Source organism: Canis lupus, chromosome 17, assembly GCF_011100685.1.
Source record: "Canis lupus familiaris isolate Mischka breed German Shepherd chromosome 17, alternate assembly UU_Cfam_GSD_1.0, whole genome shotgun sequence".
NCBI lineage: Eukaryota > Metazoa > Chordata > Mammalia > Carnivora > Canidae > Canis > Canis lupus.
The window spans coordinates 21309710-21437832 of record NC_049238.1 but is presented as its reverse complement, the minus strand read 5'-3'; the positions used below and the strand labels follow the sequence as shown (position 1 = coordinate 21437832).

General features: G+C 45.7%; 9 protein-coding genes and 1 long non-coding RNA gene across 27 annotated transcripts; 7 read left to right on the top strand and 3 right to left on the bottom strand.

Annotated features, from left to right (window-relative positions):
• Positions 1 to 15837: 15837 nt before the first annotated feature.
• PPM1G (protein phosphatase, Mg2+/Mn2+ dependent 1G) lies at positions 15838 to 35823 on the top strand. Of its 2 annotated transcripts, XM_038561097.1 has the most exons (11): positions 16027 to 16152; positions 29505 to 29603; positions 29878 to 29947; positions 30428 to 30513; positions 30856 to 30988; positions 32050 to 32465; positions 33274 to 33408; positions 33752 to 33986; positions 34371 to 34500; positions 34783 to 34885; positions 35206 to 35823. In XM_038561097.1, the coding sequence occupies exons 3-11, from the start codon at positions 29920 to 29922 to the stop codon at positions 35410 to 35412; spliced, it is 1473 nt and encodes a 490-aa protein (XP_038417025.1). In that variant the 5' UTR covers positions 16027 to 16152; positions 29505 to 29603; positions 29878 to 29919; the 3' UTR covers positions 35413 to 35823. The 2 variants fall into 2 exon arrangements, with proteins under 2 accessions (XP_038417024.1, XP_038417025.1); XM_038561096.1 differs by lacking the exon at positions 29505 to 29603 and having other exon boundaries at positions 15838 to 16152.
• Positions 35824 to 36184: 361 nt separating this feature from the next.
• Positions 36185 to 39863, top strand: ZNF513 (zinc finger protein 513). 3 transcript variants are annotated; one of them, XM_038561099.1, is made up of 5 exons: positions 36457 to 36618; positions 36869 to 37030; positions 38016 to 38603; positions 38695 to 39371; positions 39585 to 39863. In XM_038561099.1, the coding sequence occupies exons 1-5, from the start codon at positions 36564 to 36566 to the stop codon at positions 39645 to 39647; spliced, it is 1545 nt and encodes a 514-aa protein (XP_038417027.1). In that variant the 5' UTR covers positions 36457 to 36563; the 3' UTR covers positions 39648 to 39863. The 3 variants fall into 3 exon arrangements, with proteins under 3 accessions (XP_038417028.1, XP_038417027.1, XP_038417026.1); XM_038561100.1 differs by lacking the exon at positions 36457 to 36618 and adding an exon at positions 36185 to 36328 and having other exon boundaries at positions 38695 to 39863; XM_038561098.1 differs by having other exon boundaries at positions 38695 to 39863.
• Positions 39864 to 39971: 108 nt separating this feature from the next.
• Positions 39972 to 45666, bottom strand: SNX17 (sorting nexin 17). Its single transcript, XM_038561101.1, has 15 exons — positions 45458 to 45666; positions 44914 to 44988; positions 43825 to 43942; positions 43246 to 43310; positions 42856 to 42966; positions 42655 to 42745; positions 42411 to 42498; positions 42085 to 42154; positions 41708 to 41800; positions 41394 to 41597; positions 41172 to 41297; positions 40932 to 41009; positions 40717 to 40791; positions 40582 to 40623; positions 39972 to 40482 (listed from the first exon to the last, which is right to left on the bottom strand). Exons 1-15 carry the CDS (start codon positions 45518 to 45520, stop codon positions 40369 to 40371), a joined length of 1413 nt encoding a protein of 470 aa, XP_038417029.1. The 5' UTR covers positions 45521 to 45666; the 3' UTR covers positions 39972 to 40368.
• Positions 45667 to 45807: 141 nt separating this feature from the next.
• On the top strand, positions 45808 to 50827 carry EIF2B4 (eukaryotic translation initiation factor 2B subunit delta). Of its 5 annotated transcripts, none has more exons than XM_038561094.1 (13): positions 45808 to 45940; positions 46321 to 46364; positions 46694 to 46832; positions 47026 to 47229; positions 47906 to 47988; positions 48155 to 48246; positions 48482 to 48596; positions 48798 to 48874; positions 49069 to 49171; positions 49434 to 49561; positions 49702 to 49879; positions 50279 to 50459; positions 50580 to 50827. In XM_038561094.1, exons 1-13 carry the CDS (start codon positions 45910 to 45912, stop codon positions 50777 to 50779), a joined length of 1575 nt encoding a protein of 524 aa, XP_038417022.1. In that variant the 5' UTR covers positions 45808 to 45909; the 3' UTR covers positions 50780 to 50827. The 5 variants fall into 5 exon arrangements, with proteins under 5 accessions (XP_038417022.1, XP_038417021.1, XP_038417020.1 ...); XM_038561093.1 differs by having other exon boundaries at positions 45809 to 45940; positions 47023 to 47229; XM_038561092.1 differs by lacking the exon at positions 45808 to 45940 and having other exon boundaries at positions 46212 to 46364.
• A 3673-nt stretch (positions 50828 to 54500) lies between these two features.
• Positions 54501 to 79260, top strand: GTF3C2 (general transcription factor IIIC subunit 2). Of its 2 annotated transcripts, none has more exons than XM_038561070.1 (19): positions 54501 to 54525; positions 64825 to 65095; positions 65264 to 65585; positions 66150 to 66435; positions 68752 to 68846; positions 69265 to 69342; positions 69456 to 69554; positions 71034 to 71261; positions 71421 to 71532; positions 71730 to 71838; positions 72926 to 72951; positions 73126 to 73255; positions 75785 to 75929; positions 76035 to 76196; positions 76394 to 76481; positions 76890 to 77018; positions 77452 to 77601; positions 77752 to 77859; positions 78144 to 79260. In XM_038561070.1, exons 2-19 carry the CDS (start codon positions 64849 to 64851, stop codon positions 78360 to 78362), a joined length of 2733 nt encoding a protein of 910 aa, XP_038416998.1. In that variant the 5' UTR covers positions 54501 to 54525; positions 64825 to 64848; the 3' UTR covers positions 78363 to 79260. The 2 variants fall into 2 exon arrangements, with proteins under 2 accessions (XP_038416998.1, XP_038416997.1); XM_038561069.1 differs by lacking the exon at positions 54501 to 54525 and adding an exon at positions 54739 to 55015.
• Positions 79261 to 81217: 1957 nt separating this feature from the next.
• On the top strand, positions 81218 to 91611 carry MPV17 (mitochondrial inner membrane protein MPV17). 4 transcript variants are annotated; one of them, XM_038561073.1, is made up of 8 exons: positions 81218 to 81296; positions 81793 to 81867; positions 88552 to 88667; positions 88879 to 88971; positions 89065 to 89160; positions 89416 to 89448; positions 89703 to 89755; positions 90700 to 91611. In XM_038561073.1, exons 2-8 carry the CDS (start codon positions 81798 to 81800, stop codon positions 90767 to 90769), a joined length of 531 nt encoding a protein of 176 aa, XP_038417001.1. In that variant the 5' UTR covers positions 81218 to 81296; positions 81793 to 81797; the 3' UTR covers positions 90770 to 91611. The 4 variants fall into 4 exon arrangements, with proteins under 4 accessions (XP_038417001.1, XP_038417005.1, XP_038417003.1 ...); XM_038561074.1 differs by lacking the exon at positions 81218 to 81296 and adding an exon at positions 81303 to 81513; XM_038561077.1 differs by lacking the exon at positions 89416 to 89448.
• Positions 91612 to 92043: 432 nt separating this feature from the next.
• UCN (urocortin) lies at positions 92044 to 93362 on the top strand. Its single transcript, XM_038561083.1, has 2 exons — positions 92044 to 92542; positions 92809 to 93362. The coding sequence occupies exon 2, from the start codon at positions 92822 to 92824 to the stop codon at positions 93200 to 93202; it is 381 nt and encodes a 126-aa protein (XP_038417011.1). The 5' UTR covers positions 92044 to 92542; positions 92809 to 92821; the 3' UTR covers positions 93203 to 93362.
• A 355-nt stretch (positions 93363 to 93717) lies between these two features.
• TRIM54 (tripartite motif containing 54) lies at positions 93718 to 114474 on the bottom strand. Of its 2 annotated transcripts, none has more exons than XM_038561071.1 (9): positions 113943 to 114474; positions 98138 to 98310; positions 97449 to 97620; positions 95814 to 95909; positions 94948 to 95181; positions 94668 to 94690; positions 94433 to 94557; positions 94179 to 94271; positions 93718 to 93876 (listed from the first exon to the last, which is right to left on the bottom strand). In XM_038561071.1, the coding sequence occupies exons 1-9, from the start codon at positions 114108 to 114110 to the stop codon at positions 93860 to 93862; spliced, it is 1101 nt and encodes a 366-aa protein (XP_038416999.1). In that variant the 5' UTR covers positions 114111 to 114474; the 3' UTR covers positions 93718 to 93859. The 2 variants fall into 2 exon arrangements, with proteins under 2 accessions (XP_038416999.1, XP_038417000.1); XM_038561072.1 differs by having other exon boundaries at positions 94668 to 94687.
• Positions 114475 to 115383: 909 nt separating this feature from the next.
• Positions 115384 to 119076, bottom strand: DNAJC5G (DnaJ heat shock protein family (Hsp40) member C5 gamma). Of its 5 annotated transcripts, none has more exons than XM_038561082.1 (5): positions 118927 to 119076; positions 118024 to 118139; positions 117505 to 117718; positions 117145 to 117286; positions 115384 to 116386 (listed from the first exon to the last, which is right to left on the bottom strand). In XM_038561082.1, exons 2-5 carry the CDS (start codon positions 118134 to 118136, stop codon positions 116340 to 116342), a joined length of 516 nt encoding a protein of 171 aa, XP_038417010.1. In that variant the 5' UTR covers positions 118137 to 118139; positions 118927 to 119076; the 3' UTR covers positions 115384 to 116339. The 5 variants fall into 5 exon arrangements, with proteins under 5 accessions (XP_038417010.1, XP_038417006.1, XP_038417008.1 ...); XM_038561078.1 differs by lacking the exon at positions 115384 to 116386 and adding an exon at positions 116588 to 116658; XM_038561080.1 differs by lacking the exon at positions 115384 to 116386 and adding an exon at positions 116588 to 116658 and having other exon boundaries at positions 118933 to 119072.
• On the top strand, positions 118048 to 120856 carry LOC119877157. Of its 2 annotated transcripts, none has more exons than XR_005372255.1 (3): positions 118048 to 118239; positions 118880 to 119293; positions 120807 to 120856. It is a non-coding gene; the product is annotated as an uncharacterized LOC119877157 (long non-coding RNA). The 2 variants fall into 2 exon arrangements; XR_005372254.1 differs by lacking the exon at positions 120807 to 120856 and adding an exon at positions 119701 to 119762.
• The last annotated feature ends 7267 nt before the right edge of the window (positions 120857 to 128123 follow it).

The following is a 128123-nucleotide window of genomic DNA, read 5'->3' as shown; positions in this document are numbered from 1 at the left end:
ACATAGGCAGAGGGAGCCTAATGCAAGACTCAATCCCAGGACCCCAGGATCACAACCTGAGCCAAAGGCACACGCTCAACCACTGAGCTGCCCTGGTGCCCCCAGGGTAGCTCTATTTTGAACTTTTGGAGAAGCCTTCATACCCTTGTCCAGAGTGGCTGTACCAGCTTGCAGTCCTACCAATAGTATAAGAGGGTTCCTCTGGCCAAGGAGTGCGATTTTTGGATTGTTAAGATTATGTTTAGTTTTGGGGCACCTGGCTGGCTCAGTTGGTAGATCATGCAACTCTTGATCTTGGGGTCATGAGTTGGAGCCCCACCTTGGGTATAGAGATTATTTAAAATCTTTTAAAGAAAGATGTTTAGCTTTATAAGAAACTATTAGGCTGGGGTGCCTACATGGATCATTCAGTTGAGTCTCTGCCTTGGGCTTAGGTCATGATCTTACGGTCTTGGGATGGAGCTGGATTTCAGGCTCCCTGCTCAATGGGGAATCTGTTTCTCCCTCTCCTCTGCCCCTCCCCGCAAATCATGTGTGAGCTCTCTCTTTCAAATAGATAAATAAAATCTTTGAAATTGGTTGTACAATTTGCATTCCTACCAGCAATGTATGAGAGTTTGTGTTGTTCCACACGCTCACCAGTATTTGGTGTTAGTGTTCTGGATTTTGGCCATTCTAATAGATGTCTTATGGGATCTCATTTTTTAGGTTTTCATTTCTATGATGACAAATGATGTGGAGCACCTTTTCATATGCTTTTTTACCACCTGTATATGTTCTTGGTGAAGTATCTGTGAGGGTTTTTGACCAATATTTTAATAAGGTTGTTTTTTTCTTGCTGAGTTTTATGTGTTCTTAGTATACTTTGGATAAATCTTTTATCATGAGTCTTTTGCAAATATTTTCTCCCAGTTTATGGCTTGTCTTCTAATTCTCTTGACATTGTCTTCAATAGAGCAGAAGTTTTTAATTTTATTGAAGTCCAGCTTATCAATTATTTCCTACATGGATCATATATTTGGTGTTCTATCTAAAAAGGCTTCAGCATACCCAAGGTAATCTAGATTTTCTCCTATATTCTCTTCTAGGAGTTGTAGAGGTTTGCATTTTATATTTAGGCCTATAATCGATATTGGGTTAATTTTTTTTTAGATTTTATTTATTTATTCATGAAAGACACAGAGACAGAGGCAGACACATAGGCAGAAGGAGAAGGAGCCCAATGCAGGACTTAATCCCAGGACCTTGGGATCATGACCTGAGCCAAAGGCAGACTGCTCAACCACTGAGCCACCCAGGCACCCCCATATTGGGTTACTTTTTGTGAAGTGTATAAGGTCTGTGTCTAGATTCTTTTTTTTGCATGTAGATGTCCAGTTGTTGCAGCACCATTGTTTTCCTATGTTTATTGCCCAGTTGCATTTTCTCCTCATTTTTTTCCCTGCTCCTGTTCCTTTTTGAATTTTTTTACTGGGGTTGGTCATCTTTTTCTCACTGGCTTACAAGAGCTCTTTGTATATGAGAAAAATCCCATTGTCTTCCTAATCTCTTACAATATGAATCTCATCCTTATCTCTTTCTCTGCTGAAGCTTTTCTCTCAGTATATTATAAACTTCCACTCCTAAAGCCATTTTTCATTCTTCATTTTGCATGACCTCTTTAGCATTTGGGACTACTGAACAGCTCATTCTTAAAACTCCTCCCTTCTCATTAATACTGATTCATTTCTCTTTCAGCTTCTTATCCTAATTTTTCTTCTTTTTCTATCCTTCCCTCCTAGCTATTAAAGTGCTTACTAATATGCTCAAAGTCATATTCTTTGTTCTCTCTATACCATGCTTTAGAAAATATATTCCATTCAGCGTATCACCTGAATAATATTTTTATTTATCTCTAGTACTCTTTCTTCCCAAGCTCCAAGACAGTATTCGGTACTCCAGTGTCACTTCAAACCTAATTTACCTAAATATTCCCATCGGATGTCAGTAATCCACCTCAAGAATCAATTTAGAGACACCTGGGTGGCTCAGCGGTTTAGCACCTGCCTTCAGCCCAGGGCGTTATCCTGGAGTCTCAGGAGTTGCTTATCGCATGGTGTTCCCTGCATGGAGCCTGCTTCTCCCTCTGCCTGTGTCTCTGCCTCTCTCTCTTTCTCTGTGTCTTTCATGAATGAATAAATAAATAAAAATCTTTAAAAAAAATCAATTTATTGGGAATAGAAACCAGATGACTGGGTGACAGGGTTGGAGGGAAACTTCTTAAATATCCATTCATGCCTTTTGAACTTTGTGCCTTACATAGGTAGCACATTATTTTTCTTCAAAAAAGAAACAATATTGGGCAGCCCGGCTGGCTCAGCGGTTTAGCGCCGCCTTCAGCCGGAGGCAGGATCCTGGGGACTTGGGATCAAGTCCCGTGTAGGGCTCCCTGCATGGAGCCTGCTTCTCTCTCTGCCTGTGTCTCTGCCTCTCTCTCTTTCTGTCTCTCATGAATAAATAAATAACATCTTTAAAAAAAAAAAAAGGCAACAATATTTAACAAAGAAACAATGCATTAGATAATCATAGAATAAAGAAAGGCAGGGGCCCCTGGGTGAGCATCTGACTCTTAATTTCAGCTGAGTCATGATCTCAGGGTGGTGGGATTTAGTCTTGAGATGGGACTTGGTGCTGGGCGTGGCACCTGCTTGGGATTCTCCCTTTCCCTCTCCCTCAGCCTTTCCCCACCTTTAATGTGTGATCTCTCTCTAAAAATAAAAGTAAAAACAAAAAATAGGGGATCCCTGGGTGGCTCAGCGGTTTGGCGCCTGCCTTTGGCCCAGGGTGCGATCCTGGAGTCCTGGGATCTAGTCCCGCATCGGGCTCCTGGCATGGAGCTTGCTTGTGTCTGCCTCTCTCTGTCTCTGGAGCTTGCTTGTGTCTGCCTCTCTCTGTCTCTGTCTCTGTCTCTCTCTCTCTCTGTGTCTATCATGAATAAATAAATCTTTTTAAAAAATGTAAAAACAAAAAACAAACGAATTAAAAAAAGGCAATGCTTTGAGACTACCCATATCTATTTGTCTAATTTTAAACATGCCAAGTGACCTGCTGACCTCATCTTCCAAGTGGACTACAGGTTGCATTTTGACATGCTGGTTGCACAACTCTATAAATGTACTAAAAATCTTTGAATTCACAGTGGGTGAATCTTAGGGTGGGAAAAAGCATACCTCAATAAAACTATGTAGACTCTTTCAAGATCTTGGTTTCCATAGATCAGGGCAGTTGGAAAATCTCTTGGCTTTCTGCTCCAAGCTTCTCTTCTTCAGTGTAAGACTCACTCATGCCTTCAATCTGATCATTCCTCTAGGCCCATGACATAGACCCTTTTATTCAAAAGAGCCTCTTTCAAATTGAAGACATAATCAAAAGAACAAAAATGCTTCTTTGCTGGGACCCCTGGGTGGTTCAATGGTTGAGCGTCTGCCCTGTGATCCCAAGATCTCCAGCTCCTTGCAGGGAGCCTGTTTCTCCCTCTGCCTATGTCTCTGCCTCTCTGTGTGTCTCTCATGTATCAATTAATTAATCAATCAATCAATCTGTAAAAAACAAACCAACAAAAAAAAAAAACAGAAAAGCTCCTTTGCCCCAAGCTTGGCATTTACATTTCTTTTGGACCTCAAATTAAGAGAAACCTAAATTTCTTGATAATTGTGTTATCTGACGCACTTTAAAACATACACATTTCCAGGATTTTCCTGGAATCAACTGGATCTAAATCTGGGGGAGGGGGAGGACTCAGGTATCTGTATGTCTAATAATCTTCCCAGGTGATTCTGCTGCAAGTTGCCTGGCCTGATAGTTTTTAAACTGTCATTAGGCTGAAGGGTAAAGACTATCACCCAAGTATACCTTATCCCTGTCTAGCTATGATTCCTTGGATCATTGCCTCACTACTTAGGCCTCTGAGCTTCCCTGTTTAATTAAATAGGAACATTATTTAACTCTATACCTCTATGTCATGTCATAAGAAGTTGAGTCAACTTCTAAGATAAACAATGTATAAATAAATAGGGGCGCTGGGGGATAAAAAAGCAGACATCCCATGTAAATTAATAATTCACCTGAGATTATTTGATTTCCACAATTATATTCAATTATGCTTAAGTCAAATTCATCTATAATTTTTTAAAGATTTATTTTTATTTATTTATGATAGACATAGAGAGAGAGAGAGAGGCAGAGACACAGGCAGAGGGAGAAGCTGGCCCCATGCCAGGAGCCCGACGCGGAACTCGATCCCGGGACTCCAGGATCGCGCCCTGGGCCAAAGGCAGGCGCGAAACCACTGAGCCACCCAGAGATCCCCAAATTCATCTATAATTTATTTTGCTCTATGTTTTGCTGGCATAAAGGTAATATCTGTCTTATCTCCCTGGAATGTAGAAGTTTAAAAGAATTATCAGGTCATTCCAGGTTTTTCTGGGCCAAAACCCTAATGTGAACCTTTTCTGTTTTTACTTTTTTTTTTTTTTTAATTTTTTTTTTAATTTTTATTTATTTATGATAGGCACACAGTGAGAGAGAGAGAGGCAGAGACACAGGCAGAGGGAGAAGCAGGCTCCATGCACCGGGAGCCTGACGTGGGATTTGATCCCGGGTCTCCAGGATCACGCCCTGGGCCAAAGGCAGGCGCTAAACCACTGCGCCACCCAGGGATCCCTGTTTTTACTTTTGTTGTAATAAAGACAACCTTCCTAAATCTAAAATTATATCCTGATAAAACATAGATTCAGACTATAAGGAAAGCCCTTTGGTGATCCCTTTAACACTGGTAGTCTAAGACTCCGTTATTTTACAGCTTACAGTTGTACTTCCAGGCTTTAATCAGAGAGCAAAATTCAATTTAATTAAACAAATATTTGTTTAGTGCTGACTATGTGCCAGGCACCACACTAGGCAGTAGGGTAACAAATGAATAAGACAAAGTTCGTGTCTTCAAAGAGCTCCTATTTATTTGAGATGATAGCTGTATGACACTTGGGGAGCCTGGGTGACTTGGTTGGTTAGGGGTCTGAATCTATTTCAGCTTGGGTCATGGTCTTGGGGTCCTGGGATCAAGACACTCAGCAGGGAGTATGCTTGAGGATTCTCTCATTTTCTCTCCCTTTGCCCCTTCCCCCACTTGTATTTGTGCATACACGCATGCACTCTCTAATAAATCTTTAAAAACTTAAAGAGTAAATTTGTTACAACACTTAACAAGAGCAAAAACAGAAATATGTATAAATTCCATAGGCTGAATAGGGAAGGACATGATTGACTTCGTGGAAGAAAAATAACTGGGAAGATGTAATAGGCTGAATAATGGCCCCCAAAGGTATCCACATTCTAATCCTTGGACCTTGCGAATATTATCTCAAATAGAAAAGGGATTTTGAAGATAATATTATGGATTTTGAGATGGTCAGATTATCCTGGATTATCAGGATAGACACTAAACGTAATCACAAAGTGCTCATAAAAGAGGGAGGCAGAGGGAGATTTGACTACAGAACTGAAAGAAATGTAACCACGGAAGCAAGAGGTTGGAGTGATACCAAGGAATGCAGGCAGCCTCCCAAAGCCAGAAAAGACAAAGAAATGAATTCTTCCCTAGAGTCCTTAGAAGGAACCAGAATTGGTGATACCTTAACTTTAAACCAGTGGGGAGATCCCTGGGTGGCTCAGCGGTTTAGCGCCTGCCTTTAGCCCAGGGTGTGATCCTGGAGGCCCAGGATCGAGTCAGGCTCCCTGCATGGAGCTTGCTTCTCCCTCTGCCTGTGTCTCTGCCTCTCTCTCTCTCTGTGTCTCTCATGAATAAATAAATATAATCTTTAAAAAAAAAAAAAAAATATATATATATATATATATATATATATACTTTAAAGAAAAAAAAACTTTAAACCAGTGAAATTGATTTCTGATATTTGGTCTCCAGAACTGTAAGAAAATTAATTAGAAAATTAATTTGTGGTGTTTTAAGTCACCAAATTTGTGGTGATTTATTACAACAGATTTAGGAAACTAATACAGAAGGTTTCCCAGGGAACATGTCTGGCCTGGGTTTTATTTATTTATTTATTTATTTATTATTTTATTTTATTTTATTTTTTCCCTCCCCCTCCACCTTCCCCTGGCCTGGCTTTTAAAGAATGAATGGGGGGATCCCTGGGTGGCTCAGCGGTTTAGTGCCTGCCTTTGGCCCAGGGTGCGATCCTGGAGTCCCGGGACCGAGTCCCTCGTCGGGCTCCTGGCATGGAGCCTCCTTCTCCCTCCTCCTGTGTCTCTGCCTCTCTCTCTATCATAAGTAAATAAATAAATCTTTTTTAAAAAAATAAAGAATAGGAGTTCAGCTAGCAGTTAAAGGAGGGAAGAAGAGTCCAGAAAAGACTAAACACTACTTTTTTCTGACCCTCCAGACTCAGAAGATAAATTAGACCATAAAACTTACGATTTTTCCACTCCAACTTTTGTGACAGATGCCTCACTTTTTAGCAGTAAGAGTTTAAGATTTCCAATGTAGGTGTTATTTTTTACCCTTTACCTCAACTCTGGCTTCTCACTTTGAAATTTAACCTTTGTTTTTACAAAGTTTCTTATATCTGGGAAAGAAGAAAAAACTCTCCAGGGAGTACATTCTTAAGAAAGTAAATGAGAAAACTAGAGAGAGAATCTGATAAAGACACTTGTTATTGTTGGAGCAAGCTTGGAACAGAGGGTGACAAAGCCCTCTCCAAAAGCAAGTAAAGGAACTCCTTGTTTTCTGGGACTAAGAGAAATAAAATAGTGAAAATAAAAAGTAAGAGCTCTAAACCAGGTATAATTGAAGAGAGAAAAGTTAATTCATTCAGAATGCCATACAGAGACACATATACAGTTGAGAGAGGGATGCTGTATTAAAAGCCCAACATGTATAATGATAGTTCTAGAAAACTATAAAGAGAATGATGGCGAGGGTTCCTGGGTGGCTCAGTTGCTTAAGCGTCTGATTTGGCTCAGGCCATGATCCTGCGGTCCTGGGGTGGAATCCCACATCAGACTCCCTGCTCAGCGGGGAGTCTGCTTCTCCCTCTCCCTCTACCCCTCCTCTCTGCTTGTGATCTATCTCTCCTTCAAATAAATATTTTTTATTTTTTATTTTTTTACGATTTATTTATTTATTAAAGATTTTATTTATTTATTTATTCATGAGAGAGAGAGAGAGAGAGAGGCAGAGACAGAGACATAGGCAGAGAGAGAAGCAGGCTCCATGCAAGTAGCCCGACGTGGGACTCGATCTCAGGTCTCCAGGATCACGCCTTGGACTGAAGGCGGCACTAAATCACTGAGTCACCCTGGCTGCCCAAGATTTATTTATTTACTCATGAAAGACAGACAGAGAGAGAGAGAGAGAGATAGGCAGAGGGAGAAACGGAGAAGCAGGCTCCCCTGAGGGAGCCTGATGTGGGACTTGATCCCTGAGCGGGACCACGACCTTAGCGGAAGCAGGCGCCCAACCGCTGAGCTACCCAGGCTTCCCTATTTTTTTTTTTTTTTTAAGAGAATGATGGTGAAACAGTGTCTGAAAACACAAAACTTTTTAAGTGTTGCTAAAGACATTAGACCCCAAATTTTTAAAATAAGATCTTAGTGCTAATAAAATAAACACCTGCTGAGGCATATCATAGGGATATTTACAAAATATCAAGGATATGGGATCCCTGGGTGGCTTAGCGGTTTAGCGCCGCCTTCAGCCCACGGTGTGATCCTGGAGACCCAGGATGGAGTCCCACGTCAGGCTCCCTGCATGGAGCCTGCTTCTCCCTGTGTCTGTGTCTCTCATGAATAAATAAATAAAACCTTTTTTAAAAGGGGGGGTGGGCAGCCCGGGGGGCTCAGCGGTTTAGTGCCACCTTCCTCCCGGGGCGTGATCCTGGAGATCCGAGTCCCACGTTAGGCTCCTTGCATGGAGCCTGCTTCTCTCTTTCTCTCTCTCTCTCTCTCTCTCTCTCTCTCTCTCTCTCTCTCTCTCATAAACAAACAAACAAACAAACAAATAAAATCTTTAAAAAAAAAGCTACCAGAGACATGAGAAAAAATGGATTATCTATGGAATGCCAGTAAGACTGATAAAACCCTTCCTTGTAAACCTAGAATTTTATCTCCAGCCAAATTGTATTTAAAGAGTGAAGGCAAAAATATATTTTGATATGCCAGAAATGATGAAGGGCTTTAAAAAAAAAACCCACCTACTCAATGTCACTAAAAGATCTATTTTAAACAAGAATTGATAAAACCAGTTCAGAAAGGGGCACCTGGGTGGCTCAGTTGGTTAAGCATCTGCCTTTGGCTCCGGTCATGATCCCAGGGTTCTGGGATGGAGCCCTACCTCAGGCTCTCTCCTCCCTTGTGTGTTCTCTCTCTCTTTCTCTTTCTCACTCTCTCTCTCTCTCTCTCTCTCTCAAATAAATAGAATTAAAAAACAAAAAATGCTTGGGACAACTTTCCACTTCTGGCCATGATGGTATAACAGGACCCAAATATACCCTCCTGCCTTTGCCCTACAGAACACTGGTTAAAAAACATAAAGCAACAGTTTTCAGATATTAGATAACAGCATGCACAGGATAGTTATCCCTGAGGGAAGGAAAACAAATGAAGTAAAATTCTATGAGTACCCCAGCTTGCTGCCTAGAAAGAGTTTTCAGGCCACTTTGTGGAGAGAGGAAACCCAAAGAGAGCCTGACAGTATCACTGCATTGAGAAGACAGAGTTAAGAGTTCAGAGAGACCAAAGTGGCCAACATTTCTAGGGCAGAGAGCCAGAAAGAATGGAGTTACAAACAGAAATAACTAGGAGCTTTGTAGAAGGATCCTCTCAAGATTTTGTCTGTGAACTGAGCTAAACATACACATGAGGAAACTACCAAGGTTGAAGAAAGAACCATTTGGAAGGAATAAACGGAACAGTGGAAAGAAAGCCATTTTGGTGGACAGCGGGATTCCAGCTGGCAGGTTGCCTATTACTGCTGTTTGTCCCCAACAAACTGTAGAGCCAACGGATTACATGTGTGAGGTCATTCATTACTTTGAATGTGAACCTCAGTTAAGAACGTTTGTCCTCATGATGACTACAAGAAGCAGCAGGGTTTTTCTAAGTAACCCAGTGGTTTTCATGGGCCGATCTGTCAGACTCAACTAGTGTGTCTTCAATTCTCAACAGCCTATATAGCAAAGGAGTTTTCTTACTAAAGGATTTTAGGAATCCCTAAGAAATGGGTAAGTATGCCCTGGAAATTACTATTGCTTTTGCCAGCTGACTGTGCTCCCAAACACCACTGCCCTTGAACTTTGCCATCACCTCCTTTGGGCTCTCCACATGGTCCCACCCACGAGACCTAGATCTCTTTATGCCCCAATGCTTAGCTCAGTCCAAACTATCTAACAAGGCACAGGGGCACAGACATTAAAAATAAAGGGGAGCCCATAGCTGCTACTAGAAGTGGCTGTTCTTCAGGTTCCTGATAAGGCAGAGCCAGCTCAGCTGGCCCACTCCTCCTGCAGGATCTCCAGGCTATGACACTTCTTGGAATCCTAATGCCAGGAATAGGCATGGATCTGGAAAGAATCTTTATTTTCCAGTTCAAGGCCTGCTTATTCCCATTCTAGAATATCTGACTGAGGAACTATCCTTTTCTTTAGGGGAAAAACTCACCCCGACATTGGCCTGCTTATTAATGCGGCCTGCTTATTAACACAATCCCAGGAGTCACTGACACTTTCTGGTCTCCAGTTTCCAGACATAGTGACTTTGGATAATTTGGGTATACATAACACCATTTTGTGATATGCCAGTTGTTCATGACAGTCTGTTCTTATATGCAGAAGTAAGATTCATATACTCCTCGGGGTGGCTCCAGCTTTGTGATCACCGGTGAGCAAACACTTGAATAAAAACATGCACAGGTCTCCTGAGAACAGGTAAGGATTTTTTTAAAGAGATTCTAGTCTAAGGCACCTGGGTGGCTCAGTGGTTGAGCATCTGCCTTTGGGTCAGGTTGTGATCCCGGAGTCCTGGGATTGAGTCCTGCATCCCGCACCTCGCAGGGAGCCTGCTTTGCCCTTTGAGTATGTCTCTGCCTCTCTCTGTGTCTCTCCTGAATAAATAAATAAAATTAAAAAAATAGAGACATTCTAATCTATATTCTTATTTAGGGGGAGAGTAATCTCTTTTTTTCTGCAAGGGCACAGTCCTGCAAAACATTTTATATTACTAACAAAAAATGAACTCCAGCAAAACTTTTTTTTCAGCAAAACATTTTTTAAAGATTTTATTTATTTGACAGACAGAGTGCATGAGTGGGGAGAGGGGCAGAGAAAAGCAGACTTCCCATTGGGCAGGGAGCCTGATGTGGAGCTCCATTCCAGGACCCCAGGACCAGGACCTGAGCCCAAGACAGATATTTAACAGGCTAAGCCACCCAGGAAACATTTTATATTACTAATAAATAAATTAATTCCAGCATCTCAGTCTGAAACATCTGAATTTTGGTTAATGTCATTTTAAGATTTTCTTTAGGATAAAGGTGAGTATTTCTTTTATATATGTGTAGAGGGCTCATTCTGGTGATTTCCAGGAGTAACAGTGGACAGCTGCAAGATGAATTTATGTCTAGGCTTCTAGAAATAAAAGACTGCAACTTGGGCAGCCCTGGTGGCTCAGCGGTCTAGCGCTGCCTTTGGCCCAGGGCGTGATCCTGGAGACCCCAGATCAAGTCCCACGTCAGGCTCCCTGCATGGAGCCTGCTTCTCCCTCTGCCTAGGTCTCTGCCTCTCTCTCTCTCTCTCTCTCTCTCTCTCTCTCTCTCTCTTTGTGTCTCTCATGAATAAATAAAATCTTTATAAAAAAAAAAGACTGCAACTTTATTTTTGTCATAAGATATATACGTCTTTTTTTGGTATATTTTTTTATTGGAAGACTGCAACTTTAATTTTTTCCCCAAAGATTTATTTGAAAGAAAGAGTAGGGAGAGGGGCATTGGGAGAGAATCCTCAAGCCAACCCCCTGCTGAGTATGGAGACTGACCCTCGGGTGGGATTGGGTTTCTCTGTCCCACCACCCTGAGATCATCACCTGATCTGAAACCAAGAGCCAGACACTCACCCAACTGAAACACTCAGGTGCCCTAGAAGACTGCAACTTTAAAATATAACACTTCTTTGACATAAAAAAAAAGTTGCATTTATTGAGCACCTTTTAAAACTAAGAGTACGGGGATCCCTGGATGGCTCAGTGGTTTAGCACCTGCCTTTGGCCCAGGGCGTAATCCTGGAGTCCCAGGATCGAGTCCCACATCAGGCTCCCTACATGGAGCCTACTTCTCCCTCTGCCTGTGTCTCTGCCTCTCTCTCCCTCTCTGTGTGTATCTCATGAATAAATAAATAAAATCTTAAAAATAAATAAATAAATAAATAAAAATAAAACTAAGAGTACAAAGAGGTGTATGGGTTGGTCCAGAACCTCTGAAATGGACTCTTTCCCCTCTTTTTCCTGGTAACTTCAAAATATCTGCATTCCTTCTTTCCTGGCTCCAAATCTTGCCCCACACTTGTTTTTTTTTTTTTTTTTTCCTTTCTTGGATCAACCTTTCACCTTTAATCACACACAGGAAAGAACATAGTAGTATCAAAACTACTGAGCTGCTCTGGTGCCTGGTTGGTTCAGTTGGTACCCTGTGCAACTCCTGATCTCCAGTTTGCGAGCCTCATGTTGGGTGTAGAGATTGCTTAAAAATAAAATCTTAAAAACACACACACACACGCACACACACACTGCTGAGCTTCTAAAGACAATATCTTATGAATAGTGTAATTTCATCAGAAACAGGACATGAAGTAAGTACATAGCGAGTCAAAAGCCCGAGGAGGGCAGGGAAGCCTGGGAGGACCAACTTCCCAACTTCTCACCTTCCTCTCATTCTCTCTTCACTTAATATCTTGCATATGCAGATTGAATTTCTTAATCTGTGGTCGGCCACCCTCTGGGGTTCTTGTATTTCCAAGGCACTATGAATTTTCTATGAGCATTTTAAAACTTTCTGCTTTAAGTCTTACAATATGTATGTTAGCCTATTTTGGATCATCTGGATTAACACTTTATATTTTGAGTGATCTTGAGTTTATGTTTAACAATTAAACTAGTGTCACATTATACTCTGGAGTTAACTTTTTAATTTTAAGGCAATGTTGCCTGGCCTGGGGAGTGGGGGTGTGGTGGCCCAGGAATCCCTTGGGACCTGTAGAAGTATGTCTCAATGGTTCACGATTTCTCATATATGAAAAACACTGACTTGAACTACCTTCTCCTGGGACACCTGGGTGGCTCAGCAGTTGAGCATCTGCCTTTGTCTCAGGGCTTGATCCTGGAGTCCTGGGATCGAGTCCCTCTTCAGGCTCCCTATATGGAGCCTGCTTCTCCCTCTACCTGTGTCTCTGACTCTCTCTGTGTGTCTTTCATGAATAAATAAAATATTTTTAAAAACCCTACCTTCTCCTGTTTTCTTCTTTCTCCCATGAGAAGTAACTGGAAAGAGACTCATGAGAGGCTAAAAGAAACAAAACTGTTTTAAAAATGACTAGTATTTGTTAGTTTATCTTCAGTGCTTGATCAATTTGGGAGCTAAGAAAATGTAAGCAGTCTAGTGGTATTTTAAATAAAGCAAAGGTGATATTGGGATACATAACTGTGAATATGTGTAGGAATTGCCAAATGCTTATTTTCTATGTACAACAAACCAATACCATGCCTTTATCTCTTGTTGCTGGATAACTCTGGCATGTATTTTAAAGGCTTTATTTACTTAGAGAGTGTAGGTGTACCTGTGTGAGCAGGGGAGGGGGCAGAGGGAGAAGCAGAGAAAATCTCAAGCAAACTCCCTTCTGAGCAAGGAGCCCCACTCCAGGCTTGATCTCACAATCCTGAGATCATCACCAGAGCCAAAATCAAGAGTCAGATGCTTAAATGGCTGAGCCACGCAGGTACCCTAGCTTGCCATTTATTTTAGATAACTTTTTAATCATTGGGCCAGCCCCTAAAGTAAATGTTCAAGATCTTCGTCTGTGATGATGTTTGATTAGTTACATTTTTGAAGCTAATAACTTAAATACTCAGGAAAGTCAATCTACTAAGATAATATTTTGGAATTTAGTTTAAAAAATTTTTTTTGCTCGCTATCAAAGTATGACATCTTTGTGTCCTTGGAAGTATATCTTAGTGATTTTGGGGGACATGGGAATGGAGTAGGGAGAGGATAATCTTCATACTCTTTGTCTCTTTTCCCATGTCTATGAGCCCCCTTACCATCTCCTTTACCCCTGAGACACCACCACCTTCCCAGTACCTTGTTGTTTCCTTGAGTCATATTTTTTCCACTTTTTTTGGTCTATTACTCATTTTGTTTCAGATCATCTACTTTTTAAATAATTTCAAATAATTTAATGTCATTTCCATCCCATATTTATATTTTTTAAGGACTTCTTTGACAGAGAAAGAGAGAACAAGCAGTGGGGAGGGGCAGAAGGAGGGAGAGAGAGAGAGAGAGAAGCAGACTCCCCACTGAGCAGGAAGCCTGACTCAGGGCTCAATCCCAGGACCCGAAGATCATGACCTGAGCTGAAGGCAGATTCTTAACCAACTGAGCCACCCAGGCACCCCTCCATCCCATATTTAGCGTGCATGTAGATATTTAATAAACGGTAGTCTGTGGTTGAATAATACAGCATTTATGAAAACTCAGTACTTTGTATTCAGCAACTTTTAACCTTAAAACAATTGGAAAAAGTAGATATTGTATGTTTGTTTTCCAAGAGGAATTGAGCCAGAGAGAGAATTAACAACTTGTGAAAGACCACATACGTTAATACATGTCAAAAATCATGTTTTTTTCACAATGCCACATTCCATCATTGGGGGGGGGGAGACTAATTTCATGTTCCTGTTACTCTGCTGTGTACAGAGATCTCATCTGGGTTTATTACGATCTACAGACCTAATTAGCACCTTCTACCCTCATGGCCTTCAATGTTTTCAATGTTTAGATATCTAGTCACCTTAAACTAAACCCATCATTTTCTTCCAAAACTAGTACATACACACCCACCCATGCCACACCATTTCCTTTTAATGGCTCCACCAATTTTTGTCATTCAGGGTCAAAACCTTGGTATTATTTATTCATCCAACAAAGACATTGAGCACATACAAGGATTTTGCTGGAGATGCTGGGGTATACAATAATAGTTAAATCTGATAGGTTTTTTTTTTGCCTTCATAAAGGCTTTAGGAAAGATAAACACATGGAGAACCCAAATTAGTATATGGTTATGAGAGAAAACTTCTTGGAGGATGACAAAGGGTGGATGTGGTGGTGTGTTTCACAGGTAAAGGCATAGGAGAAAGCATTACTTTGGAGGAATCCAAAGATGTACTGCTGAAGCATTGAGTTGTAGTGGAAATGGAGAGAAGGTGGGATGTTAGAATTAGTTCAGGCATGAAGAGTCCGGTAAACTATGTTAAGGAATTTGGACTATCTGAAGAGCCAGAGGAAGTATAATTAGTTTTTAATTTTAAAGGAATCGAGTTGGGCAGCCCAGGTGGCTCAGCGGTTGAGCATCTACCTTCTGCCCAGGGTGTGATCCTGGAGTCCCAGGATCGAGTCCCACATTGGGCTCCCTGCATGGAGCCTGCTTCTCCCTCTGCCTGTGTCTCTGCCTCTCTTTCTGTGTCTTTCACGAATAAATAAAATCTTAAAAAAAAAAAAAAAAAAGGAATCGACTTGCTCATAGTTTGGAGGGTTTCTCCTTTTTCTTCCATTCCTTGACTCCACAATCTGTTACTAAATCCTGATGATTTCTTGTCTCATTTGTTCATCTCTGTTCCCACCTTCCACCTTAGTCCCAGTCCTCATCTCACGCTTCGATTAAGAGCCCTTTAAACCAGTTAGTGTTCAGACTTTCTTCCTTCAGTCTACACTGGACACAAAGACTGGACTAAGAGTCCTAAAATGCTACGTCAGGATAACTGTGAAGTCCAAGTCACCCATCTTGGCGCTTAAGACCATCTCTACCTTATCTAATAATACTACTCAAAATCAGTTCCCAACGATGTCAGCCAGCTTCCTCAAAAATCGTCCCAAATGGGAGTTTACATGCTTCTCTCACCCCTGCAACCTGGTAACATTATTCTCTTCTCCCAGGCATAATGCGTTCTGGGGCATCCTGAGGACGTCAAGCAATAATAGCTCGTCCTCTGCTCCTTTGATTTCTTCTCACCCAGCCGAGACTGTTCTGCATTGTGTTAACCCCAATGATGTTACAGATTGAGGATTTCATTTTCTTTTGTCAGAATAGACTCTCTAAAGCCAGGTACTTCGTGCACTCAGAACAAATACTAGTTAACTTTAATCGAGGCGAATGGGGCAGGTTTGCGGAGCCCATTAGGCGCGCGGTGGGGAGAGGGGGCTGAGACACTGGAGGATGGATCGGAAGCGCCGGGCCCCACACGAAAGAGCTTCGACAAACACGCGAGGGGCCGGGGTAGGGGAGCAGAGGCAGGGCGGGGTCGCGGGGGACAGCAGGCACCGGCCACTGGTTGCGGGTCGCTGGCGGGGCCGCCCGAGGCAAGCCGCGGCGGTTGGTAGGCGTGGCCGCACCAGTCTCGCGGGAGCGGCGGTTGGGCGGGCCGTTGTCCCCGCGGGCGGGGCGCGTTGCTAAGGAAATGACTGCCCGCAGCGCCGTGCCGTGCCGCGCCGCGCCGCGCCGGCCGGGCGGGGTCTGGAGTGGCGCCGTTTCCGCTTCCGCTCCCTCTCTGCTCCCGTCCCGTTACCGCCTCCTGGCCGGCCTCGCGCCTTTCACCGGCACCTTGCGTCGGCCGTGCAGCCGGGCCCGCTCCTGCCACGCGCGCCCCCGGGGCTCCGGCTCCGGCACGGGTCGCGCCCCGCTCGCCTGCCCCTGAGGCCGCCGGCCAGCCGCCGCCATGGGTGCCTACCTCTCCCAGCCCAACACGGTGAAGTGCTCCGGGGACGGGGTCGGCGCCTCTCGCCTGCCGCTGCCCTACGGCTTCTCCGCCATGCAAGGCTGGCGCGTCTCCATGGAGGTGAGGCGGGAGAGGCCCAGAGGCGGGCCGCTGCAGGGCGGGAACCTGACGGAGAAAGGGAGCGGGGGGATGGGGTCATCCCCGGGGAAGGGTCGGTATCGGGAGCCTGCAGCTGCGGCTGCGGCAGCAGTTTGACGGGCGGCAGCGACTGGGCCCGGGGCCGAGAGGGAACTGCCGGTGCTTGAGGACCGTGTGCTGGTGGCCAGTTTAGCGGCGAGAGCTCGGCCATGTGGGGAGAGGCACCTTCCGCCCACTGACCGCCCTCTCCCTGTGCCTTCGCGCCATCGTCTCCTGCCAACCCAGCCCTCCAGGCTCGTAAACGGTGTGAGGTGTAGTGTGGGAGTGAAGATGAAAAGAGGCGCTATTTATTCACTTACTTTTGCGAGGACGAGGAGAATAGATGGGCATGACTACTTTTTCGTTTTGTTTTCTTAAATATGTGCTGTGAGAGGCCTCTTTGGACGAGCAGTATGACAGTGAAAGGAAGCCTGGGCAAGTAGTCTGTTTCAAATTCATTCTTCAACACCCAGTTGCTTGGCTCTTGGCACTGATTGTTAATTTCAGAGGCTCGATCTGACCTCCAGGAATTGTCAGTCGTTTGTATTCTCTTCAGGGCCTTTTACGACCTTTGGCAAACTTGAGTTGTGCCAATCGGTATCATTCCTTTTTTTTTTTTTATTATGCTTGATATTTTTTTCCTCGGGATTTTTCTAAAACTTACTCCCTAATTGTCATTTGTCTGTGCTTGTTATAGTTTATAGTTTCCTTGGTGTACAGTCATTCCATCATAGCCTATAAAGAACTAATCTATAAAGAAGGGATTTTTCTTTTCTAGATTTCTTCTGGATAAAAGAGGTGGAAAATTTCTGGATAAAGAGTAGTAGTATTGGGCAAAATGGATGTAAAACTACAAGGAAGAACAGGGAAGACCGTGCATGAAGGAAAGGGAGAAAGACGTATGTAAGACATGTCTTTGTGAAGAGTGTTGTGAGATCTAAGCAGAAGGGCCAGAGAAATGCTCTAATTATTTCTGGGATTAAGGGTTTATCTACTTACTAGGTGGGCTTCAGGTAACAACCTAATACTGTCTCCCTTGGGAATTTCTTCAAATCCCTCGCTCCTCCCTGTGGTTAGCTCTGGAATGACAGTATAAACTTAAATGGTTGGTTCTCAGACTCCCAATTTTATATCCACAGCCGACTTTAAACAGTTCTGTCATTAGGTATAACATTTCAGGAATGAGGGGAATCTTATAGTTCATCTCCTGTAGTTTGGCTCCCAAGTTTTATAGCTGGGAAGATGAGGCCCAGAAAGATTAGGACACTTGTGCCTTGGTGGAAAGAATCTGTGGGATGAAATTGTTTGAGGCACTTACTGGACACTATTATCATCTGTGTCAACATGAAGTATAGCATTTCATATTTTAGTGGGGTGCTCCTGGGTGTTTAGTAAATATGATTGTATGAATATTAGAAGTATCTGGATTTTGCTTCAAAAGAAAAACCTTAATGTAAGGCTGGGTCTGGGTTAGTTGCTAGTTCATAGATTCCATTTCTATGGCATTTTCTGTTAATATTGTAAGATTGGAGGTGACGCTTTCATCTTAGAGTAAGGCTTTTCCTTCAGGTTTCTTATTCCTTATTTTCTACTTCTGCACCTTGGTTTTTCTGTTTTTTTTTTTTTTTTTTTTTTCTCTTTTTCCTAGTTTTCTTTATTAACTGAGTTGCTTGGATATTTAGTTTTCCAAGTTATTTGCCCAGTGAGTCTGTTCTGTTTGCTTCTCTGCAGGGTATTTCCCTTTATTTTGGTTTCTCCTTTGGTAATTAGAAAATGACTTTTTTTTCATCAGCAGCTGTTTGGTTTGTAGAGAACTTGTTAGACTATTCCTTATATCCTAATCTTTCTCCTGAGAGGTAACCTGTTTGGGTTTTAAAATCTTCCTATTATGCTGTTTCTGAATTTACCTTTGTTTGAATGGTTACCTTTAATCATATCCTCTTGAAGTCCTATTTGGGATCCTTTGCTGCTGCATGAATACTTTTCCTTTTGGCTTTGTTTCCTTTCTCTTCAAAGCATAACATAGTTTCTTACTATGACAAGAAAATAACTATGATTTGTAGCCTCTTAAGTGAATCTGCTCTTTTCAGAAAGTGTACACACCTGTTCCTCTTAACCTTTAGGGCTCAATTCCACCTATTTATTAAGTCTATTGACCTTATTTTCTTGGTCCTAATGTTTCCTTTGAGGTAAGTTTATGTCAATACACATTACAGAGGTTGCTAAAATCCTAATTGATGCACCTAGATTCAGTCTTAGAGAGTACTGTATTACCCCTTCTCTTGAGGCAAGGATGGCAACTGTCAATAGCTGGCATTTTATACTTTCTGCCTCTCTCCAGCCCCTCTTGCTGTGGAACCAGGGTGTTTTGAGGAGGGGTAAACAAAATACCACAGTTGATGTTCCCTTCCCTTCTTCCTTCTTCATGGTTTGGAGGGACCCTCAAGCTGGTTGAGGTATGTATTTTGTGGGTTAACAGGTAGGTTGTGGAAGGGTGCCTGAGAAATACATACGGAAAGGCTTTGAGTTTTTGATGGCTAATAAATCCAATCTGAAAATGCTTTTAGTTGATACAGTCTTAAAGGGACGTGGGTACTTTAAGTTTTGGGTTGTGAGATTCTCTTGGAAGTGACAAAACTACTTTTTTGGGGGGAGTTAGGATTTTTTTTTATATGGCTTTTTAAAAAATTTTTATTTATTCACTGAAAGACACAGAGAGAGAGGCAGAGACACAGGCAGAGGGAGAAGCAGGCTCCATGCAGGGAGCCTGACGTGGGACTCGATCCCGGGACTCCAGGATCACACCCTGGGCGGAAGGCAGGAGCTAAACTGCTGAGCCACCCAGGGATTCCCAGGGGAATTAGGATTTAAAAAAAAATTCTATGAATTATATTTGCCTTCTTTTAAACAGTAGTATCAATATTAAGAGTATACTTTTGAGAAGGTGGCTGTTTCCTACCCTATAGAAGCTGGTTTATTAGTGGTCATATAGGGTCATCTAGAATTGAAGGTAGAATAATGCTAAGCAGAAAATTCTTAAGATACCTACATGACAGTTTCAATTATTATATAACGGAGCAAAAATATAAAATGGGATACCATAAGCATTCTGTGGGGTTCTACTTAAGAGATGGTATCTGATGCTGAAGAGCATTAACTGATCCTCAGATTAATGCCTCATCTCTATATCTTAAAGCACTTTTTATTTACTGAACCAGATCAGAATTCTTTTGTCTGGGATGCAGTTAAGCAACTTCTATAAGAGGACATTCTTTTCATTTGATTAGCATGTGGTACCTTTTCTTCAAAATTCAGAGACCATATCAAATGATATCAAATGTATGTCCATGAATATGGAGAAATTGTTTTCTATTATACTATTCCTTTATAAGTTCTTAAGCAACTGGAAGTTACAATCAGAATTTATTCCTTAAGATTTCAAGAATATTTTACATAAATTATTTCAGTTGCCCAATCCTGTAGCAGATGTTACTACTGCTTCTCCACCCCAACCCTCTATTGGGTTATCATCTTGGAATTGTACTTTGAGAGGTCAGGTAAGGAACTGTACTTTTTTTTTTTTTTTGTAAATTTTTATTTATTTATGATAGTAGAGAGAGAGAGAGAGAGAGAGGCAGAGACACAGACACAGGCAGAGGGAGAAGCAGGCTCCATGCACCGGGAGCCTGATGTGGGACTCGATCCCGGGTCTCCAGGATCGCGCCCTGGGCCAAAGGCAGGCGCTAAACCACTGCGCCACCCAGGGATCCCCAGGGAACTGTACTTTGAATTTGAGTGTAGAAGTTTAACAGATCTGATCAGTAGTTCTTGCCATTGTAAGCTGATTTTAAAATTATGCTGTCTGGAAGCATAAATCTTTAGAACTCAACTTAAGGCATTGCTGATGTATAGTGGCATCCTTTAAGCTGAATACTGATTTATTATTACTTTTTTTAAATATATGACCTTTATTATGTTGAGGTATGTTCCCTCTAGGAGGGGACTTTTTTTTTTTTTTAATTTATGATAGTCACACAGAGAGAGAGAGAGAGAGAGAGAGAGAGGCAGAGACATAGGCAGAGGGAGAAGCAGGCTCCATGCACCGGGAGCCTGACGTGGGATTCGATCCCGGGTCTCCAGGATCGTGCCCTGGGCCAAAGGCAGGCGCTAATCTGCTGCGCCACCCAGGGATCCCTGAATACTGATTTAAAGTGGAGTTGTTTTCTATTTCCCTTTAGAGCCTGTTCAAAGATGGAGTCTATTAACTTTAAGTCATATACAGTATTTTAAAAATTATATACAGATTTCGTTTTAAACAATTTTATTGAGAGATAATTCATATACTGTATCCATTTAAAGCATACATTTCAGTGGTTAATATATTCACAGAGTTGTTCATCCATCACCACTATCCATTTTAGAACAGTTTTATCACTCAAGAAGAAAACTTGTAGCCATTACCAGTCAGTCTCTGTCCCCCCCCCCCCCCCCCCTTAACCCCTGGCAACCACCAATTTATATTATATCTCTATGGATTTACCTATTTTTAACATTTCATAAAAATGGAATTATAAATGTTATCTTTTATGCCTGCCTTCTTTTACTAAACAATGTTTTTTTTTTTTTTTTTTAAAGATTTTATTTATTTATTCATAGACACAGAGAGAGAGAGGCAGAGACACAGGCAGAGGGAGAAGCAGGCTCCATGCAGGGAGCCCGATGTGGGACTCGATCCCGAGTCTCCAGGATCACACCCCAGGCTGCAGGCGGTGCCAAACTGCTGCGCCACCAGGGCTGCCCTAAACAATGTTTCTTATTTTTAAAAAAGATTTTATTTGAGAGAGAGGGTAAGCAGGATGGAGGGTGGGGGTGCCAGAGGGAGAAGCAGATTCCCCAGTGAGCAGAGAGCTGGACCCTGGGCTGGATCCCAGGACCCCAAATCATGATCTGAGCTAAAGGCAGGTGCTTGACTGAACCACTTAGGCACCCCTCTAAATAGGTTTTTTGTTTTTTTTTTTAAGATTTTTTTTTCTTTTTTTTTTATTCATGAGAGACACAGAGAGGGAGAGGCAGAGACATAAGCAGAGGAAGAAGCAGGCCCCATACAGGGAGCCTGATGTGTGGGACTCGATCCCGGGACTCCAGGATTGCGCCCTGAGACAAAGGCAGGTGCTTAACTTCTGAGCCACCCAGGTGTCCCAAGATTTTATTTATTTATTCATGAGAGGCAGAGAGAGAGGCAGAGACGGAGGCAGAGGGAGCAGCAGGCTCCATGCAGGGAGCCTGATGTGTGACTCGATCCCACAACTCTGGAATCACTCCCTGAGCCAAAGGCAGATAGATGCTCAATGGCTGAGCCACCCAGGGGTCCCTAAGTTGTAGTTCTAAGAGTCATTCATGTTGTATCATTTATCAGTACTTCCTCCTTTATTATGGCTGAATAATATTCCATTGTATGGATATTTTGTTTATCCATTCATAAGTTAATGGATATTTGGGTTTCCACATTTTGGCTATGATGAATAATGATGCTGGGAACATACATTTACAAATTTTTTAAAAAGATTTTATTTATTCATGAGAGATACACAGAGAAAGAGAAAGAGGCAGAGACCTAGGCATAGAGAGAAGCAGGCTCCATGCAGGGAGCCTGATATGGGACTCTATCCTGGGACTCCCGGATCACGCCCTGGGCTGAAGGCAGGTGCTCAACTGCTGAGCCACCCAGACATCCCCACATTTACAAATTTTTCTGTGGAAATAAATTTTTATTTCTCTTGAATATATTATAGGAGAGGAATTGCTGGGTCATATAGTAACTCCATGTTTAACATTTTGAGGAGCTGCCTAACTATTTTCCAAAGTGGTCGCATTGTTTTGCATTCTTACCAGCAATATATGAGAGTGTTAGCTTCTCTAGAGCCTTCCTACACTTACCTTTTTTATTATAGCCATTATAGTGGGGTGTGAAATCATATCTCATTGTGATTTTGATTATATTTCCCTGGTAGCTTACGATGTTTGAGCATCTTTTCTTGTGTTAAACGCCACTTATAGATCATTGGACAAATGTTTGTTTAGGTCCTTTGTCTCTTTTTATTGGGTCATCATTTTTTGTCTTTTTATTGTGATGTAAGAATCTTTTATATATTTTGGATACAAGTTCTTTATCAGATATGATTTTCAAATATTTTCTCCTATTCTGTGGGCTACCCTTTTGCTTTTTTTGGTTTGTGTCCTTTGAAGTACAAAAATGTTTAATTTTGATGAAGTCTGTTTCTCTATTAAGAATTTTATAGTATTAGCTCTTACATCCATTTTGGGTTAATTTTTGTGGATGGTTTAAGGAAGAGATCCAATTTCATGCTTGTGCATGTGGATATCCATTCCCAGCTTTTTGGTAAAAAGCCTGTTCTTTCCCTCACTGAATTATCTTGGAATCATTGTTAAGATCATTTGACTATAAATAATGAGGGGTTATTTCTGGACTCTTAATTCCATTCCATTGATCTATGTACTTATTGTTATGTCAGTACCACACTGTCTTGGTTATATAGCTTTGTGGTAAGTTTTGAAATTAGGAAGTGTGAATTTTCCAACTTTGTTCTTTTTCTCATTTCTTCTTTTCTGGGTCCCTTGCATTTCCATACGAATTTAGGATCAACTTGTCAATATCTATGCAAAAGGCATTTGGAATTTTGAAAGGGATTGTGCTGAATCTATAGATGCAGTTGAGGAGTATTGCTACCTTTAACAATATTGTGTAGTTTTCTTGTGATGTCTGTGGTTTTGGTATCAGGATAATATTGGCCTTAGAATGAGTTGGGAAGTGTTGCTTCCTCTTCTATACATTGGCAAAGTTTGTGAAGAATTGGCATTATTAATTTCTAAAAAATATTTGGTAAAATTTACCAATAAAGCTGTCTGAGACTGGGCTTTTCTTCGTGGGAGGTTTGTGTGTGTGTGTGTGTGTGTGTGTGTGTGTGTTGTGTGCGTGCGCGCATGTGCATGTTTTAATTATTTATGTTAAGTTGTGGTAAAGTATACATAACATAAAATCTACCATCTTCACCATTTTAAAATGTACAGTTACTATTAATAAGTACATTCACACAGTTGGGCAGCCAATCACCAGAACTATTTTCATCTTGTAAAACTGAAACTCTATACCAGTTAAATAGCTCTCCATTCCCCCTGCCCTCGGCAACCATTCTACTTCCTATTTCTATGAATTTGAATACCCTAGGTACCTCATAGAAAGACACATTTGTCATTTTGTGACTGGCTTCTTTCACTTAGCATAATATCCTCCAGGTTCATCCACGTTATAGCATGTGTCAGAATTTCTTTTTTTTTTTTTTTTTGTCAGGAATTTCTTTTTAAGGCTGAACAGTATCCATTGTGTGAATATACCACATTTTGTTTATCCATTCATAGTTGTTTCTACATTTTGGGTATTGCGGATAAAGTTGCTGTGAACATGGGTGTACAGATATATCTTCAAGACCCTATTAAGTCCAAGACTGAGGTGTTTGCTGAGGGCCTACTTTCTGGTTCATAGATGTCTGTCTTCTAAGCTGTATCTTCAAGGCAAGGGAATTCTTTGGGGTCTCTTTTATAAGGACACTAATCTCATTCATGAGGGCTCCTCCTTCATGACCTAATTACCTCTGAAACACCCACCTCCAAGTAGCATCATGTTGGGGATTACATTTTAACATATGAATTTTAAGGAGACACAAAATACTCATTCTTTGGCATTGAAGTGATATATGGCATATAATTTTATTTTATTTTATTTTATTTTATTTTATTTTATTTTTTTTAAGATTTTATTATTTATTAAGATTTTATTTATTTATTCATGATAGTCACAGAGAGAGAGAGAGGCAGAGACACAGGCAGAGGGAGAAGCAGGCTCCATGCACCGGGAGCCCGATGTGGGATTCGATCCTGGGTCTCCAGGATCGCGCCCTGGGCCAAAGGCAGGCGCCAAACCGCTGCGCCACCCAGGGATCCCTATGGCATATAATTTTAAAAGTCATATAATTTTAAAAACTAAAATGTAGTTTGCTTCCCAGCCACCTTCAAACTTTTTATGTTGGCTTGTAAAGATTGAGGTAAATTTATGTATCATAAATATAAATGGTTGATCATCTAGTTACATAGGAACATTTGTGGATGTGTTTATGACCTTAGGAGATTAACATGAGGCAGGATAACCAGGATTTTATTAATACAGATCCATTGGTTGTTTAGAAGGTCAGAATGTTCTGTATGACATGTGATTTTAAGTAAGGCAAGGCCCAAGGGCCTGACTCAGGTGACCTGTGTATACTGAGTCATCTCCTTCAGACTATCAGCAGTCATTGTGTTATGATACATCTCTAGGTTTAGGATAGAAAATGAAGGAGGAGGCATCCATAAGGTATTTGTCCTGAAGCAGCCAGGAACTCAGCATCATAAACAACATGGAAGTCCTACTATGTTGCAGAACATAGTTTTAGGCCCCAAAGCTGTAAAGAAATTGAGTCTTTGTTTTCAAAACTTACAATATAGTTTCGGGTCTAAGACTCTTCTTTTCTTCCATAGAATACGAAATAACAATGCAAGATGGTATATGCTGAATAACCATATTATTGGTAGAGACAGTAAATATTAAATGAGCTTAGAGAGAGGAATGATCATAAGAGTATTGGTGTGATTAAGAAAGATTTCTTGGAGTTGGTGAGACTAACTGGACCTTAAGGAGAGCGTGTAAGTGGGAACAAAAGGAGAGGAAAGTAGGAGAAGAACGAGAAGGATTATTAGAAGGAGGGGTAGGAGGAAAGATTCTGAGGCATGCTTAAGTACTTTGTTGGGGTGGAGTGGTCAGTGTCAAGAGTGGAGTAGTTTCTTCTTTTGGGGAGTTGTATGAAAATTAAGAGATTAGGTTATAGAGATGGGTAGGAATGATGATTGAGTACCTTAAATTGCCTGTAAGTTGTGTAGAATCAGTCTTAACATCCAGTAAAATCCATTGAAGCTTTTAGCAATAAAGTGTTACATTGGAAAGGATAATCTGTCATCTGGATATGTGTAATATGTAGGCTGGATTACAGGGGCAGAGAGTAGAAGCAGGAAGGAGATAAAATGCTAATAAAAGTGAAGTAATCCAGGAACAAAGTAATGAAGGAAAACTTAGTAGGACTTGGTGATTGGATGGTGGAAGAGAGCCAGGAAGTCAAGGTGGACTGGTATTAAGTGTTGCCTAGGAAAGTTAAGATTCCATGAATAGAAATAAAACCTACAGGGGAAGTTCTGATTTTTTGAAGACTGCTGAGTTTCTGTTTATATGTTAAGTTTGAAGTGAAGGGACATCTTGTAGAAACAGGCAACTTCACAGAACCCAAGAGAATTTTAAAGAAAGCCGACATGGTTTTCACTGTTTTAATTACATACACTATTTGGAAAAAAATAAAGCCTGCAAAATGACTGTTTGGATTGCTGTTATGGTTACTGCCTGCTTTGTGAAGTAAAGATCTTGAAAGAAAAGGTTTTGAGATTAGAGGTTTAAGAGGAAGTATAAATCTAAAAAGAGGAGATAATTTTAAGCAGTTTCCAATAAATGGTTTAATACAGGCTTTGTTGAATTAAAAAAGGGGGAGAAACAATGCTTTGGGAGGCAGAAGTGAAAGAGAGGTTAGGTAAAGCTGTAGAGAGATTTTGAGGTAGAATAGAGATGATGAGGTAGTTCTTGAAATACGACCTTGATCAAAGTAAAGCAAGAGGTTAGCTCATCTGTTAAGAGTGAAAGAAGAGCATTGAGAACTTGAACAGTGTGGGGAAGGTTTGTGACTGACTCTGGTTAATATATTTAAGCGTCAATACAGAACACGTGAAAAAAAATAGTGCATGGAACTAGGGTGCACAATCAACATGATTTCCTGACATTTTATGACTAGCAATACTTACTGGCTCTGATTCAGGGGTAAAGAAAGCAGTTGGTCGGGTTATACAAGGTTGGATGAGTTTTTCTCGATTGCTAAGAGACAGTGTTGAAATACTTGGCTCTGTCTCAGAAAGGTCAGAACGAAAGAAAAGCAAGGGTAAAGGTAGGGAGGCTCTGAATAGAGATGCAAAGGGGGAAACTAAAGTGCTTTAGAGAAGGTAGAACAGTTCCAAGTGATAAAATAGATCCAGAGCCTTACCAGGAAGTAGAAGAGAAGGTAATGTGGAATAGTCCTAGGAAATGAGACCTCAAGATATAAGATGAATCATTATGGTGGGCATTCCTCTTTGAGACTAAGAATAAAGAAGAAATATTTGAGCTAGGTGCTGAATTTTAGAGCAGAATATATATATTTTTATGTTAAATTCCAGCTTAAGAGGAGTTCTACATATCTTGTAACTACACCACAATAAGGCAATAAGGGTAAGGTAACTATTCTTATTCCATATTATAGGAGAAAAAATGGAGGCACATGTAGAGAGATACCTGGCCAGAAATTATGCAGTATATCATAGTGTGGTCACTTGAGGACAGTTCATAGGTTCATTTTGTCTTCATTATCATTCAAACTGGAACAGTATGGCATATTGTAAAAAATTTTAAATGTTAAAATACAGAAAATAGTTATTACCCAACTCTTACTCTCCATTACAGTTTGATCTGTGTTGTGGTCTTCCAGACCTAGCATATACATACAAATGCTTTTTATTTTTTTCTCCTTTTACCACTTTCAAATGAACACATATTCATTTCTAATAGCTACATTCTGTTGGAGGGATGTACCACTTATAATCTAATCTCTCCATGGAAATTTGGATGTTTCATAATTGTTTTTTATTATAAATAATGCTATAGTGAACATTCTTATACATACCCTTGTACCCTCCTTATTACTTCCATAAAATAAACTTTTAGAAGTCCAATGACTAGATCAAAGGGCATGAATAGTTGAAATTTTCGTATGTATTATGAAATTGTGCTCCAGGAAGGCTATACTAATTTATATTCCTGTTGATCAGGATATGAGAATGTGTTTTTACTTCCCTCCTGTCACCACTGGTTATCTTTTTCATTATTCTAATTTGCACACGAGGGTATTTCCTTGTCTTTAATATTCATTTCTTTGCTGTTTTTATCATATATTCATATATCAAATGCATCACATGGTTTTGTGAGGAGCAGATGAAGTAAAAAAAAAATGATTTGAATAGAGGTGTGGGTTCAGATGGATTTGCATCTCATGGTACAGCTGTGATTTAGAGTGGCATTGCAGGACAGAGTCGGACTGTCCTGTTCCACTGGGAAGGAGTGGACAAGAAGATTGCTCTTCCCTCCCCTCTCAAAAAGTGGAATTAGTTGGAGCAGTTTCTCACATTTTAGTGATACATTGAGTCTTTTTAAAACATTTAACTTACTTTTGAAAAAGCTAAACATTCCGGTGGCTCATCTCACTCCCATCCGTCTACACAACCCCCCCCCCCCACCACCAGTTAACTGCTTTTCTCTAGTTTTCTGTGTATCCATGTAGTATTACAGTATGAAAAGACAAGTGTCTATTTCTATGGTCTTCTTACACAAAAGCCGCTTGCTAAATATATCATTCTGTACTTTGCTTTCCTTCTGCACTTTACTTTCCTTATTTAACAAAATATCTTGGAGCTCTTCCATGGATCTTTTTTTTTTAAAGGAAAGCATTACTTGTGGAACTCCAGAGTTCACTAAAACAATTTTAATTTAATGTTACTTAAATGAGTACAAACAGAACTGGGCATAAATTCCATGCCAACAAACCACACCACACAATCAACAGAATTAAAGTCAACATTAATATGACACAGCTGTTTTGCTGATAGTAATTAGATCTGGCATGACTTAGGTAGTGACTGCTGAAGTACAGTTTCTTATGGCTTCAGCAAGCCTGTACCACACTGTGTCCCATGCCAATTCACTTCTTCCACCACTTTTCACTAATCCAACTCAGTCCTCTATTCTACCTTTTCTTTATTCCATAGCACTATCATCTTTCCATAGGAGTTATAATATCATGCTATATATATGATTTAACTATTTTTTTATTTAACTATTTATTGTATTTATTGTGTTATTTCCTTATGAGATTTTAAGTTTTTGTTGTTTTTTATGAAGTGCAGGTTTCATTTTATTCACTGATACACCCCAAACACCCAGAACTGATCATGGCACTTAATGGATACTCAGATATTTGATGAAGGAATAACAAATTCTTAGAGAACCACAAGATGTCCTTTGGTCTATGGTGCTCTCCAGGTCTTGGGGATGAAACTTAGAAGTGGTTGTTGATAATTTAGATAGGCTTTTGAGGGCCCTCCATAGCAGCCCCTTAGATTCTGGGACACTTTCTCCTGGAATCCATCAGAGGGATATACAAAGTAGTTCTTTTTCCATTCTCTCATTTGCTACCTTAAAATAGTTTTTATTTTTTAGATTTGTATAATGAAGGCATAGTCTTATTTCAGGGACAACAGAAGAATCACCGTACTGATTTCCTAACTATTGATACTAGAAAATTTTAAATGCCCGAAAGAGGAAGGAGAACCATTACCTTACACAAGAATAATCAATCAAAGTAAATAGTTGATTATATTCATTTTGTTTGTAGAAAGTACCTGAAAGGGAGGTGAGGTTGTATTCCAAGATGGGGCAGAGTAAGCTGCAGCACACTCTCACCTAGGTTCACCAGTCTTGGCTTGAACTGTGGCATGGTCTGGAATATTTGTTTGGGATGTTAGAATGTTATTAGAAGAATTTGATCAAGCCCAGCCTTCCAACCGCAGTGTTGCTACAGCAGGACCATTGCAGACTTCTCTTTAGGTGTGCTGTGCCATCAGTGTTGAATGATTTCTTATTTCCATCTCTGGGTAGGAGGTGGGAAGGCTGATTATTTGGGGCATTGTAAATTCCAGTTAACAAATACTAAACACAGTGTAGCTTAATAGCATTATTTGTTGGGAAGATTCTTTTGTAAATGTATCCTCAGCATAGCCTGAGAGTAACTACTGAGTGAGTTAAACTTTGAGAGAAGAGGGGAATAATTTGTTTAGATAGGGCTTTGGGGAGTGGTGGTATAAGTGTATATATAATTTTACAAATTTTAGTGCTTTCACTTAGGTTGTTTTAGGATTCTCCTAGAAACTTTTTAGGTTGGTAATGCCCTCAGGTCTCTTTATGCTGTCTTCCCTAACATTTTCTTCCTTGAAATTCACTGATCCAAGTGAATGGGTCTGGAAGTGACTTTAAAGATCCTTTATTCTGGTTCTTCCCATAGTTGCCACAAATCCAAAAGGGTCAGGTCTAGAGTTCCAACAACCAAACATTCTGCCATCTGGACTGAGATCTCCTAGGCTGAGGCTGCTAGACTGCAGAGGTAGTGACCTGATTCATCTCTCTCCCTTCCTCCCTCCCCCCTTCCTTTCCTCCCCTACTTCCCTCCCTTGCCCCCCCCCACCCCCTTCCTTTCTCCCTCCGCTGATTTATTTTATTTTATCATCCCATTTTCCTTTCTTATTTCTAGGCCATGTAGGTCAGCCAGGGAAGGGTTAGTGAGATTAAGGCATGAAGGCGATCCTCACGACCTGAGGTGCCCAAGGAAGGACATCTTTTGACCTTGAGAAATGCTAATTATGCTCTCTTTTTTCTAGGATGCTCACAACTGTATTCCTGAGCTGGACAGTGAGACAGCCATGTTTTCTGTCTATGATGGACATGGAGGTAACTTTCGTAGATCATATGGGTGACATTTTGAACCCCATTTCCAGACTTTAGGGGGCAAGAATAGGTCTTTTGTTCTTTTCTAAGGTTCTGGTCCTAAGATACCATTTCCTTCCCAGTGCTGTTTTTCTCCGTTCTGCCAGTCTATCTTCCTAAAGGATGTTATATTGGTTTATAATCTCAGCAGGCCTTATTTTAATCCAAAAAGCCTCTTTCTACATTAGAATTTACTTTTTTTTACTGAGAACTAAGTATACAGGTGAGAAAAGACAAAAGGTATATTAATATAGCCCTGAGAGGGTTGATGGTAAAATCCATTTTCTGGATCAGAATTTACTAAGCAGTTGTCTTTCAGATAGGTTTCAGTTATATAAGATGTCATTTCCTTGACCCTTGGGGTCCTCTCCAGTATGGCATGTAAATACTATATCACTTCATATGTGAGAAGCAGTGCTCTGGGTGACCTTACCTTTCTTCTAGGGGAGGAAGTTGCCTTGTACTGTGCCAAATATCTTCCTGATATCATCAAAGATCAGAAGGCCTACAAAGAAGGCAAGCTACAAAAGGTCTGTTTTTTTGTAGTGCTCCTTCTCCGCTTTATATAGGCTTTCCCTTGTTTTACAGTCCTTGGCTTTTCCTTTCTTGTTGCCAGTAAGCTGCTGCTTATTGTATTTCTTAAAGAATTCTATACCCCAAACAAACTTATTCCCACTTGGACCTTTTTAGAGCTGCTTCATTACTCCCAGGTCTCTGAGCTGAGCTGTTATTTATATGTGAGTGACTCCTCTTTGGTGGTCCACACTGGAATTTGCATGCCATCTTTGTACCCAGATTGTATATAGGCGATTCATTTTGTACCTATTGTACTTTTTCCTACTTTTGCCTCATACTTTTTGGCTTATGTCCAGGCATTAGAAGATGCCTTCTTGGCTATTGATGCCAAACTGACCACTGAGGAAGTCATTAAGGAGCTGGCACAGATTGCAGGGCGACCCACTGAGGATGAGGATGAAAAAGAAAAAGTAGCTGATGAAGATGATGGTGAGTGTGGCATCCCTTGAGAGGAAATTAGCATTTTAAAGAACTCTTCTTTATTTTATGTATATATATATTTTTAAGGTTTTATTTATTTATTCATGAGAGACACAGAGAGAGAGGCAGAGACATAGGCAGAGGGAGAAGCAGGCTCCCTATAGGGAGCCCCATGTGGGACTTGATCCCAGGACCCTGAGATCATGGTGTGAGCCTAAGGCAGATGCTCAACCACTGAGCCACCCAGGTGTCCCAAGAACTCTTCTTTAATATGTATTTTTTATGTGTCAATTCTAAGAAAGGATGACTTCTTATGGACTTGGGGAGTCCTCACTTTAAAGAACTCTTATGTTCTCCTATATTACATGAGGTTATGAAAGGAGAAAAAAACCTTTGTACCTTGTGTCCATAGTTAGAAGCATTTTTCCATACATTATTTTTTGTCATTGTGATGAGGTCTCTCTGGTTCCTGTTTACATTTATGTGACTTTTTTTTTTTTTTTTTAAGATTTTGTTTATTAACACAGAGTGTGCGTGCGAGCGCATACCACAGAGCACAAGCAGGGGAAACAGCAGAGGGAGAGGGCAGGCTGAGCAGGGAGCCCAGTGTAGAGCTCGATCTCAGGAGTCTGGGATCATGACCTGAGTTGAAGCAGACATTTAACAGACTGAGGTACCCAGGTGTTCCTTTATGTGACCTTTTTTCAGCAGCCAGTCAGTAAGCCTGGGCTGTAGGCCTCACACTAGCATTGTGGGCTTCCTGGGTCCTCAGCCATAAGGATGTTTCCAACTTAATCAAGAATGTGAGGTGATAAAAGAACTACATTAACTAGTGTTCCTTTGACAAAGAAGAGGGTGAAAGACAAAGACCAAAGGAAGTCTCTGCAGGCAGATATTACTTGAGGAGGAAGCAAAAGGGTGTTCTGAGACTTGATAGGTGAGGAGAGCCTTAGGAGTGAGTGGTGGTGGGGGAGTTGGAACTCACGCTGGAAGGGCTATGGAGCTGGGAAGGGGGGCTCATTCCATGAAGAGTATGGCATGGGGATGCTGATTCAGCCTCTTCCCCGCAGTGGACAATGAGGAGGCTGCACTGCTTCACGAAGAGGCCACCATGACTATTGAAGAGCTGCTGACACGCTACGGGCAGAACTGTCACAAGGGTGCTCCCCACAGCAAATCTGGAACTGGGACAGGGGAGGAACCAGGGTCCCAGGGCCTCAACGGGGAGGCAGGACCTGAGGACCCATCTAGGGAAACTTCTTCAGAGGAAAATGGCCCCACAATCAAGGCTCACGCAGGCCTTTCCTCCAACTCTGAACGTGGGACTGAGGCAGGCCAAGGTGGTGAGCCTGGCACTCCCACTGGTGAGGCTGGGCCTTCCTGCTCTTCAGCGTCTGATAAGCTGCCTCGAGTTGCTAAGTCCAAGTTCTTTGAGGACAGTGAGGATGAGTCAGATGAGGCAGAAGAGGAAGAGGAAGACAGTGAGGTAAGGGCCTGTGGGAGCAGACAGCTGCTGAATCTGCAGAGAGGGCCTTTTTGGTCACCATGCATAGCTGTTGGTTCTTTTTTCTTTTCTTCTCTTTCTTTTCTCCTTCCTCCCTCCCTCCCCTCCCTCTCTTCCTTCCCTTTCTTTTCTTCTGTCTTTTCTTTCTTTCTTTTTCTTTCTTTCCTTTCTTTCTTTCCTTTCTTTAGTAATCTGTACACCCAAACATGGGGCTTGAACTCATGACCCCAAGATCAAGAGTCACATGCTCTCCTGACTAAGCCAGCCAGATACCCCAACTTCAATTTTTAGATCAGGCCCCAAGACCTACTATATACCAAGCTTTTCTTGAATTCGTTATTTCCACCAACATAGGAACCCTTAGCCTTTGAAACTTCTTTTGTTGGAACTAAAACAAATAGATCTAGTTCTAGCCTTTCAGAATCTGTCTCCTAGTGAGAGAACAAGGAGGTTGTTACTTTGGATATTTGGGTATTTCCTTCTCTGGGCCACTTATTTTCTGGCCATGATGCTGGAAGGTGCTTTTGGCTGAGATTCCTGGCCTTCGTAGGATTTCCTCCCCGTGAGTGCTGAACCCAGTGAGTGCTGAACTCAGCTCAGGAGGATATCAGTTATACCCATCTAGCCGTCTTCCCTCCTCGAGACTTTTCTATCACAATCATACAGTTGGATCTTTCAGTGCTCTCAGAATCAGTGTTCAGTCAGGGCCTCTTGGTTCTGAGTATGAGTTGGGGGGAGGGGGGCAGGGGTTCATCCCAGTCTCAGCAGCCTGGGATTATCCCTCTGGCAGGAATGCAGTGAGGAAGAGGATGGCTACAGCAGTGAAGAGGCAGAGAATGAGGAAGATGAGGATGACACTGAGGAGGCTGAAGAGGACGAAGAAGAAGAAGAGATGATGGTGCCGGGCATGGAAGGCAAGGAGGAGGTGTGTAGGGAAGGGGAGCAGCAAGTTTAGAAAAACCAAGAGGCAGATATGATTCCCTTGATTGTGATTTGGGGACAGGGAATCCCCTTGCTGGCTTACTACTGAAGTCCTGGTTATGGGGGGATTTTTGCTACCAGAGGAACTAGGTCTTTAGGGTACGGTTAGCTCAGAATAGAGAGCATGTTCTAGTCTTTGGAAAGATTAAATCTATGCCCCTCCTCTTTGTTAAAGTTCTCTTTGTGGTCCCAGTGAGAGGAGAAAGCATAAAGTGAATGGTCAGGGGAGTACCAATGAGAAGTTTGGGTCCAGAAGCTCCCATGATGCTCTCTTTCTTCCTCTCAAGCCTGGCTCTGACAGCGGTACAACAGCGGTGGTGGCTCTGATACGAGGGAAGCAATTGATTGTAGCCAATGCAGGAGACTCTCGTTGTGTGGTATCTGAGGCTGGCAAAGCTTTAGACATGTCCTATGACCACAAACCAGAGGATGAAGTGGAGCTAGCACGCATCAAGAATGCTGGTGGCAAGGTCACCATGGATGGGCGAGTCAACGGGGGCCTCAACCTCTCCAGAGCCATTGGTAAGGGACACAAAAGTGTGGGAAAGATTTTTGGGGTCTTATTCTCTCTTCAGACTACCTAGTGGCAAACTTTAATCTTAATAGGCCCTTGTACCTTTCCACGTCCTTTCATTATCTGTGACTTTTGTCTGTAAAATATTTCCATGAGATAGGTAAGATAGCTGTCATTTTTGGATGATTAAAAAGACAGGTTAGTGACCTACCTAAGGTTTAGCAACCTGAAGATAGGGCTGAAACTAGAAAAACTAGAACTCAGTTTTCCATTCACTTAGATTATGGAACTTTGTAAAGAAGGGAAGTGAATGGCAAGGGTTGACCAGCTTCGAGCACAAGTCTTTGGGGATTGCTTAAACTATTCATCAACCAACCGTTCTTTTATTTCAGGAGACCACTTCTACAAGAGAAATAAGAACTTGCCACCTGAGGAACAGATGATTTCAGCCCTGCCTGACATCAAGGTGCTGACTCTCACTGACGACCACGAATTCATGGTCATTGCCTGTGATGGCATATGGTGAGCACCAGTGGAATGCCCTAAAATTCCCTTTTTTATGCAGCATTACTTCTCTTGAAGGGCTCTGAGCTGGTTGGCTTTATCATCCTCTAACGCCTTGCGTTCACCACTTTTCTCAAGCTGCTTTAGGTTTAGAGCCTAGGCAGACATCTTGATGTAAAAACCCCAGGCCTAAGGCACTCTGTAGGGGTTTTTATTGGCCCTGGGGGCCATCACTTCTCTCTACATTCCTCTATTCTGCTTTGGTGAGACTAAAGAAGAGTGTATTGTTTTTGACCCCAGGAATGTGATGAGCAGCCAGGAAGTTATAGACTTTATTCAATCAAAGATCAGTCAGCGTGATGAAAATGGGGAGCTTCGGTTATTGTCATCCATTGTGGAAGAGGTGAGTGCCTGGGTGGAGGAGTGAGGGCGCCTGGTTTGCATAGCCAAGGTTTTATCTTTTGAGCCAAGACCAGAGCTGGGAAGTATCACTAATTACTGACAGATGCCAAACCTGACTAGAACATTCGACCTTCCTTCATTTCCCTGACTTATCCTTGTGCATTATGCACTAGCAAGTGGCCTGTTTTGTGACATCTGTTGCCTCTTCCCCTCCTTCTGCCACCCTGTCTTCAGCAGGGTCAGTCCTCTTGTGGGAGTTTAGGTTCCTAGGAAGGTTATTCAAATCCTGAAGCTGAGCCACCTACCTTGTCCCTTTTGTAGCTGCTGGATCAGTGCCTGGCACCAGACACTTCTGGGGATGGTACAGGGTGTGACAACATGACCTGCATCATCATTTGCTTCAAGCCCCGAAACACAGCAGAGCTTCAGCCAGAGAGTGGCAAGCGGAAACTGGAGGAGGTGCTTTCTTCTGAGGGGGCTGAAGAAAATGGCAACAGTGACATTAAGAAGAAGGCCAAGCGGGACTAACGGGTGTCTGAATCCCTGCCCACCTAGACTGTTTTCTGAGCCCTCTGGACCTGAGACTGAGTTTTGTCTTTTTCCTTTAGCCTTAGCAGTGGTTATGAGGTGTGCAGGGGGAGCTGGGTGGCTTTATTCAGCCCATTCCAAAGAGGGCTCTCCCTCCACACAGCAGCCTGGGAGCCTCTGCTGTCTTCCCCAGCCTCCTCCTTGCTCCTAGGGGCTCATCACCGGTTCTGTGCCTGTGCTCTGTTGTGTTGGAGGGAAGACTGGCGGTTCTTCTGGTTTTTACTCTGTGAACTTTATTTAAGGACATTCTTTTTTATTGGCGGCTCCATGGCCCCCAGCCGCTCGCACCCGCTCTCTGTTGTACACTTTCAATCAACACTTTTTCAGACTAAAGGCCAAAACCTAATTGTGCCCATGGTGTCCTTTATTCAATACTGCTGCCCTGTCCAGCCTACCTAGAATTCCTCAGCCCCAGACAACCTCCTTGGTAGCGTGTGTGTGTGTGTGTGTGTGTGTGTGTGTGTGTGCGCGCGCGCGCGCGAGGGGGTGGGGGATGGGGGTGAGGGTGGGGGGTGGGCAGAGAGGGCCCAAGTTATTGCAGCTCCCCACGCTGCTGGCAGACTGGCCTAGCGTCGCGGCTCATCCTCACTCCCTTTCGGAGTCAGGAATAGTTTCCTAGTTCCTCCAGAAAGGGGTTAGGACCAGCCGGGCAACTCTTAAGACTGAAAGCAAGGCCAAGGGCTTCTCTGGCCCTTCTCACCCGCCTGGTTTCTATCTCATTTCTGATTGGCTCGCCTGCTTCTTTTCGTCACAATCACTTCCTGGTCACGCAGTGGACGTCTTCGCCGCTTCTGCTTTCCACGGACTACATGTCCCGTGTGGCTTTGCGGAAGCGGAAGCGGAAGCGAGGACGGAGGTACCAGCTGGTCTCCGTAGGGGGGGTAGGGGGCTCCATGAATGGACGCGGCGGCGGCGGCGGGAGCGGCCTGAGCTGGGCGCCGGGGCCAGGGCAGGGGGCTGCCCGGGGCCCGCGCCGCTGCATGGGGGCGGCCCGCGGGCCCTGAGAAGAAGGGCGGGCGGGCAGGCCGGATTGGGAGGGGCGGGGCCGGGCGGCCACAGGCCGGAGGCGCGTCGGGCTGGAGCCGGTCACGATGCCCCGAAGGAAGCAGAGCCACCCGCAGCCCGTGAAATGCGAGGGGGTCAAAGGTCAGGGGTCAGGGGCCGCGAGGGGGGAGGAGCGGGGGTGGGGTCAGTGGAGTGGGTTCAGGTCGGGGTGGAGGGGGACTCCTGAGGTATGGGGTGGGCGATCTGGACTCCTAGCTTCCTACCGAGCTACTAAGGGAACCCGAGAGGGTCTGCGAGTTCGGGAAGTACGGGCTGCGAGGGCTGGCTCCCGGGGTGTGGATGATGGGCACGGTTCCTGAGGGAGAATCTTCAAGCCCCCTCCCCTCTTCAGTGGATACCGAAGACTCCCTCGATGAAGGACCCGGGGCCCTGGTATTGGAGAGTGATTTGCTACTAGGCCAGGATCTGGAGTTTGAGGAGGAAGAGGAAGAGGAAGAGGAGGAAGGTGACGGCAACAGCGACCAGCTCATGGGCTTCGAGAGAGACTCTGAAGGTGGGTTTGAGGGACTTGATCAAGGATTAGCGACCACCAGAACCTCAGTCCTTCAAGAGGTCGATTAGGATTTAGTGCCAGTGAGCAAAACACGGAACAGTGCCAAACTAGGGGTGATTTGGTTTAGATTTGAGCTAGACTTTTTCACTTGCCTAAGGGTCCAGTGAGCTCCATCACTTTGTTGAGGGGAAGTTCTGGGGCCTGGTCCAAAGGTGGTATGAATAGGACAGGGGATGAATCACATGGAGCAACTGGTTAAAAGTTAATGCCCTTTTAATAACCTTGTTTTCCTGCCTAGCACATTCCTTATGTGAAGTTTACTTTAAGAGTTTCAGGGAAATAATATCTTATTCAAATTAAGTTATGGCTAATCTAATTCCCCTTCACCTGCAGTATTATAAGCTTTGTTATTGAGGTTTTGGTCCCTACCCTCAAGTATTCTTGCACATTCCTTTTCCCAGTGATCCTAACATCACCCCATCCTAATTTGCTGCACCACCTACCCACTTATGCCACCTATATGAAGGATGTTTTTGAAAGTCATTGAGGGAATCCATGTAAAAGAAAATCCATCTTTTAGGTACATTACTTTGTTACCACGGCATTCCAGATTTTGCCTCACCCTTGACATCGTTTTTATTTTATAATCAGTTCTGTTACTGAAAAGGATCTTACTAAGATAGAGCTTAAAATAAGGTCTCAGGCCTCTGCCTTGTGTATTTTTACTTTCTTATTCCAAGAATCAGCTAATTACATTATTGATTCATTTCAGTCTGTGGTCCACTGTGAGCCTTTGACCTTTTTCTGTGCAGTGGAGTTAGGTACAGCTGTCATCACTAGGTTAGTACGAACTCAGAAGCAGATAATTCAGTTTTCAGGATCACTGAAGTAAAGGGTGGGACCACGCAAGGGGGAGACCACTGAGAACGCAAGTTTGGAGTCTGGTCCTACCCCTGTGTTGATGTCTCTTCTTATGTCTTACCAGGAGACTCTCTGGGGGCCAGGCCTGGGCTTCCCTACGGGCTGAGTGATGACGAGTCTGGGGGCGGCCGGCCGCTAAGTGCCGAGAGTGAAGTTGAGGAACCAGCCAGGGGTCCAGGGGAGGCCAGGGGTGAGAGGCCAGGCCCAGCCTGCCAGCTGTGTGGGGGGCCGACAGGTGAGGGGCCGTGTTGTGGGGCAGGAGGGCCGGGTGGGGGGCCCCCGCTGCCCCCACGGCTACTATACTCATGCCGCCTCTGCGCCTTCGTGTCCCACTACTCGAGCCACCTGAAGCGGCACATGCAGACACACAGCGGGGAGAAGCCGTTCCGCTGTGGCCGCTGCCCCTACGCCTCAGCCCAGCTCGTCAACCTGACGCGACATACCCGCACCCACACTGGCGAGAAGCCCTACCGCTGTCCCCACTGCCCCTTTGCCTGCAGCAGCCTGGGCAACCTGAGGCGGCATCAGCGCACCCACGCGGGGCCCCCCACTCCTCCCTGCCCGACCTGTGGCTTCCGCTGCTGTGCTCCACGTCCCACCCGGCCTCCCAGTCCCACAGAGCAGGAGGGGGCAGTGCCCCGGCGACCTGAAGGTAAAGAGCTGGGAACCAAAAGAACCTGGGACATGGGTGGGTGGCCCTAGGGATATTCGGATTCATGGCTCAGGCCTCATTGTCTCCACAGATGCTCTGCTGCTTCCAGATTTGAGCCTCCATGTGCCACCAGGTGGTGCCAGTTTCCTGCCGGACTGTGGGCAGCTGCGGGGTGAAGGGGAGGGCCTCTGTGGGACTGGATCAGAACCACTGCCAGAGCTGCTGTTCCCTTGGACCTGCCGGAACTGTGGACAAGAGCTGGAGGAGGGGGAGGGTAGTCGGCTGGGAGCTGCCATGTGTGGGCGCTGCATGCGAGGAGAGGCCGGAGGGGGTGCCAGCGGGGGACCCCAGGGCCCCAGTGACAAAGGCTTCGCCTGTAGCCTCTGCCCCTTTGCCACCCACTATCCCAACCACCTGGCTCGGCATATGAAGACGCACAGTGGCGAGAAGCCTTTCCGCTGTGCTCGCTGTCCCTATGCCTCTGCTCATCTGGATAACCTGAAACGGCACCAGCGTGTCCACACAGGAGAGAAGCCCTACAAGTGCCCCCTCTGCCCCTATGCCTGTGGCAACCTGGCCAACCTCAAGCGTCATGGTCGTATCCACTCTGGGGACAAACCTTTTCGGTGTAGCCTTTGCAACTACAGCTGCAATCAGAGCATGAACCTCAAACGCCACATGCTGCGGCACACAGGCGAGAAGCCCTTCCGCTGTGCCACCTGCGCCTACACCACAGGCCACTGGGACAACTACAAACGCCACCAGAAGGTGCATGGCCATGGTGGGGCAGGAGGGCCTGGCCTCTCTGCCTCTGAGGGTTGGGCCCCGCCTCATAGCCCCTCCTCTGTGTTGAGCTCTCGGGGTCCCACACCCCTGAGCACTGCAGGTAGCCGGGCTCTCCATACAGACTCACCCTGAACTAGGTTGTTCTCCCTCAGGGCCCTGTGGATTAGCCCTGACTCTCCTGTACGTTTTATACAGATGGACCAGAAGCCACCTTCTACTTCCTCCCCCGCTGGCCAGGGGCTCCACAGACTACCCTAGGCACTATATGGACCAGCCCAAACCCCATGGGCAAGGGGCCCATATGGACCAGGGGCCTTACTTGACTGATGCACTTAATGAGCTCAGTGAGAAGGGCCCTGTATTCACCTCCACTGCTCCCAGGGGCAGCAGAGGAACTGGCTGGGGGACTGCCCAGCCTCCCACCTGTTTATTTAACTTATTTCAGTGCTTTATAATAAAGGAAACACTAACAAAGCCATGTCTATGCTGAATTGGCAGTGGCAAGCACAGCTCCACCTCACCTTAGCACAGCAGTCTGTGCCATGATGGGGAAGGGGGAGGGCAGTGAAAGGGAACCAGAGGTAGGCAGCAATCAGGCTGAGTTTAATGATGGGGAGTTGGGCCAGACCATACATAGACCTCTGCCCATCCCCTTGGCCCATGGCCCCAAGAAGCCAGAAGCAGCCCCAGGGGAAGCTGTGGTTCCTCCCCAAGGCAGGTAGCCATGGTCCCTTGGAGTTTGTGCAAAATACTAAATGCTAATTTGGCATTGAGGGCTAGCTCTGGAAAGAGAAGAATCCTTTGTGCAGCCAGCCCAGAGGGTGGAAGGGAAGGTGGGTTAGGAAGCCCCTGGCCAAGAGAAGAAAGGGGAAGGAAGGAAAGAAAAGACCCCTCCCGCCCCTGGCTTGGGGGATACAGGCACAGGGCAAGTTTCTGAACATTCCTCCAGGGTACAGGGCAGACATCTGAGCACTGGAGATCACAGATCCTCATCTCCAATGCCCTCGAAGGCAAAATTGCCGTGGACATCACTGGCACTGGCATCTGTGCTGGGACTGCCAATCCCCCGCAAGCTCACGGCACTCAGCTTGCTCTGTAACAAAGGTAGGGTTGGGGTCAGAGGACTCAAGCCTCGTGAAATCCCCCTACCAACACCAACCACCAACCTCACCAACCCTCATGGGAAACTCACTGAGAGTTTAACCATGGACTCTCGGCTGGCATCAGGTGACTCCTGGGGAAGGAAAAGGCAGAGGTGTCAGAGACCTCAGTGGGGAAAATAAGGCCAGGCTGGGAGATGGGGTACTGATCTGAAAGTGACACTTACAAGCAGGGGCGGGGACTTCACTGCTTGCTGGCTGTCTGAGCGTCTCAGGGTGCCCCCCACTCGCCGGCGCAGCATCTAGGGATGGAGACATGAAGTGCTGATAAGGACAGAATCCCTTTGGAATCCCTATCACTTCTTCCTCTTGGGAGAAGCCCTAAGACAAGAGGTGGGGAGAGCACAACCACTCAGCTGCCTGGTCCACACCTGTTGCTTACCTTCCTGATGCTGCCACCAGATTTCTTCACCATCAGTTCATCTACCATGGACTGCAAGCAGATACTCATCATGATAGCCTGAGGGCAAGAAGAGAGCTCAGCCTGACTAGAGTTGTCATTCTGAGCCCAGCACCCCTAAGACAAGGGCTCCCACTCACATGGAGTCCTGGAAGCCCTAGACTTGGGTATCTAAGAGACGGTGCAATGGGCTCCAGAGGAGGCCTGAGGGTGAGCTCACACCTGGGGGCTGGTGATGGTGACCCACTGTAGCCGGTCCTTGCTCATGAGGTATTCAAAAGCCAGTTCCAGGCGCACCTCACCCCGGCCCCGGCCTGGGCTACTTGTGCTTCCACTGGGCAGTGGCACCTGGGAGACAAAGGAGAGTTAGGCTGAGATCATCCTGACCAATCCCAAAGCTCAAGGCTTGCCAGGCCACCATCCCAAAGGCCTACCCCAACTCACAGAGGAGGTGACCCGCCAGCACCGCATGCGGGTGACCCGGAAGGAGCCTTCACGGAGTTGCTGGCCAGGCAAGCGGAGCTGGAGGCTGAGCTCACTGTTGCCTGCGCTCACCACCACGGGACAGTCCTTCTCTGGGAAGTCAGCCACACAGGCATCAAAGCGCAAGTAGCCATAGTGCCGCAGGGTCTGAGCCAGTCGTAGGAACTGAAACCCAGTCACCACGCGGGGTGGGTCAGCGGCGGGGGAGTGGGGTATGTGTGTCAGAAAACAGCCCTTGGAAGGAGGGCTGGAAGGAGATAGGAAAACGGGCCCACCTCCTTCTTGGAGACCTTCTCTTGCAGAGATTTGAGCTGCCGGTGTTGCTCCTTGGTGACCAGAATCCACCCACGCTCAATGTCTGATACTGTCTACAACAGAGAGAAAGGATGAGGGGGTTGGGGACTTCCAGTCAGAGGTCCAGTTACCTCTGTCCAGCCTGATCCTTAGCCCCATGCTTGAGTGACCTCCTTGCAGTAAGACCTTGACTATGGCAGCTTACAAAGTAGGGGGAGCAGGTTGTTGCCAGGTGCCCTGACAGTATTCTAGGAACTCTCCCCAGAACTGGAAGTAAAGACATGAAAAGTTTTCTTTGCAGAGTGGGGGCACCAGTATCTATTTCAGGGGAAGGGTTCTGAGGCAGCTCCAAGCTCACCTGAGCATATAGCAGGTTCAGGCCAACCCGGTTCTCCATGACATCGTCATCATAGGCAGAGTCCCAATAACTGTGAGGCCAAGGGGGTGGAAAGGGGTAACGGGGCTAAGCTGGGGTAAGGCAAGAGACGTGGATAGAAGACAGGAACAAAAAAAAAAAAGAAGACAGGAACAATCTAAAACTATTGGGCAAATGGTAGTATAGTGGGAAGAAGCCTGGAAGGCCTAGTAGAAACACCCAGCACTATCCCCTTGTCCAGGTTCTTCTTAGTACATGGCCCAGTAATCCAATCCAGTACCTCCCCCTCCTCCAAGCCCAGCCCTGACCTCTTCCTTAGCACAATCTTATACTCTTGACTCCGAAGGCTGGTAACAGACACATAAGGCAGCTCAAACTCTTGCAACTTCCGTACGACTATGAGTTAAAAAGAAAAAAAGGAAAATGTCATGAGATTCAAGGAGAGAAAAGTCAAGAGAGGAGCCCTGAGGAAATGTCATATTTTGGGAGGAATTGGCAGGGCAAATTTACCCCTAGAAGCACAAGGAAGCAGTCAAGTCCACAGAAACTCACAAGAAAAGGTTCCATCCTCTTTCTCTCGAACTAGAAAGAGACTAAAGTATCCAATCAAGTCATCTGGAAGATCCAGTTTTGCAGCCACAGCCTAGGAATCAGGAAGCAAGTAGAGCTCATCATACTAGCTGTTACAATTACCCCTAAACCTGGAACCCTGGGGTGCAGGGGAGGTGGGGCACTGCAATACAAGTACCTCACCTCTAGGACATCTTCAGTCTGATCTGAAGTTAGCACATTGACCAGAACTTTCTGCCCGTTGCTGAGCAGCACTTCCAAGGAAACCTCCTCTGTGGGGACCTGCTGTGTCTCCTGGTGTGAACATACATAAGAACAGAGACACCACCTTGTTAACACCTGCCCCATGTCTAGCTCTGACCCATCCCCAACTCATGTCTAGGTCCTTCCTAGTGTCTTTATTCTCAGCTGCTTAATTACAGGCTGGGTTTTCTTGATCTCATTGGTACAGCAAAAGTCCCATCCCATAAAAAAATAGGTGCCAAGATGATTTCTCTGTAGCCACTGCCTTAAAACGACATGGCCCTATAGGAAAATGCTTCCCTTAAATCTCGGTCCCACCCAGAACCTTACCTGTTGTGCCCGACGCAGGAAGCTATTAAAGGTCTCACTGCTCCCAAGCAGTGGGTCCTGCCGAACTGAGGGGACAAGAGAACAATGTTCCAGTAATTTAGAACTCCCTCTTGACTCCCCCCAGCTCTTTTCTTGGTAGTTTCCTCCCCTACCCCATTTCCTGGGCTGATGATGGCCTGTCACATCCCCCAGCTGGCCTCACCTCACTCACTGTTTGCATAAATTCTTCACCTGCCCCACCCTTGGCTGCCATCTAGTTGAGTCCAGTCTATAGAACTAGGGAAATAACAATGATGTTAATCTAAAGCATGTCAGATACAAATTCAGTTCTCCCCACCAATCTAAACTGCTTTAAGGCTACATAGTGTTACAGTGGTATTTCCAAACTATATTAGTATATTGACCAAATAGCTTTACAAATACCTAGAGCATTCCTACATGCTATTTACTTTTCCTAATTAACAAATCAAGAGAATCCCCAGATGTAGAAATTAATTTAGGCCAAGTCTACAGAACCAGCTGTTTTGAGTCTCTTTCCATAGCTCTCAACACAGCCTAAAGTTCCCTCCAGCCACTCACCAGCTTGCATGTACTTTTCTAACTGCTCTCTCCGCTGTTCCACCTCAGCAGGTGTCAGAGAGAAAAGCTTCTTTGGGGGAAATGCAGGAAGGACATTGGCCCCATACTCCTTCCGAAGCTATTTGGAGAAAGAGATACAACCCTTCACATAAACATAGCGAAAGAGAAGACGCAATCCACAGTCAGTCACAATGTTCTTTTAGGCTCCCTTTCCCTCCCCTCCCTCCCCCATGTACCCTAGTCATCCAGGAAATTATTCCTTTCTCGGAGTGTCCTAAACATAAGTTCTTTCTTATCTTACTATGTACACGTCAGCCCCTTCACGGTGTGGGTAGGGTTTGTGTAGGGCCAGGGCCTAGGGAAAACCTTTGATTATCTAGCAAGACTGTGTTCATTGAACCCTCACTGGAACCAAAGAGCTTTTTAAGGAAAATTTATGTTCCCAGTTAAATATAGCAAAATAGGTTCACAAAAGGTTTTAAGACTTAAAGGGACTTTGCAGATCGACAAATACATTTTTAGGTCTTAGAAACTAGGCCCAAAGAAATTGCTCAAGGCTGCACAGCTAGTCATCAGTAGAACCAGGACTCTGCACTGAGTTGAAGAGAGCTCGAAATCTGGTGAGGAGAACATAGAAACATTGCGTCAGAGATACATAAGGATAACTGAACAGCTAGGCCACTGAAATGAGCTAAAGAACACAGAAGGATCCTGTGAATGATCTGTATGAGAAGGGAAAAGAATTTCAAGTTGCAGCTCAGATGACAGAAGGAATGTGCTTTGGCAGCAAAGAAGGGAGGGGGGAGGTCAGTTTTTCCATGCACAGGCAAAGGCTGAAGTAAGACTGCCGACAGGGAAGCAGAAAGGCGGATGTGAATATAAGGAAGAGCAGTTACAGCAGCAGACACTAAGCTTCTTAGGGAGTTCCCCGGAAATGTCAATCCTAAGATAAAGCACCAGATCCTCCCCAGCGGCAGTGATTAAAGGGGAACATCTACAAGGAAGCCAAGTGGGGAGAAATGGAGACACCGATGCCCAGGTGTAGGAAAGGGCTTGAAAGCTGCCTCAAGGCAGGGGTGCTGGTCCCACCTGCTCGTGCAGCCCCAGGAGCTGGCTGTAGCGCACCCGGCAATGCAGGACTCCATTCACGTGAATGTTGTAGGCCTGAAGACACAAAAGCAGGCAAGCGTTTTAGGGTCTCGGTCTGGGCGACCCCCTTGAAAACGCTGGCCAGAAGTCGTCTGGCACAAGCTACGCCTGAGTAACGCACCGAGATTGTCCGAGGGTTTATTAGTCTGTTTCCCCAGGGTCAAGTTCTAAAGCAGAAGGACCAGCCCGGGGGCAACTCGGGCCCTAGTGTCGCGCAGTCTCCCTCCCCAAGAGGCCAATGACGCCCACCAGAGCGGCCGCAGCCCATCCAGGGGGAGACGACGCGGGCGAACAAAGGACCTGGAGGAGATGGGGCGACCTCTGGGCGCATCTGAGACGGGATATAAGCTCCTAGCGAAGCCGTCGGCAGTCGGCGGCTTGGGACCAGGCCCCAAGGGTGGCGGCCAGGCCTCGGAGGCCGCTGGGAGAGGGCTCCGGCCCGTTATCCCCGCCCCTGCCCGGCCCGGCTCCGGCCGCTCCTCACCACATAGGCGGAGCCGCCGCTGTCCCCGCTGCGGGACTCGGTTTCAGGAATGGAAAAGTGCATGTTCCCTGCGGCAGGGCCCAGCCGGGCTCCGGACTGACAGGGCCGCAGCGGCTTTACACGCTCGCCTCCGCCGCTCAGCGCGTCCCCGCTGCCTCACTCGCCATTTTGGGGGGGGGTTGCTGAGATCGGAGGTGGGAAGGGTGGTGGGACGTCTGCTCCGGGGCGCAGCGCCCCGGGCATGCTGGGAACTGTAGTCTAAAGAGCAAGAGCCGACTGCCACGCCCGGGAGCCCAAAGCTGAGAGGGCCCTAATCGGCGCCCGTAGCCCGGGGCGGGGCCCCAGTGCACGTCGGAGATTGTAGTCCGCGGAGGGCTGTGCGCCGCGGGGGTCGGCCCAGGTGGCGCTGTAGGCCCTGGGACCGCGGCGGGCGGAGCCTAGGACCGAGGGTGATGGCTGCCGTGGCTGTGGCTGTTCGTGAGGGTGAGTGAAGGGCGGGGGCACACGAACTGGTACGCGAGCCGCCGCGCAGCGGGCGGCTGCGGCCGAGCCCTGAGTCCCTCTGGGTCCTGTCGCTCCGTTCCGGTGCCTCTCCGGACTCTGGGGTGTACTGCCTGGGGCGCAGCCCCGCGCCGCGTCCCGCCTGGCTCTGGAGAGAAGGGCGGGGGCCCAGGCCGGCTGCCTCCCCCGCCTTCCTTTGATCTTGCCGCACCTTGCGTCTCCACGCGGATCCCTGGCTTGCCTCCCGCCTGGTGGCGGAGCCGTGGTCATGCAGACCCAGCAGCCAGCCGCGGCGAGTACGAGCTCCTACAAACCCTCCCGGAGCCTCTCAGGCTCACTTTGTGATCTGTTTTCTGATGCAGATTCGGGGTCTGGGATGAAGGCGGAGCTTTCTACTCGGCCTGGGGTAAGTGAGAGTGCCCTCGGAAAACGCCTGTCAGGCTCTACGCAGGAGGCTGTGTGGCAGCTTCATTGGGCCCCAGCCTCCATCCTCGTTTCACTTTATTTCTCCGGAACGCCAGATTTTTACAGTTTTTTTTTCATCCCTAACAGTATGTGACTCTGAACCTGGAGGAGAAGCTTCCATCTCTATGGGATGTAATCTTGTTAACAGCTGGTTGGAGTCAGGATTGGGGGCTTTACCTTATGGGAATCTTGGAAGGCACCAGTAGTATTTTGTTTTTGTTTTTTATCTTTGGACTTGGGGAAGAGCTGTATTCTATGTTTGTGTCTCAGGCAGTGGGGAGGGAGATGACCCAAGAAGAGAAGTTGCAGCTTCGGAAGGAAAAAAAACAGCAGAAGAAGAAGCGGAAGGAGGAAAAGGGAGCAGAACCAGAAAAAACTGCCCCTGTTGTACCTGCAGCCCAGCAGCAAGGTGCGAAGGCTTTTTTAAATGACTGGGGTGTGGAACTCGTAGAGGGATGTGTGGGAGAGAAGAGGAGGAGACGGGACAAAGTTGGTTTGAACAAGTAGGCAGTAAGGAAATTTAGATGAGCAGAGAAGCTTTGGCTGGGGCATAGATATTACCTGCCTGGGGCTTGGGCATGTCTTCTTTCTGTCTTTAGTAGGCCCAGCCAAAGAACTGCCAGGACCAGGCAGTCAGTTGGCCACTGCTGGGGAGAAAGTTCCAACTGGTCGAAGTAAAGCTGAACTTCGTGCTGAACGGCGGGCTAAGCAGGAGGCTGAGCGGGCCCTGAAACAGGCAAGGAAAGGAGAACAAGGAGGGCCACCACCTCGGGCCTGCCCCAGCACTGCTGGAGAAACCCCTTCAGGTACCTTCCCTTTGTTTCAAGACCTCTGTTTTGATTTTATTATTTTTTTTAAGATTTTATTTATTTATTTATGAGAGACGCAGAGAAAGAGGTGGAGACATTGACAGAGAGAGAAGCATGTTCCTTGCAGGGAGCCCGATACGTGACTCAATCTCCCGACCCTGGGATCATGCCCTGAACTGAAAGCAGATGCTCAACTGCTGAGCCACCCAGGCATCCCTCTGTTTTGATTTTATTATTCTTTTTAAAGATTAGTTACTTATTAATGAGAGACAGAGAGAGAGAGAGAGAGAGAGGCAGAGACACAGACAGAAGGAGAAGCAGGCTCCGTGCAGGGAGCCCAATGTGGGACTTGATCCCGAGACTCCAGGATCACACCCTGGGCTGAAGGCAGGTGCTAAACCGCTGAGCCACCCAGGTGTCCCTCTGTTTTTATTTTAATTCTTGTGTTAGCTCAGGCTTTCCCACAGTAAAACAGTTCTCCCTTCCCATTCTTAGCCTTGGGACCAAGAGTTCAGAATTCTCCACTCAACCTCATCCTATCTCTATTTCTTCTACTCTTTTTTTCCCCGTTTTTCATCTCCCCCATCCATCTTTCTTGATGTCCCTTATTCCTTAAAAGCAGATTTCTCATTATCACCTACAGTGTCTTGAAAACATGGTCATTATCTTTTAGGAGTGAAGCGTCTCCCTGAGCACACTCAGGTTGATGACCTTACACTTCTGAGAAGGCTTGCTAAAAAACCAGAGCAGCAACAGGTAGGAAGTGGTTTCAATGCCTGGCCAGAAATTGCCTAAGGGAGATGGGTTAGAGGAAGGGGGGAAAGGTGCTCGAGACAAATGATACCCTGAAGAAGACAGGGTATTTGGGGCCAAGTAGCCTCACTGTTTATTTTCCATTGGTCCTGTCTCTTATTTTGTCAAGGTTCCTACACGAAACGATTATGGATCCAAAGTCAGTCTTTTCTCCCACCTACCCCAGTACAGCAGACAAAACTCTCTGACTCAATATATGAGGTAGGATTCTATGAAATTGTTGTAACTTTTAAGTTCTAGGAGTTGTGGTAACTTAGTATTGAAAGTGACTGGAAATTTGAGATGGGGTCTATGGGAAGAAGCCTGCACACAAGGCAAAGCTCTAGAGGAAATGGGGGTGTCTGTGCTAGTGAAGGAAGTTCCTTTTCATCAGGGGCAGGTGGGCAGTAGGTACTCAAGCTCCCTTGCAAAGTGTGTGACACCGCCATCCCATCAGCATCCCATCCTCTGTGATCCACCCAGCCATGGTGCGACTCGGGCTGCAGTACTCCCAGGGCCTGGTCAGTGGCTCCAATGCCCGGTGTATTGCCCTGCTTCGTGCCTTGCAGCAGGTAAGCCCTGTCTTGTTCCCTCTGTGACCCAGTCCCACCTTCCCCAGCACTACCCCAGATTCCTCTTACCCAAAGTAATCTCTGAGGGACAGAGGGAATGACTCCACCTTCAGAACGCTTTGTTCAGTGAAACTTGCCTTAGCCCCCTTTCAGAGCCCTTTATTAGGAGATGTTTTGCTGATAACTTTGTGTACCTTATAGGTAATTCAAGATTACACAACACCTCCCAATGAAGAACTCTCAAGGGATCTAGTGAATAAACTAAAGCCCTACTTCAGGTAAGGACAACCACCGCAAGTCTGCTGCCCCCTCACCTAGTCCTCTTTTTGTACCCTCTCTCTTGCTCTTTTACCTCTTATTTTATTTTTCTGTTCTTTGTCTTCTTTATTAAAGAAAACATATTTAAGCACGAATGTAAGTTGTAGAGTCGCACATTATAGAGTCACACAAACACGAGGTATTGTCTTTGTAGCTTCCTGACTCAGTGCCGTCCCCTGTCAGCAAGCATGTACAACGCCATCAAGTTCCTTAACAAGGAGATCACGGGTGTGAGCAGCTCCAAGCGGGAAGAGGAGGTGATGAATATGAGGAATGAGCAAAGCATACCCCTGAGGGTACAGCTGAGAAACACAATCAGGACTCCCAGAAGTGACAGTGAGGCCATTCTGCCCTGGTCAAGGGTTAAGGAAGTGGTTGGGCTGGCTGACTTATGCCACCTTTGGGCCCCCTTTTGGCCCACTTTCAACCATCATTGTACACATACTCAAGCATCTGGCATGATCATCAAAGGAAGAAATGTGTCCATTTCTTGTTCCCTAAGCATCTTAATCCATTTAGGCCAAGTCAGAACTTCGAGCAGCCATTGATCGGTATGTGCAAGAGAAGATTGTGCTTGCAGCTCAGGCAATTTCCCGCTTTGCTTATAAGAAGATCAATAATGGAGATGTGATCCTGGTATATGGATGGTATGGTCCGGACCCTATGACAGAAAATTGGGGGGTATAACAATCTGAAGAAAAGATTGCCCCTTTGCCCTTTAGCAGTGAGCTGGCTGCCTGTCCGTTAGTGACATCTATAACTGAATCCTCCTCTCCATTCACTCCAGCTCGTCTCTGGTATCACGAATCCTTCAGGAGGCTTGGGCTAAGGGCCGGCGGTTTCGGGTGGTAGTGGTGGACAGCCGGCCACGGCTGGAGGGAAGGCACACACTACGTTCTCTGGTCCGTGCTGGGGTCCCTGCCTCCTACCTGCTGATTCCTGCAGCCTCCTATGTGCTCCCAGAGGTGAGGGCAGAGGAAAGGGACTCCAAAGTTGGAGGTAAAAGGGTGTAGTGGTATAGATAAAATCCTGTCTTCCCAAGGTTACAATTATTTAAAAATACTAAACTTTTATAGCCCTGTTTGTATTTAATAGGAAAAACATCTACAACATGTTATAGCACAGTGTCATATGAACAGTAAATTAGCAGCCATGAAGAGGAGACAGGACAAAAGTAACTTCAGAGTTTTATTTTCTTGTGGGAGGTGCAGTGGGGTCAATGGTCAGGTGTTTTCTAAGAAGAACTATCATTAAGTTCTGTTATTGCCCTTAATATTGCTATCCTGGGCAGGAAGTGGGGAACCTGATTGTGCATTAATCACATATCACATTTTCTCTCCCTCTCCACTGTTCAAAATAAATAGGTTTCTAAGGTGCTATTGGGAGCTCACGCACTCCTGGCCAACGGGTCCGTGATGTCACGGGTAGGGACAGCACAGCTGGCCCTGGTGGCACGAGCCCATAATGTGCCAGTGCTGGTCTGCTGTGAAACATACAAGTTCTGTGAGCGTGTGCAGACTGATGCTTTTGTCTCTAATGAGCTAGGTAAGGAGCCCAGGAGGCAGAGAGAAGGTTTCAAAGATCTGAATTTTGGAAGGGAGGAGGGAAGGTCGAACTACATCTTGTTTTCCACAAGGACATAAATGGGTACGTCTCCCATTGCAGATGACCCCGATGATCTGCTTTGTGAGCGAGGAGAACATGTGGCCCTGGCTAACTGGCAGAACCACCTGTCCCTGCGGTTGTTAAATCTAGTCTATGACGTGACCCCCCCGGAACTGGTGGATCTGGTGATCACGGAGCTGGGGATGATTCCTTGCAGTTCTGTACCGGTTGTTCTACGAGTCAAGAGTAGCGACCAGTGAGTGGGGGAACACAGGGTCAATAAATGACATACTCCCTGCATTCAGAAACTCGGGTGCCTTTGTATGTCTTTTAGTATCGCCATCACTTAGGTTACAGACACTGAGCTAGGTATGAGGAGGAATATAGGGAAAAATCAGAGAGATATTTTTATTTTATTTTATTTTCTATTTTTTTATTTTATTTTTATTTTTTTCTTTTCAGAGAGATATTTTTAGTATTTTAGAATCATTAATAGAATATATTGACATATTAAGTCATTACATATTATTTAGTATTTTTAACATTGAGTACCTACGTGTTGGAAAGTGCTTTAACCCCTTTCTGATCTGTTTGGGAAGGTTAAGGTAGCTCCATGAAAAGAAATTTTACAGATAAGAAAACAGACATGGAGGTTGCTACTTGGCAAGGCAACACAGCTAAGGCATGGAGAGGCTCTTGTCCAGGATAAGAGTAACAAGCAGCTTGTAATCTCAGGCAATTATAAATTAAGACTGTGCCCTAATTTCTATGCTATCTGCCATTGACAAATATTCATTCATCATGGTGGAAGTGGATAGTATCTGCAGTATGAGAGAAGTTCCACTATTCATATGAACAGTGTTCCTAGGAGGCAACCATAGATGATACCAGGAAATCTATTAAGGTTGGAGAGGACTTCACAGGGAGCATGTGACCTACGAGGGTAGGGAGTTTCCCAGTTGGAAAAGAATGGGAAGGCACATCAGCAGCTGGAATAGCTTGAATTCAGAAACCGAGTGGCCAATCCAAAGTGTCCAGTACAGTATAGTGAAGCTAGACCCGAGGCTTATGTGGAGAGTGAAAGATAAAGCTGCAAAGGTAGGTTGGGTTGGGGCCAGACTGTGAGTCTTTACCATTGTGATTAGTCTAAAAAAATGGGAGAGTCCTCCATTTTGTGTGTACATGTGTGTAGAGTGAACTGTGCTAAGAATCCCTGTCCCAGAAACAATAATTATCAAGATTGGCCACGTGTGCTCGCTTTTTATTTCCTTTTTTTTTTTTCCCTTGCTGAAGTTACTTTAGAGGAAATCCAAGATATTGTATCATTTCACTCCTACAAACCTCAGTTTGTGTCTGTAAGAAATACAGACATTTACTGTGTTGTTATACCTATTAAATTCTTAGTATTGCTCAATCCATAATCAAATTTTCTTGATTGTCTCAAAAACTGGCTTTTTTACAGTTGGTTTGTTTGAATTAGGATCCAAACAAATCTGTACATTACATTTGGTTAGCAGGTGTTCAATTTATTGTAATCAGAAGTAGTCTCCTCAACCTCCCTTCTGTTCTCAGACAAGATTTGTTCCGGAAATAAGGTTGTCTTATAAAATGTTCTCCACTGGATTTGACTTTTGGTTTCCATGTAGTGTCAATTAACTCATTCCTCTAACTCCATTCAACTTTTTGGGCAAGAATACTTCGTAAGTGGTGTTGCATTTCATATAGCGTCACATCAGGAGGCAAATAATAGCTGTTTAGTTTTGAGTGGATCCAGTTTTAAAGTTTGACATTTTAAATTTTCTCAAGTTTTCATTTAGTGGTTTCATTCACTGGTGGTTACTGCTTCGATTATTTCATTAGGGGATGCAAAATTATTTTTTCCCCTAATTCTAGGATTCTTTCCATATTTGCTAGCTGATAATCTTCTAAAAAGAATTCCTTCTACTTATTCTGAATTATAGTTCATACTGCAAAGATGAGATAAGTGTTTCTTTCCTTTTATTTGCTAGTTTACAGGAATTGATCACTACTTCCAGTGTCATACAATGTGTAGTTATAGAATAGTTGGCTTTCTCTTAAAAAAAAAAAAAAAAGATTTATCAGCTCATGGGTTAAGTTATTGAGCATATTAATCATTAAAATTAAGCAGAGGATCCACAGGGTCAGCTCTATACTTTAGAAAGATAACTGGTAGAGATTAGAGGCAGAGAAACAGATCAATAGAAAGATTGCTTGTCAATCAAAATTATAAATGCATCAAAACTTTGGTCCAGCAACTCTGCCTCCAGAAATTTATAATGCTTCCTACCCATAGATTACACATTTGAAGTAACAGGTTATTTGTAGCAGAATTGTTTACAATTGCAAAAGATTAGAAACCACCTAAATACCCATTAATAAGAACAAGGGACTAACTCAAATTATAGTTGACCCTTAAACAACATGGGTTTGAACTGTGTGGGTCCACCGATTTTTTTGTTGTTGTTATGCTACGGTACTGTAAATGTATTTTCTCCTTATGATTTTAACATTTTCCTTTCTCTAGCTTACTGTATTTTTTTAGCTTACTGTAAGAAATACTGTATATAATACATATTGACATACAAAATATGTATTGACAGTTTATAGGCTTCCAGCCAACAGCAGGCTATTCAGTAAAGTTTTTGGGGAGAGATTTTCCACTGCACAGGGGTTAGCACCCCTGACCCCTGTGTTCAAGGGTCAACTATTTCCTACATTTATATCATTACTAAGCAGCCATAATAAAGAATGAGGAAGGTTTTTTTTTTTTTTTTAAGATTTTACTTATTTATTCATGAGAGACACAGAAAGAGAGGCAGAGACACAGGCAGAGGGCGAAGCAGGCTCCATGCATGGAGCCGGGCGTGGGACTCGATCCCGGGTCTCCAGGATCAGGCCCTGGGCGGAAGATGGTGCTAAACCACTGAGCCACCAGGACTACCCTGAGGAAGGTTTTAATACCAAAAAAAAGGACAATCTCCAAGGTACACTCAGTTAAAAGAAGGCAGATGCAGGACAGTGTGTGTATTCATTGTTTGAATTAAAAGGGTAAAGATATATATGCATTTCATATGTGTATAAATAAAATATCTTGGATCTGTAACTAGGAACTGATTGTGTGCATGTGGAGACAGGTAGAAGGGAGTCTCCACTTTATACTCTATGTATCCTTTGAATTTTGAGCCACGTGAATATCTTATTCCAAAAGTGAATACAAGTAATATAAAAGATTTTGCAGTTAAGTCAAAGATGGCCTGATCTGAGGCAACAGGAGTGGAGAGACATTTCCTAGAGCTGTCCCATCAGACAAGTATTTAAGATAGTACGGATTAGGGGAACTGCTGCCTGAGCCGCACCCAATTTTGTGTTCTCACAAAGCTGGTCCTAAGCCCCGGCACAACCTAAGTTAGGCACAGCCTAAGTTAGGCACAGCCTAAATTCGCTAAGGCAGTTGGGGTGAGTCCCTTAACTCAGGCTTTTTTTTTTTTTTTTTAAAGTCTTAGCTAGCTCCTCCCACGTTTTTCTCAAATGTTTTGTGTAACTAAAGGAATTTAATAGGGGGGGGAATTCTTGGGGAAGACAAAGACTGGTTTACTCCAGTCTTTCCTGTCCCTATTTATACATCTTGAACTCTTCTAGTTAGTATGCTGAGACCTGTAAAACTTATATGACTTTAAATGTCTCCGGAAAGGGCAGAGATTTGTTACGTTCTTTCTTTGTTCACTGGCATCCCATCTCTCAGGGAGGGAGCGGGGAAGGCCTGTGCCGAAACAAGGCCACGGGCCAAGCCTGGCTTGTACTCAGAAGAGTGCAGCGAGCGTGCCCACGCCAGGCTTTCCTAGTGGTTTCCCTCTGTCCTTTCCCCAGGCCCCTTTTGGTCTTTGGAGCACCCATCCAGGACTTCATGAATGGCTGCCCTCGGTGGAGGCCCAAGCTATCCTCCCTCCGCCTCTCGGTCTGAGTTCTCCACTCTGACCGTGCCGAGGTAGTTACTCAGTCCAGCCCGGCCCTGCCTGCTACACGGCTGGTAATCTTGACCATTAGGTAGGCTTCAGCGCTCGGGAGCGGCGGCAAGGCCTGGGCGCGCCGCAAACTCGAGGCTCGCGTACAGGCCCCGTGGGAACCCGCGGGGCGCAGCGACCGTCACCGCGCAGGCGTCAATCTTGCTTTCTTGACACTGCAATTCCCAGAAGGCCACGCAGCGTCCCCGGCGCGGCTAAAGGCCGGGAGCCTCGCTCGCTCGAAAGGGCGCGGGACTCTCGCCGCACTGCATTATGGAATACATAGTCTGAGAAAACGTCTTCGGGCACAAAGTCTCCACCACGCTCACGTGTTTACCTTGTGCACTGGAGGCACGGGTAGAGGAGTGGGGGGGAGGGGTCAATAAAGAGTAGCTACCAGATTTCGTCATAAAACCGCGACTAGATAGACGGCGCCATCTTCGAACTTGGACTTCCGGAAGGACTTTGGTGAGGGTGAGTGTACCGCAGCGGGGTGTGCGGGGGCCCCACGATTACTCCTCCTCCTCCTTTTCCCATAGCACTAAGATATTGGGAACTAGCTCTTGGCTCCGCTGTTCCCTCTCTGCACAGCATCGCGACCTCCAGTCCCCGCACTGCTACAGAAACCATCACACTCCCCGCCTCCTTCCCTGTAGTGCAACCGGACATCCCTCATCCCTCCTAACCACGGCTCTTGCCTTCTTCCTCGATGCTGTGCGGGTAGCACGGCATCCTGTGTCCGGGCCGCGGCGCTGCTTACATTGCATCTCTCGGACTCCGCGAACCTCCGTAGTCCTGAGCCTCAGAAAACTCAGGGCTCGCTCCCAGCTCAGCACAGACTAGTGGTGGAAGCTGCCCCCACGCCCATTACGGAGGAAGGGCCGGCGGTCCCTGCTGGAGGGGTAGCGGGTTAGTCTCCTCATCCTGCTGTGTCCCAGCCACTTCCTCCGTGAGGCTCCTCTAACCCCGGGGTTGTGCCCCGCGCGCTGCAACCCCATTGGCGCAGCCAAGGGCCAGTTATGTTTCCCTTCTAGTACTTTTATCCCGCGGCAAGTTGGCTGTCTACTGGGGCAGGCAGAGGTGGCGACTTCAGCCCCACCCGTACTAACTCACTTTGTTAGAGAAGTGTAGTGTACGGCGAAGCCTCTTCGCCCTAGCGGCGTATTGTTAAACTTCGGCCTTTCCTGTTGTTTGAATACTTTTTGCCATCCCTTCTTATCTAATGTGCTATTATTTTCTTAGTAGTTTTCTTTAAACTGGTTTGTTTTCAAGTTTAAGTGCCTTAATCTCAATCTAAGCAAGATAGATGGAACCATGGGTTTCACGGGCTAGAGTTTTTTTGGCTTTTGTTTTGTTTTGAGAGAGCGCGCGCGCGGAGGGGGTGGGGGATGGGCCGGGGAGGAGGGAATCTTAAACTGGCTCCAAGCCCAGCGGGGAGCCGGATTCCTGAGCTCGGTCTCACGACCCTGAGATCCCAACCTGAGAAGAAATCGAGACTCAGGCTGAGCCACCCAGGCGCCCCAAGGGCTAGAGTTAAAATAAAAGTTAAAGTTAAAATATAAAAGGTCTAATAAAATCGTTCATTTTTGTATCACTAAAATCGTCGTACGTACCACCAGCTGTACCATAGGAACACTTTGGGAAACAGTGTATTAGACCAAACAGTGTGTTTAAAGTAATTCCATACTTGAGGAACTGTGTTAACTATTTTCCTTAACTAGGGAGATCCTGGCAGCCTTGAAGCAGTATTCCAAACAAGTTGAGGTGCAAACGTAAACTTTTATAAATTCTAGCACAGATTTATTAAAACATCCTTTCTTTACTTGAGTCTAGAGTTTGCATTGTGAAATCATAAAAGGAAATTAACCACCATACTCCGCTACTGCCTTCTGGAGAAGTGAATCCTTCAACGGATTTTTTGCAGCTTGAGAAGTTAGTCATTAAATCAACAAAGTTTAATTATTGCACTTAATATGTACCAGATTCTGGATTCAGTAGTGAATCAGGCAAGTCATATGAAATTTTCAAGTGAGGTAAAGATGAAGTAAGTAAATACTCATATCTCTTAGAATTCCACATGGACTGGGCAGCCCTGGTGGCTCAGCGGTTTAGTGACCCCTTCAGCCCAGGGCGTGATCTTGGGAGACCCAGGTCGAGTCCCACGTCTCCCTGCATGGAACCTGCTTCTCCCTCTGCCTGTGTCTCTGCCTCTCCCTCTCTGTTTTTCTCATGAATAAATAAATAAAATCTTAAAAAAAAAAAAAAAGAATTCCACATGGACTAAAGAGCTACATTTAAGATTCAAAACTAGAAAAAGTATTAGAAGAAAATAAAATAGGGTATGTATATATCAGCAGGGTAGGAAATGTCTTTTTAAGACCCCCCCCCCCCAAAAAAAAAGAACCAAAACAATTTATAAGGGAAAAGATTGAGGAATTTAACTTGGAAAGTAAAATTTCAGTTTAGCAAGAAATGTCATAAACAAAGTTTTTAAAAAAGAAACAGGGAGGGATCCCACGTCCGCCTCCCAGTGCATGGAGCCTGCTTCTCCCTCTGCCTGTGTCTCTGCCCCCCTCTCTCTCTCTCTCTGTGACTATCATAAATAACTAAAAAAAAAAAAGAAAAAAAAAAAGAAACAGGGGCACTTGGGAGGCTCAGTGGTTAAGCTTCTGCCTTTGGCTCAGGTTGTGATCCCTGGGGATCCTGGGATGGAGCTCCACATCGGGCTCCACACAAGGAGCCTGTTTCTCCCTCTGCCTGTGTCTCTGCCTCTCTCTGTCTCTCATGAATAAATAAATAAAAAGTCTTCAAAAAAAAAAAAAAGGTAGAAACAAAGTCATCTGGGTGGCTCAGTCGGTTAAATGTTGAACTCTTTTTTCTTTTTTTTTTTAAGATTTTATTTATTCATGAGAGACAGAGGGAGAAGCAGGTTTCATGCAGGGAGCCCCATGCGGAACTTGACACTCGATCCCGGGACTCCAGGATCACTCCCTGAGTGAAAGGCAGATGCTCAACCACTGAGCCCCCCAGGCATCCCCCCTGGTTTTTTTTTTTTTTTTTTTTTTTTTAGGATTTTATTTATTCATGAGAGAGAGAGAGAGAAGCAGGCTCCATGCAGGGAACCCAATGTGGGACTCGATCCCGGGTCTCCAGGACCACACCCCAGGCTGAAGGTGGCGCTAAACCGCTGAGCCACCAGGGCTGCCCTCTTTTAAAAAAAAAAAAAAAAAAGGTAGAAACAAAGTTTTTGCGACATAAATAACAACTCCACAGATCAATAGAGAAAACATTGATTTGTCCTATAGATGTGAGGGCAAATCATTTGTATGGGCAATTATAAAAAGATACAGATGTCCAGGGCACCTGAGTGGCACAGTTGGTTAAGTGACAGACTCTTGGTTTCAGCTCAGGTGCTGATCTGAATGTAGTGAGATCAAGCCCTGTGTGGGGCTCCACATTGAGCAAGGAGTTGGCTTGAGATTCTCTCTCCCTCTCCCCCTCCTGATTGCGGTCTCTCTTTCTCAAATCTTAAAAAAAAAAAAATACATACTTGAGTGTGTGTACACACACAAAAGATAAAAAGAAGTTGCTAACCTCAATCATCAGGATAATCCAAAAAAATAAAATAAGAAAGCATTCCTTCATCAGACTGGCAAAAATTAAAGATTGGCAAGGGTGTGGTAAAATGAGTACTGATAAATGGTTATAGTGGGATTATAATTGTTTTTTGTTTTGGTGAGCTGTTTGCAGTATCTATTAAATTTTGAAATGTGTATATCCTTCTACCACTAATGATAATTCCATGTCAGATCATTAGTCCAGAAAATAATTTCTCATTAATGGAGAGTTCTCTACTAAAATATTTATAGCAGTATTGTTTGTAATAGTGTTGTGATTCAGTTGTCCATCAAATGGAGAATATCCAAATGAACTATAATTCTATGGAACACTGGATAGTAACCAAGAAGAATGAGATATATGTAAGTGTACTGATGTGGAAAATCTTTAAGATATACGTAGAAGTTCTCTTAATTGATACCTATTTAACTAGCTTCCTGTGTTAACCGTTCTCTGTTTCCTCTGTGAAGCATACAGACAGATGCCCATGCACACTGAATGCTTGAAGCCTATAGACTTTTCTCCAATAGGCCTGCTCATTCTATTCCCACTGGTTGAGTTTAATGCCTGCTAAGAGTCATTTGTGTTGGTTCTCAACATTTTTTATGTCATAATATATATATATATATTTATTTAAATCCTAAAGAAATTGAGTATGAAAGAGTTGTTGCTATTAAAGCTCAGTTGAAATGTGGCAGATAAACAGGTGCTTTATTGCTATTTGCTATATTCTATGTGTGTTTACAAGTATTTTGTGTCAACTAAAATTTTTATAAAAACAATCCTCAAAGGGATGCCTGGGTGGCTCGGTGTTTGGGCATCTGTCTGCCTTCGGCTCAGGCTCAGGGTATGATCCCTGGGTCCCCGGATCAAGTCCTGCATCAGGCTTCCTGCATGGAGCCTACTTCCCCTCTGCCTGTGTCTCTGCTCTCTCTCTGTGTCTCTCATGAATAAATAAATAAATTCTTTAAAAAAATTGTTTTTAAATAAAAAAAAAAACAATCCTCAAAAAGAAAAGAAAGCAAAGTAAGTTGAAAGCTTGGAAAGAAAAAAGAAGTACATTTGCAAAGAAACAAAGAAGCTGCCAAATAGGTGTAAGACAGCTGTAAAAGACTGAGGAAATTTTGCCAAAATCTGAAACTTTATTGCACTTGAATTTCTTCTCAAGAAAAAATGTTTCAAGAAAGGTGTGGTCTGTAGTGTGGGTGCTGCTGAGAGATCAAGTTAAACGAGACTCAGAAGCATCCATTGCATTAGTTGACACAGCAATTATTGATGACTTTAGTTTCTTTGATGAGTTGGAGGGCAATATCCTAGTCTAAATGAAGTAGGGAAATTAAAACATCAAGGGCAGACAACTCATTAAAAGTTTGACTGAGAGGCAGGAAGAATATGGGTTGAAGGATTGTTGTATGTCCGTTAAGATGAGAATTAGAGACATTTAAATGCAGTTAGGAAATAGCCAATGTAAAGGAAAAGGTTAAATAATTTCAGTGCCCTTAGAAGGTGGGGGAATAGAGCTAGAACACAATTGGAAGTAGCTGAGGGGTTCAGATGCAGGGAATGTTAGGCTACTTGACCAGACATTGAAGTATGTCCCACCTAATGGCTTTGGGTTTTGTTTTAGAAATCAGAGGCAAAATCATCTGCTGAGAACCAGGGGATCAGATGTTGGAGGAAAGGGAGCATAGGGACTGATTAGAGAGAATGTGTAATTGCTAGCGCTCTGGCAACTTATATGCACACGGTGGAGAGGAATTGACAAGACATTGATCCCACTTTCTACCATGGGGTAGTGGGATGTGAGTGAAGGACAAAGCTCCATTTGAGAGCCTAGAAAGCTAGAAATTTCAATTCCTGGAATTTTTTTTCCATCCAAGATTCTAAATATAATTTAGGTCTTGCCAATCAAATATGCTTTTGGAGAACTCAAATTTGGACCAAGTTTAGATAGGAGGCAGGCCAGGAGACCATACATTTTGCTGGTACAGATTGTGACAGAGGTATGATTCTGGATCTGGGAACCAGAGAAGGGTCTTCCCTGTTTAGTCAGGTCACTTTCTGATCAATGCAGAGGCAGTTCCTGGAACCATCAGCTGTCGCAGGGGCCTCCACATCATAGTGTAGGAGGAGAAGCCCTGTTCTTGAACCAGCAGCTGCCAGACAATTTCCCATTTTGACAAGCACTTGTTCCTAAACTGTCCCCCACCCCCACCCCCGTCGCAGTGATCCTGCATGTGCATGTGTAGTTCTCAAGCTTGCATGTGCATCCATCCAAATAATCTAAAGGGTTTTGAGAACACAAAGTGCTGGCCTCACCCTAGAGTTCAGATTCAGTAGATCTGTGATAGGACTGAAAATTTGCATTTTAACAAATTTCCAAGTGATGCTGATGCTGCCAGGACCACACTTTAGGAACCACTTATGTGAACCATGCGTAATACCCTATATAATAAGTCCCTTTTAGCTGGTCTAGAGAGGATTCTATTCTATGCAACTGAACCTCGATAATTATTTATTATGATTATAAAATAATCATTCGGGATCCCTGGGTGGCGCAGCGGTTTAGCGCCTGCCTTCAGCCCAGGGCGCAATCCTGGAGACCCGGGATCGAATCCCACGTCGGGCTCCTGGGGCATGGAGCCTGCTTCTCCCTCTGCCTGTGTCTCTGCCTCTCTCTCTCTCTCTGTGTGTGACTATCATAAATAAATAAAAATTAAAAAAAAAAAAAGATTTAAAATAATCATTCATGTCTTCTTGGTCCTTATCTATGTGATGTTAGTGGTTAAAAGAAGTGGTTCTTGGGGGACACTTGGGTGGTTCAGTGGTTTAGCATCTGCCTTCAGTTCAGATCATGATGTGGGACTCAATCCCAGGGTCCGAGGATTGAATCCCACATTGAGGTCCCTGTGGGAAGCCTGCTTCTCCCTCTGCCTGTGTCTCTGCCTCTATCTCGGTGTCTCTCATGAATAAATAAAAATAAAATCTTAGGGCAGCCCGGGTGGCCCAGCGATTTAGTGCCGCCTTCAGCCCAGGGCCTGATCCTAGAGACCCAGGATCAAGTTCCACGTCGGGCTCCCTGCATAGAGCCTGCTTCTCCCTCTGCCTGTGTCTCTGCCTCTCTCTCTCTGTGTCTCTCATAAATTAATTAATTAATTAATATTAATTAATAAAATAAAATAAAATCTTAAAAAAACAGTTCTTGGATTTCCTGAAGATTTTGCCTTATTTTGATGCTATGTCATTTGCTATCTAACAGTTCATGACATTTATCTTTTATATAATTTGAAATTTTATTTATTATAAAGTATTCCCTTTTTGTCCCTTTTTGTACTTTATCCCCTGAATTCAACTTTGCTATTACCAACAAAACTCTTTTCTTTGTCTACATTTGCCCTGTATATTTTTTATGTGTCTTTTGACTTTCAGCTCTTTGAGTTCCTTTGTTTTAGGCATCTCTTTCAAAGCCTATAGTTTTAGTGGATGAGTTGATCTTTGGTTGTTGTTCTATATCTTTATCTTTTGTCATCTTTGTAGGTTTTTTTCTTTTCTTTGTGTTTCTTTTATTTTCAGTCTCTTACTTTGTAGCCTTTAAAGCAATTCCTTCTGGTTCCTATGGCTGCTAGGTATTTTGGAAGCAATATAGTAGACTGCTTTTAATGTTTAATTAAATGGTATTAATAAACCTTTATTTTTCCATTTATCAACCTTACAAGCAAAATCAGGATACTTCTTTGTCTTCATCTACTACAGTCAGAATAATAGCACTTTTTACATTGCAAAATGTAAAAATTTTGACTTTCAAAATTTTAAATTACAATCTATTTTATAGTGGTAGTTACCACAGGTGTGTAAATTCAGGTCATGTATCACTGGACTAAATGTATACTGCCAGTCTTTATACTACAGCTTCTCCATTAGGAAGTTTTTCATATTGATTTATCTTTACTTGGCTAAAGTAGGTCTTCAAGGGGATTTTTTAAACTAAGGGTATGTAAGTTTTTTAATTCCTAGAAACTTGCATATTGAGAATATTATCCTGTTGCCTTTATGTGAATGATGTCTCAGTTAAATGAAGAATTTTCTTGGGGTCCCTGGGTGGCTCAGTTGGTTAAGTGGCTAATTTTGCCTCAGGTCATGATCTCGGGTCCTGGGAGCCCCACATCAGGCTATGCATTCAGTGGGAAGTCTACTTATCCCTCTGCCTCTCCCCCACTGGTTCTCTCTCTCTCTCTCTCAAATCAATAAATAAAATCTTAAAAAAAAAAAAATTCTCTTGACCCTCTTAGTGTTTTTAGCTTCTGGCATCATATGTTTCTGAAAACTCTGAGGATGACTTGATTTTTATTTTTCTTTTTTGTTGGAGAAATTTAGTGTCTTCACTTGGGTATTTCTTGGTCTTGGTGATTCTTTATTGATTTTTGCTTCCCTTTTAGACTGGGGTCTTCCTTTATTTCAGGAAAGTATTTTTTTATTTCAGGAAATTTTCTCCTTTTGTTTTTTAACACTTTAACACTTCTGTTCTCATTTTTCATCTCTCTTCATTGGGATCATCAATTATTCATATGTTGGCTCCCTCCTTCTTTTCCATCCACATCATCTCACTAACCACTTTTACCTCTTTTCAGCAGCAGAGTTTCAACATTTGCCTCTCCTCTAGTTTTCATTTCATTTCATGATGATTTTGTTTATTCAGTTTCTTTCCTTATGACTGCTCCCTTTTCACTTTGTTTTCTTTGATCTCTTATTTCCTAGATTCCACGGTATCTTTGGATTTGAGGGTTTTTTTTTTTTTTTTTTTTTTGAAAGTATAGAAGTTTTTGTTGCAGATTTTCTTCTGTTTTCTGGAGGCTTTGACAGAATACATTTCATCTTTTTTTGTTGTTTGTTTCATTTTTTTTCTTTTTGTAGTGTCTATGCATAGATTTCAGGTGGATCCGTTTTGTTTGTTACTGATTCTGAATGGAGTAGTTCTCTCAGGGCTTGCTATTTACCAAAGAACAAGGTAGGTAGATTCTCATTGACCTCTAGTTACTTTGGCATTCTAACAGTGTGTCTTTAGCACAATGTTCCTTTGTACCTGAGTTAGAGGATTGAGCTGTTGTTACAGTTTATAATATATTTAGATTATAGCTTCTTTAGGAGAGATAGTTGGGAAGTTTAATTTGTATGATCTCTCTCTCTCTCTCTTAAAAGATTTTATTTATTTATTTGTTTGTTTGTTTATTTATTTATTTATTTGACACAGAGAGAGAACACAAGCAGGGGGAGTGTCAGGCAGAAGGAGAAGGAAAAGCAGACTCCTTGCTGAGCAGGGAGTTTGATGTGCGGCTTGATCCCAGGACTCTGGGATCATGACCTGAGCCAAAGGCAGATGTTTACTGACTGAGCCACCCAGGCACCCTTATATTATATTTCTTATGGTATCTGTATTAACACACTTTACCACCAAGGCTAATGAGTTATTTATCCTTAAGACATATACAGACCTATAGGGGATTCTCTCCTGGGATTTGAGTATTTTCTCCTTCTTTGTCATAGACAGGCAGGTTATTCTGGCCAAAAACTGGGCCTTTGCAGGGTTGCGTGTTGCTCAGCTTTTTGGTTTGGTGATCAGCGTTTCTGTTTATCTCTGTCAGTTTACTTTGGCTCATGGTTGTACAATGATTTTCTGGGTTTGAAAAAAAATGAAGGGGGGCTCCTGGGTGACTCAGTTGGTTAAACGACTGACTCATGGTTTTGGCTTAGGTAATGATCTCAGGGTGGTGGAATTGGCCCCGATTTGGGCTCTGCTTTGGGGTTTGCACTCAGCGAGAGTATGCTTGAGACTTTCCCTCTGCCCCTCCCCACTTGTGTGCATGTACTCGTGTCCTGTCTCTGTCTCTCTCAAGTAAATTAAAAAATAAAAATGAAGGTTCGTGACAGTTTTTTAGTTCATTCTTCAATGTGGGAAAGGTCTCTTAATGTAGTAGGATGTTCTTTAATTATCTCATAGCCATCTACCTCCCCTATTCAGGTGAAAGATTAACGGCAGGGCACTAGAAAACTCTTATTAAATAAATATTTTCCTTGACTAGTATTCACAAAGATGGGTGTTAGCTCTAGGTATCCTCCTTCATTTCGGTCTAAATTTTATATATCTGGCATCTATTCTTTGTAGTCTACTCCTAGGAAGTTTAAGAATTCGGGGAAGATTTTTTTCTCTCTTTTTTTATTTTTTGAGGGGAAGAGGGTGATTCATATCATTGGGTTTTTAGGGAAAGAGGTTGCATAATGGCTCATTCACTGCATTAGTCTTACAAGAAATCTTAAGAGCTTTAAATTAAATTGGCTGAAGAATATAATGCTTAGTACTTAGTAAGCATTTAATAAATAAATGGTAGCTTTCTTATTATCTGTTTATTGCTAGCTCTTCTAGTGTGCAAACTCCATGAGGGCAGGGACTTTGTCTGTTTTGTTTATTGTCAAATTACCAGTTCTTAGAATAGTGCCTAACATAGAAGATGTTTAGTAATTATTGTTAAATGAATGAATGATCAAGGAGCTTGGGTTTCTGGTTGGGAGCTGGGCAGCGGGTGAGATGAGAGGAGAAAAGATAGGAAAGTAGAAAATCTGAGCCAGTGCAAATAGCTTTTGCTTCTACTTATGTGTATGTCTCTCTGCAGGGGCAGCCATTTTAGGGGGTGCTGATGGATACCTACGGGGTCGGCTGTGTTGCCCTGGGGGAGGCCGGCCCCGTGGGGAACATGACTGTGGTAGACTCTCCTGGACAAGAGGTGCTAAACCAGCTTGATGTCAAGGCCTCTTCAGAAACAACTAGTGCTGAAGCTTCCATAGAGATGTCTTTACCTACACCTTTGACTGGATTTGAGGATTCCCTTGATGAGAGAAGGCTCCCTCAAGAACAAGAAAGCCTCTCCAGACTTGAACAGCAAGGTATGTGTACCTTGTCCCTTCCTCTTTTTATCTCCCCATTTTTACATTAAGATGAAAGAAAACAGGGTGAAACCATAGGATCTTATCAAGCTGGGTATGGTATAATCTATTCCAAAGAGGTTTGAGATCTGGTCCCATCTCATAGACCCATATTCTTCTTCTCTACAGATCTTTCTTCAGAGATGTCAAAGGTCTCAAAGCCGAGGGCCTCAAAGCCTGGCCGGAAGAGAGGTGGTAGCACACGGAAAGGCCCCAAAAGGCCCCAACAACCTAATCCTCCATCAGCCCCTCTGGTTCCTGGTCTCTTAGATCAATCCAACCCTCTGTCTACCCCCATGCCTAAGAAACGAGGTCGAAGGTCCAAGGCAGAGCTGCTACTACTGAAGTTGTCCAAAGACCTAGAACATCCAGAATCTCCACCTCCAAAGAGGCCCCCTGAGGACTTTGAGACCCCTCCTGGAGAACGACCCCGTCGAAGGGCTGCCCAAGTGTAAGGATTGTGGGGTGCAGCTCAGTGGAGGGGGTTGAGGGGGGCAGATGTTGGAGAGTTCAAAGGCTGTGACGAGGCGTCAGGTAAGTGGGAGGGTTCTGGGGACTTGAGCCATCTTCTAGCTCTTACCACAGCAACTTAGTTATCTGTTGCTGAGTTTGTCTTTCTAGGAGATTGTCCTCTGTGCCTTATATCCTCTCACATTTTCAGTTTCCTCCAGGTCTTTGTTGCAATTTTCCTGTCCAGTATATATTGGTCTCTATGTGCCCTTCTATTCTTCCCTGGGCTCTTACTGATCTCTGACTGGTAGCGTGAAAGTGCCTTGGACTTGGAGTTGGCCAACCTGGGTTCAGATTCCACATACATAATCTGAGTCCTGTCTTGGCCAACTCCATTAACTTCCCTAGATTTCTGGTTCTTTATCAAAAGGGAAAGGGAAATTAGTAGCTGCTTCGCTGGGTCACTGGGAGGACCCAGGGAGATTAGAATCAGCCAAGTGTCTGGAAAGGTGGGCTCTCAGTTAAGTGTTTGTGAATGTGGCTCTGACTCTGCCCTGTCCTGCAGGGCGCTTCTGTACCTTCAGGAACTGGCTGAAGAGCTCTCAACAGCACTACCTGCTCCAGTGTCCTGTCCTGAGAGCCCCAAGGTGAGCAGCCCTGCCAAACCGAAGAAAACCCGGCAGCAGGCAGCCTGTCAAGGTGGCGAAGAGGAGGATGATACTGCACGGGATGAAGACTTTGTTCTCCAGGTCGAGGCTGAAGATGGAGATGAAAGTGAGGCCCCAAGCGAGAGCTCATCTGACCCCGAGCCTGTAGTGCCGCAAAGCACCCCACGAGGATCTACTTCAGCGGTAATCTGAGTGAACAAGAAAGTGAATGGGAAATAGGGGGCTTGTTAGGGGGGGTCTGCAAGGTTCCCCAGTGGAAAGCTTTGGTCTTGTAACTGATGGCTAAAATAGGTAAAAGAAGAAAGGGACACCCTCAAAAAACAGTTGAACGAGTTGGGACTGGGGATGTAAGTACATGAGGTTACTCATTCAGATATTGAGCATCTACTCTGCACTAGGAAATACATGTGACTAAGAGAGCCTTCTGCCTCACAGAGTCCACCATGTAATAAGGGCTTCACTGGGAAGGAACAAAATGGTTTTGGCATGTAAAGGAGGGCAGTGAACTACTTGGGCTTCACCGGAGAAGTGATGGTAGGGCTAGGTGTTGAAAGGAGAATAGAAGTTTGCCAGAGATTTGTTTTCCCAGGAATTCCCAGGGGAGGGCTATTGAGAGCTCTCAGCAAATTTCCAAAGGTATAGAAGTGCCCTGTGGGACCAGCAGAAGAAGGGGTGGCGGTGGGGGAGCAGTGGGGGGATTAAAATCGAGAGGATAGTAGGACAAAGACTGGTAGGACCAACATAGGTATTTGTTGAATTATGGTAAAATATACATAACATAAATTTTGCCATTTAAAAATGTACAGTTGATGGGGCACCTAGGTGGCGCAGTCCAGTTAAGCATCATCTGACTATTGATTTTGGCTCAGGTCATGATCTCAGAGTTGTGAGATCGAGGTCCACCTCAGGCTCCATGCTGGGCATGGAGCCTGCTTGAGGTTCTCTCTCCTTCCCTCTGCCTCTCCTCCCTGCAAAGGTTTTTAAGTAGAAAAGTCAGATAGGACACAATAAGTTGGTCTGCAGTGGACAGTCAGAAGACAGCTTCAGTTATCCAGATAGTGGTAGGGAAGGCCTGAGTCAGGCTGTGAAGCAAAGTGAAAGTGGGGAGTTAGGTGCAAGAGACATTTAAGATAATTAACAGCACTTGGCAGTTGCTGGAAAGGCAGGAGTAGGAGTTTCTAGCTTAGATGGTACTCTCAAGTACTGGACTTCAGAACAGAGGAATGGGGGGGTAGTTAAAGTGAGCATGGGAGGTGATGGGCTTACTTTCTGACATGCTAAGTTGGAGGTGCCTGTGTGCCATGAGCCATCCTACTGGAGATGTCTGGTGGCCAGTCATGTGCATGAGACCAGTGCTTTCCTTGTCTCAAGCGCAACATTTAAGGGAGCACCAAATTCTTTGGGAATCAAGATAAAGATTTTGATGCAGCATTTAAAAAAAAAATAAAAATAATGCAGAGCACCTGGATGGCTCAGTTGGTTAAGTGTCTGCCTTCAGCTCAGGTCATGATCTCAGGGCCCTGGGATTGAACCCTGCATTGAGCTCCCTGTTCAGTGAGGAGTCTGCTTCTCCTCCTTCTGCCCCTCCCCTGGCTCGTGTTCTCTGTCTCTCTCTGTCTCTCTCTCAAAGTCTTAAAAAATAATACAACAAATTTATGATGAACAAAATATCAAAGTTTTAAATAAATACAGGAACTGTATTACTGATTTTTCTTTTGCTTTAGGCTCTATAATATGGGTTGGCACCACACTGTAAAAGTCTAGAATTTGGGATCCCTGGGTGGCGCAGCGGTTTGGCACCTGCCTTTGGCGCAGGGCGCGATCCTGGAGACCTGGGATCGAATCCCACATCGGGCTCCCGGTGCATGGAGCCTGCTTCTCCCTCTGCCTGTGTCTCTGCCTCTCTCTCTCTCTCTCTCTCTCTCTCTCTCTGTGACTATCATAAATAAATAAAAATTTTTAAAAAAAAAGTCTAGAATTTATAGAAAAGCTGAAACTGGGTAAAGTTTACATTTACTAAGATGTCAACTTGATAATCAGGCATAATGATGGTAATCAAAGCCATGGACATGGGATGAGAGTATCCAGAGTACATGTATCTCAGAGGGTTGAAGAGAAGACAGAGAGACTCTGGGTAATTCCATCATCACCCCAACCTGTTGGAGAAGGGAGTGCCTATGGGGGAATATCACAGAAGCAGGAAGAATAAGGAGATATTATCCCATGAGGCAGGAGTTTCAGGAAGCAAATGCAAGTCCTTTGAACTGAATGCCAAGGAAGGTGAATAGAAAATACTTAACAGGCTTTGCAGTTAAGTATTTGGCAGTTTTTATGGAGGAGTGGGAAAGGTAGAAACATCAATCTTTTAAGGTGCTGATAAGTCAGAGGCTAGAGAGGAAGCAGTGCCAAGAAAAGTAAAAGCTGGGAAAGCTGCCTTCTGGGGACTTTCTCTAATCTATAAAATTGCCTCCCTTACACTTTTTTTCATTTGCTCCTCAGAAGCAGAAGCCACACTGCCGGGGAATGTCTCCCAATGGCTTACCAAATCACATCATGGCTCCTGTTTGGAAGTGCCTCCATCTCACCAAGGACCTGTGAGACTTGAGGAAGGGGGCTGGGGATGAGAGGGTGGTGGCAGCGTGTAAAGGACCATTTAGAAGGAGGGCCATGGGAAAGAGGGGAAGTACTCCCAGGGCAGGACACTGAAGATATTCATAACTAAAAGGCACTGCTGTGAAGGTAAGAGCTCCAGAGCTGTGCTGTCCAACATGTTAGCTACTAGCTGTGTATGGCCATTTAAATGTAATGTAAAATTAATTAAAATTAAAAGTCCAGTTTCTCAGTTCCACTAGCCACATTTCAAGTGCCCAGTAGCTACTTGCAGCATGCAGCTAGTGTATCTATCAGACAACACAGATCATAAATCACTTCCATCACTGCAGAAAGGTTTACTGAACAGCGTTGCTCTAGAACCTCTCTTCTCCTTCATTAATGCTTCTTCTGTTCCTCTAGCCGAGAACAGAAGCATTCATACTGGGAGTTTGCAGAATGGATTCCCCTGGCCTGGAAGTGGCACTTGCTATCTGAACTGTAAGTTAAAGAGACATTCTAAAGCTTAGGGGGTGACACCACTGCAGACGGGGAGGGAATCCTAGGATGAGTGAAACTTCCAAAATTCACACTGTTCCCACCTCCATCCCCAGTGAGGCGGCTCCCTACCTGCCCCAGGAGGAGAAGTCTCCACTATTCTCTGTCCAACGTGAAGGAATTCCTGAAGATGGCACACTCTACCGAATAAACAGGTGAAGATTGCATATCTGTTTCTGATTCTGGGAGATAGAAATAGGAAAAATGAGTATTGAAAGGGATGACCGGAATGCCTGGGTGGCTCAGTGGTTGAGTGTCTGCCTTTGGCTCAGAGCATGACCTGGGGTTCTAGGATTGAGTCCCACATTGGGCTCCCCGAGGGCAGCTTGCTTCTCCCTCTGCCTATGTCTCTGCCTCTCTCTCTCTCTGTGTCTCTCATGAATAGATAAAAATCTGAAAGGGATGACAAATTGGCTCCATTCTTCCCCTGATGCTGTTCCAGTTGGACTAACACAGGAGTCCTGGCTAGATCTGGTCACCCCCTTTCTTTCTTTTTTTTTTTTTTTGGTCACCCCCTTTCTAATTTGCAGTGCTTATCACTGCTCAGACTGAGGGAAGCGAGGGAGATGGAGTGCCAGACCATTTTACCAGTTCACATGTACTCAGATAGATCCAGACAGGCTGGCCCTGGAGAGAACACTGTAGTAAACCAGAACACACAGCCTATCAGCTTTGAAGGTAAACTAGAGCTAGACAGGCTTTGGAAGGAAAGGAGGAAGATACAAATTCTCACCTGTAGACCATTCTTGCTTTTCTGGCCCTGGCTTAAGCCAGTTCATACCAGCTCCAGGGTGGAACTACCATTCTGTCTTCATTACTGTTTTTTTATTTTTTTAAAGATATTATTTATTCATGAGAGACACAGAGAGAGAGGCAGAGACACAGGCAGAGGGAGAAACGGGCTCCATGCAGGGAGCCCGATGTAGGACTCAATCCTGGCACTCCAGGATCAAGCTCTGGACTGAAGGCAGGTGCTCAATCACTGAGCCACCAGGCATCCCTGTTTCTCTTTTTTAAAGACTTCATTTTTTTGGAGCAGTTTTAGGTTCATAGCAAAACTGAGAGGAAGATACAGAGATCTCCCATATACCCCTGTCCCCCACTCCACATACACAGCTCCCTGGTTATCAGTATCCCCCACCAGATGGTACATCTGTTACAGTTGATGAACCTATACTGACATGTCCTCACTCGTCCATAATTTACACTAGGTTTCACTCTTGATGTTGTACATTCTGTGGGTTTGGACAAATGTATAATGAGCTATCTTTGTCACTATGGTGTCATACAGAGTAGTTTTACTGCCCTAAAAATCCTCTGTGTTCTAACCACTCATCCTGCCCTCTGCTCTTATTGTCGCTGTCACAGATCTTTTGATTGTCTTTAGAGTTTTGCCTTTTCCAAAATGTTACATTGCTGGGATCATACAGTGTATAGTCTTTTCGGGTGGGCTTCTTTCACTTGGTAATATGCATTTAGGGTTCTTCCATGCCTTTTTACGGCTTGAGAACTCCTTTCTGATTAGTGTCAAATAATATTCCATTGTTTGGATGTTAATTTATCCTTTCACCTACTTAAGTCCTTATTATGTTTTGTTAATCCCTTTCTTCATCCCATCTTTGACTTTTCTCTAGATTTAGCTCGATCACAGCACACCCAGAACGCTGGGATGTGTCCTTCTTCACAGGGGGACCCCTCTGGGCTCTGGACTGGTGTCCAGTGCCAGAGGGGGCAGCAGCTTCGCAGTATGTGGCTCTTTTCTCCAGTCCTGACATGAATGAGACACACCCACTGAGCCAGCTTCACTCGGGTCCTGGGCTGCTCCAAGTCTGGGGCCTTGGGACCTTGCAGCAAGAAAGCTGGTGAGGTGGGGCTGGGATGCTGCCATAGGAGGGTGGTTGAGGAGAAGAGAAGGATGGGGCTGGGCAGGGGCGCTGGGGGGACTTGGCTTGGATTGAGATGGGGTGGAGCACAGGCTGGCGGCCCCAGGCCCATTCTCCCCTTGTGCTTTCTCTCCTCAGTCCTGGCAACAGGGCTCACTTTGTCTATGGGATCGCTTGTGACCACGGCTGCATCTGGGACCTCAAATTCTGCCCCAGTGGAGCATGGGAACTTCCAGGCACCCCCCGGAAGGTACCTCCCTGTTGTTTGTGGGATGCCCTAGGACTCAATCAGAACAGAGAGACCAGACCCTATGAGTTCCCAGAGTTGACACGGAGGATGGAGTTTTCCCAGCAACTCTATGGCATTTCCAGGGACTAAAACCTTAAAAGTTTTCTGAGAGGCCCTAAAGGCAGCAAGCCTCAGCACAGATCTGGTCTTCCCTCTAGGCTCCTCTCCTGCCCAGGTTGGGCCTCTTGGCTCTTGCCTGCTCAGACGGGAAGGTGCTGCTGTTCAGTCTGCCCCATCCAGAGGCCCTGCTGGCTCAGCAGCCCCCAGGTAAGTAGCACAGTGGGCAGGGGGACGTGGTGCTGCTGTAGCAGGGCCTGTCTCCCCTAAAGTCCCCCCACCTCTAGGACAGAGCCTCACTCAGCACCCCATCTACTCTGACTTCACACCTATTGTCCTTGACCTTTTTCTTTAGCAGCCTGCAAGGTGTGCTCTATGCTACAGTTTTGTCACTGGGCTCTTTCAGCCACTCTCCTTTCCCTGCCTTTCCCTGCTGGGTGCTTGCAGGCCCTCTCCTCCTGCTACCACGGCTGGTTGGCTGTGTAAAGAGCTGCTAAGGCTGATCTTCCCTGCCACTCTCTTCTCCTGCTCTTCTCCTGCCTCCAGTCCTTTACTTGACCTCTCCTGCCCTCACTGCTATGTATACATAAACACAGTGCACATAAACAATCTTTTAATTGGGAATAGAGGGAAAGACTGGAGAGCTGAAGTTGAGCAAGAAGAGGAAGGGTTAGTGAAAGGCAGCTCCTATTTGTTTTTCAACTGTACTGAGTATTTAAAGAAAAGGGTACCCAGGTTTGAGCCCTGAGAAATCCCATATTTGGTGGTCTGGTGGAGGAGTGGGCTGAGGAGGGAATAGGCAGTAAGGAAGTGAAGACAGATGCATAGACACTTCTTTCAAGTAGTTTGGCTGTGAAGGGGAAAACATAGATGAGGGTGGTGCTGGAGGTGAACAAGGTTTAAAGGAAGGGTTTTGTTTGTGTGTTTCATTTAGTTAGAAGGCTGTAGTGCATGTTTATGTCTGAATATGAGAATGACCCAGTAGGGAGAGAGAAAGTGGATCATTCAGGAAAAAGGAAAGATAACCAAATGAGCAAGATTCTAGAAAAGGTGAGAGAACTTGGAAAGAGAGTGGAGTAGAGCAGTTAGCCATTCTGATAGGGGGAGGGATATGCTCATGTACAACAGTGGGGGAGAAAAGAAGATGGGGGCTGATAGAGGTAGATTCATCAATGTGTTGGAGGAGAGATGGGTGTCAGGGAAGGTCATTCTCAGATCTGGGGTGTGATCTAAGAGCAAGGCAGGATTTCAGTCCTCTGTTCCCAGAGCATCAGTTAATGCTTTCCTTCTCTCACAGAAGCAATGAAGCCTGCCATCTATAAGGTGAGTGAGCAACCTGCTACCTTAGCCAAGGCTCCATCTTCTTGAGCCTTCTTTACCGATTCCACAGTGAGTGTCTTTCTGCCTCTCCTCCCTGCTGGATTAAACACTGATTTGAGCCTTTGTTGCAAATGGTAGGTATCCATAACCCTAGTCCTGACTATTCTATTCCTGCAGGTACAATGTGTGGCAACCCTTCAGGTGGGGTCTATGCAAGCTTCGGACCCCTCTGAGTGCGGTCAGTGCCTTAGCCTGGCCTGGATGCCCACCCGGCCCCACCACCACCTGGCTGCTGGCTACTATAATGGTAAAAAAAAAGAACAAAGAGAGCATAAGGGTCTATTGCTCTTTAAACTTTATGTATGCTTGTTTTTTGGTTGTTTCCTTTTTGGTTCAGTGTTGGGCATTATGTTTAAGCAATGTAAAAAAAAAAAAACAAAGAAAAAGTCTGGGGCATCTGGATGGCTCATTCGGTTGGATGTCTGCCTTTGGCTTGGGTCATGATACTGGGGTCCTGGAATCTAGTCCCACATCAGTCTCCCTGCTCAATGGGGAGACTGCTTCTCCCTCTGCCCCTCACTCCACTCCTGGTCTCTCTCTTGCTCACTCTCTCCCTGTTTCTCAAATAAATAAATAAAATCTTTTTTTAAAATTTAGAAAGAAGGGTCACTAGAAGTTTTCTACTCAGAAAAACATAATTGAGAATAGATGAACAAGGGCACCTGGGTAGGCTCAGTAGGTTAAGTAAGCATCTGCCTGTGGCTCAGATCATGATCTTGGGGCCATGGGATTGAGCCCCGTGTTGGGCTCCCTACTCAGTGGGAGTCTGCTTCTCCCTCTGCCTCTCCCCTCCCCCGAGATCATGCTCTCACTTGCTCTCTCACAAATAAATAAATACGGACAGCCCGGGTGGCTCAGCATTTTAGTGCCCAGGGCCTGATCCTGGAGACCCATGATCGAGTCCCACGTTGGGCTCCCCTGCATGGAGCCTGCTTCTCCTGCCTGTGTCTCTGCCTCTCTCTCTCTCTCTCTCTGTTTCTGTCTCTCATGAATAAATAAATAAAATCTTTAAAAAGTAAATAAATAAAGTTAAAAATATAAATACAATCTTTAAAGAAAAAAAGCATAAAAGAACATCCTTTTTATGGAGTTTTCTATGCATATAAAAGATTAAAAGATCAGATGTTAAGAGAGAATTCTAACGATGGGATCATACCATATAAGCTATTTTAAAGATTTCTTTTTCTTTTTTTTTTTTTTTTAAGATTTCATTTTTAATCTCCACACCCAACATGGGGCTCAAACTCACAACCACAAAGTCAGGAGTCACGTGCTTCATCAACTGAGCCAGCCAGGTGCCCCTGTATAAGCCATTTTAAATGAAAATGTATGAAATTTAATTACACTTTAATTTTATAAAAGAAAAAGATTGAAACCGAGAGATGGGCTAAGCTCCACATAAATGTTCCTTCACCACAGACGTTAGTTCCTTAAAGATACTCTTAAGGTTTAAAAGGGGAGAGAGAAAAGGATCATAAATAAGAATATTCGGTAGTTGGAGTCCTCAGGGAACAATTTCATGGTTAGACCTCATCAGTCTCATCCCAGAAGGTCAGGAAATTAGCATGCTCATGCTTCCTGTCCCTCTCTGTCTTTTAAGTGTGTTTCTTTTGGTGTGATGATCCTATGTCATCAGAGTTCATCAGTCTTGATGCTGTTTTGCTGTCTTAAAAATCCCCGAGTTAGATTTCTGTATTGAAATTATCACCCATGTCCATCAGTCTGCCCCTCTGAGTCCATCCTTGTTGCTACATGACTGATCTGGCTCAGCTGGAGGTCGCTGCCAATAAGTTTTTCCAAGAAAGTTTCAGAGGTGCTACATTTCCTGAGTTTTTAGCTACAGTTTCCTCAGCTATTGTTTATTAAATTCTTATTTTTCTTTAATTTGTCTTTTACTTTTATCAAAGTTATGTTTTTGATTCCCTCCTCTGCTAGCCTGGCCAGGAGCAGCCTGTTTTAGAGTCAGCAGAGTTTGTTTCTCTTTGTTCTTTTGATTTCTGTTTCTCTACATCTTGTTGCTTTTGGCTCCTTGCCTGTTCTCTTTTGTCTTAGAGCAGAGTTGGCAGATGTTTCTCTAAAAGGTCCAGATAGTGAATATTTTATGTGTTGTGGGCTGTTTGACCATTGTTGGAACTACTCAACTCTGCCATTGAGAAATGAAGGCAGCCATACATTAGGTAAACGAACGAGTGACTGTTCCAGTCAGACTTTATTTACCAAAGCAGACAGCAGGCTGTATTTGGCCTAAGGGCTGTAGTTTGCCAACCCTTGTCCTAGTGGGTTTTTGCTTTTTAAAAATCCCTTTGTTGGGGATCCGTAGGTGGCTCAGTGGTTTAGCGCCTGCCTTCTGCCCAGGGCGTGATCCTGGAATCCCGGGATTGAGTCCCACGTCAGGCTCCCTGCATGGAGCCTGCTTCTCCCTCTGCCTGCGTTCTGTCTCTCTGTCTCTGTGTCTCATGAATAAATAAATAAAAATCTTTTAAAAAACCAAAAATAAAAATCCCTTTGTTTCTGTTTAGTAGGGAATAGAGGCTACTGGGTGTATTCATTCTGTCTTTCAACTGCAAGTCCCAGACTAAGCTATTTTTTGTCGATAAGAGTTGGAGCTGAAATATCACAGAGGGAATGTTGGCTAGCTAATTATGATCCCTACATCCTTTCATAAGGGGGTCACCTCTGAGGGGAAAAGACAAAGGTCCTAGGAGCCCGAGAAAGACATTACAGCAAAGAAGAGAGAACTGGCCTTTAATACCTACACATTCTGTCCCTACCTCAGGCATGGTGGTTTTTTGGAACCTTCCCACTAATTCACCCCTGCAGCGGATCCGGCTCTCTGACGGCTCCTTGAAACTCTACCCCTTTCAGTGTTTCCTAGCCCATGACCAGGCTGTGCGTACACTTCAGTGGTGCAAAGCTAACAGGTACAGGACAGCAGAGCTGTGGGGTGGGAGGTGAAGCCTGAAAAGGCTGGTGCTCCCAGACCTGATCAGATTTGATCTTCTCCCTCCTCTCCCCTCTTTGCACAGTCATTTCCTTGTCTCTGCGGGGAGCGACCGCAAAATCAAATTCTGGGATCTTCGACGACCTTATGAACCCATAAACTCTATCAAGCGCTTCTTGAGTACAGAGCTGGCCTGGCTCCTACCCTACAATGGTGTTACTGTGGCCCAGGACAACTGCTATGCCTCGTACGGCAGGATGCGCACAAGAGGAGCTCTGGGGACAGACCCTAAGGGTTGGGGGGGCAAAATGTGCTAGACTGTTGTGGGGAGAGGAGGGTTGAAAGCTGTTTCATTGAGGTAGTTGGAGTTCTGGAGGGAATGGGGGAAGGGAAATGAATCCAATCTTGGAAAAAGGAAAGTTTTATTTTGTCTTTCTCTTATAGTTACGGACTCTGTGGAATTCATTATATTGATGCTGGTTACCTTGGTTTCAAGGCCTATTTCACTGCTCCTCGAAAAGGCACTGTCTGGGTGAGCCCCTGTCTTCATTACACAGGAAAACGATTCCCTTACTCAGCTACTGGGGGTCAGGAAGAGGCAGCAATAGGGGATAGAAGGGATAGATGTATGGTAACTGTATCATCAGGGATAAAGGTTATGGTAAACTCATTTTTAAAAATTTAAATTCAATTAATTAACATATAATGTATTGTTGGTTTCAGAGGTAGAGGTCAGTGATTCATCAGTTATATATAACACCCAGTGCTCATCCTATCCCATGCCCTCCTCAATGCCCATCACCCACCTACCCCATCCCACCACCCAATAAACTCATTTTTGTTTCTGTATGTATTTCCCACTTCAGACTGTGGAGTTGTTACCAGTTCACAGAACTGAAACAATATGAGTGAATGAAAGAAATCTGTCTCTTCTTATTAGAGTCTTTCAGGATCCGACTGGCTTGGGACAATAGCCGCAGGAGATATATCTGGGGAGCTCATTGCAGCTATATTGCCTGATATGGCACTGAACCCAATAAATGTCAAGCGACCTGTAGAGCGAAGATTCGTACGTATATGAATATTTAATGGTATAGCACCATCTGTTGGGTCCTAATCCACATGACCTCCTAAATTAGAACTATGAAGTAGTAGGTACAAATTTGGATGAGTTCTCCCAGACCTGATATTATCCCTTGAAGTCTTAGCACAGAATTGTACATAATCTTCCCTATCATAGTGCATCTGTACATTTGTTTAAACATATTACCTTCTTCCATCTTTTAAGTCTTTCCTGCCCAAAACCAATTTCTCTCTTTTTTTTAAACCATGTCCAGTGTGGAGCCCAACACAGGGCTTGAACTCACAACCCTGAGATCAAGACCTGAGCTGAGATCAAGAGTCAGACGCTTAACCAACTAAGTCACCCATGCGCCCCATCAATTTTCTCTTTTATTCTGTCTCCAGTATTATAGGACCTAATCTCATGGTCTCCTTTCTAGCCTATATATAAAGCAGATCTGATGCCATATCAGGACAGCCCTGAAGGTCGAGATCATTCTGCTTCATCTGAGGCCCCCAACCCTCCTAAGGCTCGAACTTATGCTGAAACTGTCAACCATCACTACTTGCTCTTTCAAGACACAGATTTGGTAAATTGAGGCCAGGAGAATGGGTGTGGCATTTTAAAAAGCAGAAGACTTTAGTCCTGGTATAGTAGGGCATTGTAAGGAGTTGCAGCACCAAGATGCAAGACTAAGAAGCTGCTGGCTTTCTCTCTTCTATTATCCTTCTCTCCCTAGAGTTCCTTCCATGATCTGCTCCACAGGGAGCCAATGCTGCGCATGCAGGAAGGAGAGGGGCATTCACAGCTCTGCTTGGACAGGCTGCAGCTCGAGGCAATTCACAAGGTAAAAACCTTGTCTCTCATCTTCACCCTTCACTCGCATTTCCTCCCAACTCTAGACCTACAATCAATGAAGTGAGGGATGAAAAGGCAGCAGAGACCGCTAAGTAAGAAAGACAGCTCTGGCTCTGCATCCTGCAGAACATGACAGACCTACGTGATTTCTACCTCTCTCACCCCATCATGGTCCTGTCCTTTTAGACTGTCGCCCTTTTTATCCCCCCTTACAGGTAGGACTACCCAAAAGCATCAACGGTGAATATCTCTTGTTTTCTGTTCTCTTTGCAGGTCCGATTCAGTCCCAACCTGGATTCTTATGGATGGCTGGTATCTGGGGGACAGTCAGGGCTGGTTCGGATCCATTTTGTCCGTGGACTCACCTCACCACTGGGCCACCGTATGCAGCTTGAAAGTCGAGCCCACTTTAGTGCTATGTTCCAGCCGTCCTCCCCTATTAAAGGGCCTGGCTTCCCTCCAACTAGCCATCGCCTTCTGCCCGGTCCCTAGTCGTGGTCCACACAGGACCTCTGGAATGAAGTCTGCCAGGAACAAATGGCCCCCCCATGTACAGAGCCATAGGAACTGGGGTCCTCATGGATAGTGATGCTGCCAGACCTGGATCTTTAGACCAGCCTTGCCAGGACTCCTTAGATACCTCTCCTACAGACTTCTGTCATCACAGCCCCCTGCGGGCAGGGGGGCTATCCCTCCACAAACTCTCAAGGCTCCTCAGCCTAAAACTATGGCTCATGAGTAACACTCAGGCCTGACCTAGGCTTGGGAGTCAAATTGCTCATATTGAGCATATTGTGAAGTGCGTAAAGCTAAGTAAAGGTACTGGGTGTTTTTGAGACCACACGTGAGTGGGTGTTTGGAGAACACAAAAGGGTATCCGCATGAAGGGTCCTGTGTGACTATATTCCAGGATCCAGTATTACTGCCTTCTCAAGTAACCAACACACAGGCCCAGGAGGGGTGATAGTCATTTATTGGACTGAAGCTGCTTGTAGTACTTTAACTGAGGAACACCACAAACACCCTACCAGTAGAACAGTGGCTCAGATCCTACTCACTCCTGCTTATGAAATATTCCCAATCACTGGTCATCTGACCCTACTTGAACACTCCTAGGCAGTCATATTTTAAAAAAAATCTTCCTTTATATCAAGTCAGAGTATACTTCTATAAATTTCACCATGGGTAATAGGAAATCTAGTCATTTTTCCCTGTGATTGCCCTTTTAAGTATATTTAAAAATAGCTATCATGTGTTTCCCAAGTCTTTTCTTCTCTAGATTAAATATCTTCAGTTACTATAACCATTATTTACACGTCATGATTTTTGATCCTTCATGATATTGTCACATTATTGACTTATTAAACATGTCTAGCTGCTTTATTTGAAATCTCTGTATAGGAGGTGTTTAAAACTCAAGTACTGTATGTATTGTTATATCTCTTCTTGTTAGAGTCCTTGTGGAAAGCTGCAGACTCCTAGGGACTGTAATATTGCCTTATAAGCAAAGTCAGACTCCAGCAATGAGAAGTAGGCAAACCATAGTCTTAGAATATATGGGAGTACAATCAAGTTTGGGGGAAGTAGTCAGATGACCTCAGGAAATAAAAATATGCAGCCAGCTGCAACTGAAGGGAGTGGACACTAGTGCCTACCTGGAACAAAACCCACTGGCTCTGTCTGTAGATGGGTTGGCCAAATAATCTGCAAACCGCGTTTCTGCCTCTTCTGTGTATCCAGAGAATGCTTTCAGCCCTTGCTCTCTGTCTACTATAAACCCTTTTCTCTAAAGGCCATTCTACTTAAGCCTTCCCTCCCAATGTATCCATTTTATACTATATGGATTCATGTTCTCATCCTTTGTGCCTTTGCTCATACTGTCGTTCCTCCCCTCCCCCCAGTCATATCCATATAAGTCCCATTCATCCTTCAAGGTCCCAGCTCAAATTTCACCTTTTACTATGGAGCTTCCCAGATTTCTCTAGTAAAAATTCTCCCTCATGTATTCTCAAGAGGGAAGGAAGAAAAAGGACAAATGAGTGTTTATTAAACACTGGATCGATTTCAGGTATTTTGCACGTGTTAGTTAATTATGAAGTAGATATTGCCGCATTTTACTTGTAAAGATAAGATTCTGAGTTTGAGTAGTCTGAATAAGGTCCCTTTACTAAGCAGTGGTTGCTGGGATTTGAACGTAGACTGACTGCAGAGAACAGCTTTCCAACCTACCACATTTGGTCTCCTATTACATTTACTAGTGTAAATTCACTCCTGGCACAGTGTTTTGCATATAGGAGCCTTTGGTTAAATGTCTGTGACATCGTATTACTTTGCTTCCTCATTGTGTTTCTCCAGTACCTGTAACAGGATTCTCCCTGTGGTAATCACATAGGAATTGAGTAAATGGGCGCTAGCACTAGCCAGGTAGAGAACCTGAAAGACAGGTGTAGCTGCTTCCTGAAGTGTGGGTTCCCAGGGTAAGTTAAGCAAAGGCTGCCAGCCTGACAACTCTGCCAGGGATCTTGTCATTTCCACCACCCTCAAAAGGATGTTGCACTATATTCACAAGACTTTAGAATGTTAAGGCTGGAAAGGGGTTAAGAAATCACCTAATCTAGTGATTTCTAGATACTGAGTTGTGGACCCCTTTTTTTAAAAGTAGCTCTTTCTAGAAACATTTTAAAAGCTGAGGTAAAGAAGAACCTGTAGTGAGTGATATGCCCAAAACATCTCCTTATAAACGTCTAATACTGAGGAGGAGCCCGGTTTGAAAAACAGTCCAACAGAAGAAGAACTGTAAGTTCAGGTCTAGTGGTGACCAAGGCTGCGGAGACCGCTACTTCACAAAACCAGTACCAGGACCTTCTGAGGTTCTGGAATCGCATGCTTTCCACGGAGGAGTTCGCTTTACGTGGCACTTTTAAAGGCTACTGTGGACAAAGACTGAACCAGGCACTAGGAGGACGACAGGTACGAAGAAGACCCAGTTTCACCCATTCAGGAGTTCGCAATCAAGACTAGTGAAGAACCCAGCGTCACTGGAAAGATAACCCGCAGTTAACTAGGCTTATAGTTTCCAGAGGGATTCCCGAGACCATGAAGGGCGTCAGCACCTTGGCCAGTTCCGGGGGAGGGAGCAGGGAGCGTCTACCAGGTTGAGAAGCCCGGGCTTCGGGGAGAGGAGGGGCAGGAGGAGGCAGCGGGCGGCCCCAGGTGGGCAGAACGGCAGGCGGGGCCCCACCGAGACCCGCGCTCGCTGACCGACGGCTGAGCGGCTCTCCACGCCTGTTACGCTCAGTCCACTCCCACTCCAGCCCCGGCGGCGGGCGGAGAAAGCTCGGCGGTCAGCCGGCCGGAAGGGGCGAGTCTTGCGGCGGAAGTCCTGCCCCGGCCTGGTCACGTGGGAGGGGCTGGACGCCAGCGCAGGTGAGTGCCGCGCGAGTCTCCTTCCCGGGCGCGAACCGTCCCGGGCCTGGAGCACCCAAGGCGCGTGTGACTGGTCCAGGCCCAGGGAATGAGAGGCCCTGTTTCCGGTGTGGAGTTGGGCTCAGGAAGCATACGAGCTGGTTCCAACTAAGTGAATTTGGGGACCTACCAGGCTCTGGGTGAAAGCCGGAGCAAACCTCTCCTCAGGAGGGTCTCGGTAGGGAAGGAGGCCCCTAGGTGGCTCTGCGTTAAGGCTGAGGGATTGGGGGGGGGGGGGGGGACTGCCACCGAGATTCCGCAGCCTCCTACAGCCCGCTTCTGTTACCTGACTGTCTGAGGCGACCCCTGTCACAGGAAGCATCCCTCCTGAGCCCACTGCCCCTCTAGGACATGGAAGTGGGACGGGGAGAGGGAGTGGGCCCAAGGGAAAGCCAAGCGCTCTTTAATTGTGGGGATGGGCAGTGGGGGTGACCCCCCTCTCCTCTTGGCTTGACAGGAATCATGGCACTCTGGCGGGCATACCAGCGAGCCCTGACTGTTCACCCGTGGAAAGTACAGGTCCTGACAGCTGGTGAGTGAATAGATCTGAGTGGGAGCAGGCAGGCTGATTTGGGAGGCAGAAGCTCACCTCACCACACCTCCCTCATTTTTTGCTTCTCTTGAGCCCCCTTGAAGTGTTGGCTGTATCTCATCTAAGGCTGTCCCCAGTCTTTTGAAGGGTGGGTCCCCAAGGCTATCCTCAAGGAAAGGATATACCTAGCTGTAAAGTAGGATCTGAAAGCCCCCAAAAAGTGAAGGACTTTTCTCCCTTCAGGTGAAAGGCATTGCCCTAGGAGAACTTAACTTAGAAAACTAACAATAGAGGGGTGTCTGGATGGCTGAGTCAGTTAAGCCTCTGCCTTCTGCTGGGGTCATGGTCCTGGAGTCCCAGGATAGAGCCCTGAGTCAGGCTCCCTGCTCAGCGGGGAGTCTGCTGCTCCCTCTCCACCCTGCTTGTGCTATCGCAGTCATGATCTCTGTCTCTCTCTCCCAAATAAATAAATAAAGTCGTTTTTTAAAAAAGAAAACTAACAATAGCAGATGCTTCTCTAACATCTTACAGTGTGCAAAACGCTTTCAACATATTATCTCATAGAGTCCCCACCAAGATTTGTGAGCTAGGATTACTTGAGTCCACATTAGATTACACATCTTAAGTGCTGGGATTAGGATTTTTACCCCATTTTATTTTTCTTCATTTTTTTAATCATGAAATATATCTTAAGATACAAAAGAATAGTTGGGACATGTATGTACAGTTTAAACAGTATTAAAACTGATTACTCTTATATCAGTATCCAGCTTGAGACCCCTTGAGCACCTGTTTCTAACAAGCCAAGAAATAACTCCTTTCCTGGATTTTTGTTTATATTCCTCTTTTGCTTTCTTCATAGTTTTACTACCTATGTATGCATCCCCAAACAATATACTAATCAGTGATTTATGTTTACTCCAAATCCAGTGATTGGATAGCAGTCTCACAAAGGTAGCCCAGTGACTTACCGGCATTCGTTACCATCTTTATTTTGCACATTAGCTGAGAAGCGAGGGGATGGCATAGAGATAAGTATGTTTAATAGGGGGGGAGAACTAGAAGGTGTGTGACTGGGGGCAGTGCAAGAATGATCAGGTTAAGATGGGATCTGGCCTATGTTTAGAGGAAGAGGTGAGGATTCTAGGGAGGACTCTGGGCTTCTGAGAGGAAGACCATTGAGAGGAGTGGCAGGCTATGGAATCCAGGGAAGAACAGCAGGCCTTTTACTGGAACAGCCCCACATCAACACTAGAAACTTCACTGGGTGACTGGCCAAGGGGCAGACGATTTTGCCCCTCCCCGGGCTCCTCTCCAACCTCCGTGCCTAACCACCCCGTCCTGTCCTCAGAGTGTCCGTCAGCCTGCATGACTCACCTGGTTGCGTGGGTAGTGACTCATACTGGACTGTGTGGCTGTGATGGGGACTGACACGCTGGGCCCTTTGCCAGCCTGACTCCCTCAGGGCCTTTAACTGCTGGAAGGAAGGTTCCCCCCTCATGGCCATCAAGAATAGAGGGGGAGGGAGAGTCCTTGTGTTTCCCTACCTCAGAAAGGTACAAGAGGAGGAGCTGGATTTCAGAGAGGTCCCCATGCAGACGTGGCCAAACTAGGGGTGCTGGTCTGTCCATGCTGGAGCCTGCATTACCTCATCATCTCCGTGTCGCCCTGAAGCACTTTCTAGGTAGCACTTTTCCCAGACTTCTTCCCTGCTGTTAGTATATTGGATCAAACTACAAATAAAAGAAGGAGGTAGGTTTGGCTCATCAAGCTGTTTTCAGCACAGTGCTTCCTAAGGCCCCCTGGGATAGCTCCTTATACTGGAAGACATAAGAGAGATTTCAGACTTGGAGTTGGAAGAGCAGGGTTTTAATTTTAGAGCTGTAGTCCTCGGAAGCTGCATGAACTGAGGCAAGTCAGTCAGTAAACCCCTTGGAGCCTCAGTTTCCTCGTTCAGGAGTTGAGTCTACTTAGCTGACCTCACAGAGCCACCGTAAGGGTTCTCTCTGTGAAAAGGCTTTAGAAATAAAAAAAATAAAAAATGCTTAATAGACATAAAGACTCCTGAGCTTGGCATTTTCTTGAGTGTTGGCAATCCACACACGACAAGCTGTTCTTTTTTTTTTTTTTTTTAGATTTATTTATTTATTTTTTAGAGCGAGAGAAAGAGAGCAGAAGCAGGAGGGGCCGAGGGAGAAGAGAGACTCTCAAACAGACTCCACACTCCTCACAGAGTCCGAAGCAGGGCTTGATCTCACGACCCTGAGATCATGACCTGAGCTGAAACCAAGAGTTGGGTGCTTAACCAACTGAGCCACCCAGGCGCCCCTGCACCATTCTTTGTCTAGTGGTATTTCGTCTGAGTTTGTTCCATTTGCCTTAAATTCAAATATGGGTGACTATCTCAGCCTTGGCTCTCCAAGCAGCAGAGCCTGAGGCTGGCACAGGTACTTTGTAAGGGGGCAGGAAATAATCCTGGGGCGGGGGGGAGAGCAGGGAGAAGGAAGATCAAATAGCATATTGCTTAGGGCACATGGCTGCTCCATCCCCTGAAACTAAGAAGCTCTTTGAAACGCTTCTTCAGACCAAAGGGAAAAACAGTGTTTTCTGGAGAAAAGAAACAGTTACGTACCAGCTCTCATTTCACATTGGTGAAAGGTTTGCCACATGGGCTGTCAACATCTGTGTGCTGCTGGGTTGCCTGGGCGCCATCCCTGGGGTTAAGCATGGATGGTGCATCCCCAGCTATGACCCAGGCCTGAGGCAGGATCAGTCAGGTTGAGCAGCAGGAGTGGCTGGAGTAAGGGATAAGTTAATCGAGATCTGAAATGGTTCAGAAGAAGTATCTGATACATCTAGTGTTGGCCAAGTTAAATTCAGGAGCAGAGCAGCCTGGGAAAAGGACCACGATATGTTGTACAGAGCCTGAGTCAGCCTTTCCCTCTCTCTGGAGACCCCTTCCAGTCTCCAGTGGTTCCTGGGCCCAGCTCCACCCATTTTTGGCCATTCTAGTCCTGCTATGGGGCAGCTGAGCTTCTGCAGACACTGGTTTCCCTGGAGTCTGAATTCCGCCAGGATGTGAAAACTCAGCAGGCAGTGGAGCATCTAGTCCAGCCCCCCGATCCTGATCCTGATCCCGATCCCGTAGAGCAGGAGTGGCAGAGGGTGCGGTGACCCACACTGATCCCCTCAGTCAGTGGTAGAAATGGCCTTAGAATATAGTGCGCTTTCAGTGCCCTGCCCTGTACTTGAGACTATTGGGGCCTCAGAAGGTAGAGCGTAGCCCCCGTTGGTCTGGGCTTACATATCTGACAAGCTGCAGACCCTCCATTTTGTCTCATCTTCTAGCAGTAGGACAGCTTCGGGCTAGGAATGGAGAGAGCATTCAGACCCATCCCAGAGGATGCACTCCCCCCTTTCCCTGCTAGGCTGCAGTTGTCCTGGGGTCTATCAGAGATGGCCCCCAGGCCAGGCAGCTATTTAATGTGGAGGCTTCTGGGGAAGAGTGAGTCAGCAGCACCGCTGGCCCCCTGCCAATAGCTCTACCTGCCACCCCAGGCCTACTGTACTCAAGGACACATCTCCTGCCCCCCAGCCTTCTCTTCCATGAGCATTTTATTTTCTTGTATCAAAGACCCCATATTGCAAAAGCCAGGAGAGGAACAAAATAGAGGAAGTAGGGAACTAGGAAGATGGTGTGGAAGTTGGGGCTTTCCCACTGGTGGGCAGAGGGTGGTCCCAGATAGATGGGTGCTCAGAGGTAGACTCCCCCAACCCCCTCACTCCACTGAATCCGGTGGCAAGTGACGGCATGAGAACTGGCACCTACCCAAGAGCATGATGTCACACCTGCGCCAGCGTCTGCCTACTGGGCTGCACGCCCAGCCTGGCATTGGGCATCACTGCGCGGCAGCCCCTTGTCCTGCCCCATCAGGGCTCAAGCATTACGTCTCTGCAAGCCTCTCATTCCAACCCCCTGGAAACAAGTCTGAGGAATGGGGAGCCAGAGCACTGAAAGATCTGGACCAACCGATTATGTCCAGGAGGACTCCCAGAATCTGACTGAGGCCTGTTTGGGCTCTGGCACTGGGGAAGGTAGAATGAGGAATCTCAGTGTCAGCTCTTCTTGCTCAGACTCACTTGGGCCAGAGAGACAGGCCTTGCTCTGAGTTCAGACCAAAGCCTTAGGCCACCCTGGAGTTGCTGCAGGCCCAGGGTCCTGATGATCTGCGAGCAGAGGAGGAGCCACTGAGCACCGTTGTGTCTGAAATGGACAGGGCTGGAAGGGGCTACAGAGCTGTGCGCCTACTCCCTCACTGCTGCCCTTCCACTCAGTAGTCCCTTGGGCTCAATGAGCACGGTCTGGGCTCCTGGAATCCATCTTTCTCAGAGGCTGCTGGCTTCCCGGACTATGCTTTTCATTCCTGCTCTGCTTTTGCTTGTTGGGTGACTGTTGGCCAGCCACAAAGAATGAAAACCCACACCTCCCTCTCTGCGACTGCTGTGACTCAGGAATATTGATGCCTGCCCTCCCCACACGGTGACAAGGAACAGAGAGGGTCACCTCCTGGGGAGTAAAAGACAGGAAGTGCATTAGTCCAAGAAGTGTCTCTGACATGCGGCTTTCAGGGCCTTGTTCCGGCAGGAAGCTCTTGCAAGTAGAAGCCGCAGAGGCTGCCTAACTGCCACTGACCCCTGAGCTCAAGCCTTGGCCCCTCTGTGATTCCCTAGCCTCCTGTTCCTCGAGAGAAGGCCTGGGTTCAGCCCCCACTCTGATCCTTACCAAATAACCTCATCTCTTAAAGACATTAGATGGAGGTGTGGCCCTACCTCCCAGAACTTTCAATGTGTGAGGGCCATTTGTAAACTGTAAACATCTTGCCAAAGCAGAACGTCAAACCATTAAGTCTCTTCATTTAAGAAGTGACTGCCTTCTGTTCCGCCCTCCCCGGGCCTTCTCTGGGCACCCTTCCCTCCATGCATGGCCACAGCAACGAGCCCTCCCTGGGGGAAGTAAGGCAAGGGGTAGGGAGTAAGTGCTAATTGCAGGGAGCAGGGAGCAAGCCTTCAATTCCACGGGTCCTTCCACCTTGAGCCTGACATGTGGCCCGGTGGGCTGCTCAAGGAAGCACTGCTGCCTTTCCCAGATTGGGCCTGTTGGGGGCAGTACCTTTGACAGTTTTCCTTGGTTGGTTTTCTGAGGACCTGCCAAGCACTTGGTTAGACGTGGTGGGGAATAAGAGACCAAAGATGTCTAGGATTCTCTCCTGCCCTCGGGGAGGTCGTGGCTAGCATGTTCTAGGAAAAGCCTACAGCACTTTGAGAGTTTCAAGATGAGGAGAGGCAGGCCTGCCATGATGGGTGCGCCGGGGGTCCCAGAGCTGCTGTGTGGCCAGGAGTGCCAGCAGCTGAGGCCAGCAGCCTAGCTCACCTGGGGGGTGGGGCGGGGGTCACAGCCCCAGCCCTTGGCCTTCCTTCGCTGCCTCTGATGAGACTGCTCAGGGGCAGGGCTTTGTGGAGGGTGCAGGGGAAGCGCAGTGAGTATGCAGCCAGCATGGACGTCAGAGCCAGCTCTGTACTAAGGACTAGGGTTAAAGGATGTGTTTGCTTGGTGCTAATTGAGGGCACAGGGACAGTGGTGGGTATGGGGCTGGAGGGGGCCTCTCATTACTCAGAGAGATGGACAGGCGAGCTGGAGATCATATGGTCATTCCCAAGTGGCCCTGTGTGTGTGTGCGTGTGTCTGTTTGCTGGAAACCATCACGTCACTATGACTGATGGGGGGCTCTGTAAACAATGACAGTTTCTATCTCGGTTTCTGGATGTGGGTGTCTGACTAGGATTGCTTGGAGCAGGGTGTCTGTGTGAGTGAGGGAAGGGGAAGCAGGTACACAGGCCTGGGGGAGAAATGGCTATAAATCTATTGTCCACTCAGTCTGAGGTTGTGAATGGGGGGGGGGCGGGTATGGCTTTACCTGATATCTGCTAGGAGGTGCCCAGGACTTCTCCATGTGGGGACTCTTACCAGTTCAGTGATATTCCTGCCTGGGACCATGTAAGCACTCAGGTTTTAGAAAGAGAATTATTCTTGCTGTCCTCCACAAAGAGAGACCCCAAGACTGAGGTGAAGGACACTTGCCAGTGTCTAGTTGTGGAGCGGGGGAAAAGCCCCAGGGTTCCTTACCATTCTACACATGATCTATTCACAGTACGGGTCTTGGACAAATCACTGTGTAGGAAATCAGGCCACCTCGTTCTTGCCTTGGTTCTGCCACTTACTGGTTATGTGAGGTCCCAGACCTTTATTTCATACCTCGAAAATGAGTTTGGATGGAATTATCTGGAAGGCCTTTCCAATTTTGATAGTCTGTGGTTCTCAGCCCCAAGCACCTTAGATTCTCCTTCATCTGGAGTCTCTGACTGTGACTTCCCTTTATTACTCCGTACAGAGTCTGTGGGCCCTGGTCTGATCAAGGCTGTTCATCCCGGTTTCTGGCAGGACACAGGGGAGGTGTCACCATCCTTGGGAGAGGAGAACTTTGAAGCAGCAGTAAAGGACCAGTCATTTGCCCCACCATCTCTTAGGCTCAGAGTGTCAGAGCCTCGTTCAGGGACTTATTCCCTACCTGGAATGGCAGCCCATCTCCAGGAGGTGTCCTGACAACACCCGTGTACCCTGCACAGGGTCCCTGATGGGCCTGGGTGACATTATCTCACAGCAGCTGGTGGAGAAGCGAGGTCTCCGGGGACACCAGACTGGCCGGACCCTGACCATGGCCTTCCTGGGCTGTGGCTTTGTGGTAAGTTCCACCCACAGCCGGGCTGCTGGAGGACTGGACGGTGGTCTTAGTTCCATGTCATTCTTTAGTTTCCCTTGGCCTCTTTCACATCTAAACCAGCCTTGAGTGTCTGGTTCCACTTGGATTTGGCTTCTAACCTTGAGAGAGGAGCTTTGTGATGTGCTCTCTGAGCTTACCACATGCTGTCTGTCCTCCCTGGGGTTTCCTCTAGGGCCCTGTAGTAGGAGGCTGGTACCGGGTTTTGGACCGGCTCATCCCTGGCACCGCCAAGGCTGATGCACTAAAGAAGATGCTGTTGGACCAGGTGAGCAGAAGGGAGAGGGACTCGGGAAGCGGGAGCTGTGCTAGGGGAGGGCGGGGGTTTGGGTGCTCACAGAGCTTTAATTTCTCTCCCTAGGGGGGCTTTGCCCCATGTTTTCTAGGCTGTTTCCTCCCACTAGTAGGAGCACTCAATGGCCTGTCAGCCCAGGACAACTGGGCCAAGCTCCGGCGGGTGAGCTGGGCTGGGGGGAGGGGAGAGGGGATCGGTCTCTGGCAGCCTGGGAGGCCCAGGGGAACAAGGCAGGTTTGGTGGGGGTGAGCAGGGGGACGTGCAGGCAGAGTCCCAGGCTCTGGAGAAGAGGAGCTAAGGGGCAGTGGTGGGAGTGTGGTCTTTGAACTGGTCTGTGCTGGGCGCGCTCTGCAGGCGGGAGGTGGGGGCTGCGTGGCAGTAAGTGCACATGTCAGCTTTTCCTCTCTGTCTCCTCAGGACTATCCTGATGCCCTCCTCACCAACTACTATGTAAGCGCTGACACCGCAGCTGCCCGTTCTCCTGCTTTCTTGGGTCCAGAAGTGCTCGGGGACGGGGCCCTCCTGATGTAGAAATCCCTCAGACAGGATAACTCTCTCATCCTATGTGTGCATCACACCAGGGAAGCACTTACCCAGTGGTCCACTTTGTTCTTGTCTGCAGAAGGTGGAGTAGGACCAGGCAGTGAGTCTGGGGGTCGGGTGGTGGAGGCAGCCCCCCAACCTTTACCCTCCTTCTCTTGTAGCTCTGGCCTGCTGTGCAGTTAGCCAACTTCTACCTGGTTCCCCTTCATTACAGGTAAGACAGATCCTTACCCGACCCTCTGAGCGATGCACATCACAACAGCTGGACACAGCATGATTCTTCTGTCAACCTTGAATCACTTTAGACCCTCCCAGAACACTGCTCCGGTCAGAGCTCCTCAGACTCTCAAGCATTTTATTCAGAACTTCTTCTCCTTTACGGAACCTATCCCAGGACCTGCCCACTGACCTTTCATCTCCCTGTCATCCTGCCCAGCCCTCACCTTTGGTGGCATACCTGCAGGGACAGTGCCGGGCAGGGGGGATGGGGGTGGGGCTAGCTTAGACAGGAAGGTATATCCAAGAGCCAAGTAGGAACCTGGGCTGGTGGGTCCACTGCAGACTACTATTTGACCTTAATAATAAAGGCAGTTGCTGAAGCCACAGTAAAAATACAGTGCAACTCAAGAGGAGTAGTTAAAATTGTTGGGAGTGAGGGGACATTGGGAGCAGGGACACTCTTCAGAGGGAACAAAGTCAATATTATGTGAATAGCATAGCTTAAAGGAAGACTTGTAGACCAGATCCTCGACACCAGAGTCCTTGCAACACTCTGAATGTAGAGAGAGGAAAATTTACAATCAAGAGAGGGATATGGCGGGCAGCACATTTTTAGAAGATAAAAATCTCAGCCAGTTCAAAGGTGGACAGAGATGTGTATGCAGCAGGAGCCTGGTCAGGACCAAATAAGAGCCATGCTCAGCGACATGAGGGTGTTCCACTTGTAGGCTCTTGTCCAGGACACAGAGCTCTGGGATGATACCTGACCCCGACCTGCTTGTCCTCTGGCCCGAGCCACACGTCCCTCTGTCCCTCGGGGCTGAAGGAAGGAGACCTCAGTGTGGACGTGCTCAGAAACCAAGCCCTCCTTTCCCAGCTCTGCCCCTTTGCTTGCTCTTCCTCCTCTTTCACCCTGACAATGCCACCTCTGTTCTGCAGGCTGGCTGTCGTCCAGTGTGTTGCTGTCATCTGGAACTCCTACCTGTCATGGAAGGCACACCGGCTCTAGGCCGGCCTCACTCCGGTGTCGGCGCCTGCCGTGCTGCAGCATGACCCCCAGTGTGGCCAGATGGCCTCCTCCAAGTGCTCATGGAGAATGAAAGGCCCTCCATCGGCTTTCCTGGGGTCCCGTTGCCACTCAGAACTTAACAGGCTTAGCACCTGACTCCTTTTGAAATAATTTCAACCTTTATAATGGTCTTATGCCCACCACACAGTAGGCACTCTGTAATTGTGTACAGTCTTGTTAGCTGTAGTTTGTACCTGTATCCCAGCAATGCCACTTGTCCCCACACTTCACAGACACATCTGCTCTCTATAACCTTCCCAGCCCACCTGGAGCTCTGGCTCTTCTGGGGCCCTAAACACTTTATATGGTGCCTCCGGAAATCTGTTATTAAATACATAGTTTGAAACTTGCAGAAATCTATGGGGGCAGTTAGAACTTCTAGAGCTAGAAAGAAGTCTAGAGACAACCAATCCCAATGTTCTCCCACGGATGAGCATGCTGAGGTCCACAGAAGTGAGATGGCAAGTCCACACCACCAACCAGTGGCAGAGTGGAAACTTGAACACACATGTTATAGATGAATGTTTGTATGCCCTCCAGAATTCATCTGTTGCAAACCTAATGCCCAGGGTGATGGCATTAGGCAGTGGGGCCTCTGGGAGGTGATTAGGTCATGAGGGATTCGTGCCCTTTTAAAACAGCCCCAGACAGATCCCTCACCCCTCCCACCATGTGAGGACACACCAAGAAGGAAAAGTTAGTGAATACCACATCTACCAGTGCCATGGGCTTGGACCTCCCAGCTTCTAGAACTGTGAGAAATAAATGATGTTTATAAAATACAGAGTTGATTGTATTTTTGGTATAGCAGCATGAAGAGACTAAGGTTCCCTTACTTCCTACCAAGTGATCTTAACTGGAGGTCAAAGGTACAGTAATACTACTGCTGTGATTCCCAGAAGAAAACTAACTTGGTAAAAACACTACTTTGCAGCAAACTCAGAAGCAGATGGACCTGCCTTTTGTGGTCTGAAAGCCCCCAGAGGCCAGAGGCTCTTTTTAAAATAAATGGTGCCTCAGCCAGACCACCCTAGAATTTAGACCATGGGGCTGGAATAAGCTCAAGAATCCTGGCAGGTGGGCTGCCTCACTGCCTTGCTGCCTCTGGGATGGTAGCAGAGTGGGAGCTGGGAGCCAGCTGTGCTCCGGATTGCCTTAGTTTGCAGAACTGATACTAAGGACTAGGGACTAGGCCTGAGCAGCACAACCTTCTCCCGATGCCTCTGGCCCCTTCTAGAGGCCAAGAGCAGAGTGATCACCACCGACAGCCCTGAGGTCCAGCCTCTCTTCTGTGTGCCATAGAACATCGGCCACCTGACTGGTCTGATAAGGGGGCTGGCCCTAGTCCCTACTGGCTGTCATACGCAGGTAAAGGACTCTCATGGCTCCCAGAGCAATGGTAATGCCCCAGCAGCTTCTCCCGCCCTGAAGGCAGGGGCGCTTGCAGCACTGGCAGCAGGACCCAGAGTGGAGGGTTGTGAGGTGCGCCCCTCTGGGTCTTGCAAGCAAGCGGCCGGACTCCAAGCTGCGGCCGTCACTGCTTCTACAATCAGTACATGTCCCTCGCTGACGTCAGTCCGAGCTGTCCTGGGGCTATATAAGGCTGGCGGCGGTCCCGGGACAGACCCCGTGTTCCCCAAGGCGCCCTCAGCCCACCCGACGGCCGGAGACTGGAGCCCCGTCCTGCAGCGTGAGGACACTCTCCGGCAACCTGTGAGTAGCTGGGAGCATCCAGCCTGACTCCTGAAGCACCAGGACGGCGCTCAGCTCTCCCACCACGACTCGCCCGCCTCAAGGGAGAGAGGGAGGACAGGGTGGCACCGGGCTGGGGCAGCAGCTGGGACTGGAGGGAAGGCTGTGGGCACCAGGCGGCAGCCGCAGGGGCCCGGCCGCGGGGCTGGATGCGCGTGGGAAGGGGAGTGGCGCCACTTGCGACTGCCCGGGACGCACCTCACCCCGCGCTCCCCCTGTCTGTCCAGGGCCGGCGGCACCATGAAGCAGAGGGGACGCGCGGCGCTGCTGATGGCGCTGCTGCTCCTGGCACAGCTGCGCCCGGGGAGCAGCCAATGGAGCCGGGAGGCGGCGGCGGCCGGGGTCCAGGACCCAAGTCTGCGCTGGAACCCCGGGGCGCGGAACCAGGACGGCGGCGCCCGCGCGCTGCTCCTGCTGCTGGCCGAACGCTTCCCGCGCCGCGCGGGGCCGGGCCGGTGGGGATCCCGGACCGCGGGCGAGCGGCCCAGGCGGGACGACCCTCCGCTGTCCATTGATCTCACTTTCCACCTGCTGCGGACCCTGCTGGAGCTGGCGCGGACGCAGAGCCAGCGGGAGCGCGCCGAGCAGAACCGCATCATATTCGAGTCGGTGGGCAAGTGATCGGCGGCGTCTGCAGCCGCGATAACCTCGACCCCGTCCCCTCTCCCCGGGCCCGGACGTGCGCGACTGGAAGTGACCCAGTCCCGCCAGATTAGAGCGGCCCAGGGATGCCCTGAGCACTCTGTGCGTCACCAGTTTTTAATAAAAGTGCTGAAGAGCCTTTGGCCTCGGTTGTGGGGCGCAGGGAACCACAGCAGGGTGGGAGCCCGTGGGAAAGTGCGACCTCCCAGGCCGGCGGGGGGGAACTAGATGCTGGCGCGAGGGCTCGGGCAGAAGGGCCTTCACCCGGGGTCCGCATCTCCATCGTTCCCCCAAGAACTCAGGTGCTGGTGCCGCCGCACCACCCCGACCCTTTTCCCTTGGCACTGAGCTCGCCAAACCGTGCTTGATACCAAGGAGATGCCCCGCAGGGGTCATTCCACTTCCGTCCCTCAAATGGGCCCGGATCCGGAGAAGGGCAGGATGGTGATGGGGTCACTCGGAAGCCGAGACTGAGAGTGAGCAGTGAAAGGAGCTGCGGGTCTGAACACATTAGCCCTTTATTGAGCCCCTCCCCCGCGGCTGGGCGCCGAGCTGGGTGGCGCAGCGGTCTCTGAGCAGGTCCTCCGCGACCCCAGCGCCAGGCCCCGGTGCGCGGGCTCCCCAACAGGGAGCAGCTCAGTGCCCGCCAGTGCCTGGGAAAGAAAGCTCGGTGGGCGGGCGTTCCAGAGGAACAAGGCAGCTCCGAACCCCAGCTCGCCCCTTCTCCCCCAGCCACGTGGCTTTCTCCTCTACCTCCCGACCCAACCTGGTCTCCCAAAGCCCCAGAGGAAAGGCTGGTGGGAAAGAGAGTGTACTTCTGCACGCGCGCTAGGGGGCGCCCCTCCCGCTGGGGGTGGGGAGGCCACCAAAGATCGCTGGTGCCGCAGGGCGGCCTCACTGCAGAGGGGCCCGGGGCGTCGAGCCAGCCCCGCCAGGCCCCTCGGGCCACACTCACCTTCCGGCCCATCCGGCCGCTCTTCCTCCGGCCCTGCGCTGCCCTCTTCCCCGTCCAATGCCACCTCCTCATCCTCTTCCTCCCCGGAAGCGCCTGTCCCCCAGGAAGACCCCGTGAGGTGGAGTCCCTGCTTCTCTGGCCGCGACCTCCCCCCCCCCCCCCCCCCGTCCCCCGTCCCCCGTCCCCCTTCCCCGCGTCGCCTCGGGACGCCCAGTCCCAGCGCCCGCCGCCCCCTCCCATCCTCACTCCCTCACCGGGCTGGAAGTCGATGGTCCTCAGCATTTCGGCCACGTGCTCCACGCTCACGGTGAACTGCTCCATGCTTTCATAGCCCGGTTCTGGCCGTCCTGCCAGCTCCACTTTCGACATTGTCCCGACCCTGCGGCGCGGCAGCCGCTCAGCTGGAGTCGCCGCAGCACCCTCAACCCGCTCTGCGGGGCAGCCGAGCCCAGGCAGCCCCTCTTTGCCTCTCCCGCTCCGCCTACTCACTTATTGATCAGCTCCTTGGCCTGCTGCAGGGAAGAAGGGAGGGTGAGCGTAAGCACCGCGCCAAGCGCTGGCAAAGTCCCATTGCTGGCGCCCACAGTCCTGCGCGGTAGGCGCGGATGCATATCCCGGGTCGTTGAGGAGAAAACAGACTCAGACTGGGTGACTTGCCCGAGGCCGTGGGGCAGTTGGCTGCCAGAGGTAAGACTGGAGCCCAGCCCTCCTGGTGCCAAGGCCCCCACTGCCGCCACTCTGCGGCCTCCCGCCCTCCCCCAGCGCCCACCTGGAGGTACAGCGCCATCTGTGGCTCCTCCATGGACTGGATGGCGGACTCCACGAGCTTAGAGGAGGCTTCTAGGTGGTCTCCATACTGGCGGATGAGGCCCCGGACGCGCTGCAGCTTCTCCTCCTGCTCGCGGGCCAGCGCCTGCAGCAGCTCGGCCTTGCGCTCCTCCAGCACGGAGCACAGGGCCTCGAACCTCTGGTTAAGCAGCTGCTTCTGCCTCCGGCTGTTGTCCTGAAAGAGCGGAGCAAGGATAAGATTTCTAGCTGGGAGAGCACGCACCTACTTGTCCCACTCCCCAGTAAACAGGCGGCACAGACAGGAAGGAAAGTACCCCACCCATAGCCACGGGCTGCTGATAACCCAGGTCTTTTCAGTAATACCAATTACAAGATTTTTAAAAATTGGGATATAATTGACTTTTAGCATTATATTAGTTTCAGATGTACAATGTAGTGAAATGTACATATTGTGAAATGATCATATTTGTACATATTGTGAAATGATCACAAGTCTAGTTATCTATCATTACATATAGTTACAATTTTTTTTCTTGTGAAAACTTGAGATTTTCTCTCTTTAGCAAATACAATATTTTAAAGGAGTTCGGAAGTATCTCTGGTCCTAGTTTTTACTTATATTATCTCATTTAATTCTCAAAAATATCCAGTGAGGTAGCCATCATATTATTATCATTATTTTATATGTTTAAAACAAAGCATAGAGAAGTGAAGTAACTGGACCAAAGTCACGGAGCTACCCTGGGAACTCAAACCTAGTAGCTTGGCTAAGCATATCCCACTAATTGTGATTCCCTCCTCCACCAGGAACCCAGAAATTTCCCCTCTCTCCCAACCCAGACTCACCTCGATGGTCTGGCACACTTCCTCCATCTGTGTGATCACTGCTTGCACACGGTCGTTGCCTGCCACCAGCATTGCGATGCCATCACTGAGCTCGCTCTGCCACACACACAGGCCAGCACTTAGAGCTGGAGGACCCTGTCTAGAGCTGTACCCTTCCCACCCCAGCCAGGGCTGCCTAGGAGAGGACTGTCCCTCCACTCCACCAGCAGTGTAGCTATTCCAGAGATCTAGTGGCTTGGTACTGTCCAAGAAGTGTGAAAGCACATTTGTGGATTCTGTAAGGAGATGGAAAGAGGAGGGCCTCCATCAACAAATGAGAAAGGGACAGACATTTGCCAAATATCCACCAATTGCCAGGCCCTGGACTAAATGCTTCGTCTGTAGATTCACGCCTTCCATCAATTCAGAAAAATTCTTCGTAATTATTCCTTAGGATACTATTACCTCATCTCCATTCTCTTTATTTGCTCATTCTGTGACTCTGAGGAGACATATGTGCTCATCCTTCTCCTCTCCCAGTGCTGCATCCTAGGCTACTTTTTCAGGCCTGCCTTCCTGTTTGCTAATTCTTTCTTCAGAGGAATCTGTCATTTAATTTACCCTTTGGATGTCTTATTTCAACAATCACATTTTCATTTTTAAAAGCTCTATTTGGCTCTTTGTTAAATCTGCATGTTTGGCAATCTATTATTGCTAAGGTTTTATTCCATCCTTTTAAGAAATCATTTTATGCACAGTAATTCCCAATTCTTTAATATTTCCAATATCTGAATTCCTCAGAGGTCTAATCTCTAATTTTGGTTTCTACCGACTTCACTCAGGTACACTTCTTTCTGTATCTTCACTTTTGAATTAATATTTTGTTGTTCTTAATCTAAGGAAACCCTAAGAGCCTAAATTGGGTGGGTTTCCTCCACGCAGATTCTGCATTTGCTTTTGTCAAAAGCCGGTGGCACATCTGACTACCTTAGTTCCTGAGATTCCAGTTTAACCCAAGATTTGTGGAGGTCTTCAGTTCAGGTGTCCACCTTTCAGGAGTCTGGAGGCATAGTCTCAGCTGTCTAGCTCAGGAATACTGCCAACATTTGTCCTCTGATATAATTTTTATTTCCCTTTTTTAAAAGATTCATTTTGTTCATGAGAGAGAGAGACTAGGGGGAGGGGCAGAGGGAGAGGATCTCAAAGTAGAGCATGGAGCCCAACATGCAGCTTGATCTCACAACCCTGAAATCATGACCTGATTTGAAATCAAGAGTCAGATGCTCAACCGACTGAGCCACACGGGTGCCCCACTGATATAGTTTTAAAATTATGTTTTATGTCAAATGTAGTTGTGTGGTAGTGAGAGGGCCTGGAGAGTATCTAGGCTGCCAAACTGAAGTTGCTTGTATCCATCTAATTGTATCCTTAAAATAACTTTACAAGTTGGCATTTTCACCCTCATTTTATAAGTGAGGAAAGTCAGGGTCAGAGAGGTCGAGTGACTTACCTAAGGTCACACTGAGTCATGCATAGAGCTGGGACTGTAGCCCTGATCTGCCAGCCTTTAAAACCAAGTGGAATGAGAGGCTGAAGTTGGAGACCCTGTTCACTGTCCCCAGCCCCACCATGCCTGCTCCCTCCACTGCTTGATACCTTCTGACGTTTGTAAATGGTGGGCAGTGGGGCCACCTCACAGTCCTTGTGGGCACCGAAGACCTTACAGAGAGAGCAGGTGGGCACTTCACAGCTCAGGCAGTAGATATTGATCTTCTCCTCTTCGTGCTCCTCACACATGAGGTGCTGCTCGGCCTTGGAGTGCAGTGGCCTGGAGGGGAGCGGGCAGGGTGGCAGAAGGGTCAAGGGTCAGTGGCCAGGCTGGAGAGAGGTGGGTCCTACGATTGTGGGGCCCCAGGAATACCTTCTCTTCAGCCTTTGCCAGCTACCAGTCACAGCTGGGGCTGGGGCTGGGGCTGAGCAGGTGAGTGACTTCCATAGTGCTCTTCATTAGAGGAATACAAAGAGCTAGATTCGAGAACAGCCTCTATTCCAGGGGGCAAGGAAGTCTCACAGGGCAGGACGTCACAGAGGGCTGGCAAGGACTTTGCTGGTGGACCACCAGCCACTCCCCAGCTGGAGAGGGTGCAAGGGAAGCATGACCAGGATCAGAGACCCCTGAGCTGGGTGACCTGGGGCAAGTCCTTCCCCCTCCTAGGGTCCGGCACTCTTATCTCTAAACTAAAGAAACAGGCTGGTCATTTCAGCCCTTCCCTTTTGGCTGATGAGTTCCCCCTCTGTGTCCCAGGCCCTGCTCCTTAGAGAGACAAGAGGTCCCAACAGCTCACCGGGAAGACTCCTGCTTGTAAATGTCAATAATGTTCTCTACTAGCAGGTTTCGCTGCAGGCCATACACACCATGTCTGTCCAGGACAACCTCATGCCTGCAAGATGGGCAGCGGAAACGGCCTCCTGAAGACACAGTGGTGGAGCCCCGGGATTGCCACAGAGGGTTCGAGGCCTATAGAGACAAGTAGCATGAGAGAACAGGCAGTGAGGCAGGCATGAGGGAACAGGGAGGAGGCAGGAGGAAAGGTCAGGAAAGGGCTGAGGTGCAGGAGAATGGTGGAAGAGGAGACATCAGCTCTTTCCAATGGCGGGGCCTTCCTCCTCTGAGAGCAGCTCAGATGGGTAGCCATGGAGATCTTATTTCCCACTGTTGCCTCATTACTTCTTAAGTATCCCTGCACCCAGAGCCTAACTTTGGTAAAGGCCCAGTCAGGATGGAATCTCTTCAAAAAGGCCCAGCTTGCACATGTGGGGAGACACTGATGTTGACAGGAAGGCCAAGATTGGAAATGGATTCTGTGGTGCAGGCGATGTCCTCCTGAGGCTCTCTTGGACCACATCTGGGGGAGATTCTCTGGAGCCGTTGGCAGGGAAGTTGAAACAAATGCTGAACAATGGGGCACACAAGCCATGTCATGCTGGGTAATTCTAGGAAACTATTTTAGAGACTGAGTCAGGACTGCTGCCCCTAACACTGTTCTACTGTGTAAATTTGAGCAAGCATTCAATCTCTGTAAAATTAAGGACTAGATTGAATTATTTATTCTACAACAAATATTAAGCATGCCAGGTAATTGTGAAGCCCTGGGGATAAGATATAAACAAACACATCCCTGCCCTAAAGGCAAGCAAACCCAGCAAACCGACAACTACATCCAGCAAGCTGGGTATTATGTATGATAAGAGTGAGCTCAGGGACCCCTGGGTGGCGCAGCGGTTTGGCGCCTGCCTTCGGCCCAGGGCGCAATCCTGGAGACCTGGGATGGAATCCCACGTCGGGCTCCCGGTGCATGGAGCCTGCTTCTCCCTCTGCCTATGTCTTTGCCTCTCTCTCTCTCTCTCTCTCTCTCTCTCTCTGTGACTATCATAAATAAATAAAAATTAAAAAAAAAAAAAAAGAGTGAGCTCAGAAGGAAGATTTACAAGAGATGGTCATCACTTACACCTCTAAGAGAACTTGCTCCATCCCATCCTAAAAGCAAGAACCCTGCCACGGTCCAGGCCACAGATGATTGGCTCAGAGTTGAGAAAGTGATCACCTGATCCAAGCAGAACCAATCAAATTTGCTCTCCAGAATTTGGAATTGAAACTGGGAAGTGGCGGTGGCTAGACCACTTGCAGCTTTGAAACTGAAAAGACCTGTGGAGTTAGGCAAAAAGTTGACTGTGGCCACCTGTAGTCTTGTGCAAGTGGAAGTGGAAAGTGGGAGAGGTCAGAAAGTGTGAACAGAAAAGCTGGTCTTCAGAGAAGACAAAAGAGTCCACTATGGACAGCAGCAGAGATAAGAGACTGGCAGAGACTTCTTGTTCTTCCATATTCACCTTGTCCTCAATAATAGAGCCTCTGAATTTTTTAACCAAGACACATGGAATAAAGGCTGTGTGTGCAAGCCTCCCTTCCAGCTGAGTGTGACCAGGCGACTGCATTCTGGGATGTAGATAGCAATGTTTTGTGCCATTTCTAGGAAGTGTCTATAATGGGAGGGGCACCGCCTACTCTTTTCTCCTTCCTGCTGGCTGGAATGAAGATGGAATGGCTCAAGTTGAAGCAGCCATGTTGAGCCAGGAGGTAGTCACATGATGACAATGGCAACAAGATAAAAGAAGTGAGTCTCTGATGAAGCAGTCCTGGAGTGCCTACCTATATTTCTGCTTGAGAGAAGAAACACATTTTTAGCTTCCTTAAGCCAGTGCTATTTTGGGTTTTCTGTCATTTACTGGAGGACCTAGTCTTGACTGGCTGGAAGACCATGGACTCAGAGAGAGTAATGAAGAAAATAGTCACCTATGACTTTGAAAATTTAGATGTATTTCCTGTGGGTGAGTTTGATGAAATTCTCCAAATCCTTATACTGGTTATCAGCCAGAGGGCCCCTTATGTGTGTGTGACAGCACCCAGAATACATAGAGGGCATCCAAGTCCACGGTCTTGTTTGAACCTTTAAAAGCAAGAGATGTAGACAAGGCAGGAAATGTGGCTCCTGTGAAGTGCGCAAACCTGTCTTGGCAAGAGTGACTGGCATGCCACAAATGTCACATTTTGGGGGGATTTCTTGTAAATTATAAGAAGTTAACACTTCAGGCCATCATAAAGCCAAATGGTTTAATTTGAGATTATCCAAGGTTGTGTCTGTGCCTTTGTCCTTCTCCATAGCTAGAATTGTATCAATACTGCTGAGTTTAGTTTAGGGAATGGGTTAAAGTGTAAGAACACCTGGCTTTTGCTTAATACAATTAGCTTTCATTATTTATAATACAAGTGAGTAAGGATGTGTTGGGAGAACCCTAACCCTGGAGGGATCTTACTTCTCTTTGATTAGCTGGTGGCTAGCATCTGAAGGTGCTCAGTGAATGTTTGAATGGCTGGAAAGGGGGCAATATTCTAAAGTCTTAGGGCAGAGCACAAACTTCTGAGTAGTGTCTTTCACCTATTTTCCTCCCACACTGTCTCCCCCCTTTCTCCATACTCATTATTTAACATTTGACACATGTTTTGAGGGCCTATTATGTATTGAGCACCACGCTATGGGCTTCCCAGGCATCACTGAATTTAACCCTCAAGAATTTCTTGTAAATATGGTGGAGAAAATGAACATTTACTCCCTCACTTGGACTATAGGAGCTATAGTAACAGTGGCTAATTGGGCACATACTTTATGCCAGGTTTTGCTCTAAGTCCTTTCATTTGTATTAACTCATTTAAGCCTCTTATCAACCTTATGAAATAGGTACTACTATTAGCTGCATTTCAAAGATAGGAAATTGTAGCCGAGAGATGTTAAATCAATTGCTCACGGTCATCAGATAATGGGTGGCAGAACCAATATTTGAACTCAAGCACTCTGACCCCAGAGTCCACCCTAAAAATCAATATACCACATTGTCAGATGCAATAAAATTGAGGCCACCTGAAGAATGATGCCCAGAGCTAACATTTGCCTCTCTGAATCTCAGGCTAAACAGATTTTAGTGAATCTGTTTAACCAACCCTTCATAAAGGAAAGGAAAAACAATGTAAGTCAGCTGTGCAACTGTGGACTGATGTTATTTGAGCAGAGATAAACAAAATATGAGCCATCAAACCCAAACCCAACAAAGCAAGATAAGGGCCCAGCTTGCAACCAGAATGACCTATTTGTCTGTGAAAAGGAAAGGAAATAGCTCAAATCTCAGGGAGACTTCCTCCCATGGATTTCCACATGCCCCGCCGAGAGACAGTTCCTCAGATTATGTGTGAAAAGTGTTCTGAGGCAACAGAACCAAACTGAGACACTCAATTGCCTACTAATCCAGGTCATACCCCTCTAATTCACCAAAGAAGCCAAAGGACTAAACAGAGATTGCAAATCAATGATAATATCTAGCTAGCCAGTTTAGATTTAAGTGAACAGTGGAAGAAAGCCAAGGTAAACAGAGGGTTGAGTAAAGGATTCACCCTCAGCCTCAAATAGAACTACCCCTATTCAAAGAGGAATGGCAAGCAGAAAGGATCCAATAGGAGATATAAGCCAAGATAATAAATTAAAAAAAAAAAAAAAAAAAGGAAAAAGAGGCATGACAAGCAAAGGACAGAGGAAGAATATTTCGGAAGAAGAATTGCTCTAAGAAACTCTTTCAAAAAAAAAAAAAGAAAAAAGAAACTCAGTCTAACCTTTTTAAAGAAATAAAGAAAACATAGTCTCTTTGATTAAAGAAGAGATGTAAGTAAAGGGGCACTGGGTGGCTCAGTTGGCTAAGTGGCTGACTCTTAATTTCAGTTCAGATCATAATCTCAGGGTTGTGTGGTTGAGCCCCGCATCTGGCTCTGGGCTTTATGCTGAGTTTTCTTGTCTCTTTCCCTCTGCTCCTTGCCACCACCCACACCCTGTGTGTGTGCACTCTCTCTCATGCTCTATAAATAAATAAATAAATAAATAAATAAATAAATAAATAAATACTTTTTTTTTTTTTTTAAAGAAGAGCTATAAGTGATCAGAGCTAGAGAAGAGAATTGAACTGGCAGAATTAAGAAATCATGTAAAATATCTTATCAGCATAGAAACAAAATCCACATTTGACACTATAGTGGGAAGTAGAATGCATGACGCTGATAGAAGTCACATAGATGGTAGTGGAAAATAGCAGGATAAAAGTAATCAGGACTACATGGTACGGTATGGGTCACCCTTGAGGACATTGTGCTAGGTGAAATCAGCCTATCACGAAAGGACAAATATTGCATGATCCCTCTTATATGAGGTACCTGAAATAGTCAAATTCACAGAGATAAAAAGTAGGATGGGGGTTGCCAGGGCCTAGGGAGTGTGGCAGTGGGTTGTTATTTTAGTGGGTACAGAGTTTCAGTTTGGAATGGTTATACAACAATGTGAATATAGTTAATGACATTGAACTACACACTAAAGAATAGTTAAGATGATAAACATATATTATGCATTGTGCCACAATCTTTAAAAAGTAGGTTGGTTTTTTTATTGTTGTTTTTTAAAAGATTTACTCATTGGAGAGAAGGGGAGAGAGAGAGTGAGGGGAGGAGCAGAGAGAGAATCCCCAAGTAGATCCCCTGCTGAGTGCTCAATCTTGAGACCCCATGAGATCACAATTCCATGAGATCACTGATGAGCCCAAACAAGAATTCAGGTGCTTAACCACTGAGCCACCTAAGTGCCCCTAAAAAATTTTTTTTAAAAACCCTTCAGACTCAGGTGGACCAGAAAGCACACTACCTCTTCCCCACTTGCCCTGCCTGTAAAGACATTTTAGCAGCTCATCCCATTGGCTAATCACTGCCATTCTCTTGGGACCCAGGGGTCTGAAAGACAATCGGTTTCAGCAAGTCCAATCTAAATCCTTTGTTTGAAGAGCACCTTTCTGGAGAGCTGGAGAGCTCAATAGCAGGTAGTAGGGAGGGGGTCACACCTCTGCCTTCTTTGCAGTTTGGCTGGTGCTGCTCCCTGGAGTAGGTACCACAGCCCACCACAGGTTTCCCAGCCATCCACGGGTCCCATAGTCTCCTGCCAAAGCTCAGGTCCTCCTGTCATATCCTACCTGGGCGAGCTGGCTGGCTTTCCTCTTAAGCTCCAGGGCATCCCCTCCTTTCTGTGATTGCTTCAGCACTGTTTCCTCTACCCACCTCCATGCCCCACATCCTTTGCTAGTCAGTCCCTGGCATGCATATGTGTGTGTGTCTGCGTTTGTGTGTGAGCGCACACGTGCACCCTTTCACATTACTGCTAAATGTGACTAATAATGAAATAGCTGAGTTTATCTTTTTTTTTAATATTTTTATTTTTTTATTCCTGAGAGACACACACACACACACACAGAGGTAGAGACACAGGCAGAGGGAGAAGCAGGCTCCATGCAGGAAGCCTGATGTGGGACTCGATCTTGGGACTCGATCTTGGGACTCGATCTTGGGACTCCAGGGTCATGCCCTGGGCCAAAGACAGGCATTAAACCACTGAGCCACCCAGGGATCCCCCAGTTAAGTTTATCTTTTGGGTTTTCCATGCTCTTTAATTCTTGGCACATTCATGTTGCTTAGAGGCCCACTCTGTGTTATCTGTGAGCTAGCTCAGTGTTTCCCCAAGTATGGTATACATACTGATGAAAGGCATGAAGATTTTAGGTGGTATAAGGATGGACACTGAAAATTTTCATGTATTTAATTTGTGCATATTAGAAAAAATAACCAGTCCATATAGCTAGTGATTTTTCGAGGATTTTGTCATTTAGAATGAAGATCAAGTAAATATTTAATACGCTTCAAAAGTGAGTCCTTTTAAGAGAAATAATCAATCATAGCACAGGTGGTACACAGCTATGGCAAAAATTAGGAAGGCAAAACGAGAATGAAATCTGGGGAGTCACTCTAACCCTTTCCTGACTCCCTCCTCAATCGAAACTTGTCTCATGTCCCCCCCTATTTTTTTTTTTTTTCAAATGCTGGGTGATTATTTTGAGAAAGTCATCTATACTGGATATATGGATAAAATTGTTACCCTTTCTTGGTAATATTTCTATATTTTATTATTATTTTTAAAGATTTTATTTATTTGGGAGAGCAAGAGAGCACAAGCAGAGGGAGAGAGAGAAACAAGCTCCCTGCTGAGCAGGGAGCCAGGACCCTGGGATCATGACCTGAGCCAAAGGCAGATGCTTAACTCACTGAGCCACCCAGACACCCCATCATTTCTATATTTTAACAGAAGGCATTTAAAGCAGCACAATAAATGAAAAGTAGCAATGATCTGAAGATCTGGATTTGGATTTGCCATTTATGACCTTAGGAAAACAATTTCTCTCAGGGTCTCAATCTCCTCATATCTAAAAAGAAGGATCTGCACTTAGCACCTCCTCCAAAGGCTGAGGTTCCCTGAGCAATGGGCCTTGATGGATATAATATGGTTAAGAATTTCAGATGCCAGGGCACCTGGGTGGCTCAGTGGTTGAGCACCTGCTTTCCACTCAGGTCATGATCCCAGGGTCCTCGGATGGAGTTCCCCATCAGGCTCCCTGAAGGGAGCCTGCTTCTCCCTCTGCCTGTGTCTCTGCCTCTCTCTCTGTATTTCTCATGAATAAATAAATAAAATCTTAAAAAAAAAAAAAAAGAATTTCAGATACCCTGACCTGTGAGGGTATCTGCCTGTGAGATGGGGAAGGGAGCTGGTGGTTTTTATAACAACCTTGCCCTCTCACACCACTGAGGCCACTATCTCTAACTTTGACTCCTGTGATCCAAGGTCTCTCTTGTTTGTGCCTCCCCATAGCTATCCATGGAGGACCCTCTTGCTGTCAGATATAAGTAGTTCCTGAAATCCCATCTCTGAAATAGTCCTAGTGTGTTTAGATGTATTTACATGTTCTATCACTTGTATTATCTATGAGGTTTGAATTTTATATAATACACCTGTACTATTTTTGTAATCATAATAAATAATAATTTATTTTCATATTGGAAATATACTGGTTATTTGACAGTAGAAGAACAATTAAACAAGTTATGGAATTATTATGCAATTATCTTTAGCACAGTTCTTCATAGCCCGGGGAGATACTCATGTTAGGATTTTATTTTTATTTTTTTTTCATGTTATGATTTTAAATGAAAAAAGTAGGATATAAATTTATAAATAGGATCCCAATTTTGAAATGGATGATTTAAAAATTTTCTTCTGGGCAACCCTGGTGGTGCAGTGGTTTAGCGCCGCCTGCAGCCCAGGGTGTGATCCTGGAGACCCTGGATCCAGTCCCACATCAGGCTCTCCCTATGATGCCTGCTTCTCCTCTGCCTCTCTCTCTCTGTCTCTATGAATAAATAAATAAAATCTTTAAAAAATAAATAAATAAAAATTTTCTTCTTTGTATTCATCTACATTTCTCAAATGTCACTCAATAAGGAATCACTTTTAAAATGCATAAAAATAAAAGTTAAATATTTTTTCAATAATTATTACTGAGTGATAGAATTGTGGGTTATTCCTTCCTTTTTTTTATAATTTCCAAATTTTGTACAAAGACTTTGAGGCTGGGCAGCCCAGGTGGCTCAGCGGTTTGGCGCCTGCCTTCAGCCCAGGGCCTGATCCTGGAGACCCGGGATCGAGTCCCATGTTGGGCTCCCTGCATGAAGCCTGCTTCTCCCTCTGCCTGTGTCTCTGCCTCTCTCTCTGTGTGTCTCTATGAATAAATAAATAAAATCTTAAAAAAAAAAAAAGACTTTGAGGTTTGAAAAAGAACTTTTACTTTTTAAAAATTCGGGGTGCCTACTGGCTCAGTTGGTGGAGCATACGACTCTTGATCTTGGGGTTGAGTTCCAGCACCACGTCGGATGTGGTACTTAAGAAAAAATAAAATAAAATATTAAAAAATGCAATGCTCAGTCCTGACATGACTGGAAAGGGGGCGCCAGAGTGCCATAAAAACCACGAAGATAAACCACTAGAACTGTAAAGAACCATGGTGGTTCAAGGGAGGGGATGTTCAAGAACTACCATTTGAAGACAGTACACAGGTAGCAGACGGCTAGGTAGTAAAGAGTTTTAGGAGACCAGAGAGACTATAGGATTTTAAACTACAAACTGTGGAGACATGGGGGGGGGCAGCTAGAAAGGTAAGTTTTTAAATGAAGGGCTTTCAAATGTTATTTATTAATTTTTTTAGATATTTTATTTATTTTATTATTTATTATTATTTTTAAAGGACTTTATTCATGAGAGATACAGAGACATAGGCAGAGGGAGATGCAGGCTCCCTGTGAAAAGCCTGATGTGGGACTCGATCCTGGAATTCTGGGATGACACCCAGAGCCAATGGCAGACACTCAACCGCTGAGCCACCCAGGCATCCCAATTTTATTTATTTTAGAGAGAGAGAAAGAGAGAGATTGGCGAGAGGGCAGAGGGAGAGACTCCTCAAGCAGACTCCCATTGAGCACAGAGCCCAATGCAGGGCTCAATCTCATGACCCATGAGATTATGATCTGAGCTGAAAGCAAGGGTTAGATGCTTAATGGACTGAACCACCCAAGCATCCCTTTTAAATTTTATTTTTTAAAAATTATGGTAAAATCAGAGGGCTTTGAATTCAAGGGTAAAGATCTGAACTTAATTTTGTAGGCAAGGTTTCTGAACTAGGAGAGAAAATGAGAGTGAATATTAATCTAGGCGAGGTAATTTAGATAGGTGTGAAGAGAGAGAGAGGTTAAAGGCACAGATCAATTGGGAAGCAAGTGCCATAGTCAAAGCAAGTCATGGGCCTACCCCCTCCCTGAGTTATCTTGGAAAGATGAGGGATGCCAGAGGTAGATCAGTAGGGCTGACCATTCACATAGACATGGTTAGGTCAGGGGCAGAAGAGAAAGTCAAAGACTATTCAGGCATTTCAAGCCTGATACTTGGGAAGATGCTGGTGCCTGAAATGCAAGAGTATTTAACTTGGGGAATGCAGCCCCCAAAGATCCTTGACTAGATTTCTGTAAACACGGATGACAAAAAAAAAAAAAAAAAAAAAAAAAAAATCACACCTTGATTTTCACTAGCCTTTAGCAGAAACTGGGCATTTCCTAGGTTATAAAGGTAAGCAACAAACCACAGTAGTTTTAGTGGTATTTTGTTGCCCACAGAAATCACAGGCATTTTCACATCACATTATTGTTGTTGCTCAAATATCCGAAAATAATTTATGCTTATCACTACTTCTAAACTACTTGAAGCCCACTGCTTGATCTAGTGATTTAATATGTTAATCCAGAAGCACATACATTACTCTATCAAACATGTTCTAATTACTCTGGTAATTTATTCCAGTGCTTCTCAAGCTTGTATTCATTACTGCTCCTTCCAGGAATCTTTTAAGACATTCCCTGCCCCCGATATCAATTCCTTCCCCCATTAAATTTTAGTGCCAAAAATCTACAAAAGCGAAACTCATAGAAGCATAGAGTAGAAAGGTGGTTCCCAGTATTGGGGGAAATGAGAAGATTCTGGTCAAAGGGTGCACACTTTCCATTATAAGATGAATCAGTTCTGGAGATCTGATGTATAGCATGGTGACTGGAATTAGTCATGGTATATTGTATACTTGGCAACTGCTAAGAGAGCAGTACACCATACACACAGTGGTAACTATGTGAGGGAATGGATATGTTAAGTCACTTGGTTATGGTGATTATTTCGCAATATCAAATCCTTAAATTTGCACATGTTAAATATGTATAATTTTGTCAATTATATCTCAATGAAGTTGGGGAGAACTTTTACATGAAAGTAAAAACTAAATAAAAATTTTAAAATAAAATCATAACAAGAAATTCTAATGCTGTGGATATACTTGGGGCAATATCAGCCCTGTTGAGAATGTATGAGAATGCATGCCGTGTTCTAATATGATCCAGTGTCTTTATAATCATAGGAGTTATATTTTATGCATTTAAAAATATTTTTCTTACATAAGCCACAGACATTGCCTTTAGGGCCCACAGGCTTTACAAACTGACAAAGGGGTCCATGGCCCAAAAATAGATTACTTCCTGCTCTGATTGTAAGTTCTACATGGTCTCACCACACACAGGAATCTCACATACTAAGGTGTGGACGGCAACATGCTTATGATAACTTCATAGCTGATCGTCTCTACATTGGACTAACGATCTCTCAACTGACTAATAGCAAGTTAGCAAAATCCCATCTTCTGCTTCTGTTTATCTATTTCAAGACTAAGAAATAACACTGTATGTTAACTGGAATTAAAATAAAAACAGTAAAAAAAAAAGATACAAGTTTTTGTAGATGACTGTGTAGAAGTACAGGGAATAGACCTGCTCTGAACTCAATAAACTACACTGGATATAATGCATCTTTGAATTAACATCTTCTTTAAGATATAAACTTTTGTAAACAATTGTGTAGAGGCATATGGCAATAGACCTGTACTTAACTCAAAAAAGGACTGAAAAAATAACTGATGGGCTCTATTGCACACAGAAATGTCTTTGTTCTTTCCTGAGATCTTACATTTTCACAAGAAAGTCAGTCCCATAGAGAAAAATTTCCTGTGCCAATGAGATGATGTGTAGAGACTCTAGGAAATAGAAGACCTAGATTTATGTCCCTGCTCTGTCCCTCTGTTTGTATGTCTATAAGCTGTGTCCAGCTCTCCTTATAAAATGGAAATCACATCCATTCTATCTAACTCAAATGGAATCACTCATGTGAACGTACTCTGTAAGTGATAAAGCATTGCACAAAGAGTTGTTAACAATCCTAAGAGTATATGACCACATAGAACTACAGGACATGAAATAACTATTCTTTCTCTACTGTGGAGGATGAAATGGAATGGAGTAAATAAATAGAATTTAATTCTAGGCTATGTTCAAGGCTTTCGTGTGGCATACATGCCGAGAGATGTCTTTTAGGCTATATGGTACTTCCCTTTTTTTTTTTTTTTTTTTTTTTGGTAATGTTTCATAGCATCTAATAGAAATGTTCCATCTAGCGGTACCTGGGTGGCTTGAATGGTTTGGCACCTGCCTTCGGCTCAAGTCATGATCCCAGGGGCCTGGGATAGAGCCCTACATTGAGCCACACACCAGGCTCCTTGCTCAGCAGGGAACCTGCCTTTTCCCTCTCCCTCTGCCCTTCCCCCTGCTGATCTGGAGGCTATCTCCCCAAAATGGTGATCTGGCCAATGATGAATAGTGGACCATGCAGGTCTTCTGAGCCAGATCTTCAGAGTATACTGGAGAAACCACAGGAAAATGGTAGACAGAAGACCAGACATTTGGAAAAATATTGAAGAGTCTTGGAATAATTCAGATGTCGGCAAAAGCTGAGCTGTGGGTAGGAGAGGGATTCTTAGTGGAGGGCTGGCTCTGCCTGACCTAGCAAAGAGCCTGGCACCAAGGCTCTGTGACAGGAGACTGGCTGGAAGGAAGATTGAAAAGCAGAAGAGTGAGTCAAAATTAGGACACTGGTAACAGAATAAAAAATGCTTTAAAAAGGAAAATCCAGGGGTGGCTGGCTGGCTTAGTCAGAAGAGCATGCTACTCTTGATCTCAGTAATGTGAGTTCGAGCCCCATGATGGGTATAGAGATTACTAAAAAAATTAGCGAATAAACTTAAAAAAAAAAAGAAATCCATAATAAGGTTTCTTGAATTTGTGAAATCAGATTGTTAGAATTACAAGGATGTTAAAGCATCCTTTGAATCTATATGTCAACAGGCTTGAGAGGTAAAATAGCCCGATTGACATCACATGACAAGAAAGGAAGAAGCTGGTGGGATCAGAACCCAGGAGCTAGTCTCAGTCTAGGTTTTTGTTCTCCATTAAGTAAGTTTCTTCCATCAAGTAAGCAAGATCCTTAACTCTGCTACAAGGTAAATGGCATTCACAAACTCTCAGTGAACTGATTTCTCATAAAGGAGACCTGCCATGGTTGGGCTCCGGAGGTCCTGGTGCCCTCAGGAGATGGGCCTCTCCTTGATGACAGCAGGTCTTTACAATGAACCGATAAGGAATTAGATTTCAGGGTGGAGTGAAACAGAAGTCATAGCTTTCCCAGGCTGCCCCTTATTAGAGCAGGTGGCCCTTTTCTTCGTATGCTCATATCTGCAAATCTCTCCCTAAATGGACACCTTCCAGAAAAGCTGTTCCTCAACAACCTTCTTCTAAGGCCTTCTGGTTGTCTGTTAAATTACAACAGGTTGCAGCTCATAAACAAGTGCCCACAGTGAAGTGGGGGCAGGTATAAAAATAAACTGAAGGCTTGCTTAAAGGAGTTTAGGAGTGAATAGAGTTTACAAATACAGAAACGCATGGGAAGATGTTTGTGTCAAATTCCCACACCAACAGCTTTCCTCTAGTCAAAGTGCTTGGTAGCTGAGTGGGTGCAAGTGTGGAGAAAGAGGGAGGGAGAAATTAGAGGGGGTTAATGTGATATTTCGGTGTCTTTTCCCTTTAAATTCAGAGTGAGGGAGAGAAGTATTACAGTTCTAAATAAAACTAGTTAAATTGTGATGGCAGCTATATAAAGATATGCATGGCCACAGGAGCTTGAAAGTAATACACAAATGTGAAAATCACTGTGTTGGGGGAGGTAGGATTCTGGATGATTTTCTCCCAAACCCTTAATACTGTTCAACATTTTCAATTAAAAGTTTTAACTTTCCAGATTTTTTTTCCTGGCTCTCTAATTAACCCGATGTTATAAAATCACAATTCTCTAAACTTCTTTTATTTAAAAAAAATTTAATGTTTAAGTAACCTCTGTACCCAACGTGGGCTTGAACTCACAACCCCGAGATCAAGATCAAGATCTCATGCTCTACCAACTGAGTCAGCAAGGTGCCCCACAATACCCTAAAATTCTTGTTTGTTGTCCATCACAGCAGTTTTTAGGACAGCAAAACACTGGACACCATCTAAATGTTTCAGAGGACTGATTTAAATAGACTGCAGTCCAATCATAACAATGGAACACTATGCAACCATTTATTTATTTATTTATAGAGCGAGAGTGGGGGAAGGGCAGGGAGAGGCAGAGGGAGAGGAAGAAAGAGAATTTCAAGCAGGACCCAGGCTCAACCTCACACAGGGTTTTGATCTCATGATCCTGAGATCATGACCTGAGCCACAATCAAGAGTCAGAAGCTTAACAGACTGAGCCACCCAGGCACACTTCTGCAGCCATTTTAAAATGAAAATGCGGATCTGAATGTGTGCAGATGGAACAACTACAGAAAGAGTAAGTGAACAAAAGCAGATTTAGGACAATGAGTGTAATTTAAACACACAAACATAGGTGGACCTATCCATGGAAAATCTCTGGGAGGGTACCCAAGAAAATTGGAAATGGCTACCTCTATTTGGAGAAGGGAAGTGAGAGCCTGAGGTAGTCATTTTTCATGCTATAAACTCCTATACTATTTTTTAAAGTGTGTGTGTGTGTGTGTGACACTGTAACTTTTATAAGTTCTATTAACTTTCTAGGCAATGTTCTCAGGGTATTCTTCCTAAGTGGTTTTAAGATAGAGTTACCAAAAGTCTTATTCTTGTTCCCATACTTAGAAAACAGACAATCTGATTATGCCTACAGTTGTCAAAATGTGGAGGCAATGTGTGAAAAAACTAAATATGCTCATCTTTCAGAGGGAGAACTACTGAGATGTATATACATAAGTGCAGCCAAAGAACTGGGTCAGCCTCCCACCAGGCTGCCCCAAATAAAGCAGAGCAAGGAAATGAGCTGTTCACTCTTCTCCTTGGTGGGGGATGCCCAGGGGTGCTCTGCACTTTAAAAGAGACATATCAGTCCAGATCCACAGAACCATCTCAAAGTTCTGGGAACCATGTTGTTTCCCAAACATTCTGCATAGGGTTCAGCCCAGTCTCAGTTCTCTCTGGGTCCAATCAGTATTTCAGAGCTTTAAGGCACCAAAATGGTGCACCTGGATATAGAGCACTGACTAGAACAAGGGAGGCCACTTAAACATTCTGTAGCCTCCATACAGAGAGCTTTTCCCTGGGACCCTCTGCCCGATGATACTATATGCTTCGTACTTTGATACTCTGGTGGCTTTTTTTTTTTTTAATAGGACAGATTACCTTCACTTTCAAAACTTCTCTTTGCTTTCATGTATTTCCAGATCTAATGGAAAGATGTTTCACTACAAATTCATGAAAAGTGATGGCAAAACCTTGTTGCCATTCCCTCCTAGGCATCTGACTGAAGGATGTTCAGAAATGTACTTAGCCTGAGGAAAACTAAAATAGTGGGCAAGGCGAAGCCTCTAGTACATGACTTGATGTCCAGGATAAGCAGACAGAGCAGTCAGCCCTTCCCAGAGAGGGAAAATCCTTGGCTCTGAGATATTCTGGAGCCAAACAATGTAACGGCAGGCTAAGACACAGAAGAATAGGAGATGGGAATGGGCTTCAACAGGAAGATGGCAGACTGCCAAGGATAGGTCACAGGGCACAGCTATGGGACAGCCTGACTTAGCCAGCCCATTATTTTTTCCCAAACATGCTGCCCCAAAGAACAAAAAAAAAAAAAAAAAAAAAAAAAAAAAAGAAGCATTTTCTTGGTTAACTTTAAAATCATTTGCGTTCAACACATTTCTCCCTGAATTCTGATACAGGTGAAGAATATGTGTTAGTGATGTTCCTTAACACTGCCCTGCCTACTAAGCTAGCTAGCTCTGGTTTATTCAGATATTTTACTTCATTTGCAAGGGGTGTGTGTGTGTGTGTGTGTATGTGTATGCAACTTTTCCCCTTACTTTCTCTGATCTTTCTTCCAGTGGCAGAGGTCAAAATAGAAAATCCATTTATAAACCATTCTGGTATATGCTGCATTTCTTTTTGAAACCAGTAGCTAAAATGACATCTGTGAATTTGATTAGCTATGCTTTGCCCCATGACCGCACATAAACCAAAGCTGGTTGCATTTCTCTACATTCTCTCTACTTAAGTGACCACAATGCTTTTTAACCAGCAGGCCCCTTTATTGACCAATCTGGAGTGGGGCACAAGTGTGAACTTTAGTTGGGGAGAATTCCCAATCTCCTACCCACTCCCACTCTGCCCCAAAAGATGGATGTGTTAAGCTTGGCCTCAAATACAAATACTTTCATCATGGACTGTGCTCATAGGGCTTATTTTTTAATGTTTCATTATCTCATTGATATTTTCTCCAAATCTTCCATATCATTCTCAAAATCTGAAACTCTAGACTGGAATAGAGAGTCCAGTACAGATTGTTAAGCAGCTTAGGGTAGGACCACCTCCCTCCCAGTTTCTAGTTTCTATGGGGGTCTTCTCTCTTCTGCAGATACCAGCTTTCCAGCTGCTGTCCAGGCATGCATAGGCTGTCCTTGCCAGCCTGCAGAGCAGTTGCTGACTCATGCTTACTTTGGGATCTACTAGGACCCCGAATCTTCTGCTCTTCCGCCAGGACAGACACCACCCACTTCATAGAGTACTCTGCCCCATCACCTTCTGGTCTCAGCTCTGACCTGATGAGAAGTCTCCCACAAATCTACACTGCTTTACCTGGCCCTGCCCTCCCCCGATCCCTGGCCCACCTGGAAGACATCGTTGGCACACTTTCGGCACAGGTTGTGCTGGCAGGGCAGGATCACCACCGGTTTGGAGAACATCTCCAGGCAGATGGGGCAAATGAGCTGCTTCTCCAGGTTGTCCATGCTATGTGCATCCCCTAGCAGCGGCTTGAAACCCACTGTGAAGTTCATCCCCTCAGCGATTATGCCTGCCCTGGCCTTGGCCCTAGTCCTGGCCTTCCCTCACTGCCCCTGGACCCTTCCTCGTTTACTTTAGACAGCCCGTAGATTCTTATGGTCCCTTCTACTGCTCACTCTTGAAATAGGTCTGCTATCTCTCCTGTCCCTTCCTCCAACAATTCACCTCGTCTTCAGATAGCTGTTTTCAGATACTTCTCTTTATTCCTTGCTCTGTACCCCAGCCAGGCACATGTAGCTTTATCTGTCCCTCCCTTCCTGAATGATTCTGTCCCTGAAAATTTCTCCTTTTGTTTCCCAAATGATTCTTGTTCACTCTATGGGCAGTACTGTTTGTCCCTCACTTCCCAGAGAGGAGATTAATTTTAACATGGGGGTGGGGAACAAGGGGCATCTGCATGACATTCCAACTCCCAATTTAGCTCATGTAAGGCGAGCCACAGCTGTCACCAAGTGAGTGACCCTGACTCACTCAGGAATGGGTGACTCTCATAAGAGCAGGAGTGAGCTCCACTCTTATGGTGAAAGGTGGGTCTGCAAAGATGTCAAGCTCTCACGCTCAGTAGGCTCTGGTGAGCCCCTGACCCCCATGCTCTGGTGTGGGCTCTTCTTCTAGGGCAACAATGCAGAATCTAAAATGGCCTGGATGAGAACCATACATGGCTCAGGGTGGAAGGAGAGATCTCAAAACCTAGTCAGGACCTCCAAGGCTCAACCTGTGATCCTCACCCTGTTCCGCTGAACCCTGTGATTCAAAACAGGGGCATCAGACACTAGAGGGAAAGACTCTGGTCCAAAACTTCCGGTCCATTCTTGTTCTTGCCTAGAACTTTCTTGTATCACCCTAGGAAAAGAAGCTAAGGGCGCTAGAGCTGGCAGCTGCCCCAGGGCCTGGAACGACCTCATGAGCATGCCTCTGAGAAAGTGTGGGAATCTGGTCCATGAACACATCACTGGAGCAACTCCAAGGACTTTAAATTTGTTGGGAAATCAAGAGAAGTTGAGCTGAGCAGAAAGGACCCGAGTGCCAGGAACCTATTTTGGGCACCAGGGGAATTGGTCTCCAGGGAAATTTTAGAGCACTGACAAAGTCATAATCACAAGGCTCCAGGAAGCCTCTGCCCCAACTCTATAGTTGTTCTGGACTCCTCCTTTCCAAAGCAGGCTGGTCTCAGATAGGGGCACCCACCCTCTGTCTTTTTCTCCCATGGGCCTTTTGCTCTATCCCAGGCATGATTCGTCTTTTTGAGGTCCAACAAATGCATTGGGTTGGACAAAAAAGATCGTTTATTTACTGACATTTCTTAGTCCCTCTCCCAGTCAGGAGAGAGAAGTTTGAGGAGTTACTCAGTTCTGACCTTGGGTGGATGGGAAATAAATGGTGTGGAGAGGTTACCAAACAGGCAATATGAAGAGGCACGAGTGGGGAAAGGGTCTGTAAAAGTAGTATCTTTTCCCTATAAAATGTTTCATGCCCATTTTAAGAACAACATATATGGTGATAAGCCTGCATAAGATGTGGTAAAAAGGATGGAGGCAAGCAACCACTGATGTATGAACTTTGGTCAGCCCACAGGACCCATGGTGAGGAGTGTTGTGCTGTGGTGGAGTCCAGACAGAATCCAAAGGTGAGATAACTACCTCTACACCTCAAATGCATTCATAATTTGCCTGAGCTGAGTCATGGTGGCATAGAATGAGGCTGACAACATCAAGTGCATGGGCACCAGGAGAAGTGAGACCAGCCCCAGAAAGGTGTGCTGGTTATAGGAATGAGGCTGATGCTAAAAGTTCTTGGTGCAGTGTTGCAACAAAGGAGGGTTAGCTGATGAGTAGCTCTGGGATAGGAACCACCCTGCTCAGTTATCAGGATCTTGGTGGAGATACTACAAGTGACTCAGGGCCCCTACCAGCTGAAATTGGCTCAAATCCCAAGGCACAGGAAAAAAGAGTGCACAGGAAAAAGAATGCTCACCACTGTCTGAGAAGTCATAAGGGTAGGGATGGGAGGGCTGTTATCTAAACAGATTAAAATTGGGACTGGAGCTAAAAAGAATAGCTGGGTGGCCTTGTATTGCCCGGGTCAGTGGTATCATCAAGGACAGAGGTGGTATCCACACTGGGATAGATGCCATCAATGCTTCCGAAGTTGGGATGCTTATAAAAAAAAAAAAGAGGGGGAAATCAGGGTCAATGTCAGGACAGGGCTATTTGCTCCTCTCTTCAACGTGTCCAGTGGGATGGGCAGGCACCCTTTGCTGGGTCAGCACCTGTGGGCAAAAGAGGTTGGCATCTTATTAACCAGAAGGAACGATGACCCAGAATTCAAAGCAAGCCCCCTGTGGGTAAGGATATAAACACCTGAAGTCTATAGTATAAGATACAAACTTTCTACTAATGACTCATTACAAGTTAGTGTATGTTTTTTTCTTATCCTTTGATTATTGCTGCATTTTAGCTTCCATATATACCTCACTCCTCTTCATATTTTAGAAATCATCTTCGCTATCATCTTCCCCTCTTCTAAAATTTCTCTTGTTTCCTATGATGGAATTTGAAAAACATATACAATTACTTAGTAACAATTTTGAATATAGTGGTGAGAAAACCATTACCCTGCAGTTACACATCAGCATTACTAGGTGGCACTAGAGTGAACTTCAGTCAAGCCTCACTTTAACTCCTTGGGATGGAGATGATCTCCTCAGACACCTCATCTCCCCTCCCAGTAAAGGCAATAAACATCATCCACTAGCTTGTCTTCAACTACTGCCTTTTCTAGATACTCTCCCACCATTCCTTACCTTAATTGCCACCCCATTCCTTAGCCTAACAGTCATGAGAGGCCAATACTACATTCAAACCATCAGTTTTGGCATAAGCCCCTCAGAGTATATCCCCTTCTCTTTCTTCACTTTACCTCAAAACTGACTTGAGACTCCCACACTAGGTGTTCAGAGTTTCACCCCCAACAATTTCTTTCATTCCTAATCCAGCTCTTACCTCAGAATCTGTCTATGGCTCTCACCTGACCTCGGAGGCTGATTCTGGACATTCTGCTGATATCTTTTGGCAACCTCCTCAGATGGTGGCTTAAGTGTTCCACAGCAAAAGCAGCAGCAGCAGCAGCAACAGCAACAGGTGAGCAGAGCGCACAGGAGGACAAGTGTCTGAAAGGTAGGAAAGGATGGCCTCAACCCAGCAGTTCTTTTTTTTTTTTTCAACCCAGCAGTTCTTAGTTCCATTTCACTCCCCTCCCTCAATCCCCTTAGCACCAAGAAAATGAGAAAACAGAAGGATCTGTCCTGGGAGAGAAGGGTCAGCTATTGGACAAGAGGAGGGCCACTCCTCCTTCCTTATACTTAAGGGACTAGGAACAATTGTATACCTTGAACCAACAACTATTCATCGTAAAATAGTACGTGACGCCTTCTTCGCCAAAGTGATCATATATATATATTCCCAATGAGCCATGCCGGTCGTAGATTTTCCGCTTCTTAGGGTCACTCAGTATGGAGTGGGCTGTGTTGATCTCTTTGAATATTTCTGCTGCTTGAGCATCCCCTGGATTCTTGTCTGGATGATACTTCAAGGCCAGTTTCCTACCCAGGCAATACCCAAAAGGAGGGTGGGGAGAGGATGGTGGGGGAATGGCTGGGGAAGGAGGTAGGATGAATGACAGGGATAGGTCTCTAGATGAAAAGAAGAATGCATGAGATGTGGCGCAAAGGAGGGAGGCAAGCAGCCCACATCTAAATTCCTGGCCATGCCACATTGAAATGGATGATGGCCCCATGTGACCCAAAGTGAAGGCGTGAGGATTTAATGGGTCAGAAAGCAAGGTAGAAAGAGAAGGGCTTAAGGCGGCGGGGAATTCTGGGGTTTAATAAGAGGCTGATGTTTGAACCTGTAAGCCTTTTTGATGTCTTCAGGTGAGGCACCTTTCTTCAGCTCCAGCACGGCATAGAGAGTTGTCCCACTTTTGGACAGCTGGCGGGCTGCTTCATCCAAATGAGACATGATCTGGGTCAGAGGGGAAGAAGCATTTGTGAGAACTTCCACAGGCGAGGCCACAGAGGAGTGAACTTCCAGTGACAGGAAACTCATTGCCTTCTGGGTCTAGGTAGGTAAAATGACTACAAAGAGACAAGTATAAGACAACAATGAGTGGGCTCTGTGACTGGCAGGAAGGTGCAGGTGACCAGAAAAGACATCTAAATTCAAATGTTAAAGAGCAAACATCTCCTTGCATTTCCCAGCGTCCTTCAGCTACACAGCCCTCCAGACAAGGGGAGGTCTAAACCATGGGAAGAGAGCGATTTTGTCTGGAACTACTAGTACCTTAGGCAAACAGCCCTGGCCCTGTCCAAGCTCACTGCTGGGTTGGAAAGACCAGGGCAGCGCTGTCCTTGAACAGGTTGGGTCAGGAAGCCGGGAGAGGCACAATTTTCAAGGGAGAAACAATTCAGACCAAACCCTGAGCCACCAAAGAGAAATCAGGCGTCTTAAAGTGGCAGTGCTGCCACAAGGCCAGAGACGTTCTTCTTTTCCCTGGCCTCTGCTCTCAAACCTCAGAGATGGGGCAGCGGGGAGAACACGGTGATGATTCAAGGGATGAGGACCAAAGCGAAAGGGGTAACTGTGGGGGCCCCGACCGGCCTGAGACCGGGGAGCAGGACCCCGGGCAGTGGGAGACAGCTTGGGAGGCTGTGGCCCATGAGGGCCAAGGCAACATGCTCAGAAGGGAATACTCTGGTTCCCAGGTGACCTCTGGCTCCGTGTGGACTCCCTGCTCGGCCTGGTGCTCTACCTCTACCTCAGGGTCGCTCTCTTCAGCTGGTGAGGCCTCACCCAACCTCCATCCGGGTGTGAAACTTCACACCGCCGAGGGCCAGCGGCCAACTGCGCTTGCGCGCTGCGCCAACACTCCAGGTCGCTTTTTGGCGCCGCTGGAAAATCTAGGGGTGAGGCTACGTGAGCCCTGGGACTTATTTCGCTCCTGAGCACAGGGATTAGCCCTGTGCCAGCGGCCTCACGACATTTCCAGCGCTTCCGGTGGGCGTGGCCGCGGGCCAACCTTTCCGCCTTGGGAGAGGTTCACCAGTCACCTGCAGGGCTGGGCTCCTGCACTCACTTGACGAAACATTATCGGTTTGCACGCCGGGGTTGTATGAAAGGTATGGCTCCTGCAAGCCTTTCTCAAGCGGTCTGTTACCTTCCCAGTCTTCTTTTGCAGAATATAGGCGTCTCCACTTCGTCCTTTCTTTCCCTTCTGCCTTCAAACTCCTACACGTGCTTTAAGATCCACCTCGAATATCCTGGGACTCCTTCCCTCTTTCCTCCAGTTGTTCCCATCTTGCTCTGTCACAGCAGTTATCCTGTTATATTGTAATTATTAGTTTGCACGTTCCCTTAAGTGGTAAATGGTATCTTGAGTTCTCAAAAAGTCACTACCACTTTTCAGAAAATATTATATCTAAGGATGTATCATGTATTCTTATTATCCAGGTTGGACTCTTAAGTTGTTTCTAGCCATTTGATAGAGAATAATCTCATAACGGAAATTCTTTTTTTTTTTTTAAAGGTTTTATTTATTTATGAGAGACAGAGAGAGGTGCAGAGACACAAGCAGAGGGAGAAGCAGGCTCCATGCAGGGAGCCCGACATGGGACTCGATCCGGGGTCTCCAGGATCAGGCCCTGGGCCGAAGGCGGCGCTAAACCGCTGAGCCATCCGGACTGCCCTCATAACGAAAATTCTTTTAAAAAAAATTAATAAATAAAATAAAATAAATAATAAAATAAAATAAAATTCTTGTCTATAAATCTTCAAATAAATCTCTTCCCTGCCCCCTTGAGGTGGATTCCTGGAAGTGGAATTACTGGATCAAAGCGAATTTTTTAGAGGCTCTTAACTTTCTTCCCAGAAAGACAGCCAAAGTACCAATTTACATCCCACCTGCAGGGCTTGAGAGCACCTAACTCCACCTGGCTTTGCTTCCTGTGATCTACTATGGGAGGCAGTGGTTGCACCACTTATAATTTACTACCACTTGATAATGTTGATTTTCTTTACAGATGAGCATGCAATAGCTCCTGTAGCTTGTATTTGAAAGAGCTTTATTACTTAAATAATACTACTCTGTTCCACCTCGTGTGACTTTTATCACTCTCTTCCCTTTATTACAGTTATTTGTGCACATTTACACCCTCTTCTAGGTTTTAGGGGGTAAATCAACACTCCATCCCAAGAGATACAAGCCATCTGAGTAACCTAAGGAGTGTGATAGGCACAATGACCAGTGAATTAACTAACTTATTTCTGTAGATCTGTGATCAGTATAGGGGTGGGGATGAAAAGCTTTGGCATAGCAGGATGAGCACTGGGTGTTATGCTATATGTTGGCAAATTGAACTCCAATAAAAAAATTTAAAAAAAAAACCTTTGGCATCAATTGTCCAGTTCATAGGTTCTGAGTTTATAGGTCAGTTACCTAAAACAAAGGAGCTGAAAATGACATTTGTGTGTGTGTGTGTGTGTGTGGTGTTGGTGGTCGTGATTTGTACTCTGGTAAATTACCCTAGCTAACTCCCAGCTTTTCATCACCATCATAGGATGGCAGAGCTAGCAGAGCAACCCGGGTTGTTTCTTTTTATTTTTTAAAAAATATTTTATTTGTTTATTTGGCAGAGAGAGAGGACAAAAGCAGGTGGAGCAGCAGGCAGAGGAAAGGGAGAAGCAGGCTCCCTATCAAGCAGAGAGCCCAGGACCCCAAGATCATGACCTGAGCTGGAGGCAGATGCTTAACCAACTGAGCTACCCAGGTACCCCCACCTGGGTTGTCTTTTTTTTTTGTTTGTTTCTTAAGATTTTATTTATTTAATCATGAGAGACATACACACTCACAGAGGCAGAGACAGAAGCAGGCTTCCTGCAAGGAGCCAAAGTGAGACTCGATCCCAGATCCCAGGATCATGCCCTGAGCCAAAGGCAGATGCTCAACCGCTGAGCCACCCAGGCATCCCTGGGTTGTCTCTTTACTAACACTAGCAGAAGGCCCTAGAAGTGCAGAGCACTTACAGTGAATTCCTTACCTCAGTCTGTAGGCCCAGCATGTTCTGGCCTCTGCCTCTCACTCTAGCTCTGTCAGGCACCACTGTTTTGCTTGCTCTGGTCTCCGCTGCACTGCTTTTCTGTCAGTTCTTTGAAGACACCATGTTCCCTCCCAAGTCAAGGGCCTTAGGCCATTCTACTCACTCTGCCTGGAAGACTCCTCCTTAGGCTGTCTGCTAGCTGACTTATCTTTCTAGAATCTCAGCTTCATGTCTCCCCACATAGGCTTTCTAAATTGGGTTCTGCTTCTCTCTCCCCACCTCATAACACACTCACCACAATTTGTGAATATATGTTTATTTGTGTGTTAATTTATTTAAGATCTGCCTTCCCCAGTACAAAATGAACTCTCTGAGGGCAGGGACCTTGTAGCTTTGTTCACTATGATTCACCCGGCACCTAGAACCGTGCCTGGTTCACAGCAAGTGAATTAATGATTTGTTGGACAAGCTACAGCAGAGGGAGCCCTCTGCTGGTCCAATGTAGGCCTAGAGGATGGGACCTAGCAGGAATTCCCTAGGGCTGCACTTAACTGGGGACTTGGAAGGCAAAAGAGACCATTTTCCCTCATACGGCCCTGGGTGAGAAGAGACAAAAGGAATTAAGAAGAGGCGGTAGGGGAGATAGTAATGGTGACTCAGAGCTCCTTGGTTCCTGTCTGAGTTTTCCTCCAGTTCCTAACACCGTTCCTGGGATATTGTAGGTGCTCAACGAATGTCAGTAGGTTGAATGAATAAGCAAACGTTGTGTGCCTTTTCAGAGGCACTGTAACCTAACAATCTCCTTGGCAACCATGAGAGATGGTGTGATCACATCCCTGCTTCATAGAAGTGACCCCAGAGAAAGAGGCAAATCAGGTTCTTCTCTGAAAAGAGTTAGTAAACATCTCCCACGTCTTGCCAGAGGCCCCAGAATGTTATTACTTCTTATCATTGCCCCCTGACATTCTAATTAATTCTTTTTTTAAAAGATTTTATTTATTTATTTTTTTTTTTTTTAATTTTTTATTTATTTATGATTGTCACAGAGAGAGTGAGGCAGAGACATAGGCAGAGGGAGAAGCAGGCTCCATACACCGGGAGCCCGATGTGGGATTCGATCCCGGGTCTCCAGGATCGCGCCCTAGGCCAAAGGCAGGCGCTAAACCGCTGTGCCACCCAGGGATACCCTGATTTTATTTATTTATTCATGAGAGACACACACACACACAGAGGCAGAGACACAGGCAGAGGGAGAAGCAGGCTCCATGCAGGGAGCCTGATGTGGGACTCGATCCTGGGATTCCAGGATAACACCCTGGGCCAAAGGCGGGCGCTAAACCACTGAGTTACCCAGGAATCCCCAAATTAATTCTAATCATAGTTCATGGCTCTTGAAATAGCCATTATCTTTAAGTCCCCTGAGCTTCTACTCTGAATGAAAGGGCAATGCAGCCAGTAGGCTGCCAACATGGGAAGAGGACAGACAAGTCAGCCTGGCATCTTTAGCTAGAGGCTCTCTACTTTGTCTTGACCTAGAAACAGACCCCACCTGCTCTGTGTCTATGCACAGGGTCTCTTTTGACCCCCCTGCACAGTACTAGCCAGAACACACAAGCCCAGAGTCAGAAGCCCTAGATCTTGGTTTTTTGATCTGGCTGTAATGAGCTGTGTGATCCTGAACAAATCACTTAATCGTGGAGCCTCTTTTTCCTCTTCTGTAAAAAACTGTGCTATTCCACAGGGTTGATGTCAAAACTAGATTAGATTTGGTTGTAAAAAGAACAGAAAAAATAACTATGCTAAAGAATGATTTCAGACCAAAACCTTTTTAGAGTCATTTGCCCTTAAGTCACTGATCTTATAGTTTACTATCTCACAGAGCTGTTTGGTCTCTCCTGGAGGAAACCATGAAGCATCCCTTGTTTACCCACAAACAGCTAAAGTTTTAGTCATATAGCTGGAATACACATATACAGACAGCAGACATTGACATATTTATACCCAAAATATGCTCTCGAGCATATGCGGTGGGAGAGAGAGATCATAATTTGTCATACCCAACCACTAGGTTCTAGAATTATATAGTTTTTGAGTTGGAAAGGTCCTCAGAGGCTTAACTCTCATCTAATGCCTTCATTGTGTAATTGAAGAAAGTGTGGCCCTGCTCAAAGTCAATCAGTGAGGTCCAGATCCAAGTCTTTTGAATTAAGAGTCTATGCTGTGTCTGCTCTTTATACATACCAGCTCCCTTCTCACTTTAAAGTTGAGGTCTAGGGACACCTGGGTGGCTTAGTCGATTGGGCATCTGACTCTTGGTTTCAGCTCAGGTCATGATCTCAGGGTCCTGGGATTGAGCCCCACATCAGGCTCTGTGCTAAGTGGGGAGTCTGCTTGAAGATTCTCTCCCTCGGCCCCTTCCCACTCTCTCTCTCATTCAAATAAGTAAAATATATTTTTTTAATTTTTATTTATTATTTATGATAGTCACACACAGAGAGAGAGAGGCAGAGACACAGGCAGAGGGAGAAGCAGGCTCCATGCACTGGGAGCCCGACATGGGATTCGATCCCGGGTCTCCAGGATCGTGCCCTGGGCCAAAGGCAGGCGCCAAACTGCTGCGCCACCCAGGGATCCCTAAAATATTTTTTTTAAAGATTTTATTTATTTATTCATGAGAAACACACAAAGAGAGGCAGAGACATAGGCAGAGAGAGAAGCAGGCTCCCTGTGGGGAGCCCAATGCAGGACTTGATCCTACAACCTCAGGATCATGACCTGAGCCAAAGGCATACACTCAACCACTGAGCCACCCAGGTGCCTCAAATAAATAATCTTTATTTTTTATTTTTTAAAAAGATTTTACTTATTTATTCATGAGAGACACACAGAGAGAGAGGCAGAGAGAGAAGCAGGCTCCATGCAGGGAACCTGACGTGGGACTCGATCCCTGGTCTCCAGGATCATGCCCTGGGCTGAAGGCAGGTGCTAAACCGCTGGGCCACCGGGGCTGCCCCCTAAATAAATCTTAAAAAAAAAATAAAATTGAGATCTATAGACAGACCAAAACTGTAGTTGATATCTATCTTTTCCATGGTGTCTGGTAATGTCCCTCTTTCACTCCTTCCAGCCGAAGGCATGCTCTCTCCACATGTGAGAAAAATATCACTGGCCCAGTTTGTTTGCCCGTCCTTCCCCGGGGCAGACATCTGGGTGGGAGGTGGAGGGCTTCCAGGCCAAAGAGGCTGCTGCATACTCCTGTCCTCTCTGACCTGCAACCCCAGACTACAGAGCTAAGGGCAGGCTGACAGGGCACAGCTATCTTACCTGTAAAATGGAAATAATAGTGTGTACCCCTTAGGGTTGTTAGGAGGACTAAATATTTAATCTGAACAGTGCTTGGGACATGGTAAGTGTTATGTTATTTTCGTCATCATCATCATATCATCATCCTTTCTATCTGGTCACTTCCCAATTTTGTAAAGAGAGAAGTTGCTTTTCATTTTGTCTCTGGGAAGAAGGGAAAACTTAGGATCCTTCCTCTAGGAAGATTTGCAAATTGTCATGGGAATTGTTTCATCCTCTTTGTGCATCCTTCTCCCAGCCTCTTAGAATCTAAGAGAACCACATTTCCTTGTTCCCCTACCCAGCACCCTCATGTTGCCCTCTTCCTATCCAAAATATTCCCACCAGTCCTCCCTAAGCTGTTAGAACTCCAAAATTACCTCTCTCACTTTTTCTTTCAATACTTTTTTTTTGGGGGGGGGGCAGGGAGAGCACACTTGAGTGCTTATGAGTGAGGGGGAGAGTGGAGGACAAGGCAGGAGCAGAGGAAGTTGGAGAGAATCTCAAGCAGGCTTCATATTCAGTCCCAAGCAGAAGCAGGGCTCCATCCCACAACCCTGAGATCATGACCTGAGCCAAAATCAAGAGTCAGATGCCTAACTGACTGAGCCACCTAGGTGCCCATTCTTTCAATATTTCTTTCTTTCTTTCTTTTTATAAACTAACTTTTAAAAAAGATTTTATTTATTTATTCATGACAGACACACACACACAGAGAGGAAAAGGCAGAGACACAGACAGAGGGAGAAGCAGGCTCCATGCAGGAGCCTGACATGGGACTCGATCCCAGATCTCCAGGATCATGCCCTGGGCTGCAGGCAGTGCTAAACCACTGCGCCACCAAGGCTGCCCCTCTTTCAATATTTCTAGTGAAAACTGTTACCTCCATAAAATGAGCTCATCCCTAAAGGTTAGGTGGAAAGCAATCAGATTAAAATACAATGATTCAAGGGCACCTGGCTGGCTCAGTAGTGGGGCATGTGACTCTTGATTTCCAGGTTGGACATTCGAGCCCCATGTTGGGTGTAGAGATTACTTAAAAATAAAATCTTTACTTAAAAAAAAATATTTATGAGAGACACACACAGAGAGGCAGAAATATAGGTGAAAGGATAAGGAGGCTACCTGTAGGGAGCCTGATGTAGGACTTTGTCCCAGGACCTGGGGATCACGACCTGGAGCCCCCAAAATAAAATCTTTAAAAAACAAAACTAAAACCCTACTATAATTTAGCTTGTAGTGAGAATGAGTGTTAATACCCTACTGTCTCCATTCCTACTAACATAAAAGAAATAACTAGTAGAATTCGGGCAGTGTGATTGAATGAAGTGAAAAATACCAAGCTCTCTTTCAGGGAAGGCTTTGGGCCTTAAATCACTTTTTTCATTTTCTATTACATTTCACGTCTTTTCATTTCTGTGGTTCTGCATTATTCTTGTTCTCCTCCTATATCTCCAATAAGTTTCCTGCCCTGCCCCCCCTTCTGGCCCCTCCTCAATCTCTCATTTCCTGACTGTGGATATTCTGTATGGTTTGGTCTTTAAGCTTCTACTTGTGCTTTCTCCTCTCCGGAGATCCAATCTATGCCTATGGCTTCAGATGTCATAAGTAGGCTTTAGAGTTAGTTTAGGATTATCCACATGCCAGTCTCCTGCTGCCTCTAAATTATATTCCCCATACTGATTGTTCCTCTTGGTTTCTCTGTTAAGAACCAGTATGGGGAATATAGTTTGGAGGTAGTGGGAGATTGGCATATGTTCTGGCTATTTCCAAGGTAATGATTCTCAAGAAACCCAAACATCACTTGTCTGTGGATTCATTCTTTTCCCCAATTCAGGCCAAAAGTTTTACTAATTTTTTTTTCAAAATTGTTCTTTCATGTGTCCCTTCTTTTCAGCTCCTACAGTCTTGAAGAATCGCAGTTAAAGGATTTCCATATCACACTGTCTGTTGTTCTAGCCTTCTAACTGTTCTCCTTACCACCAGTCTCATCCTTGGATATGGCCATATCAGCGTTTGTAAAGCAATGCTTCTATCATCAGCACTTCTTTGCTCATGGCCTACAGGATGCAAAACAACCTTTTAAATCTGGCAATAGGGGATCCCTGGGTGGCGCAGTGGTTTAGCGCCTGCCTTTGGCCCAGGGCGCAATCCCGGATCGGGTCCCAGACGGGCTCCCGGTGCATGGAGCCTGCTTCTCCCTCTGCCTATGGCTCTGCCTCTCTCTCTCTCTGTGTGCCTATCATAAATAAATAAAATTTAAAAAAAATAAAAAAAAATCTGGCAATAAACTCTACAACTTGATACCAACTTAGCCCTCCAAGTGCATTGTTTACTGTTGTTCTAAGGTGACCCTTCCATGCCATTGCCCTTGCACCATTTTCCCTTGTGAATTGTCCTTTTTCATTAATCAGTTCACTTACTCAACAAATATCTGTTAAACATTGCTACATGCCTAATATTTTGGATACAATGATAACCAGTCAAACTCTTCTTTGTACTCATAGATTATAGCCTAGTGTGGAGGACAGACATTCATTAATGTCTTCAACAAATGTTTATTAGATTTTATCATGTGCCAGAGACTATTCTGGATACTGGGGATATGGCAGCTTATAAAACAGACAAAAATGTCTGCCATCATGGAGCTTGCATTCTGGTGAAAGCAGATAGATAGTAAACAAAATAAGTAAAATATAGTATTTTAGTTGGTAATAGTGTCTATGGAGCAACATAAAGCAGGGGATGCAGATAGAGAATCTTTGAGGTGGGATTGCAGTTTTTAAAATGATAAGCAAGGAAGGCTGGTGAAGGTGACATTTGAGTCAAGACCTAGAGTGGGTCCTCAGGTGAAACATGTAGACATCTGACAGAGTACATTGCATGTAAAGGAGTAAATGCAAAGGTCCTAGGGTGGAAGCATGCCTGGTGTGTTGTAGGACCTGTACAAAGGCCAGAGTGGCTGGGGATGGAGGTGAGAGTGGTATCAAAATGAGATCAGAGGGGCCTGTAGGACTTTGCAGGCCATTGGAAAACCTTTGGCTGGTACTGACTGACATGGGGAGGTGCTGGGATCTGGCCTAGTGGTCTAGTCACTGGATTGAGGATAGATTGTAGGACAATAAAAGTAGAAAAATGAATATAACCACAGAAGCTACTGCAGTAATCAAGAAGACAGATGATGGTAGTTGGGACCAGGGTGGGAGCAGGATTTGCTGCCAGATTGGATGTGGGGTGAGTATAAAGGTATCAGGGGTAACTCTAAGGTTTCTGGCTTGAACAAGTGAAAGGATAGAGTCCCCATGTTCAGGCATAGGAGGAAAGCTGAAAGGAAAGGTTTGGGATGGGGTGATAATCAGGTGCTCCGTTTTAGACCAATGAAGCTTGAGGTGCCTAGTAGATGCTAAGGAAGTGAGGTCAAGCTGACATCTGGGTATTTGAGTCTGGAGTTCAAGTGAGAGATCTGGGGATCATTGTATAGATGCTGTTTATTTTGTTAAGCTTTTTTTAAACAGAAAATTTCAAACAAATATAGAATAGCACAATGATTCCCTCATCTACCTATCATAGA

Bases quoted from the DNA above. Each gene is read 5' to 3' on its own strand.
- PPM1G (XM_038561096.1), top strand. From the start codon at position 16,033: ATGGGTGCCTACCTCTCCCAGCCCAACACGGTGAAGTGCTCCGGGGAC. The intron at 32,466-33,273 runs GTAAGGGCCTGT...TCCCTCTGGCAG, and splicing joins AGGAAGAGGAAGACAGTGAG to GAATGCAGTGAGGAAGAGGA. The intron at 33,987-34,370 runs GTAAGGGACACA...CTTTTATTTCAG, and splicing joins CAACCTCTCCAGAGCCATTG to GAGACCACTTCTACAAGAGA.
- ZNF513 (XM_038561098.1), top strand. From the start codon at position 36,564: ATGCCCCGAAGGAAGCAGAGCCACCCGCAGCCCGTGAAATGCGAGGGG. The intron at 37,031-38,015 runs GTGGGTTTGAGG...ATGTCTTACCAG, and splicing joins CTTCGAGAGAGACTCTGAAG to GAGACTCTCTGGGGGCCAGG. The intron at 38,604-38,694 runs GTAAAGAGCTGG...TTGTCTCCACAG, and splicing joins AGTGCCCCGGCGACCTGAAG to ATGCTCTGCTGCTTCCAGAT.
- SNX17 (XM_038561101.1), bottom strand. From the start codon at position 45,520: ATGCACTTTTCCATTCCTGAAACCGAGTCCCGCAGCGGGGACAGCGGC. The intron at 42,746-42,855 runs GTGAGGTACTTG...CCTGATTCCTAG, and splicing joins AGACTGAAGATGTCCTAGAG to GCTGTGGCTGCAAAACTGGA. The intron at 42,155-42,410 runs GTCAGGGCTGGG...TTGGCCTCACAG, and splicing joins AAGATTGTGCTAAGGAAGAG to TTATTGGGACTCTGCCTATG.
- EIF2B4 (XM_038561091.1), top strand. From the start codon at position 46,227: ATGCAGACCCAGCAGCCAGCCGCGGCGAGTACGAGCTCCTACAAACCC. The intron at 46,833-47,022 runs GTGCGAAGGCTT...TTCTGTCTTTAG, and splicing joins ACCTGCAGCCCAGCAGCAAG to TAGGCCCAGCCAAAGAACTG. The intron at 48,247-48,481 runs GTAGGATTCTAT...CCATCCCATCAG, and splicing joins TCTCTGACTCAATATATGAG to CATCCCATCCTCTGTGATCC.
- GTF3C2 (XM_038561070.1), top strand. From the start codon at position 64,849: ATGGATACCTACGGGGTCGGCTGTGTTGCCCTGGGGGAGGCCGGCCCC. The intron at 68,847-69,264 runs GTGAGACTTGAG...CTGTTCCTCTAG, and splicing joins CTCCATCTCACCAAGGACCT to CCGAGAACAGAAGCATTCAT. The intron at 69,343-69,455 runs GTAAGTTAAAGA...CTCCATCCCCAG, and splicing joins TGGCACTTGCTATCTGAACT to TGAGGCGGCTCCCTACCTGC.
- MPV17 (XM_038561073.1), top strand. From the start codon at position 81,798: ATGGCACTCTGGCGGGCATACCAGCGAGCCCTGACTGTTCACCCGTGG. The intron at 88,972-89,064 runs GTGAGCAGAAGG...TTCTCTCCCTAG, and splicing joins AGAAGATGCTGTTGGACCAG to GGGGGCTTTGCCCCATGTTT. The intron at 89,449-89,702 runs GTAAGCGCTGAC...CTTCTCTTGTAG, and splicing joins CCCTCCTCACCAACTACTAT to CTCTGGCCTGCTGTGCAGTT.
- UCN (XM_038561083.1), top strand. From the start codon at position 92,822: ATGAAGCAGAGGGGACGCGCGGCGCTGCTGATGGCGCTGCTGCTCCTG.
- TRIM54 (XM_038561071.1), bottom strand. From the start codon at position 114,110: ATGAACTTCACAGTGGGTTTCAAGCCGCTGCTAGGGGATGCACATAGC. The intron at 95,910-97,448 runs GTATCAAGCAGT...TGTGTGTGGCAG, and splicing joins CCATTTACAAACGTCAGAAG to AGCGAGCTCAGTGATGGCAT. The intron at 94,272-94,432 runs GTGAGGGAGTGA...CCTGGGGGACAG, and splicing joins GACCATCGACTTCCAGCCCG to GCGCTTCCGGGGAGGAAGAG.
- DNAJC5G (XM_038561078.1), bottom strand. From the start codon at position 118,136: ATGTCTCATTTGGATGAAGCAGCCCGCCAGCTGTCCAAAAGTGGGACA. The intron at 117,719-118,023 runs GTTCAAACATCA...TTGCCTGGGTAG, and splicing joins GACATCAAAAAGGCTTACAG to GAAACTGGCCTTGAAGTATC. The intron at 116,659-117,144 runs GTGAGAGCCATA...ATTCCATCATAG, and splicing joins GAATCAGCCTCCGAGGTCAG to GAAACAAGAGAAATTTTAGA.